At 43.8% G+C, this 143471-nt stretch overlaps 15 protein-coding genes across 15 annotated transcripts in view; 5 read left to right on the forward strand and 10 right to left on the reverse strand.

Annotated features, from left to right (window-relative positions):
* Nucleotides 1–11303: 11303 nt before the first annotated feature.
* LOC119654589 (trypsin alpha-3-like) lies at nucleotides 11304–12169 on the reverse strand. Its single transcript, XM_038060050.1, has one exon. The coding sequence runs from the start codon at nucleotides 12139–12141 to the stop codon at nucleotides 11389–11391; it is 753 nt and encodes a 250-aa protein (XP_037915978.1). The 5' UTR covers nucleotides 12142–12169; the 3' UTR covers nucleotides 11304–11388.
* A 6489-nt stretch (nucleotides 12170–18658) lies between these two features.
* Nucleotides 18659–19639, reverse strand: LOC119656112 (trypsin delta-like). The gene has a single exon (XM_038062429.1). It carries the CDS (start codon nucleotides 19600–19602, stop codon nucleotides 18823–18825), a length of 780 nt encoding a protein of 259 aa, XP_037918357.1. The 5' UTR covers nucleotides 19603–19639; the 3' UTR covers nucleotides 18659–18822.
* Nucleotides 19640–31558: 11919 nt separating this feature from the next.
* On the forward strand, nucleotides 31559–85350 carry LOC119654139 (transmembrane protease serine 9-like). The gene is made up of 3 exons (XM_038059303.1): nucleotides 31559–32355; nucleotides 44310–45012; nucleotides 84413–85350. Exons 1-3 carry the CDS (start codon nucleotides 31591–31593, stop codon nucleotides 85216–85218), a joined length of 2274 nt encoding a protein of 757 aa, XP_037915231.1. The 5' UTR covers nucleotides 31559–31590; the 3' UTR covers nucleotides 85219–85350.
* Nucleotides 37125–37988, reverse strand: LOC119653783 (trypsin delta-like). Its single transcript, XM_038058785.1, has one exon. It carries the CDS (start codon nucleotides 37983–37985, stop codon nucleotides 37185–37187), a length of 801 nt encoding a protein of 266 aa, XP_037914713.1. The 5' UTR covers nucleotides 37986–37988; the 3' UTR covers nucleotides 37125–37184.
* Nucleotides 44314–45236, forward strand: LOC119653784 (trypsin beta-like). Its single transcript, XM_038058787.1, has one exon. It carries the CDS (start codon nucleotides 44334–44336, stop codon nucleotides 45123–45125), a length of 792 nt encoding a protein of 263 aa, XP_037914715.1. The 5' UTR covers nucleotides 44314–44333; the 3' UTR covers nucleotides 45126–45236.
* LOC119653782 (trypsin delta-like) lies at nucleotides 52151–53039 on the reverse strand. Its single transcript, XM_038058784.1, has one exon. The coding sequence runs from the start codon at nucleotides 52998–53000 to the stop codon at nucleotides 52197–52199; it is 804 nt and encodes a 267-aa protein (XP_037914712.1). The 5' UTR covers nucleotides 53001–53039; the 3' UTR covers nucleotides 52151–52196.
* LOC119653781 (trypsin beta-like) lies at nucleotides 53122–54186 on the reverse strand. The gene has a single exon (XM_038058783.1). The coding sequence runs from the start codon at nucleotides 54172–54174 to the stop codon at nucleotides 53371–53373; it is 804 nt and encodes a 267-aa protein (XP_037914711.1). The 5' UTR covers nucleotides 54175–54186; the 3' UTR covers nucleotides 53122–53370.
* On the reverse strand, nucleotides 63267–64116 carry LOC119653787 (trypsin delta-like). The gene has a single exon (XM_038058790.1). It carries the CDS (start codon nucleotides 64084–64086, stop codon nucleotides 63331–63333), a length of 756 nt encoding a protein of 251 aa, XP_037914718.1. The 5' UTR covers nucleotides 64087–64116; the 3' UTR covers nucleotides 63267–63330.
* A 12438-nt stretch (nucleotides 85351–97788) lies between the features above and the next one.
* LOC119653785 (trypsin beta-like) lies at nucleotides 97789–98621 on the forward strand. Its single transcript, XM_038058788.1, has one exon. The coding sequence runs from the start codon at nucleotides 97795–97797 to the stop codon at nucleotides 98575–98577; it is 783 nt and encodes a 260-aa protein (XP_037914716.1). The 5' UTR covers nucleotides 97789–97794; the 3' UTR covers nucleotides 98578–98621.
* A 1177-nt stretch (nucleotides 98622–99798) lies between these two features.
* LOC119653786 (trypsin delta-like) lies at nucleotides 99799–100641 on the reverse strand. The gene has a single exon (XM_038058789.1). It carries the CDS (start codon nucleotides 100615–100617, stop codon nucleotides 99853–99855), a length of 765 nt encoding a protein of 254 aa, XP_037914717.1. The 5' UTR covers nucleotides 100618–100641; the 3' UTR covers nucleotides 99799–99852.
* A 5174-nt stretch (nucleotides 100642–105815) lies between these two features.
* On the reverse strand, nucleotides 105816–106661 carry LOC119655861 (trypsin beta-like). Its single transcript, XM_038061981.1, has one exon. It carries the CDS (start codon nucleotides 106634–106636, stop codon nucleotides 105869–105871), a length of 768 nt encoding a protein of 255 aa, XP_037917909.1. The 5' UTR covers nucleotides 106637–106661; the 3' UTR covers nucleotides 105816–105868.
* An 8438-nt stretch (nucleotides 106662–115099) lies between these two features.
* LOC119656010 (trypsin beta-like) lies at nucleotides 115100–115959 on the forward strand. The gene has a single exon (XM_038062258.1). The coding sequence runs from the start codon at nucleotides 115117–115119 to the stop codon at nucleotides 115882–115884; it is 768 nt and encodes a 255-aa protein (XP_037918186.1). The 5' UTR covers nucleotides 115100–115116; the 3' UTR covers nucleotides 115885–115959.
* Nucleotides 115960–123513: 7554 nt separating this feature from the next.
* Nucleotides 123514–124532, reverse strand: LOC119656102 (trypsin-7-like). Its single transcript, XM_038062413.1, has one exon. It carries the CDS (start codon nucleotides 124486–124488, stop codon nucleotides 123739–123741), a length of 750 nt encoding a protein of 249 aa, XP_037918341.1. The 5' UTR covers nucleotides 124489–124532; the 3' UTR covers nucleotides 123514–123738.
* Nucleotides 124533–131041: 6509 nt separating this feature from the next.
* On the forward strand, nucleotides 131042–131887 carry LOC119655713 (trypsin delta-like). Its single transcript, XM_038061746.1, has one exon. The coding sequence runs from the start codon at nucleotides 131068–131070 to the stop codon at nucleotides 131809–131811; it is 744 nt and encodes a 247-aa protein (XP_037917674.1). The 5' UTR covers nucleotides 131042–131067; the 3' UTR covers nucleotides 131812–131887.
* Nucleotides 131888–143116: 11229 nt separating this feature from the next.
* The window catches only part of LOC119654444 (trypsin delta-like), an 871-nt gene continuing 516 nt past the window's right edge, over nucleotides 143117–143471 (reverse strand). Inside the window, exon 1 of the mRNA XM_038059846.1 lies at nucleotides 143117–143471. This exon is cut by the window's right edge and continues 516 nt beyond it. Within this exon, the coding sequence (XP_037915774.1) occupies nucleotides 143210–143471 (262 nt within the window). The 3' untranslated portion in view covers nucleotides 143117–143209.

Consider the following 143471-nt stretch of genomic DNA (forward strand, 5'->3'; position numbering starts at 1 on the left):
TGAACCGGCAACCATGGTGCATGGATGTGGTTGACGTGCTAAATGCCATTTTGTGGTCAATAGTAAACATGTTCCAAAGTATTTAGTACCAATTTGTAAAGCTGTTAGCGGCTTGTGGGCGATTAATTGATTTCAATTAGAAGTTAAACATCACTAAACTTTTAAATTAAGATTACCTACTTTTCTATTGAGAAGTTTTACAGGTTATTATATTTGTGATCCATATATTTTAATAACTCATTAAACAGACTGTTGGAAAGTCTATGGGTCAGGGAGACGGATATATGCAAATTATACCACAACTAAATCTATAAATTTCGAAATAAAAGCCTACAGTCATCTCAGTTTCGTACCACGAACTGAGTAGCAACCTAGTAAACTCAGACATTTAATATTGCAAGAACAAACTTAGATAAATTGTTATGGTTGTTATATCCGGCAAAACCTGGCTTTGCAAATCATATATGTACTAAGGCCAGCTCATTACTAAACTGTATGTTCCCACAGCCAAGTAAGCCGGGTAAGATACGTCAACATAAATAAACCACATAATTATTCCGAGCGACTATTTACACGTTCGGCCTTGACAAATTATTGACTCCTATTTGGTAGCACTGCAACCATCTTTGAGATCGTTACCTACCTGCATACATGTGACCACCTTTACCGGGGCAAAAAATGATATATGTCTTCATGGAATTTATACGCTATTACTTTCTAAAAGCAAAACCGAGAAGATGCTTGATAGCTCCCGTTTCTTGGTATCTTGTACGTGCTTCAACTAAAGCGGAATTAAAGTGGTAAACTCCGCGGTTGCTATTTAAGGCATTCATAACAATTAGATTTTATTAGACAACATTCAATTAATCTCATAAATCACAGTTGAAGTGTACCTTCACTTGCAAAATGAGACATATTTAGGTTTGTATCTTAGCAGTTAAGAGGAAACATACTTGCAGTCTTTAATAAGATGTAATTGTTAATCGGATTATCTGGAGCGCAAGGGTCTATTATGTACAATCGAAGTTGGTGGGCCTTCTCTTTTCTTAAAAGAAAATGTAACTTTTTTATATTCAAGCTCAAAGAAGAAATACGGTCCACATTGCACCCAAAATAAAGTAAGTCACCGTACAATAGTATAAAATGCAGGAATCTAGCTTCGCTGTTAATACCTCTTTAGTGGTGTACACAGTTTCCCTGTGATTTACAGGACTAGTTTTTGTTATTTCGCTGTTTTAAGAAGAATCTCTCAAGAAGCTACCAATTCTAATAATTTTTTCAAATTCATTTTTCTCAATTAATTTTGAAGGTTATTTTCGAAAGGAACTTTATTAACCTTTAGGCTGGTGCGGTCTACGTCTAACACGTTCAGGAAAACTTTATGAGAGGTTAAAACTAAGACTTCTCTTTAGGCAAAGATACGTATCTGTATTTTCAAAATATGAACTGAATATTGGACCGCTGCACCCATAAGCCATCGGACTACCAACTAAACATCTCCCGTCATTAGACCATTAGTCTGGAGTTGTTTGATATGCATATATTACTGCGCATTTGCACCCTCGCTTCAAGGAGGCCCCAAGTCAGAGAATTTATTTCAACAACAAGGGGTGGGGGCGTGGTTTGTTGGTTAGGAGGACGCTTTTCGATCTCTTCAACGGGCGAGCTCAATAATTTCCATTGCGTTCTCTTGCTTGGGCGTGGTTGGGATGGTTTTAGGTTCGTTAGCAACGAGAGCGCCGGGAATCACTCTGCGCTCTGAGACAGCACGGTAGGCTGACAGCAGACTCAAATTTCCCCCACCCTCTTACCAAACATATCAGCCAATATCTTCTTGCCATAGAGAAGAACGGACTTTGCTGCACTCGCAGAAAGCCCTCTCCTGGTAGAGGTAAGACTCCCAATGTTGGACATTATCATTACCCATTGGAATCGGCGGCTGTACGCCCCAACTCGATTTACCACATTCACGACGTCCATGACTGTAGATGATCCTGCTCTAAAACGACAGCACGTATCACAGAGTCATCGGTATGTAGACAATAGGCCAGGGTCTCTTTTGCCTTTGCTGTTCAGGCCGAGTCCCACCACCTTTCAGCAATAGGGAAAAATCCCTCCGATTGAATGCCACGCGTAGTGAGGCCGGCCAGAATATCATCGTTCGTGAGTGCGGTATCGATCAAAGTGCTATTATTTTGGCGCTGGAATCTGACTGCCTAATTCATGCAGCCCCAGAACCAGTACGGGATGGAGAGATTAACCTGAATAGGAAAATGACCAAGATTTTGAAGGATGTTTGGAATCACTTTGAGAATCTTTGAAACTGTTACGATGAAAAACGTCGTATTATAGCAACTTTATTTCTCTCACATGAAAAGCGCGCGTCAGTGTTATCTCACACAAGTATTGCTGCTTCCTGGCGAGGCAAAGGCGTCGACCGAAATGATTTTGATAGCATCAAAAGCGTTGCAGGTCCTTAAATATAAAAGACTTCGGTGGGGCGACGTGCCAGGAGACCGGGACCAGTCTGATGGCCTGAGTAAGACGTCTCAGGCTGGGTTGGCGAACGGATGACTACGTGTTGCAAAGAACTCCCCCGGTACTCTTAGTGTAGTACCAAAGAGCATTTCGGCTTGGGAAGCTACTAAATCCTCCTCGAACGGTGGAGGCCGAAAAGAACTTTTAGCAAATATGGCACGTTCCGCTTTCAACATGTGATAGAATCTCTCAATCACGCAGTACATTTGTGGTCTGTGGTGGTATGGAGTTGTCCGTTCCCGATTAGTACCCAGGCGTTTATCGAGCTCAGTGAACACCGCTGATTCGAATTGCGCGGTCTGGTCCGAGCTAAAAGTAAGAGATGAGCTGAAAATACGGGTCCATTGTGTGAGAGTCAGTGTCGAAACTTGTTTGTTGGCCATTGGGAAGACTGTCGGCCATCTGGAGAATCTGTCGATTTTCGTGGGACTATCTTGATAACCCACATTGCACATTGTCAAAACATTCGTCTGGCTCGACGAACGGTTATGACGGTGTACTTTGATGCCCTGACAGGGCTGACCTGATTTCCATCGCGCGATGTTCTTTCTAATATCCTTGCAAACGAATCTCCGCGTCATAAGAAATATCGACGCTTTAACACTAGAATGGGTCCTATTATAGAGCACTGCGAAAGCTGTTTTGGGGAGTGTAGCTAGCCAGTATGGTTTGACGCTACCTGTTTATGTTTCACACAAAATGAAATGGGTGTCGACAATTAAAGGCCGAAGGTTTAGCGACGTTGAGCTAAAAATGTGACTCCTGTGCTTTAGCGACTGCATAGGGGCTAATTTTTGAAGGCATTCCGACGACAAACATACGCGAAAGAGCATCAGGAACGATGTTGTCCTCCCCCTGCAACGCAGCGTAACTGTCGGTTGTAGGATGAAATCCAACTGGTGAGCTTGGCGTAGCATGGCCTTGTCCGATCGTTGTTGTTCTACCATTATAACAGGGCCATGGTCCATGTAAACAGTGAAAGGACGTCCTTTGAGGAGATGGAGAAACTTTTTAGTCGCGGAATATAGGCCCTTAAGTAGGTCATTAAGGGAAGCCATTATTTTCGCTGCCTTGGGAATGTAGCGACGGAAGAAATTGAATATACAGAGGAAACGACGAAGCTCAGAGGCGAACTGGGGCAGTAAGAAACTTTTGATAGTCTGCATCTTCTGTGCTGCAGGTTTGATTCCGTCCTCAGAAATGTATTCCACCTGGAAATGTATTCCACCTGGCGAAGGAAACTTTGCCTCTTATCTCTTGAACTAGGTTCTCGAGTATCGATAGTTAGTTTTAAACCTGGATGCTACATGCATTTAGGCGTCTGCAGTCCCCTGGAACTTACAAGAAACCGCCTGGCTTCGAAAGGAGGTGGAGCGGCCTCGCGCACTGATTGGGTATGGGGCTTACGATACCCTGCTCGTGCAGGAGCCTTTTCTTTAGCTGCTTCTATATGGGCGCTGATGAGCTTACATGGACGCTCGAAAACCAGGAAGCCCAAAGTATCAATCTTATGCTGGGCGGGGAGATCGGTTGATGAGATAGTAGTGCTGTGTGTGGAGCATATGTCGTTGAACTCGTTCACCAGAATTTAGTATCGGGCGCTTAGTTCGCCAGGCGGTGTATCGGCCAGAAGTATTAAACTGCGATTGTAAATGATACCACTTAGCGAGTTAACCAAATGTTTTCCTTTGACATCAATTACCAAATCGTGATGCCATAGAAATTCTGTCCTCATAATGGCGGAGTGGGTGTCAGCGATGGTAAGCTGCCAACTGAGACATTCCAACCTGCAGCTTATTCCTCCACGTCCTCTCTCTTAATAGAGATGGGTTGCACAATGGTGACATGAAGGGCGAACGACTCCTGGACAACTGGGTCAGTTTTGGTTAAGCACGAGGACCTCGCCGAAGATTTTGTCGTGAAGGCTGGCGACGTCCGAAACGGAGCGATAAACTAATCTGCAAGCGCGATCTGTTCACCCAGCTCGCTAATACCCGGCGGGAGTATATCCAATTATTGTTTAGGATAGTGAGGGATCCTAAGTCCACATCCACTTCATGTTAGACCGGACCAAATGGAGAGCAACTTACTCTTACGTTTTTTGGTCCATGGATCCCTCGTTTGGGGTATGGCACCCAAGCATTTAAAAATAGGAACTAACGGTTTTGTCCAGGGCAGAAGCTACACATCAGACGCTGCCTCACCATCTGCCCTGGGAGCAGCGTGACCGTAAGTGGCAACAGATGGAAAACGTAACATATATTCGTAAAAGGGGAGATCAATGGATAGGCTTGATTAGAGGGGATCTACAAAGAAGCTAGAAGCTCGAAGAATCCTTAAGCTAGCTGTACAGTGAAGCAAGAGGGACCTTGTCAAACAAGTCTGAGAAGAGACGAATATAAACCCATTTAGCGCCTACAGGGTTGCAATGGGGATACCAAGGGTCAGACAGCCCTCCAAGTTTCATGTCCTGGTTGCTTCCTGAAAATTATTTAGTCATGGGTTCTCCAGGTCTTTAGATGAAGTCGAAATACTACTCCCAGTAATGACAAAAAAAGTTCTGGATATTTGCAGTAGACTGGAAGATAACAACGACCCAGCCCAGACAATGCCCTTAAGCTGGCTGGAAGTCAGGGCTGAACATATTTGTAGAGTTGTTTGAGGTATGCTTTGGCTTCCGATTCATTTATAAATCTTGTTCAAATTGATAATCGTTCACGTTAACACTCTTAGCCCCGAGCATTTTCCCTTGGATTTGTTTACGGAACTATTGATTGCCGGCATCAATTTATTTGTTTTTAATTGAAAGTAAATTATGACCATTGTTATCGGACTTGCAGCAAGCTGTGATTGCGGAAGATTGATATGCCTGAAGTAAACATGCACCCAACTGAATATCTTACCTTGGATCAGAAGATTCACGCCATCAATAGCAGTCGATGTTATCTGCCATTGTATACTGCTACTGGAATTTATAAGAAAACTAAAGGTTTTCGTACATTTCACCGTGCACTGTTACTTGGGTTACTGTGTAGATATCTCATTAAAGATTTTATTGTTTCATCTGTAAGTGAGAAAATTAAGAGATCCGTCGGGGAAACTCGTGATGTTTTCCAATACTTTAATTGTGTTCTCAAAATAAATTGAAAAAGAAAGTCACTTACGTGTGTGAATATGAACAGGAAGAGTCAGTAGGAAGTAATTTCCACTGATCGGATATATATGTTAAAATTCTACCCCAGGCGGATATCATGGTCGTAGAAACGGGTCACTGGACAAATACGCTATGCTAACGTGGCTCTCACTGTTGCTCCACTGAAGGGTCATACCATAAAATCAAACAACATGATCCCGGAGAATGTCTCTCCTGTAAGTAGTTTAGGATTCAGTTTGCATTCCCTCATTATGAGTTCAGCTGTCCGACCTGCTTGGTTTCGACCCAAAATTACTACCGTGATGCTGATAAAGGTCCCATTGACATTCGCTCAACTGCAGGCTGGGCACCTGCCTTTGCATGGCGTGCAATTTGGGATGTCTTTACAATCCTTATTCATATGGTCCTCCCCTCCGCATATTCTGGATTGATCTGAACTGTCATTCGCTCTAGTATATGTTTTTGAGAAGGATTATTTTCCGGCGAGGGCTCTTGTTACTACGAACGAGTACCTTCATATTACGAGTTCATCGTCCTTTCCGTGCTGGTTTTGGAACTTGCTGTTTTGGCATCTCCTCTAGTCCAGTTTGCTTCTGACCTTAGAAATCTCTTCCACTAGATTATAGCTTCCAATAAGTTTGAAATAAGTTTGAAATCCAACCTGCTCCTGTTCTTCAATGGCCTAGGATATCGGGACATAAGGTGCTTTGAATCTTCGGGCATAGAGGCGTATTCGGGACGTCAGGAGGTCCGTGCAATCTGAAGCAATACAAGTGATTCCCATAGTTATTCAAGTGAAGTGGGTCTCAAGTATTGCTCGCCATAGTAGCTTAGAAAATTTGCTGAATAGGAAGCACGTTTCTAAATTTAAGGTTGACCTGACTTTTCGGACTCCAGTATGTTTCGCCTAAGCAGACCAATCGTCTAAGCATATTCCAAAGTATTTTACCTTGACTGATGAACGAGTATGCCATTCAGTTCAACTAGGAAACGTGTTTGCTTCTTCAATAGGGAGGGTTTGGGTTTAAAATAAAATGCCAGCATCGGCAACGAATACTGATAAGCAGGATTTTTCCAAAGCACAGATTATCTCTGAGGCTGACCGATGAGCTTATCCGATAGTTCCATGTTTTCTCCTGATGACTAATAAGTGGGTGACTAGTAAGGAGGAGGAAGGGAGCTCAGTGAGGAGGATTCTCCGGGAAACCAGAGGTGGCACCTGAAGCTAAGCGGCAATCAAAACCTCAAGTCAAGGTGCGACTACCGTGCCGAGTGCTGAAGGATCACAGGCGTTAATCGCGAACCGTGAACAATGGGTACCACGCGTTTCAACTGGCCTTGTCTCAGCACTAATTTTCCCTGGTAAAACACCATCATCATCAACGGTGCAACAACCGGTATCCGGACTACGCCTGCTTTAGTCAGAAGTTCCAGACACTCCGGTTTTGGGCCGAGGTTCATCATCATCAACGGTGCAACAACCGTTATCCGGTCTAGGCCTGCCTTAATAAGGAACTCGAGGCAGTCCAGGCAGACAATTCGACATCCCTAAAAGCCACCGCTCCATCTCAGACAGGGTCGGCCTCGTCTTTTTTCCTATAATAGATGTTGCCTTTATAGAATTTCCGGGCTGGATCATCCTCATTCATACGGACTAGCTGACCCGCAAACCGCAACCTGTTGAGCCGTATTTTATTCTCAACCAGACGGTGGTATCGCTCATAGATTTCGCCGTTATGTAAGTTAAGGAATCGTCCATCCTCATGTAGGCTCCTTCTTCAACGATGTATGGGAGGATGCGCGATTGACTCTGAAGAGGGTTTTCGAGCTACCATCCTTTAAAAAGTGCTTTCTCTGGCGAAGAGAAGCGTGATGGGAGTCCAAAATAAACTTAACACATCCACCTGGATGCTATTAGTCAGCAAAGCAGGAGAAAGAGCCGATAGGCCGGAAACTTTTTTCACTATCGGCGTTTCTGAACTAGATATTAAGAAGGTTCGGGAACGAACGGGCTGCCGGCTCTAATATGGGCTTGGGACCGTCACATTACAAGTCTTAAAACCATCGAAGGGGACGTGCAGCCCTTGGCATCTTCAAATGAACCGCAGATAAGGTGCCATATCTCCCAGTTAAATTTACAGCATTCTACAGCAGAGAATGCATTTGTCAATCGTCGGATCAATAGCTGCACGCCGAATGAAACGATGCCGGACTTTCGGTGTCGGTTTGACGCTCTGGAGGACGTCGTTTAGGGCGTAGACTCTAGAGGGAAACGGCGTCTGGAAATGGCGGGGAGACCGGGCTCGTAGTTTTAAACAGCGGATCGATACCAACGTTTCGACACCCAAGCTGTAAAGGAAGCATTCCAGATATCACTTTTGCGTCGGGATCTCTGGCACTATCGCTGGACGGGTGGCGATTCTTGGAAGACTTCTCGGCAAGTGATCACCAGTACATCGCATTTGAAGTGGTTGACGCTATTTGCCGGCGATGTCGCAACGGTGAATATCGGGAAGTTGGTCGAAGTTTTTGGAGCAGGTAGAGCCGCGCTGGAAGAGGCTCCGCGGGGTGATCGCATTTGAAGTGGTTAACACTACTTGCCGGCGATGTCGCAGGGGTGAACATCGGGAAGTTCGTCGTTTTTGAAGCAGGTAGAGTCGCGCTGGAAGACGCTCCGCGGGGTGATAGCGCCGTAAATTCAGTGTTGACCCTGATAACGACGGAGTGTGAGGCTTCCCCGCCTCGTAGGGATCTTAGCGGTGAGAAGCAGATCAGAAATCGCCGACCTACAGAGGTAGTGTCATAAGCTCCACCGTTTGGTACCACGTTTACACGCCAACGAAGAGGCATGCGCCATAAAAGCAGAGTTTCAGAAAAAAGGAAACACCGCAGCGCGATAAATGAAAGCAAAGCCTACGGCAGGCAAAACCTTGTAAACTAGGTGAATGAGCATCCGCAGGGACTTAACTATAAACTTGTCACCCGGAAAATCGAGGCTCTGCGACAGTCCTGCATACTCAGTACCGACCAGATGGACTGCATTGTACGGACATGATTTGCTATACATACCGTAAGGCGCGGAGTGTGCCGGCGTTTGACCCCTTTTCACAATGAGAGAGCTCGAAAAAGCGGTTCCCACCATGAAAAACAAGCAGGCGCCAGGTCCTGATGGTATCTCAACGGAAGTTTTCAAACTGGCGTTCCGCCAACGGGCAGACTTGCTGCTTGGGGCGTTAAACGCTTGTTTGAAGAAGGACATTTTTCCTTGCCGCTGTAAGGTAGCCAGACTCGCAGAATGATCAGCAAGGGAAAAGGAGACCCGAAGCTGCCATCTGCATACCGACCGCTGTGTATGCTAGACACGGTCGGGAAAGTGCTCGGAAAACTCATCAGAAGTAGGCTCGTTGAAACGATGCGCGCTGGCGGGGACTTATCACCAAGGCAGTTCGGGCTCAGAACAGGGAGATCCATAGTGGATGTTGTTGTGGAGGTCGTGGATACGGATCATCGAGCCGAGGCACACAGCCGCCGATCTTGATGTCCGAAATGCCTTCAATTCCTTAAGATGGGCAGATATGCTTGGCACAGTAGAAAATTCATTCCAGGTGCCAAGTTCTCTCTTACGTATGCGATGGAAACCACGTCGGGAGTAGCGCCGGGATCCATCCCAGGGTTGGACATCTGCAACGCCGTCTACGGTACTGATGAAAGGGTAAGTTGTTCCCGAAATATATATCTACACTGTAAAATAAAAATTGTAGTTTGGAGTAAGCTACTGGTCTATCAATTTTATGCAGACGACGTTGCGGTACTTGTTGCCGGACATACTGTTGAACAATCGTAAAGCAGACTTGACATATTGCTGCGACGGGTAAGCGCATGGATGACTGCTCATGGTTTCAGCCTTGAGCTGGAAAAAAAATCGAAATAGTCATCTTGATCAGAACGAGAATCCCGACCCTGCGTCCCATATCGATCGGCGAGTTGACTATAGAGTCAAAACCAGAAGTTAAATACCATGGTTTAAGGCTCCACTAGAAGATGAGCTTCTTCGAGTGGGAGTCTCGGCCTTGAGTCGGCTAATGGTGAATGTCGTGGGCCCTATTTCTATTTGAAAACGTCTCCTTATGAGAGCAACGCAGTCGGTTTTGTTCTATGGCGTGGAGGTAGGGCTAATGTCCTTGAAAAGGAAGTGCATCGTAAGCTCAAGTGCTGAGAGGGGTGACCTCCGTTGCCCTCCTTGCAAAGGAGCGTACATCTATTTACCGCCGTAATGACGAAAACTTAAGAGAGGTGGTTGCCGATGACGAGCGTCAAAGCACCCTTACCGAGTGACAGTCGGACTCTTTTGGCGAAGTGAGCTAAAAGGCAAATGGACTGCGTGGCTTGTCGACAATTTAGACCCATAGCTTAACCGAACGCACTGATTAATTTCTTACCAAACTACTAAGTGGACATGAAGGTCTTATTTGCACAGGATTGGGAAGGCGCGATCACCTGATTGTGTGTTCTGCAATGAAGTGAAGGACGCCACTGAATACACCTTCTTCTCTTGCGAAAGGTGGGACGGCTTTCGTCACCCGCTTTATGTAGAGACAGGGGAGTTCCCTTAAGATAACATTGTTAGAGAGATGCTGAAGGGTGCTGGCAGCTGGAATCGTTTTGCGCATTATGTTCGGGCTCTTCTTATTGCGATAAAGATTGAATTCGACCGGAGGAGGGACCGGATGGCAACGAGTGTCCTGAACTAACAACTCCCTTCCTCCCTTCCTCTCCCGTTGGTGAAAGGTATTCCCTGACTTGGAGACTACCAAAGTCAGAAGAAGCGTGAGGGTTAGCCCGAAGGTTCCGGTTCCGGGCTAGTTCTCTGACGACAGGGAAGAGTTAAGTTGGAAGTTCGACAGCGTACTGTTGCCGGACTCTAACAATCTGTACGTAAACACGCTCGTCTACCCTGCTCCCAAAAAATCACCTTCTCTTAAATTAAAAAATCATCCAACGTGATTGTCCAACACCTAATACTACCGAAATTTCACGCACCAGTGAGCTAATGATCAACCGAAACAAAGTATCCAGTCTTCTTTAGTTTACCTCATTGGTCACTCCCGGTCTATTAGGTAATTTGTCGTCACATTCGACAATTTCATTTCATTACACACATAAATATCGAATGCGGTAATTCACTAGACAAAATGCACTTAATTGTGCACTAGTATGAAAATATGCATAGCAATGCATTGCTAAATATGAGACTAGTGGAGGAACCGGTAGATGGACGGTGCATGTGTGAAAGTTTATATATTTTTTTATGTGAGGAACCTTAGGTGGACTACTGTTTCACTTTTACATAATTGAAAAGTCGATTTTGGACTGTTTTTGGTATTCTAAAAATGCTGAGATAGTAATGTGCCATGAAGTATGTAGGAGTGTATGTCAGAAAACTGTCGATGTAAATTGTAAAATTTTCGGGAAGTGGTAGAGAGAAGAGAACATTTTGTCAAAAAACGTAGCTAAGTCAGGCCTATTATTAGGTAAAAGTCTGTTATAATTTCATCACACACTTGTCGTAGGTCCTTTGGAATACAAAATCATAAAAGAAAAAGCAAATCCCAACTAGAAATATATGTTTTTTATACTGGAATCAATTAATTCGTAAAGCGTAAAAAATTAGTCTGTGTCCTGCGTCTATGTTGCTGTTAACCAAAACTAACAATTTTTTCATCAATCCACCCTCGGAAAGACGCCACCCTAGTGAAAACACCGGGATATTCGCTTCTTGCGCATCCCTTTCCCCAAGAAACAATTCCATACAGTTTCTGTCCTTCGATCAAAGGACCTCCAGAATCTCCTTGACATGCATCTTTACCGCCTCCATCAACACCAGCGCAAAGCATATTTTCCGATATGGCACGGGTGTCTTCATAAGCTTTTCCACAATCCTCGGATGCTATGATGTTTATTGCCACATACCGTAAAATATCTGGTTCAGCACCGTTTTCGCTTATAGTACCCCATCCACTGACCAATACTCTTGTTCCTGCGCGGAGATCCTCATTGGCACTGGCTAATGCGATTGGTTGAATTTTGCTGGAAAAGTCAAACCCACTTTGCAAAATAACCACGGCGATATCTGAGTCCAGGGTCCAGTCATTGTAGTTCTCATGAACAATTGATTTAGATAGTTTTCTGGTTTCACCGCCACTGGTCACGTCGGAGGATCCAGCCACGAATGCCATGTTGATGAGGGGGATGCCATCCACACATCCACCACAGCGATGCCACGAAAAGTACCTCAAGGACACCTGATGGGGAAATGACTCGATTGTTGTTTCCTCTCCGCCCACTATACGCCCGTCGGTAAAAAGTGGTATTAGACCAGGATTTCCCCACGTCAAGGCTGTTGCTTGGGTGTAGCCCAGTAGCCTGATGAACAGCAATAAAGGTAACATTTTAATGGTACTTTGGTAAGTTTTACTGGCGGGCAATAGGTTTTATACCCGGTAATATACATATATTATGACGCAGGCCTTCGGTTCAAGCCAAATTAGAGATTAGTGTTCTTTAATAGGTTTATGGTCGTCAATAAAGTTTTAATAACTATACAAGTAGAAGAACTGCGGAATTAACCATATGATAAGGAATGTGCTCAAATGAGTGCTAGAGCAATAATCCCATGGATTCCTATCGACGGTTTGATAGATTTTTTGCTTGTGTAGACCAAATCCAAGATAGGAGTCTCTCAGAGGTGAGCCATAATTTTCTTCTAATCCTTCTCTTATAAAGTGGAATTTACCTTTCTTTGCATACTACATGATATAATATTACAGAACATTTATCTCTTTATAATAAAAAGCAACAATTGAAGCCGAAATAGGGATATCGTATCTTCTCTTAATTACGCGCTCCGAAATTGCAAGTGGTTGATCCGTGCAAATTGATGTATCTAGACAAAAGCTGACCCAAAGTAAAAGTGAAGATGGTCTCGACTTTCAAACACTTCTGTCCAGTGAATTGGATTTGTAAAGTAGTTTTTGAATCATCTCAAGTAGCACCATTCCTGCTTCGCCCTTCGTTTGATAAATTAAAACTTTTCCTTGAAAAGATACCAGAGCCTTAGAAAAGTATCTTTTTTTGCTTTCATTGTATCTTATATCTACTATTGGGTAGCGTGTACTCGTATAGTATTTTGTAAGGGTAATGAAAGTACGCATAAATTATAAGTTTGGCATTTGCGGGCAGTTCGCTACTAAACGAGGCTAAATCTTCAATTATTGCATTCACTCCTCTGGGTACTGTTCGTGAGTACATGAAGTATCTTTGCGTATTAATTGCGTTAGATTAATATGCTCTTACAAGGTATATACATTAAAGTAATGAAAGCAAATTGAATAGGAAAGGTAACTTTTGGATTCGGAATGCGTGATTGTTTCGAAACGTGGTTGAGAATGTAGTTCGACAATGGTATTCATGATTTCCAACAGTCAATGAACAAATGATTGTTAATTTGTAAGGTAACAGTGATGATGAGATTGATGTAATCCAATCAATAGAAGTGTATGATTAGATTAATCAGTTTCAATACCGTCGGTCATTCTGATGTTTTTTGGAAATACGATGGTCGAAATGCGCACATACATGCTAGTTGAATCTGCTAATGAAGCTCAAATATCGGTAGATGTTTACACGCAAGGTTGAATCCTACAATACAAAGCTACAAACATAGTATTTCGTGCACACTTCAATCAAGTCAAAAAGCTGGCTTCTGGGGAATTATCTAGACCTGAACGTCAATGGAGTTCTTCTTTCCAGATGACTCCGGAGTATTACACACCGATGATCCCAGGGACGTAAAAGTTGATGAACGTTTTGTCACTTACTTTCAACTGCGCCTCTGAGTAAACCACAACCCCCGGCTTGTGCCAAGGTTGAGGGTAAAGGAACCGGTAAGGGCAAACCGAACTGGAAGTGCTCCTCTGACAGTCCAAACTCCTCAGCCCAGAAGCCGCCAACGGCTAACTCTTCACTTGCAGTCAAGGCTATCGAAACCGATGGCTGAGTCCTGTATGACAACACCGAACCATCTGGTTACGGTATTGATCGAGGCGAACAGCTTAGGGACAACCCCATCTAATCATCAGGACACCATCATCGCAAGGCATCAACTCTTGCTTCGAGTCTAATAGGTGCATATCATAAAATATTACCACTAAACGTTACCGACAGAAATACGAGCGATTGGCTCAGGCAGTAATGTTTCCACTTCTGCGATATATGGAAGGATGCGTGACTCACCCTGAAGCTTCTGAGCTGCCATCGTTGAAAAATGTTTTCTTTGGCTTACAGATAAGGATCATAATAGCGCTGAGGTTCTCCAACAACTTGGTGTTGAGAATAACTTCAATACCTCCTCAACGCTGTTACGGAGCAAAGCATGAAAGAGCCCCTAGGCCGAGAACTTCCTTTACAATTAGCTTTTCTGAACCGGATATCGACTCTGTTCCTGGTTGATGGCCTATGGGATAGTGCCACCACAACATCAACAGTCTATAGGGAGATAAGGAAATTCTTTGTTTTTTCCTTCTTATTTGCCCTATGACGAGGACGAAATTACCAGTCGAACATACCTTAGAGGTACCCAATATGCCATTGGTAAAAGCATGGGGATAATAGCATTAGCGCCCACCAGACTTGCTGGGAAAGTTCTTATATCAACGTGAGAGGATCGTCGTGTAACTGCAGACCCTTAACTTGGATAATGAACTGACGTTCATTAGTGTAGCCAGGCGAAAGGTTATCGAATCACGGTAGCATCTTAGGGCAAGGCAGCTCTTATTGGAGAATAGACAGTATCGAACTTTCTCAGATCATAGGTGCGTTGATTACGAAACGGGAATAGATTCACCTCCAATCGCTCTCTCCCAGAATCCGCAGGGGACAGATTGGGTGACGTAAAAAACAAAATTGAGCGCCTTAACTCCGGTGCCTGGGGGCCCACCAAATTAATTGCTGCAATTGAGAAACAACCCACGTGGTCATAACTATGATAAGGATTCTTTTGATAAGAGCTGCCTCCACAATATATCAAGAAAAATGAAACGAGTACTAAAGTGTCACTCGGCTGCTGGGTAAAATCGGTATAAAGAAGCTTAGAAAGCTTTAAAGAGAAGCATAAGTTCGGCTAAACAATCACCATGGGAATATTTTCGCTCATCCATAGATAGAAGTCTGTAGATCGATATGGCATCATCCCTGGTCTGATAGAGGGAATAGATGCCCTTGGTCTACGCATTGAGAATATTCAGGGGTACAGTATCCATCATTTCTGACTGATTTTACAACCAACACCCTACCCCAAACTTATTAGTGGAAGTGGTTGGATTTAATCTAAATCGTTCCATTGTTTCGTTCTCTTGTTTTCGTCGTCATCAGTCCCAAGACTGTACGTCGTCTTGAAACAGAACCAGTTTCTCGAAGTCTTCGATAAACTCCTTCGAACACGCTCACATCCGGCACTCGACGGCCAGGATAGCATGCGAACTTGTGCTTTTCTCATCTGCGTGCCGGATGCAACGGAATTGTGTTTCTGCCATATTGCAGCTTGCTCCGTTGCACACGATACGCTGGTGAGTTTTCCATTGAGAATAAACCAAAACCAATAAAAAAAATCGACGAAATATCAGGGAAGGAGGAGGAGCTGAGTACGTTTGGGCGCAGCACAAAAATGCGTCGTTTACTGCAGCGATCAACGAAAGAGGCAGCGAGGGCTGACATACCCGATGTGACACCGGGATGCCCAAATGAAGAGGAAGCCTTATCAAGTGGCGCGGCTGACGGTGTGGGGAAGGCAACTCTAATACCCTGAAGTGTCTCTGTTCTGGAAAAAAGCCCTGTGAGAATCGCTAGTCCTGACAAGGTGGATTCGGGGACGAACCGAGTGGAAGTGCAGTCGACCCTCCTAGCTAGAGTCGAAGAGGAAAGATTTATCAGGAAATCTGCAACAGTGTTGAAACGTATGCGGTCGGCAACGTTTCTGCAGGAGCGCGTCAGCAAAGGCGTCAAAAACGGGCTGATGGAACAGGAGGAACTATTGGATTGTATCTCCTTCTACAGGCGAACGTGGAGAGCAGCGGAAGACGATTGGAAACCAGAAACAACTGCCCTTCCCGCTGAGAACGCTGCTTGCGCCAAAACGGACCGCAGATAGCCCACTTCAAAGCGAACTGGGGAAAAAGCGGAAAAAGGACGACGTGCCTGAAAGAGACTTTCTCAAAGGCGAAGAAGGATAAACGGTAATAACTAACTACGCCGCCAGAGACCCGTATGTATAAAGACAAGGAGGCTGCAAACCAAAAGCCAGGAGTAGAAAAGACGAGGGAATGAAGAAGGACTAGAACGTCGGCTCTGCTCATTAAGTCGAAGGAAGGCATGACATTTGCGGAAGTACTTAATGAAATTCGCTACAGGATGAAACCCGAAGACAACGAGTTTTAAAGTGTTATTGGCGGTGAAGACCCTTATTTCTGGCCTAGAGCCCATGTGCTCTTGACTGCCTCATAGAAAAAATCGAAGTGGGGAAAGTGGTAAAGCGTGAATCTAAGCAATGCCCGAATAGGTATCACCTCTGTAAATGCTCGAGGCCAAAAACTCGGCGTGGTGGAAGCCCAGATGGGCGGATCCTGGTCGGGGATGGCTTCAATGCCAGGGCGCCTCTAACCACTCAGATATCCGGGCACCTATGATAGTTTACTTAAACTCAACATTCCAGAAGAGTCGCGGTGCCCAGCAACAAATGCCGTGGGACGCACTGTTAAACAGGCGCAAAGCAGACTCGGAATATTGATGCAACAGGTAAGCGGATGGATAACTACTCATTTCAACCTTGCACTGGAAAAAATCGAAGTAATCATCCTGACTAAAAAGAGAATTTCGACCCTACGTCCCATATCGTTCGGCGAGTCGATAATCGAGTGAAAACCAGCTCCAAAGTACCTCGGGCTCTTGATTTAAAGATGAGCTTTTTTGAGCAGATCCAAGCAGCAGCGAACAAGGCTGGAGTTTCCCCATTAAGTAGGCAAATGGCAAATATTGGGGGTCTTGCGTCTAGCAGGCGACGTCTCCGGATGGGTTCAAGGCAATCTGTCCTGCTCTACGGTGCAGAGGTATGGGCTGACGCTCTTGGCAAGGAGGTATATCATAAATGTCTTGCGCAAATTCAGAGACGGGGAGCTTCGCCGGTGGTGTCTGTTTGTGGCACTGTCTTTGAACCGGCCGTGATGGTGATCGCGGGAATGATCCCGCTGCCTTTCTTGCTAGGGAGCGTCAAGTCATATATTATACAAACGCAAGGAAAAGAGCCAAGGGAAGTGATTGCTCGTGAAGAACGTCAGACGAGTGGCAATACTCATGACAAAATGAAACTAGAGGCAGATGGACTGCGCGGCTCATCGGCAACTTAGGTCGGTGGCTGAAGCATGGTGAGAGTGACTATTTGCTTACCCAGTTCCTAAGTGGACATGGAAGCTTTCAGTCTTACCTGCACAAGTTTGGAAAGGCACGATCTCCGGATTGCATGTTTTGCAATGGAGGTGTTGACGACGCCCATCACACTTTTTTTTCCTGCGGAAGATGGAATGGGATTCGTCAGCAGCTCTATTTAAACACAAAGAATCTGTCTACAGGCAATATTGACGAGGAGATGCTGAGAAGTGCTGGCAGGTAGAGCCGTGGTGCGCATTACGTTCGGGTCCTTCTCATTGCTTAGAATATAGAGCTCTACCGGTGGAGGAGTCGTATGGCGGGGGTTCCTTGAACTAAACAGTTCCCTTCCTCCTCTCCCCTCCCATTGGTGGAAGCGATTTCCTGATCTGAAAGCTCCGCATAGCGGGGGAGTTCGGGGACTAGCCGGAAGTAATATGACAAACGGTTCCAGGCTAGCTCTCTGACGATGGGGAGGTGTTGAGTTGGTAGTCCCATGACGTAAAGTTGCGGGAATCCAACACTCTGTGCGTAAATGAATTCACTTACTCTATCAAAAAAAAAAATACCAACCAGGCACGTGGAACGAGTTTCTAATGTGCATAAGATATCTGTCCATCTTATGGAATTGGAGGCATTTCTAACATCAAGTGTTAGGAGGAGCACTATCCGTTGAGATCGGCCGCTTTGTGCCTCGGCTCGATGGACTGCATTCATGACTGATGAGTTTCTCTAACACTTCCTCGGCTGTATCAAGCAGACACAGCGGTTGGTGTGCAGACTGCAGCACTGGGTCTACTTTTCCTTTGCTGATTAGCGTGAGTCTCGCCAATTTCCAGTGACAAAGCCCAAGTGCCCTCCTTCAGGCAAGCGTTGAACGTCCCGACAAGAAGTTTTGTCGTTGACGGAACACCAGTTCACAAACCTCCGTCGGGATACTATCAGCACTTTGACCCCTTTTATTTTTCATGGTAAGGACTGCTTCTTCGAGCTCTTTCATGGTGAAGTGGAGGCAGTCCTCGACGAGTTGACATCAACTCCTAGGGGATGTCTGGGGAATAATGCTCGTACAATGCCGTTCATCTAGTCGGTACTTGGTATGCAGGGTTTCCTCAGAGAGAGAGAGAGAGTAGAACTCGAAGAAATTTCTTTCGTTGCAAGACAAAAACCGTGAATCCGACAAAAAAGGTACAGATTGTGAAAAGTTGTCCATTATTAACTAAAATTATCTGTTTTATCGCAAATACCATATTTCGGGAACCAGCTGTTTCTCTCATCAGTGTGGTCTCTTCTCCTTCCAAAGAGAGAATACAGCTTCTGAAGAGAACCCTCAGCCTAGGACAAGGAAATCCAGTAAATTGTTATAGGATACTATCAGCCAGGTGAAAACGTGCCCGACTGTTGAAAAATGAAATTCGAAACACAGATCATAGTGGTAACATTTTACTTCTTCTGAAAACTGTCGAAACTGTCAGTTAGGTGTATTTTGTTACATTTTTGTTAGCGATATATAATAATAAAAAAAAAGAAAAATTCTTTCCTGAGACATTTTCGAGGGTTCACCATACAATTTTCAATAAAACAAGTTAATTAACAATTGAAGATTTTGCTCTTTTTGACAAAGGAATAAGATGGCCATGCACGTAATTTTTAAGCTATTGCAGTTCAAGTTTCTCCACTTGTTCGCTGATCCAGCTTCGGAATTTGGATATTTTAAGGAACACCGGCGGATATAATCTGTCACCACAATTTATCGAAAAGGAGGTGATCCCGAACAATCGTCCTCCAATAATTAACGGTCCGCCGAAATCACCATAACACACGCCACCCTTTCCCACTGCAGGTCCAGCACAGATCATATCATCCGTTATATCATAATAGGGGTTGTATCTTTCGGCACATTCTTTCTTGCTAAAGGTGTACACATCTTTATAGCGAAGATCAGCCTGAACTTCCTCTCCGTTGTCCGGTGAGCTCCAACCAGCAATAGAACCTCTAGTGCCCGCCGGTATTTCCTCACCATCACTTGCTAGGATAATAGCCTGAATCGTTTTGGTATATACAAACGATTTCTTCAAGATTATTAACGCTATGTCATTTGCATTCAACCAGGCACTATATTCCTCGTGGATGATAACATCTTTGACTTCGCGCTCAATACCTTGCTCATTGAGGTTAGTAATTCCAGCGGTAATTGTCAGGTAATCCTTGCTCAGTCCAAGCACACAGTTGGCTGCTATTAGCACTACATTGAACGTGTAGATTGAGCCTCCACAACGGTGGACATCGAAAAATTTTAGAGAAACCAAAAAAGGAAACTTATCGATGGATGTATCTATTCCTCCTATGATACGACCATTTGAATGAGAATCTATAAGGACTCGAGCGCTCGAGCTCCACACTAGGAACGCGCAGAAGATCAACAACCGATACATTTGGAATATTCGAAAAACTTGACTCCATGACTGTCCAGGTGCTTCAAAGGAAATGTCTGATCAGCAGGTCATTAGATGGTAGTGCAATTAAGATAATGAAATTGCTACAAAAACAGGTAAGTTGCTTTGCGATAATTTTTTTGAATTAATCGGTTAATTATGGGAGACGATCAATGAAAACTTGCCGCTTATGCACCCAAAGAAGAGAGAAGAAGGGAGACACTGTTCATTGGGAGTCTAATCCGGCATCTATATAAAAAAATTGAATTTATCTTATTTTTTGCACCTCTGAGATATATTTGATAAGTTAATTATAGAATTTGGTAGAATCAAGGTCATCCTAGTTTGATACTCGCTCGATGGACTATTCACGGATTGATCGCTTTCTCAGTCTCCAGCCTTTACTTTGTTCTATTGCTGCATTTAGTGCCAATTCCATGGATTAGATAGATAAAATGGAAGAAATTTGTTTTGTTTACGTCCGGCCCCTCCGGCATAGGGGGGAAAAGGGGGAAACTCTCTCCAAACATGGGATTGGTTTGGGGGGGTTCAAAATAGACACTTGAAAAAATTAGATTTTCATCTGGGGTCCAGATCCTGGTTACCATACATAGCTGTATCCATAAATATTATATAAAGGTTCTATAATAATTAGTCAATTGATAGAAAAAATCAACTACTTTTTCGATAAAGCTATCTCAAAAAAAATGGAAAAGGCATTTCAATATTTTTTGAGAGGAAATTTTCTACTGATTGATATCTTTACCTTCAAAGATTAGCGAAGGTGGCCATCATAAATGGATAAGATTATAATCAGATACAATTAAAATTGAATTATCGCCATAAGCAGTAAGTTATTTTCATCTTGAAATTCACCCCATAAAAGGCATTCATGTTTTGGTCACTGTCAATGACAAATATTTTCATTGGATTGAATGATATCCTCTTATGGCTTCCCATTTCCAATTAACTTTAAGTATTATGTTTAGTTGGATTGTGTCCACTTACTATCTGGAAATGGTGAAAGATTTAGTGTTGGCACAGTGCGTTCCAATCTTTTTTTTGTTGATTCGCAACAGATCTTCCCAAGAAGTGTACACACTACCTCTATTGCTCAGCGCAAAGTGATTATACGGTGACCCATTCGGCGCCAATCTAAGAAAGTGCGCTCCATTGCATGACATACCCAGCAGCATTCGTCTCCCGTTCTTAAAGTGTGCCCTATGACCTATCTACTGCCACTTCTTCCCTTTAGTCAACATATCTACCCGTAGTCCGACTTGGGTCATCATAACTCCGCCATCAGAACAAGCCCGTTTGAGAGAAAAGGAAGGAACTGTGGCTGTGGTTTAAAAGGTCATATAACACCTCGACGTCTCGGGGAGTAGATAAGGGCCAACCCCACCTTGGTTAACGATTTTCTCTCTATGAAAGAGAGGTTCTACTCATCGACACCAATAAACCTTAAATGCGGAAGAGAATCATCGAAATTGTATGAGCGACTAAGAAGTCACCAAATCCTGCAAGGAGTTTCTAAACAATCCGCTTACGTATATAACTTTAAAAAAATCGGTATGAAATCGCCAGAAAGTATCTAATTCAACAAATTCAGCGCAGTTGGTATCTAGACTTAACATAAAGCTGGGAAAACACTTGTTGAACTTACACGAATAGCTCTGCTACCAAATCATGTCTCCTTTCCCATGTGGTGATTGCTGACAGTTCTTCCTTAGTGAAAAACTCACGGAGAGGAATGGAGTCTTCAGAAAATCGGGAAAAACGGAGCTAATTGATCCTTTACACAGGAAGTTGGTATAGGATTGACAAGCCTACGTGGAAAAAATACGTTTTACGAAGGCACAATAACAGCTTCGGACGAACAAATCCCCGAAACCTGCCCCAGGTATGACATCAAAACCATTCTTGAAGATTTTAAGCGTCAATTAGGGGTGGATGCTGTTTTCAGATGATGGTTATAAATGGGCCAATGACAACAAATTGCGGATTATTCAAGTAGCAATTTCACACAAAATGGTCGTTAGAAGTAACCAGTTTCCGTGGAAATCCGCAAACAAATGTGACCCTTTTAATATGGGACCACTTTCAATCAAATTGATCAGGTGTTAATCGAACGCCCCCACTTTCCAGTCCTGATGAATATCAGAACATATAGAGGGGTTAGTATAGACTCGAACTGCTATCTTGAAGGCATGATGCTCGAGGTTAGAATAATAGCACCCACACACTGCGGAGCTGATTTAGTGCTCATCCGTGAGCAGTACCGAAATAAGGACCCAGGTCCTTGGCACCCTGACATATCAGGTACCGCTGCTATCTGGGCTCAGGACGGCACTCACCTTAGGTTTCTTACTCAAGGCCGAGGGGACGATTTCAGTGTGTATCTAACACCGAATGAAACGATGCCGGACTTTCGACGCAGGGCTGATGCTGTGAAAGACGCTATTTTGGGCACATAGGTCGGTGTAGACTCCAATGCCAGGGCACTTGAATGGGGCATGCCTTATCCAGACTCCAGGGAAAAACGAATTTTTGAAATGGCGGCGAGAAAAGGAGTTAAACACCGGATCCACCCCAACGTTTCGGCGCCCAGGCAGCGAGGGAAGGATTATAGACGAAACCTTTGCGCCGAAGTCACTGGTGTCGCTGGTGGACGGGTGGTGAGTTCTGTGTCTGGAACGTCACGAACCTGAACCCGGAAAGTTTGTCGAAACCCTTGGAGCAGATGGGGCTGTACTGGAGAGTACTCATGCGGGTGGTGGCGCTGCCGCTAACACTATTCAGTTATGAACCTGATAACGACGGCCTGCGGAACTTCCATGCTCAGGAGGGCATCGAGACGTGGCAAACCTTCTATGCAATGGTGAATGGAGGAAATTTCAGAGGTCCGGAAGAAGTGTCACAGACTCCGCCGCTTAAAGCAATGTCTGAACGACCGGGAGGAGGCATGTACCGTAATAACACAGTACAGACCAGCTAAAAGGAGACTCCGCAATAAACGTGAGCAAAGCTCGTTGCTGGCAGGATCTGGTCGATGAGGTGAATGCACACTCGGTTACAAAGTGGTAACCCGCAAAATTGAGGCTTTGTGGAAAGACTGTTCACTTAAGGCCGAAAAGATGGATCGCGTTGGACGAGCACTATTCCCTCCTCACCTCATGCGGGATGCTGACGCCGCGTGCGGAGAGCGCGGGGACCTGTCCAATTTTCTCTATAAAAGAGTTGAAACAGGCAGTTCACTATATGGATAATAGGAAGGCGCCTGGACCCGATAGTATCCCAGGTATACAAACTAGTGTCCCACCATTGGCCAGACTTACTGAGCGGCGCATTCAACGCTTGCCTGAAAGAGAGGATTTTCGCTCCTCGTTGGAAGATGGCGGGCTTGCGCTGATCAGCAAAGGGAAAGGCGTAACGCCCACTTTGCATGCTTGACAGTGCAGGAAAAGTGCTCGAAAAGTTCATCAAGCCACATTGCCTTCCATCCCAATGCGGCCTGGAACCCAGAGAATCCAGATTTTATTAAGCGAGCCGAGCAATCTCTCAAAGCATTCCCATATCAGGTAGGACCTAAGTGCCTTAATAGCCGGTTGGCTGTTAGTTAAAGTAATAATGTTTTGTCCTCTATAGTTAGTTTCGAGGTTGAAGGAGGCACATCTATGTTTCAAAGTGCGTTTTCCTTGGGCGCTGTCCCAGTTTGCTCCAGCGTGTATCAAACTTCTTATCGAAAAGAAACCTTGTTGCCATGTTATCTCTTGGTATCAGCAATTCGGGATGCCGCCTACAAAGAATATCAAATTTTCTTTCGATTTAGGAAGCTCCCGCCTCACTGGTACTTCCGGACATTCTGAAGATCGCCCTCCTTGCCTGCATTTATATGTGCAGATGGAGAAGGGTCAACCCCCGAATGACATCTAAGGATACCTTAGGGCAAGTTCTCATTGTCCCTCTAATACACAAGCAAGCTAGTCTTTGAAGTTCCTGTAACTTTCTGGCTGTTGTGATGAGTTCTATTATGTCTGCCTAGATTACCGCGCCATAGGTAATCATTCGCCTTAATATGCAGTGTATATCCAGTGCAGCATTTTCGGGGTGAATTCTCATTTTTTCCTTGCTATGGATTTGCAAGTCATCAGAGCGCTTGTGGCTTACAGACATAATTATTCAACACGTGTTTTCCAGAGTAGTTTTTTGGTCTAATGTGATTCTCAAATATTTGATCTCTGTTACTCGTTTCATTTCCATGTCATGTAATCTAATGGCTCTCAAGTGATCAAACTGACGCTTTCTAGTAAATGGTATTATATTGGCCTTGACTAGATTTATGCCCGATCCCGCCTTCCCGCACCAATTAGATTTAGATTATGTTACATAGGGTGTCTTCATATTTGGAGCTACAGACTAAAATAATATCATCACCGTAACCTTGGACCTATATTCTTCTAGGAATTAATCCGTTCCCATATTTTATTCCACATAAGCGGTGATAATATTAGGTTGTTCCACATGAAATGGCCGATTTGGCAATAAAGTGAAGTTAGTTGCGATTTTGCTGTATCAAACTACCACCAGTTGGTGCTTTTGGTGTCGGATAATGAAGTATAAATTCTCCTACACTTAATCAAGGAGTCATTTCAGTTTTGACCATTATTATGGTAACAGTTAATAGAAAGGAAAAAAGGATGGAAAAGAGTCAAGAACGTATGCTTTTTCTGTATGAGTTCAAACCCGATCATAAAGCAGCGGAGGAGACCAAGAACGTTAACAGTGCATTTGGAGCTGATATGGTAAGCGACCGAACCACACGGCGGTGGTTCGAAAAATTCCGGTCAGGCGACGTAAACCCTCAATGTGAACCACGTGGACATCAGGACCATCGATTGACAACAACGAGCTGCGTTTGCTACTCGAATCCGACACACGTCAGTCTGTAAGAGACATTGCGGAGAAACTAGACGTACAGTTTCCCGGTACTTGCAAAAACTTGGAAAGGTGAAAAAGCTTCACAAATGGGTTCCACATGCCCCTACGGAGCAAAACATGGCGCTTCGAATGGAAATTTGCAGTTCTTTACTATCCCTTTTTACACAGAATAGTGACATGTGATGAAAAGTGGATATTATACGACAATCGTCGCCGATCAGCACAATGACTAAACGCTGATGAACCACCGAAGCATATGTCGAAACCGAGCGTACATCCGAAGAAGGTAATGGTGACTGTTTGGTGTTCTACAGCTAGAGTTATCCACTATTCTTTTTTGGCATTTGGAGAAACGGTAAATGCACAGAAATACTGCGCCCAACTCGAGGAAATGCACCAAAAATTGAGTATTCAACGGCCGAAATTGGTTAACAGAGTGTTGTGATACCACCTCACGACAATGCACGATCTCATGCATCCAGAACAACGGTTCAAAAGTTGAACGAATTGCAGTTTGAGACTCTGCCTCAGCCACCATATTCACCGGACCTTTCGACAACCGACTACCACTTTTTTAAGCATTTGGATCATTTTTTGGCGGAAAAACAATTTAGGAACGAAAAGGCTGTCAAAATTGCCTTCGACGAATTTATCAACACCCGACAGTTGGACTTCTACGAAACTAGCATACATGCTCTTGAATCTCGCTTACAGACTTTCCGGGCTGGATCATCCTCATCCATACGAATTGAGTGACCAGCTAACCGTAACCTATTGAGCCGGATTTTATCCACAACAGGACGGTCATGGTATCGCTCATAGATTTCGTCGTTATGTAGGCTACGGAGTCGTCCATCCTTATGTAGAGGGCCAAAAATTCTTCGCAATTCTTCTTACTAGATCATTGTCTTGTACAGTAAGAGCTTTGACCCTATGGTGAGACGTTTCGAGCGGAACAGTTTTTGTAAGCTGAAATAGGCTCTGTTGGCTGACAACAACCGTGAGCGGATTTCATCATCGTAGTTGTTATCGGTTGTGATTTTCGACCCTAGATAGGAGAAATTGTCAACGGTCTCAAAGTTGTATTCTCCTATCCTTATTCTTCTTCGTGTTTGTGTTTGACCAGTGCGGTTTGATGTTGTTGATTGGTTCGTCTTCGGTGCTGGCATTGCCACTATATATTTTGTCTTGCCTTCATTGATGTGCAGCCAAAGATCTCGCGCCGCCTGCTAGATCTAGATGAAGGCACTTTGTACGTCTCGGGTGGTTCTTCCCATGATGTCGATATCGTCAGCATAGGCCAATAGTTGGGTGGACTTAAAGAGGTACGATCCTCTCTTGCATTTACCTCAGCATCACGGATCACTTTCTCGAGGGCCAGGTTAAAGAGGACGCATGATAGCGCATCCCCTTATCGTAGACTGTTGTTGATGTCGAATGGTTTTGAGAGTGATCCTGCTGCTTTTATCTGGCCTCGCACATTGGTCAGGGTCAGCCTAGTCAGTCTTATTAATTTCGTCGGGATACCAAATTCTCTCATGGCGTGTACAGTTTTACCCTGGCTATGCTATCATAGGGATAGGGGATATCATCGGGATACCGAATTCTCAGTTTTACCCTGGCTATGCTATCATAGTCGTCCATAAGTCGATGAAAAAATGTTGTAACTTTTGGTCATATTCCAACAGTTTTCTATCGCTTGCCGGAGATAGAAAATCTGATCTGTTGCTGATTTGTCTGGAGTGAAGCCTCTTTGGTATGGGCTATTGGCTGTATTGGGCTATCCGGCCTAACAAGATAGAGGAGAATATCTTATTGATGGTACTCAGCGACGTGATACCTCTATATTTGCTGTACTGTGTGATATCTCCCTTTTTATATATGAGACAAATTATGCCTCTTTGCCAGTCGTCACGGATTGATTCGCTGTCCCACACCTTGAGCACAAGTTGATGAACCACTTGGTGTAACTGGTCGCCTCCATATTTAACCAATTCGGCTGTAATTCCATCGGCTCCTGGCGACTTATGATTTTCAAGCCGATGAATTGCACAGACTGTTTCTCCTATACTTGGCGGTGGCAGTATTTGTCCATCATCTTCATTTGGCAGGACCTCCAACTCGCCGATGTTCTGGCTGTTCAGTAGTTCATCAAAGAACTCAGCCCATCGCTCCAATATGCCCATTCTGTCGGAGATCAGATTTCCCTCTTTGTCTCGGCAGGATGAACATCGATGTGTGTAAGGCTTCATCCTGCAAACTTTTTGGTAAAACTTCCGCGCCTGGTGCGGTTGTCTCTGTACTTTTCGAGTTCACAGTCCTGTTGGTTCTCCCAGGCTTTCTTTTTACGTCCGTGAAGTCGCTTCGCCTCTGCGCCGGCCTGCGTCCGTTGAGAATGCAGCATTACTCGGTATGCGGCATTCTTCCGTTCCGTTGCTATAATAGTTTACATTCATCGTCAAACCAAACATTCCGACTCTTTTTGCGGCTGGGGTCCAGTATGTTTGCGGCATTATTTGTTGATGCTTCATCACAAGGATCTCTGTTGACTGCGGTTATTGCAGCATCCATTTTCCTCTTATAGGTGTTACGGAGGGCTGTGTTGTGGATGGCTTCAGTGTTATCCATTCCCCCAAAATAACCGATGTGTGGATCGCTCCTAGGGTACTTGGCGCCGACTAATAGAGTAGGAGTGCAGACGTCTCGGTAAATGGTGGGGATAGCTAATGCACTTTTCAGGTAACCGCAAACGATGGCAAGATCATGTCTTTGACGTGTTATACCCCACAAAGGGGTAATTAACAACCTTATATATAAATACTATGAAATTTGAAGATGAAAGGAGAAAGTTGAGATTTGCCAAAGGCAATGTTGCCAGAGAATGGTATGAAAACTGGTAGTATTTAGTGACGAATAAAAATTAACTTTGAAGGACTTGAAGAGTTGGCGTACTATTGGTGCAACTTGCGAAAGGAGTCGTGCCCTTTTTAAGCGATTCTGGCTGTAGCTTCTACATGGTACGTTCTCTCCGCTCTGTATACTCAAGTGCGAGGGAATTCCTCAACTGGGTCTTTTCCTGGGTTTGGACAAATACCGCTATTGTAAATAGGATACTGCACCAAATTAAAATAGCATTGTTGGATTGTTTGTCTGTTTATTTTGACCCCGCAGTCTCCCGGTATAAGATAGAGGTACTACTGTCTGATAACTAAACCGTGGACTGAATGCCAGGCAATATGCCTATATTGCCAGCAGCGGCAACGATCAGAAATTATTTAAGCTAATCCAAGTGCAGGGTACGCTAAATCGACTGACGTACAACACAGTCAGAGCCCTTACCGAGCGCGAGAGTTTATAGATACGATACTACTGAGTGTCCAGTTAATCTCACCTGGTTAAACTGTATAAATAATACAGTGTAAAACACCAACGTAAACGAAACCTTCAGGCAGGTGCTTTAAACATTGTTAAGCAAAATTAGATACTGTCTAGAAAGAAGGAAGCCAAGTCCGTGAAGTTGTTGAAATGAGCTTTATAAAGACTAGTCAGCCCATTATATCTCCCGAACAACAGTGTAGTTGAACCTGATGTTGGTATATTTGGAGTTTCGAAAAGATTCTGGTAAAAGGTAGTCGAATGGAGCTCGTCTATAGCTTATAATACAATTCCCACTGTTTTCCTGTGCTACTTGAAACTAATTTCATCCCATTAGCTACCGATAGAAAAATCTACCTGACAGTGCCACACTTTAGGCCAGCAGTCGCTTGGGCCTTTTCATTAATGGAGTGCTATATTTAGCTGGGGATGATAGCATTTGACGGTGACAGATAGTAGAATTGGAGAGATTGTGTGGATTTGATTGACAATGTAGTGCATCCGCAAAAGATGTTACTTTCTCAGCTAGGTATTTGGATGAACAGATTTTATAGGAAAATTACTACTCAAGGATAGGGGTCACCAGGAAGATGACACAGAGCTTCAGAACCTGAAGGCAAACTCCAAATGCAAGTTCAAGGATTTTCCTATTTTCGGCTCAAACTCCTATTTACTCTGCGAGGCTTCTAACAAGACACCTAGGCCGTTCATTCCGCAATACACAATCTTGCGCACCGCAAAATACTTCTAGCCGTCTATGAAAAAGTAGGTAAACTCTTGTGACAGACAGTATATTGCGTGCCAAAAGTGCAAAATCAACAAACACATATGAAAGGAAGTAGGCGTATTCCCTCAGTCGAGCAAGCACTTCCATACTCTCCATCTCGACATCATTGGCCCTTTGCGAGACTCGCACGGATACAACCATTGCCTCACAATCACCGACGGGTTCACGCTGGCCCTGAAGCAATCTCTGACTGATATTACGGTGCAATCATGTACCGAGGCCTTTTGTCGACAGTCGATCCCGCACTTTGGTGTACCAGCCGTAATTATCAAGGACCAGGCAGTTTCATACCATCTGCAGTCCAATGGGATGCTGGATCCGGACACTAAAGACCGTGTTTGTGATCCGCGATGATCCGTTGTGGTCGCGGTCTTTGTCTTTCGCCTTTCTCGGCCCTCACACAATCCACCCAGAGGAGTTCACGACCAGCCTCGCGGAGATAGTGTACGGAGAGTCTGCGCCTTCCCGCCGACGCTGTGCTAGACATCAGAGCGGGGTTAAGTCACTCCGGGATGCTGCGTCTGTTCAGAGACGCGGCCGATTCAAATTTCCCGATACACGACACCGGAGGTCGGCACCCCCTGGAACCTCGAAACACGTTCACAAGTCCCTATTAGGGTGGACGTTCCTTGAAGGCCGTTGCAACCCCAAACGAGGTCCGCTTTAGAGCTCTGAAATGAGAGGAGCACTATTTCAATCTCGGTATTCGGGGCGGCCCAAGTAGGTCCCCTTGTTCAGACTTAAGGTTTTCGATGAGCGTCAGGTTCGCCCAGTAATTCTATTGGTACTACACGTAGTCGGTTTGCTCTGCTGAACCGCACGATTTTAGCTGGGGCGGAGTGATCTGAGGGCACGTCAGAGGGGTGAACCAGGAATGCTTCGCGGTGTTGAATTCGCCTCTGCCGCTGACACAGCTTAGTCTTAGATTTCCAGGGGAGGTCATGTCCAGGAAAGTGTCTTTAGCGCTCTGAGCCATAGGTTGATTGTGCGCAAAACAACCATATTTTTATTTTCCAAATAGGTGAATATAAACTTCTAACTAACTTAGGAACTACCATAACAGTTAAACTTAATCTAAGGTGAAGCCTAACCTTAAAACCTAACCTAACCATTAAAGAAATATAATTTTGGAGGAAAAGTCGGAAAATACCTGCATTCGTTGAGCATACTTAAAAAAGGGTGAGGCGGGGAAGGAAAAAGGAATGAGGCAGGATGGGTAACATGCGGGAGAGGGATGGAAATTAGAAGCTAGGAGGGGCACTAATGATAGGTAGTTTTAAAAAATTGGGAGTTGGAAAATAATTGCCTGTATAGGAGACTACTCTACCTTGGGGATCAAAAAGACGGTTCTGTGATTGGAGGGATAAGAGGATTTGAGGAAACAGATGAGTCCGAAGAAGGTTATCTTCAACGATCTCGATTTGCATGGCTTTGGAGACAAGACGATTGGGATGGGATTGACACTTGATCAGGAAGTTGAGGGCACGACGGGCAAGGAAGGCATCTATGCGTGGGGTTTGGCAGGACTCGTAGAAGATCAGATTGGAAATGTATTTGGAACGATCATCGTTTTTAAAAACGGTTCTGTGCTCTTTAGGGCGGAGTCGTTCCATTTGGGATGGGGAGCAATCGGGCCTGAAAATGAAACCGAAAATGAGGAGTGGTCGGATCAGCTGCTTATAACAAAACAGCTTAATCCTTTTCGAAGTAGAGATATTGTATTTAAGGATATGATGCCAGGACCTGAAGGCACCAGTTCCACGGCCTTATACCCTCGTTTTATGATGGACGTGGGAGAGGCGGGAATTCATTGTCACTCCGAGGTATGTGACTTCTTCTACAGTAGGAATGGGATCGTTGTGGATTGTGCGTGACAAGGAACTCATGTTACTTCACATTTTTGGCGTCATTCTCATATTTCCATGGAAGAAGATGGTCTTGCATTTGTTGGGATTTCAGGAAAGTTTCCAACGGGTGAAATAATGGTAAAGCTTGTCTAAATAAGAATTCAGACGAGCTTCACCGTCGGAGATGTCTTTGATGGCGGTATAAAGAATTAGGTCATTCGCGTATTGAAGGGTTCGGATAAGACACAGGTGTGGAGTTGGTTTGGGGATGCCAGTGGTGAACAGGGAGAAAAGGGTTACAGAAAGGACTGACCCCTGAGGAATGCCGGCGGAGCAAGTATAGGACGAGGAAATGTGCTGTTAGATGTTGACTAATCTACCCCTAGAAAGTTAAGAATTAGCTTACACAGGAGCGGAGGGAAAGTGAGGATTTCGGAAAGCTTATACGAGAGTCCGTATTGCCATACGGAGTCGAAAGGTTTCCTTAGGTCAAGGAGACAGGCTATGGTGGGTGTCCTCCAATTGATACCTAGAAGGATATCAGTCTTGAGGACAAGAAGTGCTTGCTCAACCGAGCCGTAGGCTGATTGTTAATTTGCGGATGTGTGATATCAAACGGAGAGCTCAATTATTATGGAACCAACACAACTTTAATTATCGGTTGGAAAATGGAGGATCTAAAATGTACATATGTACTTTAAGTGTAATATGTATGTAACTTCCTGTAATAAATACTACATTGAAATCAAAATAAGGGCAAGGGTTCCTAGATTATCTATTGTAATTTCAGTGAACTTTCACGTTACCCACCTAAAAACCTTGCAATCGGTGTTTTTCATATTTTTAATAACTTGGATACGATCTTCCTTATCATATAGTAATTTTCACCGTAGTCTGACACTTTGTAATTTATGAGAATGCTGTAAATCTTTTGAAATGTTTCATCTGAGAGTTCATAAATTAAATAATTATAAATATGTCTCGTTGGGGTCTATATATTCTGAGGCATTCACTTAGAAGGCAGTGGTCTTTCCGAAAATGTTGCGTCTCGCGGTATTCGCTAGCTTCTTCATCCTCATATCGGGTGGTAAAATTCCCCGATTGGGTCTCATCCCTGATGGGCGAATCGTTGGAGGTGTACCTACTACAATTGAAAACTTTCCTTATCAAATTTCAATGCGTTTTTACGACTACCACCGCTGCGGAGGATCAATCCTTAAAGCTGATGTTATAATTACTGCAGCCCATTGTGTATACGAGCTTCGTCCCAGTGATCTTGTGATTGTAGCAGGAAGCACCTTATTATCTAAGGGCGGAGTGTCAAGTCAAGTGGAGAAGATCATCGTTCATGAAGATTACGATGCTTGGGGCTTTGACTACGACATTTCCCTTCTTACAGTGAAAACTCCATTTGATTTTTCAGCATCTATTCAACCAATCGATCTAGCCAGTGCCAAGGAGGAAGTGCGAAGCGGAACGAAAGTGGTCGTAAGTGGATGGGGATCTTTGAGCGAAGGCGGATCTTCACCTGATGTCCTTCAATATGTCGATGTGTTTGTTGTAAGTAACGAGAAATGTGCTAGCGACTATTCTGGATCGAACGAAGTTACGGATCGAATGCTGTGTGCCGGCCATCCAGATGGAGGACGCGATGCTTGTCAAGGAGACTCTGGAGGTCCATTAGCTGCTAATGGAAAACTGTACGGCATTGTGTCCTGGGGAATGGGTTGTGCACGACAGGAATACCCTGGAGTCTATGCCAAAGTCGCCGCTTTCCGTGGATGGATTTTGGATCAGCTAAAATAAAAAGCATTCCACCGCGGCCAGGGATATCGAACATTTATTAAATAACCCTTTCTGGGAAAATTGTGTAGTGTATGTGTAACAATAAAATTCAATAAAATGGAAAAGGTTTTCTCGAGAAATGTAACTGTTTGATATTACCAATTTTGCCCCTGGAAATGCAGAGAGTTACTGAGCTTTAGGACGATTTCTGCAGGGTATTTGCTATTAAAAACCCTTAACGTTTTTTTTAAGTTAACTAGTATTTCGTCCTAAACAGAGTGACATTTCAGACGAAGGAAGTTAGTACCTTGCTTAGTTTCCTATTAAAGATTGGTTGGGCATACTTCATAGGGAAGGACATGTAGCCAATATTACTTGAAGCCGAAATTAAATAGAGCCTACCCGGGAAATATCCTGCAAATATAAAAAGCTTGGGGTCGAAGTCGGTTACTTTCAGAAAGAGAATATCACGTGTCCTCCAGCACCTGAGTACACTTGCAAAGCAGTGTTTAGCGACATCCGCGCTGGATACTTCTATGCTATTCAGGCTCAGGAATGGGAAGAGGTAGGCACCTCAGTTTCTCAAGTATCTTGTACAAAACTGGCATGACTAAAATGGCTGACCCTGACCAATGTGCGAGACCAGATAAAAGCAGCAGGACTACTCTCAAGACCATTCGACATCAACAACGGTCTACGACAAGAGGATGTCGACGACATCGACATCATGGGAAGAACGACCCGATACCTACAAGCTGCCTCCATCCAAATCGAGCAGGCGGCGCGAAATCTTGGGCTGCACATCAATGAAGACAAGACAAAATATATGGTAGCAATGTCAGCACCGAAAACCAACCAACCAACAACATCAAACCGCACTGTTCAAACGGGAAAAATAAAGATAGGAGAATATAACTTTGAGACCGTTGATAATTTCTCCTATCTAGGATCGAAAGTCACAACCGATAACAGCTACTATGATGAAATCCGCGGACGGTTGTTGTCAGCCAACAGTGCCTATTTCAGCTTACAAAAACTGGTCCACTCGAAACGTCTCACCATAGGATCAAAGCTCTTACTGTACAAGACAATGATCTTGCCAGTCCTCATTTATTCCTCGGAGACTTGGGTTCTTAGCAAGAAAAATTGCGAACTCTTGACCGCGTTCGAGAGAAGAATTCTCCAAAGAATTTTTGGCCCCCTACATGAGGATGGACGATTCCGTAGCCTACATAACGACGAAATCTATGAGCGATACCATGACCGTCCGGTTGTGGATAAAATCCGGCTCAATAGGTTACGGTGGGCGGGTCACTTAATCCGTATGGAGGAGGATGATCCAGCTCGAAAAGTCTATAAGGGCAATATCTATGGTAGAAAAAGAAGACGAGACAGATCCTCCCTAAGATGGAGCAATGGTGTAGGTCAGGACGCCAGCTTTTAGGGATATCGAAATGGTGGACCTCGGTGCAAAACCGGGATGTCTGGAGTTCCTTATTAAGGCAGGCCTAGACCGGATACGCACGATGCATCCTAATCCTAGTAGATAAGGACTTCGATAGGATTTGAGTAAGTCGGTTAAAGCTACTGACCGCATAGTGGAAATCCAGTGGGCGCCAGCAATAGTAACAGTGCAGCAAGCGATTGTGAGGCAGTTCGGTCGTGACTAAATTCAGGAGGTATCAATAAAGGTGCTGCAACAGGTAGTTAATCAACTAACCCAAATATGCAGTTCGGGATGAACAGCGCATACGTGCAAACACAGCCTACGGGTCCAAACTCCCGACCTAGACCTAAGGCGAAACTTTCATTGAGCCCCGTTTCTACATCATCATCAAATCCTTCGAAAATATATGGATACAACGACACTTTCTGGGGAAGATAAGATGGCACAAAGTGGAATATAACATTATATTAACACAACGGAACCGCCATTGGGGCAACGACAGCGTAGACTCAGTCTGGGGAAACTTGGGGCAGTTAAAGCAGAAATTTTGAGCGGGGCATCGCCCATCTGTTGACCCTCAAATAATTTGCAGAGGATTTCACGAGCCAGCCTGCTCCTATTATCAGTTATGAGCGACCTAATCGGCCTAATCGAGTGAACGATTCTCGGGTTAAAGAATGAAGCACACACATTTCGGAATTACATCTACCTTACTGTTACAAAATTAACACTGATAGGTCCAAACCCATGCCAGACAAAAAAGTGCCGTTACAGAAAACCAAGCTCAATTGGGCAACTTAGATTAATCGCCGAAACCGATGACATACGCATTCATGGCGGAAGTCTCACCGAGGTTAGCAGTTTTTCATCGAGTTCCGCTTTATGCTGGGAGACAAAAATGTAATGTGGCGGACGCATTGCCACACGTAGCAGCCATAAATATGTCATGTACTATTAAACTGAAGGAGTCTCTCCCGACGATTACCTACCTTGTTGTGGTGAACAGGCTCAATAAGGAGGATCCTCCAGGAAACCAGACGTGACATCCAACCCTGAGCTCTTCGAAGGGAAACCGGAGTCTAGACTCAGATTTTCCAACTATACAAGTGGGAACCAACCCTATTGGGATCCAGTCCTTAACGGACGAGCCGAAACAGTCCCCTTCTGTCAGCGCTCCTGACGACGAGCTCAAATCGGCGCCACTAACTGAGGCTAAAGTCTTACTTACGGGTAAGCATCTGTTTTCGAGGAGCAAACAGCCTCTGGGCAAACGGCCTTCGAGCAAAACAATGCCTTAATCTTAGGGCGAACCGCCTCCGGGAAAATTACCTTCGGGTAAACCGCCTGCGGGCAAAACACAACCCCCGGGTTGTGTCAATATTGAAGGGAACGGAAAGGAAACTATTTCTAGCTGTAGGGACGGTATCCTTCTAAGGGATTATACTATGTTTTGAGTCGGTAAGTATATACCGTACAATGCTACGGATTAACTTCGGCGACGAAAGCACGAACGAGTGGTACTGCTGCTCCTTCAACGATGTGTGGGAGATTGCGCTACTGACTCTGAAGAGGGTTTCCGAGCTATCATCGTTTAAAAAATTCTTTCTCTGGCTTCCAGAATAGGTGCGTAGTGGTGGTGAGATTGAAGAACCACTTGGAGTCTAGAATAACCTCAACACCTCCACCTGAATGCTATTAGGCAGCAGAGCAGGAGGAAGAGCGGATAGGCCGGGAACTTTTCTCACTATCAGCGTTCCAGAACTGGGCATTAAGAAGATTCGGGGACAAAGCGACTGCCGGCTCTACTACGAGCTTGGGACCGCCACATTACAAGTGTTGGCTCCATCCAAGGGGACGTGCAGCCCACGCGTCGTCATCAGAACCGTAGATGAGGTGCTATATTTCTAAGATAAATTTGCAGCATTTTAAAGCGGCAACTGCACTTATGAGTCGTCGAATCCATAGCTGCTAACCATGTATATACCTCATATAAGAACCATGGGTTATTGGTGGGGAAATTAGGGACTTAAACTTCCGATATGCCGACTTGTTGTATGGCAAGGGAAGTGATAGGCCTCGCTCCTGTATGGTGGTTTCAAAAGACCTGCAAGTTGTCTTGGTTAACGACCTATGTGGTGGCGACTCCACAACGATCAAATTGACCATAAAAAGCCAACAGGGAGAAAAGAAGATTCTATGGTGCTCTGCTTATTTCCCATGTGACGTAGACGAAGTTCCCAATGACCCATTCATCAGAGCTAACCAACTGGTCAAAAGAAAAGGCGTGCGAATAATAGCAGGATGTGAGTGAATGTGAAAATGTGGTGGTCTCGGCCATATGCAGCCAATGTGAGGAGGAGGAAGAGACGGCCCTGCACTTCTCAGATTCGCGAACGACGTAGACGAAACGCCGATGAATAGGCGATCTCCGGGGATAACATAGCACAGTGGTCTTAACAAACGTCTGTCTGTTTTTGATATAATATACGGACCAACGCATTTGAATGCGGAAGCAAATTCAACGTGAATAGGTCAGGCCAGTTCTGTCAAAGAGCAAGTGTTGTTTGTCGTGTCAGTTGAGTAAAACTCTTGTCTGTCAGTTACTGCATCAGGATATCCAAATGCCAGCTATCAAATTTAAAAACGTCCACATGACATCGTGGGACCACTGGGAGACCCAGATGAGTACACATATATCCTGACCATGAAAGACAGGTTCACGTGATAGACAGAACCAATGCCGACCAAAAGTATATCGACAGAGCCGAGGACAGGATCTCCAGACTCCAGATTGGGAGCACCAGCGACCAAGAGTCACAGTTCGAAGCAGCGTTGATCAAAGCGTTCAAGAGGCTGCTTGAACTCGAATGGGGTTTTGGAGCGTTGGCACAGGTCGCCTAAAGCAGTGATAATGTGCCACGTTAGAATTCACGTTTATTCCGGGGGTATTCCCGATGCCCAGGAGTGCTGTCAGTGAAGACTCAGGGACATCTTCGGCTGTATTGGGAGTTCTGCCGCGGACGACGGTACCATCGCGACGGAAAAACATTTTTTCGGGACCAGCTTGCATGTATTTCTTAGGATCAACCAAATGTGCAAGAGTCCCTTACAAAATATGACTCAAAGCTATGACCATAGATATCCAAGGAACAGACATCATTGTTAACGCTTATCGATGCAATTTGCGTACCTGTAAGCATTGGTCGACGTCAAGGTCAAACAACTGACTTCAGTTCCACTGCTCCCTCAGTGAAAAGTGGAAGGTAAAGAAAGTAACCTTTGAAGCATCAATCTTCATTTCATGTGCACAAGGAACTAATTTGAAAAGTCGCCTGAAATAGTTTTTCTATTGGTTTATTCTACAGATTCGCTTAAACAAACTCAAATAGTTTTCTATACTCTAATAACTTGAATATTTCTTAATATTTGCATCTATCCACGTTCTCAGATTAGCCACATTAGAGTAAATTTGTGGTAAACTGAATTCACTGCATTTATCTTTCCAAGAAACGTAACCGTAGACTTTACCACCAGCGACAAGCGGTCCACCATAGTCACCAATGCAAGGAGCAGTTCCACCATAAGGTTCTCCAGATGCACAAATCATCGATGCTGTTATTGACACTATTCCAATATAAGCTTTCGCACACACCAAATTATCGATTATAGTGACGGAAGCCGAGTAGAGGGACTCGGCCAGGTTCCCATCGTCCTCCAATGTTCCCCACCCAGAAATGTAAGCCCTCGTTCCCGGCGGAATAGTTTCACCTTCACTTGCCAGCGCAATCGGTTGGATCGTTTTTGAGAAGTCCAAGTGTCCTTCCAATATTATCAAACCAATGTCGCTTTCAGAAGTATCCTTATCGAAGTCCTCGTGCCAAATGAATCGTTGAATGTCACGTTTTATACCACCTTCCGTTCGAGAACTAGTACCGGCAAAGACCGACAACAAAGCCGGGGGAAAGTTGTAAATGCAATGTGCGGCTGTGATAACAATATTCGAGCTGAAAATTGATCCACCACAATGAAAAGCACCTAAAAATCGGATACCGACTTGATAAGGAAATTTGTCAATTGTTGTCTCTTCTCCACCCACAATTCGCCCAAGATCTTGGGGTGGATCGCCCTTCGGTTGAAGAGGGGTGCCATTTACTCGAACAAAGGCCACCGACGTGACCAGCAGGGCTAAGACTCGCAACATCACTGAAGCCCAAGAAGTGAAATAGCCCCAAGAGTTATAAAAAAATCTTTATCTTATCTCGGTAAATTACTAGTGATTTTAAAAACTTCAGAATAGAAGTAGGAGATGATTTATAAGGATCATAAAGTAATTCTAATAATAAATTATATTTTGGCGCATGGAGGAATTTCGCAAGGATTTTAATATGAAAAAGTTTATTCATTCATTCTTGTGGAGTTTCCGTTGGTCCCGATATTTAGCAACAGAATTTATAGCATTTCTAGACGGTTTTTAGTGGGGGATGACTATTATTTCTAGAGCTGCAATTCTGCTCAATGCAATGCTCCGAAATCTAAGGGAACCAAAGGACCCTACCATGCATTTTACAATATCAGCACTTTTTAAGGTTTTGTGGAAAACAAAAAAAAAACTTCGTAAGACGGGTTAAATCCCTATCATCCTACCCCCATGATAAGAATTGTGCCTTTCCTGCCGCTTTTCCGTAAGCATCCCAACCTTTGAAGCTCCTCCAGAATGGTACCACTAGCTGCATTCCATACTCCTTGAGATTTAAGCATTTTGTGGAATGGTCGTCTCCACTTATAAGAGTCTCTTCAAGTGAAGCTCAAGATACCCCCTCTGACTTAGAAATCTTGGGTACCCGAAGACAATGTGCTCCGGGTCCTCATATTCACTTACTCATTTGGGATAGAAGGAAGAAACCTCATGTCCGAAATGGTAAAAATACCGGCCGTATTCGCCATGTCCGGTCAGACACCCAAACGAAGAGGAAGTCTTACCAACTGGAGCGGCTGCGCTGGGGGGAACGCAACTCCAATACTTTGTACTGCCCCTGTTTCGAAAAAAAGTCCAGTCCGATTGTTAGAGCAGAAGAGAAAAGGCTTTTCTGGAGAGCAGTGGAAGACGATTGGAAAGCAGAAGCAGCCGCACTCCCCGCTGAGAATACTGCTAGCACCAAACGGACCGCAGGTAGCCAACTTCAAAGCGAACTGGGGAAAAAGCTGAAAGAGGACGACTTGCCTAAAGAGGATTTTACCAAAGTAGTTTCCAGGGTCCAAAAAAAGAAGTCGAAGAAGGATAAAAGGAAACAACTGACTACGCCGCCAGAGACCCGTCTGTCCAAAGATAAGGAGGTTGCAAACCAAAAACCAGCAGCAGAAAAGACGAGGAAAGGAAGGGCTGGACCCTCGGCTCTGTCATTAAGCCGATGAAAGGCAAGACATTTGCGGAAGTCCTTAGTGAAATCCACTGCAGGATGAAATCCGAAGACAACCGAGCAGAGGTGTCTTCCATACGGAAAACGAGAGGTCGCGGAGTCTTCGTCGAACTGGGCTCGAAGGCAACTAGCAAGAGTACATTCTGCGGAGCGGTTAAGGGCTTATTGGGAGAGAAACTCTGATTTCTAGCCTAGAACCCATTTGCACTCTAAAAATCCGGGATCTTGTCTGCCTCACAGAACAGGTCGAAGTGGAGGAGGCGATAAAGCGTGAATGTCCAGAGGTAATCAATGCCTGAATAGGTATCACCTCTGTAAATGCCCGAGGCCAAAAACTTGCCGTGATGGAATTTCCCGAGCAATATGCGAGGAAACTTCTTAAGAACGGGAAAATCAAAATTGGATGGGTAGTATGCAGGGTACGAATGCGGATATTTCCCACCAAGTGTCTGATCTATGGACACACGTGAGCAACTTGCAAGGGACCGAAGATGAGGACAGTATGCTGGATGTGCAGTCAGGTAAGCCATCAAACGAAGACCTGCAATGAAAGTGAAAGTTGGGTTCTGCAGGGATCGTGACGCGCCTGGTAAGATCGTCGCACAAAACTGCGGGCTCGCGATGGTGTCCAATTTTTAGGGCAGAACTGGAAGGGGCTAGGGCGCGAATGGCATGATCAGTAGCAGACAAGTTAACATGCACGGAACTGCAACCGCTCACTAGTTGCTAACACAGTTCGCTGGGAAGGTAAATGCTGATATAGTGGTAATCAGCGAGCAATACCGAAACAGGGTCCCGGCTTCATGGCACCCCGACTAATCGGGCACCGCGCTGGGTTCTGGACGATGTTCGAATTCGTGTTCTTGCTCAAGGCCGAGGGAATGGATTTGTCTTCATTCGGTGTTTAGGGATATCGTTTTTAGCGTTTACCTGACGTGGAAGGAGACAATCCCGGACTTGATACTCTGGAGGACGCCGTTTCGAGCATGGACGGACGAATCCTGGCAGGCGGTGATTTTGATGCTAGGGTCCTTGAATGGGGCATGTCTCAGCCAGACTGCAGAGGGAACGGATTCTGGAAATGGTGACGAGAACCAGATCCACGGCAACGTTTCGAGGCCCAGGCTGTGAAGGAGGAATTACTGACATCACTTTTACGTCGGAAGCTCTGGCATCATCGGTGGACGGGTGGCGAGTCTTAGAACACTTCTCGACAAGTGATCACCAGTACATCGCGTTAGAAGAGGTTGACGCTACTTGCCGACGAGCATCAACCCGACGCTCCGCCTGCCTGGGAATGGAATTTCGCGGGGCTGAACATCGGGATGTTCGTCGAAGGTCTTGGAGCAGACAGAGCTGCGCTGGAGGGTCCTGCAGGGGGAGGTAGCATAGCTGTTGGCACTATCGTTAATTCAGTGATGAACCTGATAACGACGGCGTGTAAGGTTTCCATGCCCGGGAGGGGCTCCAGCCCCGGCAAGCCTTCTTTGTACTGGTAGACGGCAGAAATTGGTGACCGACGGAAGGAGTGCCATAAGCTCCGCCGTTTGGCACAACGTTTACACGCCAACGAGGAGTTATGCGTCATAAAGGCAGGCCATAGATCAACAAAAGGGAGACTCCGCGGCGCGATAAATAAAAGTTAAGCTCGCGGCTGACAGAACCTGGTCAAAAAGGTGAATGAGGACCCGTGGGGGCTATATGCTTGTCACCCGGAAAATCGGGACACTGCGGAAGCCCTGCATACTAAGTACCGAACAGATGATCCGTATTGTAGGGACATTATTATTATATTATATTATTCCCCAGACGTCCTGTATGGGTTGATGTCAATAGCGCGGAAAGCATCGAGGATTGACCCCTTTTCACAATGAGAGAGCTCGAAGAAGCGGTTCTCACTAAGAAAAGCAAGAAGGCGCCAGTTCCTGATGGTATCCCGGTGGAAGTTTACAAACTGCCAAGAGCCAGACTTGCTACCTGAGGTGTTCAACGCTTGCTTGAAGGAGGCTATTTTTCCCTGTTGCTGGAAGGTGGCCAGACTCGCGCTGATACCGGTCGATACATACCGGTCGATATGTATTCTTTAGATGGCGGGAAAAGTGCTCGAAAAGCTCATCGGGAGTAGACTCACTGAAGCAATCCGCGCCGCTAGAGAATTATCCCCAAGGAAGTTCAGGTTCAGAACGGGGAAATCCGCAGTGGATGCTGTTGTGGAGGTCGTAGATGCGGTTCATCGAGTCGAGGCACACAGCCGCCGATCTCGATGGATAGTGCTCCGTAACGGTTGATATCAGAAATGCCTTCAATTCCGTTAGATGGACAGATATACTAGACACATTAGAAACCTCATTCCACGCGCCAAGCTATCTCTTACGGATATTGATGGATTATCTGAAAGACCGCTCCCTGCTCTATAAGACGCTAGCGGACTAGACCAGGATGGAATTCATGTCGAGAGTAGCACAGGGTTCCCTCCTAGAGCCGGACCTCTGGAACGCTTTCTACTATAGTCTGTTGAGACTCGATGTGCTGGAGGAGTCGCGCCTGGCGTCATTGCGGCACTTGTTGTCGGACGCACTGTTGAACAGGCGCAAAGCAGATTTCACATATGATGCGATGAGTAAGCGGAAAAAACTGAGGTAGTCATCTTGACCAGAAACCCTACATCCCATATCGATTGGCGAGTAGACTATAGAGTCAAAACCAACGGTTAAATACCTTGGTGCAATGCTCGACTCGAAGGTGAGCAGCGGAAAGGGCTTCAGCTGGAGTGAGACCTTGAATCGGCCGATGGCGAATGTTGGGGGCCCTATATCTATTTAGAGACGTTACCTTATGGGAGCAATGCAGTTGATTCTGCTCTATGGAGCGGAGGTATGCGCTAATGCCCTTTACTAAGAGATGGATCGTAAGCGCCTTCCTCAAGTGCAGAGACGGGGGATTTTGCGAGGGGAATCTGCTTATCGCACTGTTTCCAAACCGGCGGTGATGATGATCGCGGAGGGATCCCCATTGCCGCCTTTGCCGAGGAGCGCCAAGCTATCTGTAGGAGCCCCGACCTTTAACTCCAGTTCGTCGGTGATGCCAATCTTACTAATTTGGGGACCGGATAGTTTGTTTTTGATAACTTTATTAAACCTGCTCCAGTTGATCCCGCTTGGGTTTCTGAAAGGTTTGAAGAGTTCTGCGGTGTGAATGTGTGATCTGAGTAGGATTTCTAATCACTCTCCTGTTCTTCACGTTCGGAATCCAATTGCCTGTTAGTAGGGCGTTATCAAGGAACTTCTCCCAACCATCACAGTTCTCTTCCAGTTGAGAAAATGGAAGGTTGGTGTACTGCGCCCTTGTTATACATCGGTAGATTTGTATTAATAATAAAATCAAAGAATGGCTCACCCCTTTCGTTGATTTCCGAGCTGCCCAAGGCGTATATCTTGTTTTGGCGTCACAGTCTATCAACTGGTTGGTTTTCTTTGCTGTTATGGTGGACATCAAATCTTGCAGTTCTTCTGGCGAAGCCGAGGAAATTTACGCGCCTGCTCCAGTTTGATCACGACCAGGTCGCTGGAACTCAGGTCTGGATACAGAAAAGCGTGCAGAGTCTTTCCCGCGAGGATACATGTTCTATGCCTTTCCAGATCAGCGTCTCTTGTGCTCTGGAATAAATTATAATATTTGCTTTAGATTCCTTTGATGGTTCAGTCGTCTCCGATCCAGGGCTCCTGCATTAGTGCGACATTGATGTGTTGCTCTTGGAGCAAAACAGTCAGATTAGCTGCGGAGCACTTCGGGTGCTGCAATTAAATCTTAATTATAGCCTGGGGAGCGCGTCAGGACCCGTCGGACATCTTCATCTCATCCAACAGCTGGCTCGCGGCGGCGATTGGATCCAAGTTGTCGTCGTTCCCGTGTGTAGAGGTTGCTGAGCGTCCGAGGCCCTGGAGACTCTGTTCACCTTGTATTTTTGTTCGATCTCTTCTTGAGATCAATAGCGTTTGAGACCGCCTTCTGCTTGTCTGTCAGTCGTTTGCTGTTATATTCTTCATTAATCGCCTGGCATTTAACGACGTATTTTGCATTCATTCATCGCAATTTTGCTCAGAATATATATGGTTTTCTGGTACTGGCTGCTTAGCAGGACTCCAATGGACCTCCGTTTCCTAGCCGGTTTCCGGTGACCGGCATTCATGTCACCCCTGCTTTTGAGGGAGCCTTCGACATCAACGGTTTTGTGTTAGGGGGACTATGGTTGGTGCTCACTACACCCAGCTCGACTTGCAGTGTGGCAAACCACTAGTTAAAATGCCGCCTCGCACAGTTCTGCTGGATGCCGGCAGCTCTTCCTCCGATGATGCGCCTGGCATAACCACCACTTCTTCTATCGTCTGCTTTGGGTTTTTTTTGTTTAAGTCCATGTCTTGGCCGCACATGTAGTCAGGGAAGAATGTTCACTCTGGCTAGTCCTGCCAGAAGGGTAAGGGGGGAAGATGAACTTATGATATATATATTCAGAGTTCGCATGCGAAAGAGCAAACTGCACATTGAACACGCAGCCCTCGGCATATGCTGTTCCACCTTGGCCTGGGGTCCTGTTGGCATCACATAATGCTGCTGGTTAAGCTCACTCCCTCCGCCAGATTCATTTGCCCCAATACGTAACCAGCACACGAACAGGTTCTCACCAGTTGGACGAGCCTGATCCCAACCCGATCCAACACTCTTGGCCCGTCCGAAGACGGTTTCCAGTGGCCACCGCAATGAGGTCCAATGAGGACATGTCGAATGATGCAACTTTAACCTGAAGCATGATTAGACCAGGCCGCCCATTAACCTTTGGTTTCCTAGATTTGTTAGTCGAACGAAAAATGGCTTCTTGTACGATTGAAGGCTGATTGGAAATATAAGATGACTTGGCTTTTTGATGATGCATATCACCAACAGAGATTGATTCTTCTTTACGCCGCGATCTACTTACGTAAAACGACTAATTGCTGCTCATAAACTTTTGAAATTTATCAAATAATTGAAAAGTAATGGTTGCTCGGTTTAACTTGAAATTGATAAGATCTAAATGATAATCCCCATATCTTTCCATATAAAACCCTTAGTTGAGTACAAGCGCTCTATTCGCCATGTACAAAGTGTTGATTCCATTTCTCTTGGCTGTGTCCACTATCTTTGGAGCCAGCATCGGCCCAAAGGGATTAATTCCCAGGCTAGATGGAAAGATAGTCGGTGGCGTAGCAACAACTATAAAGGACTATCCTCATCAAATCAGTTTAAGATACTACGGTAGCCATCGTTGCGGAGGATCTATATTCAAGGCCGACGTTATCATAACTGCTTGTCACTGCACAATCGGCATAGCTGCGAGTAATCTTAACATCAATGCTGGAACAACGTACCGAACTGTCAATGGTCCTGTCTCACATTCTATCAAGAAGATTATTGAACACGAGGACTATGACGGCTGGACATACGTTAACGATATTTCCATTATGTTCCTTGAAGAGGAACTGTCATTCACGGATGAAATCCAACCTATCCCATTGGCGAATGCTGGAGAACAATTGAAAGCAGGAACTATGGTACGCGTTACGGGCTGGGGTACCCTTCAGTCTGGAGGAATGGCTCCAGATGAATTGCAAGTTGTCTATGTGAGCACGGTTGGAAGGGAGGAGTGCGAAAAGGCTTATGAAGAAATGAATGAAATCGATGATTCGATGTTATGTGCTGGTGAACAGTTTGGAGGCAAGGACTCATGCCAAGGTGACTCCGGTGGACCACTCATTTGTAATGGCAAGCAGTACGGTATTGTGTCATGGGGCTACGGATGTGCTTTCCCAGATTATCCCGGAGTATATTCTAATATTGCTTATCTCAGGCCTTGGATTGATCTGAAAGTAAAGATTTCTTTGACTTAGAAATTAGAATGCTAGTGTAAGAGTGAAAGGTGCTATATCTAATGCATATTGTTATTAATTTTCGTTGAAGTGAAGTTTGTGAGAATAGAAATAAAATAAAAAAAATGCCTCCAATACTGGTTAATTAATCTAAACAAGTTGGCAATTCCGCAATCAGCAACAAAAAGTGAAATACAGGAAAAGGTTATAGCACACTTAAGGTACCAAAAACCAAGTGCTGACTGAACCCGTTTGCGAGTCTACAGAAGGGGTCTGGCCCGTGTGAAGGAGTCCCTGCTGCCTTCTTTGCTAGTTCATCTACTGCCTCAGTGCTTTCCTACCCAAGATGTCCTGTAACCCAGAGTATCTAGATCTTGTTGAAAGAGCCGAGCGTATTGAGTCTTTCAAGGCATTCTTGTACCAGTTTAGAGTTCACGTGGTTGAACCTAAGTGCCTTGATCGTTGCTTGGCTGTCGGTGAAAATAGCAACGTTCTGCCGCCTGTAGTTTCTTTGGAGATTAAAGGAGGTACATCTGACTGGGACGTATATTTCCGCCTGGAATATGCTAGTGTGCTTATCCATTGGCTCCAAGTACATTTTCCTTGAACCAATGACCCCGCACCTATCCCTCTGCTCGGATGGATCCGTCAGTGTACCAAATAATCAGTTGCTGGTTGAAGCCGTATGTCGTAGCCACGTTTTCCAGTTTGCATTATTATTCCAACGTGTTTTAAACTTCTTATTGAAGTGAAACCTCGTTATCATTTATTCCTCTGCATCAATAATTCTGGGTACCGCCTAGAAAGAATGTTAATCTTCTTTCTGTTTAGGCAGCTCTTCGCCTCACTGATATTGCCGGCTTTCTGGAAGATTACCCTCCTTGCCTGCATTTATATGTGCAGACGGAGAGGGGTTAATCTCAGAACGACCTTCAGGGATGCCATTGGGCATGTCCTCATAGCCTCACTGATACATAGATTAACGCCACATAGGTGATAATTGCCCCCCTGCAGTGTATATCCAAAGCAGTATTTTCGGGCTGCAACTTCATTTTTTCCTGCTATGGACCTACAAGTCATCAGAGCCCTCGTAGCTTACTAACAAGTGTTTCTTCTGTTTCTTATTCTGTTTTCCAGAGACCCCTGTTTCTCGATTCACCTCCATGTCATGTAACTTTATGGCTCTCTGTTGATCAAGCTTACGTCTCCTAGTGAATGTACTATAGTGGTTTTGGCTGGATTGATACGCATTCCCACCTTCCTGCGTCAAGCACCAGTAGCCCTTAATCCAATTTGGATTCTATAACATGGGGTATCCTCATATTTGTCGCTACAGATTAAGACAATGTAGTCCGCGTAACCCTGGACCTGTATTCCAGTATTGTTTAGCACGTCCTATTGAGAGACTTGATTTATGTACCAGGTTTGCTTGTGCGAATTATTCTGGACAAGGAACAACTCTTGTTCACAACGAAAAACTCTTCATGGCTATGACCAACCACTGACTCGTTTCCGTGAAGGCCTTTTCCGAGCTAATACACTAACACATTGAACGTTTCAGGGAAGCATGCATGCAGTTCATTGACAATTGGTACTGACAACATCAATGCTGATGTAAGCTGACCATGTGCGGTTATCGGACACTGATCCCTGGAAGCGGATCAAAAGTTGGGTGAATACAATTCCGATGTCTAAACTAACGTATGCCCTGCGACATCCACCTCGCGAAACGGGGCTTTTTGAGACTTTGAAGGAAGGATCGAATCTTCTGAGAACTTTTTCCCTCATTCACATTACCATATTGCGAGAAGCTACACACATGAGTTACCAACTCTGACAGTCAGCAGGATTCATTACTAGCTCGATGATTGGTTGCCTTCTCCGTCGAGAAGCAAACTTTTTTCGAACTGGACCCTCGGAACTACTACATCAGATTTCCTAGTGGACTTCAATCGCTTGCACTACTGAAATATTTGGCAGATAGGGTGCAGTTAGAAGGAAAATCTTCAGGAACGTAGGATTTCCTGGCGGTCCGAATGACCTCAAACCACAATAAAAGCATAATGGGAAAACCGTGGTGTCTTCTACTATCAAAGCGCAGCAGTCTTTGCGATTCGATTGTTGAGCTGCTTTAACGCCTCAGCAATAGCCTAGAATACCGCAGACCAGATGCCTCGACCATAGCAGCCATTTCAAGCCGGGTCCGAGCAGAGGTAACAACACGAAAACATGAATGGGCCACTCAGTGCATCAGTGCAGACATTTGCAGCGCTTGGTTTGCAACTCTCTACTACTTCACACTTCTCTTCAGTGGTTCCAACCAAGATATCCACCCCCAGGCAAAGTCACGATCCTGTGTGTCCCATGTTTGATCAATACTGGAGCCACCGTTAATTGATTTGTTTCGGCCTTCCCGGACGGGCTAGAAATAGGTTTATCGAACGGTCAAGATGAAACTTAATCCCTAGTATGCGGACTCTGAATACTTTGTTCGCTTTCAATTTTCAGTAAGCCCTTAGCCCTGGTGGCTGGCCTGGAAAACATACAATTTTTGCCAGGATTACCCGTAGGACCAAGACATGAACTTCAACTGTACTGAACAAAAAACGGACGACTATAGACAAATAAGAAATGTTGATGCCAGGCGCATCTTTGGAGAACGAGTTGGCATTGACCCAGGATATAGCAGCGATCGAGGACAGCACCCCTAGGAAACCGCTGTCATTGAACTAGATATAGTAACAGAAAGCCATCCATACTCTGAGCAAGATTGCGAAGAGTAAAGAGGCCGGTACTGTTATGAAAATGAATGAAAAAGGACTTCGCTAAATATTAGGAGGATAGGATACCAACGCAGGGTACTATCCTAGGATAAGATCGAACAACAGACCAAAAGGAAGTGTGCGAAACTTGGACGCTTAGCAACCTCTGCAAAAAGTGAAAATTCAATGGCGATCCGACATGACACGCACTGCGTAATCTTTCAGCGCCGTGGCCAGGAGTTATTATACTTAAGGGTAGCGCTGGCGGTTGATAATTAGGTTAGCACCAAACCACTGACACAGGTTTGGATCAGCGTTGAGGTCATGTTATTGGAGATGGTTTTGGAGTACCTCCGAGGTGGAAACGAACAGAGAGCATAAATCGCCTACTTTGATTACTCTCAGGTAATATATGCGATTATATTTTCAGAAGCGAATACCAATTCTTATGTGGGTCGATAAGATCAGAGACACCTGAATCGGCGCAATGCTTAAGGTAGTCCTAAACGGCGATATTCCCAGGGGACCATTAGCTTACATCTGGTTGTCGAAGGGACTGTCTTAAAAAGTCAAGTCGGCCACCAAGACCTCCAGGAGGTGGTCCTGGTTAGACTGTTGTCAACACATTAAAAACAGAAACGAGTCATGGAGAAGCCCGTCTTTTCTCAAGAAGTCGAAAGGTTCCTGGACAGTATCTGCTAGTGAGGTCCTAGAGCCACACGTACGACACGTGTGCGATGATTTTCGTGCAGGAGGCGAGCAAGTGCAGCCATGAGTTCCTGAAAGACTTTCGGTCTCTTTCATGTTGAAAGATCTATGATAAAACGTATCCTGAATATTCAGTTACGCCTTTTTCTCCACATTTCAGTACGCTTACATCAAAGAAAAAACCAAAGATACCGCTCTTTATTAGGTAATGAGCACGATTAAGCGGCCGCTACATTGCAAGTAACGTACCCTAGCTTTCTTCAAGCTGTCGAGGAGACTTTTGCCAGAGTAGGATTGGAGAGGTGTCTTGCGCATTGGATACTATCCATGTTAAGGACCGGAGAAATACAATCTGATCTGAGAGAAAGCTACTTGATCAGAGCTATGAGTATCGGGGATACTCCCTACCGTTTTGAATTAAATCATTGAAGGTGCATTAAAATAAGCGCGGGTGAACTCTGCAAAATACGGAGTTGGTTTAAATCCAACCAAAACAGGGCTAATGCCATTTGCCACCAAGGCAAGGTTACCCGAATTTCACTTCCAGCGGCTAAGAAGGCAGAGATTGGCCCATTCTCCAATATAAATTTTCCGGAGGTCATCCAAGCTAAGCAAGAACAAGAAAGCTTGTATAAACTTTTACGCCAGTAAGAGGGCCATGGTAAGGAAATGGGATGCTCCGCCGAGTATAGTTTTTTTGGACGTACACAGGCGTGATTTGACCCATCCTTACGTACGGTTCCGTTGTGTGGTGATAGCCGCTGAGCAAAAAGTACAATAAAACCAACCTTAATGAGAGTGTGTAAGTGGTACTGGTTTTTCGCAGCTCTGCCCGCTAGATACCCGCAAAGTACCCATGCACTTTCTCTCATTGGAGTTGAACAGCAATAGTAATACCTTAGAAGAAGTACGTCGGGAACTCTGGGCACTTCCCGCGCATTACGCCACACGAAACTGGAGCTTCAAGTGAAATTTTGCTGTGGACTTTCTAACCAGGGCAGGTGGACCCTCGACGTTACAAGGATATTACACAATACTCTTCATCTACAAATTAAAGATGCTGAGTAGAGGCGATGCATAGGTTTTTTCGAATATAAACAGTATAGCTGAGTCGTACAATCTCCCAGAATTCGCCAGTGTATTCAAGCCTGAGTTATTCGCGATATTGGAGGGCTGCCGATGCCCGGGGCATAATCCGAACCCCAAGTGTGACATAGCCAATCTGACCGCCAGTTAAATGATAATTATGGCTTTGTACTGCCGATCCCCTATAAGCTGGTGAGGCGCGGTAGTCTGGACGTCAAGTTCAAATCCACCCCCTCGTGGGTTCTTGGTCATAGGAACATAGAGGCCGGTCCGTCTGTGGGACTGAGTAGGATAAGCACTGCTTAAAGACTGCCGACTTTAGATGGCGAAGTCCCACCAAGTGTAGGATGATTTGGCTTTCCTTTAACAAAAGCAGCGACAGCTTTTGGGCCAGGTAGGTGCAAATTCTTACAGGATTACGCCGGTTTGCCAGGCGGTGACTATGCCGTCAGACTCAGTATACTATACAATTCGCGTTGCCAAAGTTGCGGAGCGGAAGCAATAGCCTCCATGCACTTCCTTTGCGATTGCTCAGCTTCAGCTAGGGCCGGGTTGCGGAAACTAGGTGAACAACTCTTTGGGAACCTTAACCTAAACACACTACTATTTTCAGGGCGGGGGAATTGCTGTCCTTATGTGATGCTACGGGCTGGCTCTGCAAATCTGAGTCGGCTAGATTTTGCGTCCCTTGCTTGGATTTTTTTATCCACTGGACGTGAGTGGCATAGAGCTTTGGAACAGTTATTGGGAGAACTGAATCCAGTTTTTTCACTGCCCTCTGGATCTCTGATCCCCATAAATCTGTTTGGTAGAAGATATAAAGTTATCTTGAAACGTAGAGAAAACTGTGAGCAAATCAGAAAAATGGTTACCAGGATATATTGACGTCTTCTACACCGACGGCTCAAAGCCAGAGCAGGGTTCTGGAACAGGAATTTACCTCTCGAATGAAGTTGTCTTTTCCTTTCTGATAATATGCAATGAACTTTTATGCTGAAGCGTATGCGGTCCTAAATGCGGCAACGTGGCTGATTGATGAGCGGTTGAAGGGCAGCCACATCGCGGTCTACAGCGACAGTAAGGCTGCACTGAAGCGTTTGGCTATTATTTGATCTCTTAAAAAATCGCTCAGGAATATAGGAACCGATTGGACTCTGTTTCTAAATTCAATACGGTGGAACTACCCTGCGTAACTGTTTATTGTGGGGTAGAGGGAAATGAAATCTCGGATGGTTTGGCAAAAAAAAGTTTAATTTTTTCTCTATGAAATGAAGAAACGGATTCCATGGAACATTTTCTATGCGAGGGCCCCATCTGTGAGCACAACAGATACCAGATTTTTGGTGGTGATTTGCTCTACCTGCAGCATCACATCTACTAACGAAATTGCTGCTATACATAAATCTGGGAATCTGGGATATTAAATGGGGGAATCGAGTACAATGGGCCACTAAGGTCTGAGTGCTCAGATCCTGGTATCCCCTCCCCCTTCATACGCACGTGCTTGCTTTTCCCATAGTAGTCATCAACTTTGTAGCGTAAAAACGGCGCACTACAGGGCGAATTGGGCTCCTTAGGGTAACCACTGATACCTATCTACCTACCCTTCCCAAACAAAATCAACAAGGAAGACCATTTTAACTGACAGCCAATGAGAATCATTCTCGGCATAGTTGACAGGACGAACCACTTCATCGCCGGTGTGCTGAGATCTAAGCTGAATGCTGAGAACTGAGACGAATAGTTTCCGCCTCATCCTGCTTTTGACCCAAAACTTTGTATCTTTTGTTACGTTAAAAGAAAATGTCACTGATGTCAATCAACTTGTTGCAATTTCCTGCTTCCAATCTTTCGAAGCTGAGGCTTAGGTCGTACAAGTCTAAAGAGATATGCTATCGAGGTCGGAGGCTCAGTAAACAGAGACACTTTCCAGTCCCATCCGGATGATGTTAGTGGAAAATACTGAAGAGTTGCCAGGAATCTGGCATCCACAGGTCGCAGGTCAATTGCATCTTCGCGTTGATGCACACAATGCGAACAGTGTCACTGTGAAGAACGTTTAACCGATACCTCTGATTAAGGTAATGCTCTTTGATGAGACGTATGAAAGAGACAGTTTGTTACGTCGGAAGTCCGAAATTTAGGTATCATCATACCATATTGACTTTTGAGAACGTCATTGCTCTTTTGCGTTGGATACAGGTTATGATAGATGATTTGATGATCTTGACTCATCCTCAGAGGATAAGGTTGTTTTTCTTGGAGACCAGGTCCAGAAACAAGTTGGTGAAAGCTAGAAATGATCGAAAGGTAAGAGCGATTCAGTACTAGCTAGCCGACATGGAAAACAATTCCGTAGGTATTTTTCACGCTGATGACAGACGTTCCATCAGTGTAAATGTCATGGAATTTCAATTCGGACTTTAACATAATATTTAGATCTTTCAAAGCTTGTTTCAGATTCAAATATTTATTAAAAGCCTGATGACATTATTGAAAGGAATACATTTATTATTTTACGATACACAATCAAGTTTCATTCTTTCCCTAGAAATTCATCCAACCGTTGGTCAATCCAATCTCTCAAGGTGCCTATATTAGCATAAACTCCAGGATATTCAGATCGCGCACATCCAATCCCCCAAGAAACCACTCCATACTGCTTGCTTCCTATAATCAATGGTCCTCCAGAATCTCCTTGACACGCATCTCGTCCTCCAAATGGTTCCCCGGCGCAAAGCATATGCTCGGTCACATTATTTTTGTCACCATAAGCTTCAGCACAATCTGAATTGGTCACTATAGAAACGGCCACTACTTGCAGGACCTCCGGTTGGGAGCCGCTTTCTTTCAACACACCCCATCCTGTAACGTAAGCCTTAGTACCAGCTGGTGGTACCTCATTAAGTTTAGCCATCGATATGGGTTGGATCACATCATTAAATTCGAAGCCGATGTTGAGGAATAATATGGCGACATCATCGTAGTATTTGAAAGGATCAAATCCTTCATGGACTACGAAATTCTTGATTGTATCTTTAGGGCCTTGGCCGTCCCGAAACGATGATCCTGCCACGACCGATAGATAGGTTGTTGTATATCCGCTTACACAATGGCCCGCTGTAAGTATCGCCTTCGCTCGAATGATGGACCCTCCACAACGATGGTAATCAAATGACCTCAAGGATACTTGATGAGGAAATTTTTCAACCGATGTATCACTTCCTCCTACTATTCTACCGTCAAGAACTGGTATCAAACCATTCGGAAGTGGAATGTGGGGTATAGTTGCTCCCAATGTGAATGGGATCAATAGAAGACAACTGTATTTACCTCTCATTCTGAAAATGCACCTGGAAAGGTACTGTAATTTCTCAATTTTAAAAATTCCTTTTGAAGATTTTGCTAGATTTTCTTATATCATTTTATTAATCGATTAAAGTCATCAGTTTTTATGAGTCGGCATTTTGATGTAACGTAAAAACCAAATTAAAGTGGAAAAGCTGCAAGATAGCAAGCTAATCGTATTGATTACAATCAATTCCTTATTACGGTAATCAAGCCATAGAAATATCAATTATGAACCTAATAGCATGTGGTGTTCCTTTATTTCAAAAGATATTTTAATTGGATTTCAACACATCGAACCAAATATTTTCCAACAGACACAACACATGTTTTAATAAACCCAATACCCTCGCTATCGTAGATCAGTTAGCATTGGCTGCCAGTAATTTACTATCAATCCACTTTCGTAACGCTGATATTTTTACGTAAACACTTGGTTTTCCTGGCCGAGCACATCCTAGTCCCCAGGAAACCGTACCAAAGAGTTTATTTCCTACAATTAATGGACCACCAGAATCTCCTTCACAAGGGTCGACACCACCTTGCGGTTCTCCAGCGCAAATCATCGTAGAAGTAACATTATTAATTCCCTCATAGGCATCCTCGCACTCCTCCTGATCCCAAATAGTTACAGCAGCAAATCGTAGTTTCTCGGAAAGTGCACTTCCATTTTCCTTCATAGTACCCCAACCACTGACATAAGCCTTCGTACTCGGATGAAGCTCTTCTCCATAGCTAGCCAGATATATTGGTTGAATTGTATTACTAAATTCAAATCCTCCCTCCAGAAACAGGAGCGCAATGTCGCTTTCTAAAGTTCGGATGCTGTAATCTTCATGAGCGATGTAATCCTTCACTTTAAGCTCCATTCCTTCGTCTTCCCATTCTGTAACTCCAGCTTTGACAGAAAGGTACCATGTATCCTGGTCGTCAACACAATGTCCTGCGGTGGTTGCTACATGAGCTTTAATGATGACCGCACCACACCTGTGGTAGCCATACATTCGAAAAGATCCTTGAAATGGAAATCTCTCGATTGTTGTCTCTTCTCCACCCACTATTCGCCCATTCAGCCAGGAATGCAACCCAGTCAGGTGAAGCGGATTCCCTGATGATGAAACCACTAACGTAGAAGTGAGAAGTCCAAGTATAGTAACACACACCATTTTTGACACTGTGATTACCGGGTCAGGGCTTCTCTTATAAGGGATGCTTAAACCACAGATTATAATAAAACTGTCAGCACTGCACCCTCCATTTGAACTGAATGGTATCGACGTAGCTTATCGACTGTAAATCTAAGAAATGAATTATAGCAGCTAATTTGATGATGTAATATTTGATAGCAAAAAGTGATATATGCAATGATGCTTAAATGAAATTAGTCACCCCCGCCCCCCCCCCCCTCCATGTGCGTTCGGGCCGAAGAATATATTTAAAGTTTTCTCGACTTGTCATTAAAGGTCGCTAATAGGTATGGAAATTTATGGGCTAGCAATCTGCCTCCGATAGGGACTGACCTCTCGCCAAAGACCTTTTTTGAAACTTCCTCCGTCTCGTCATTGGTGGAAAACTGTTCGAGTGCAGAGCCTGCCATAAGGTCAGTTCGGTCTTAACTGACTGATACCGTACGACAAATCCCGACCGACCACTTCACAATCAGCAGTTGATGTTCGGATATGCGCAACTAGAGAAGCGTTCACATCGGTCTCAAAAAGGATCGCCATTTGATGCTCGTTTAGGTTCGCTTCCGTGGTGCGTCCACCATTTCTCGCTGGATTGACCGCTGATCACCGTAATAAAAATGTCACCAAAATGCAACCCAACGAACTAAAAATTATTTTACAAAACTCACGTTTCTGTAACTTGCGATTTTATTTTCGTACAATGCCCAGTAATAAAACATCTTCGGCCCAGTTATTACCAGCACCCGATTGTTAGAATACGAAAATATCTGCCAAAAAGAATGGTCTAAATCAACCAATACGGCCCATTGTCCTTATTCACCGCCCGCTGAATGTCCACCGTAGATGATTTCCGAGAACTTTGTATCCAATCTGTTTTCCGCATTGATCGCTGAAATATGAAAAATTTCACTTCTTCTCTCTTATTAAATGACAACTGCCGGTCCAACTCATCAGCTGTCCATTGATCAGCTGGTCTCGGTCCCGCTATTTTCGTTCCGGGTCCATGCTGGCTGAGCGTCAACAGCAACATACCGTCACGAACATAACCACGAACAACCGCCTGCCCAATAACGTACAATACAATTTTATAAAAATTAGAATTTGAACAGGTTAAAGTGAAATTTAACTATGAATTTTAAGGGAAAGGGACCAGTGGTTCGATGAGCGCTCAAAAAACCACCCCCCCCCCCTCACACATTGCCGAGCCTGGCTAACACAGAGGCGTGCAAGAACGTGTCGACCGAGCACTTTGATGGAGCTTCAATCTTTGCGGGCGGACCTTCACGGTCCATTTCGCCAATTTTTTTTTAGGTTTGTGGGATAGCTCAGCCCTTTAAGTCATTGTCGGCCACTTAGGTTGCTCGTTCTGATCATCCTATCCAAATATGTTCATTACTCCATGTAAAGTGAAGCCACAATATTTTTTGATCCAATCATTTCGAGTAGAGGTGTGTGCCTGTTTGAGATGGGAGAGAGGCAATGCCTCTGAGCACTCAGACCTTAATGGGTCATTGTACTCGATTCCCTTGTCTAACGGAATATCCCGGATTCGTTTATGTATCGCAGGATTTCCGTTAGTGGATGTGATGCTACCAGCTGCAGTTGTAGCATATCAGCACCAAAAATCGGATGTCTGATGCGTCCATAGACTAGGCACCCACATAGAAAATGTTCCGTCGATTCCTCTTACTCATTACAGGATGGACACGTATCATCTTGGAAAATTCCTATTCTGAACATATGCCCAGCGAGTGAATTATGGCAGTCAAAATACCCACAATACTTCAAGCTTTTCGACAGGATACACTTTCCAGTGTTTTTGTTTGGTTCTGACAGGAAAAGTTTGGTGTGTCTAGCAGCATCGAGGCTTCGCCACCTGTCATTATGGGAAGCTTGTTCCCAGATTTTGATAGTAGCATCAGCCAATGCTACTGACACCGCAAAAGCTGATTCCGGTCCGGCCATGGGGAAAGTGGAAGCCTCTTTTGCTAAGGCATTCGAGATTTCATTTCCCTCTACACCATAATGACCAGCTACCCAGAGTAAATCTGCCATATTGACTCTAGAAACAGAGTTTAATCGGTTTCTGCCCTACTGAACAGTGTTTGAAGTGATCACAGTACTACTCAACGCCCACAATGCAGGTTGACTACCGCTACAGATTGCAATGCGCCTGCCCTTCAACCGTTCGTCAATCATCCAGGTTGCCGCCCTTTCGTTTTTATTTGGGAGGTAGACTCCTGCTCCAGAACCATTCTCTGTTTTTGAGCCATTGGTGTAGAAGACGTCAGTATACCCTGACACGCATTCTTCTGGTACGCCCCAGTTTTCTCTTCGCTTCAAGATAACACCATATTTCCTACCAAATAGATCTACGGCGATCTGAGAATCGGAAGACATTGCATATCTGCATAAGCTCAAGCGTATATTGGCAAACTTTGCAGTTCTGCACACCAACTTGAGGGCAGCCTTTCCGTTGTTAGGTAGCGATTCAGAACATAAAAATGTCTGCGTGAGCATAGCCTAAATCCACAGTTTCATCAACACCATGCTCAATGGCGGCATTGTAGAGCTGTTGGAACGACACACAGTCAAACGCCCCTTCCATGTCCACGAACACCCCCATCGCGTACCCGCCTTTCACAGTTGCGTCCTCTATCTTTGAAACCACAGAGTGAAGAGCAGACTCAGAGGACTTTCCACGTTGGTGAGCATGTTGGTTTTCATTTACTGAATGGGACCTTAGCGTCTTCTTGCGAATGTGACGCACAACCACTCACGCCAGACATTTCAACGAAAATGATGTTACGCTAATTTGAGGTTCTTTGGATTTGAATGTCACCTTTCCCAGGCTTTGGTATGAAGACTACCTACCTTCTAACGAGAGGAAGGCACGTAGTCCAGAGTAAGACATCCTTGAAAAATATTTGTTAGAAGTTGCTCTAAGTGCTTTATACCCTCCTTTAGCGTGACTGGTTTGATGCCATCCATACCAGGTGCTTTGAAGTGCTTGAATGATCCAACTGTCGCTGGTGGGTGATGCACTCGGACTCGGACTCTGAAGATGTCTACCAAAATCGCGTGAACTTGAGCTTAGTGTGCGCCGTGACAAAAGAGAATTTACTATTGCGTTGGTCGAGGAAGCGCAAGATGCCGCAAAACGCAATGATTTCAAAAGTGTATACCGCATCACGAAAGAGCATGCATATGGTCCTGTCAAGGGCGTCAACGGTCGACTTCTCATCCGCGATAACGACCAACTGAAGAGGTGAAAGGAACACTTCACCACGGTTCTTAACCGTCATATATCCCTTGAAGTTCCTCCTCTTGTTTATGAATGGTGATGGTTAGTCACCTTTACATGCGGGTACGGACTGTTCCTCCAAGCAGAAAAAAAACATTTTGGCACCAATGCACCCAAATTGAGTGAAGCCACTGAGCTTGATGGTCTCCCCGCAGAGTTACTTATCGCTGCACCTGCAGTTACAGCACATCCGCTGCTTCCATTGGTACTGGAGTTTTGGGAACCCGAGACCTTTCCCAAAGAGTAAAATCTCGGAGAATTTTGAGGCCGAAAGCAGAGTCTGACATAGTTGACGACATCTTTTTGCTATTTCGCAGCGTAATGGACCTAGGCCAGATGGCTTCGGATTTCAAAGAGAAGTAAGTAGAGTTGAACCTCCAAAGCCAAGGTTCTCATCGCACTCTCCCTATCTGCGTTAATGGGCAGAGCATCGAAAGCGTTGATCTAGGAAGCATGATTCCTGCCGACAGCGGTACCGAACTAAATGTTGCCCGACGCATTAACAGATCCGCTTTCGCTGCTTTGTCTAAAATTTAGAAATGCAGTTACCTCAACACTAAGATCAAGCTGAGACTGTTCTGTGCAGGGTTCTTTGAGTCTTGCTGTATGGGAGTAGCACATGGAAAGCGAACTATACTGTGACTCAAAAGCTCCAAGCCTTTGTGAATACCTATCAGAGTACACTGGCCCGACATTGTCTCAAAGGATGAACTTGGTCGGCACACAGGCTGCTACTCGTACGCACTGTGATCGGGGGCGAAACCGCGAAGGGTAACACGTAGTTGTGGTTGATGAGCTATACCCCATCAAGATGTAAATGGCGATGCTGACTTTGCCACCATATATTTTGTCTTGCCCTTATTGATGTGCAGCCCAAGATCTCGCGCCAATCAACACCTGCTCCATCTGGATGAAGGCAGTTTGTTCGTCTTGGGTCGTTCTTCCCATGATGTCAATATCGTCGTTGGACGGAGTTAAAGAGGATTATACTCCTCACATCAGGGATCACTTTTTCCAGGCCCAGGTTAAAGAAGACGCATTATAGTGCATCCCCTTGTCATAGCCCGTTGTCGAATGGTCTTAAGAGTGATCTTGCTGCTTTTATCTGGCCTTGCACATTGGTCAGGATCAGACTAGTTAATCTTATCAATTTTGTCGGTACACCGAATCATAGGCGACTTTAAAGTCGATGAAAAGATGGTGCACTTGGTGTAGATATTCCAACAGTTTTTCCATGGCTTATCGTAGAGAGAAAATCTGATCTGTTGTTTATTTGCATTGAGTGAAGCCTCTTTGGTATGGGCCTATGACAGTAAAAGCTTCATGAATTAAATATTGATAAGACCAAGCTTTTCAATTGACTCAATTCCATTAATTTGTTGATAACAATGAAGTAGAAATAGGCAAAATCTCACAGATGGCGTTCAGATCACATAAAAATTCACCACGTAATTTCTTCTAAAATCATCGCAACAACAACGAAGAGACTACCTCTACTTTTGTTAACACACCAAGCAGTAAAAAAAACCTTTGTAGACACACCGCTAGGCAGGGGAGCGAGAGATAAAACTGACAGCTCGGAAGTTTTCCAGATTATCGTATTTTTATAGCAGTTGAGAAGCCTGGGATCGCAGCGTTAGAAAAACAATGCGCACTTTTCAGCCAGCATTTAAAACCATAAATTTGAGCCTGTCCTCTCCTAGCATGCTAGTTTATGTCATTTGTGTAGTTACAATAGTGTATCACTGTGCTGAGAACCATCTCCAAGATATTTTCCGCTGCTAGCTAGGCCAGATTGTCCTCTACGCCCTGAACATCATCGGCCCATATCACTGGCCAAACAGGAAGAATAAGGATAGGGTAATACAACTTTGAGACCGTTGACCATTTCTCCTATCTAGGGTCGAAAATCACAACCGATAACAGTTACGATGAGGAAATCCGCGCAAGGTTGTTGTTAGCCAAGAGAGCCTATTTCAGCTTACAAAAACTGTTCCGCTCGAAACGTCTCACCATAGGGTCAAAGCTACTGTACAAGACAATGATCTTGCCAGGACTCATGTATTCCTCGGAGACACGAAGAATTGCGAACTCTTGGCCGCGTTCGAGAAAAGAATCCTCCGGAGAACTTTTGGCCCCCTACATGAGGATGGACGATTCCGTAGCCTACATAACGACGAAATCTTTGAGTGACGATTGAGTAATTCCTGATACTGAAGACTTGAATATCGTCTACATTTCCCCAGGTTTCGATTCAACGGAAAAACAATTTGATTAAATTCCTTTCACCTTTTGGGGTCTTAATCCAGAGTAAGCTTGAGGAGCAGTTTCCGTTAAAGAGTCGTCCTACGGTTGTTGATCAGATTATTGATGGTCCGATCGGTATACCTGCTTGGTCTGACAACGACGTCGAAAATGTGTTTGGTCTCTTTCATTAGGCCCTCCGGTTTTGGGAAGGGTTAGCATTTGGTAGATAATCTAGTTGGAAGAGGTGACTCCTTGCTGATGAGTCGGAATTGACTCGTGTGGCATCCGTCGGTTTCCTGTAGATCTCAAGGTCTAATTTCCTCTGTACAGTTCCTTCACAATAAAAGTTCTAAAAATGGTAGTTGTCTTGCCTTTTCCATTTCCATGGAGAGCTCGAAGTTTGGATGTATTCTACTGAGGGAATGGAACAAATTTTTGACGTAGGTTTTCCGAAGATCCCGAAGATTCCCAAGATCTTGGCAGTAGACCAGCCGAAGTTTACTTTTTTCCGATTTGACCATAAAAAATTCGCTGATGAACGGGGAGAGGGGCTTCTTTAGGCTGCTTAAAATATTTACTTCTAAGCTTGAGGTAGTTTTTTTCCATACAGATTCTAACTAGCTTCATGGATTGTTTCACCTCAAGTTTGGACGATGTAGCCCATCTACTCACTTCTTTGACCGCGACACTCGAAAAACGCCAAGGAAACCAAAATTTCATCTTAATCGAGTTTCCTAGTAAACTGAAATTTTAGGAGACCTGAATCCTTGACCGGTATGGTTTCCTACTCTTTTTCTATATGATGGAAATCTTTCACTAATCACTGGGCTGTTTGATACTATAGTGGCATTTCCATGGAAATGATTTCCCTCATCTTCTTGCCTGATTTAAGGATCTTAGGAAGCCCTTCAATGCTAGCAAGTAAAGAATTAAGGACTTTCGGTTGCTTCTTAAGATTGGTTGGCATTTCTGGGTGATTTGCTTCACTTGTTTCGTATATTGGGGAGGAATTGAATTTTGGAGTCCTCTTTGTCCAATACAATCAGCGCATTTTCTTTGGCGGTTTTAATGCGGTATGGCTTATATCCTCCCAGCTGCATCCTGCATCCTCTCACGTATATTATTATTGTTCCTAGTTTTGGTTATCCTATAGTGATAGGCAGTATTAATGACGAGTACTGGGATGTTTTCTCTACCACGAAATGGAGAGAAAAATCTTCGAAGCACAATTTATTTAATTTAACGGACAACAAACAGAGTAAATTCTAATTAATTATTGTCCTCAGGAGAAGGAGAAAGCAAAAAACTTAAACTACGTTTAAAACTTCTTAAAGTAGGGAAGTTACAAAGACCAAGCTGTTCTGCATTATAATTTCGGCAAAGCCTAGGAATCGGGGACTTCGAGCTCTGCGAAGGTCACGTTCAAAATGTCTGCGCTACGCGTATTATAAGACGCAGGACGGTAGGTGATCTCGTCAGCGGCGGAGTAGTCCCTCAGACCCGAGGAAAGTTTAAAGAATGTGCATAGATCCAGATAGGATCTACGCTGTTGTAGGAAGGAAGTCTGAGAAAGCGGCGGCGGAAGGGGTAGTCCGCATGAGGGAAGATTTTCTTAAAGAAGAGAGAACGGGTGAATTTACGTTGCACATTTTCAAGGGCAAGACAATTACAGTTACGGGAGGGTGACCAGATTACGGAGCAATACTCGAGGGTATTCCGCACGAGGGAATTGAAGAGAGCTAAGGAGGATTGGATGGGGTCAAAATCAGCGGAGGAGCGAAGTATAAAGCATGACAATTTTGCTGCACGATTGATGACATCGAGGCAATGGGTGTCAAAGCGGAGCTTATTGTCGAAAGTGACTCCGAGGTCTTCAGTGGAATTTAAGCAGGATAAGGAAGGTCCGTTAAGAGAGTAGGAGAAAGAAGTGGGTGAGGATTTTAGGGAGAAGCACATAGAGTGACACTTTCTGACGTTTAGCGCTAAACCATTGGTCGAGCACCAACGAACAAGAATGTCCAGGTTAGATTGAAGTAATTGATTGTGTGAATACCCTATACTTCACCAAGGAGTGAACAAGAAATACTATAGTGTCAACTATTTAGGAATGTATCTTGACTCGTAGCTGGGAATGGAGAAATTCGAACTCTTTTCAGGAGGAAAATTTCTTGATAAAAGAATCTCAGGCCGAAAATGTTTCTACGGTGGTGATTCTCTAAGAAAACAACACTATCTGCAGCCAATGTAAGGAGGAACACAAGCCTGCTTTACAATTCATATGCGGTTGCTCATCTTCCTTAAGGCTGCCATTCACGCTCAGTTCATCCTGTCAGTTACGCCGGAAAAGGCCAAAATTAACCCAGCAGCCAATTGAACTGAAAGGACCATTCAAGTATCGCGAAGTCAAGCAGCATCATAAGTTCAACTCTGGACGTGGAAGACCTTCAGACGAAAATGTAAGATATTCTTGTTTGTGAGCATTTATAAAGATGCCATAAAATTCTCGCTCACAGCCTAAACAAATAGGTCTAGCCGATTGTCCGAGCGATTTTTCATTTGATCACCGGCTGCCTGAAAAGTCAAAACTTAGAGGCTATTCGCATCCCACTCACGTTCCGGCCGCCAGTCATCTGCGAACTGCTTAAACGTAATTGATGGGCCGAACTAAATGTGGATGGCAGCCTTCCTTGAAAAGGACCCAAGCTACCTCTGAGTTATAGATCGTCCTTAGATTCGCAAAAGCGTGCAAAGAATGCGCAAGACGTAAACTACCCAAGGCGTGCTCTTAGGGTAAGTTCACGTTTCCTCCAAAAAAACACTCTTTTTCTTCTTCAGCCTTTATCCTGTTCACAAGCAGGGTCGGCTCATCGTGATAGGTTTCGCCATTTTGCTTTATAAAATACCTGAAATGGATACAATTGCGAGGCTTTTAAATCCCCATCCAGCGTATCAAGCCATCTTTGTTTCGGCCGTCCTTTTAGTCGTCTCCCATCGGCTTCGATGTTCAACTATCGTTAGGTGAATTACATGACCTTACCATCGAAGACGCCTTTCTCGCAATTTTTCCACGATTAGTGCAACCCCATGTCCATCATGATCGTCATTTCGGATGTGGTCGACTCGTGTCACGCCACTGGTCCAACGCAACTTCGTCTCCATTACCGCAATACGTCATTCATTGAATTTTATAGTCAGTTAACGCTGGGAAGCATAGTGTGCGACAGGGCGGACGAAACTGCTATTAATTTTGCTGGAATCATTTGGGGATTTGCGCAAATTCTGCTAAAAAATGCGCAGTCTAAGTTTTCTTTAGATTTTCAATTTCAACCCTTGTTTGCTCGCTTATATGTTGCTCTTCATCTGGGGATGGTTTCTCTGGGCTTGCGATCTCTCTAGAAATATTTTTGAAAATCTTAAATCACTTAGACCATGGGTAGTTGGCGAAGTTTCATTTTTCATATGAAAGGTAAAGAGAATTTAGTTGAAGTGAAAATAAATATTTGAAAAAAGATAAAGATATTTTTTTAAATATTTTATTGCAAAGAATATTATTAAGAGTTGCCTAAAAATGTTGCCTTAATAAATTAAGCAAGTTTAGCGTCGATCCAGTTACGCAAATAAGCCACATTCGAATAAACTCCTGGATAATCAGGACGAGCACATCCAGAGCCCCATGAAACAATACCGACCAAGGTGCTGCCAATGATCAATGGGCCGCCAGAATCACCTTGACAGGCGTCCTTTCCACCCCCTGAAACTCCAGCGCAGAGCATGCTCTCGGTGACTGGATTACTGCTTCCATAGGCTTTTGCACATTCCTCCAAACTCACAATATTAACTTCCACGTACTGCAGTTTTGATGGTGAAAGGCCTCCCTCTTTCAAGGATCCCCATCCGCTGACAATAGCTTTGCTTCCGGCACGGGCTTCATCGTTAGCAGCTGGAAGTCCAATTGGTTGAATCTTTTCGCTGAAAGTGAAAGATCCTTTGGTAATGATGATGGCAATATCGTTCTCGACAGTTTTGCTGTTGTAGTTTTCGTGTTTATAAACCTTGTCGACGGACAGGGAGACGCCTCCAGAAGATTTCGATGTGGTTCCGGCTACAACACGTAGCAAACTTGTGGGAGCCCCATCAACACAGTGAGCTGCTGTAATAACAACATTCTCCTTGTAAATAGATCCTCCGCACATATGGCCCATCAGGACGTATTGGAGGGAAATCTGATGAGGGAAGTTTTCGATGGTTGTCTCCTGACCGCCGACAATTCGGCCATCTGGCATTGGCACTTCAGCCAATGCGCAAGATAACAGAGCTACTAGCAGAAGAACGCGGAACATTTTGACTGATGAATATGTAGTAGGAAGACCCGTTTTATATATGGGCTGTAGTTAATGCATATTTCTTATCACCAAGTGACATGACAGATGATAAGTTTGAATCAAATACTATGGTATCAACGTTGTCTGATTGCCGTAATCAATATAATTTAATTTGTAGGCTTTTCTGGATCTTGGCAATTTAATCCCTTTCTTTGTAGATTTTTGAACCGCAGGTTATCAAATGACTATACAAAAAAGTACCAATAAAAACCCTCCGTAATTTCCATAGGTGTTTACCAAAGAAGGATCACAATCAAAGTTCAAAGATATGGAAAATCATCCCGAATCCGTATGATTATTTATGGGAGCTTTTCGCATTCTGAATACTTTTTAATATGGTAAGATAATACCAAGATAATAACTGATACTTAACTAATAATTATCGATATTTTGTATTGCAGACAGATCACCTATCGCTGATAAAACTGATAAAACAATTCAGGCGGAAGACCAAAACTTTAGTGACTGACGTGTCGATGGTCAACGAAACGTAGAGAGGAAAGTTGGGGGGAAAGTCAACTCAAGATGTGAAATGGGCCGGAAAAAAAGCTTTCTTATCTAAAAACATTGTATTGGGTGTATGCATAAGTTTCTTGGTTTTTTTTATAAAATGACAAACTTAAAAAAAAAGTTCTTGGACAATTTTTTCCTTCCAAATGCCTGGTAGTGATAAAATCCTATTTTTGTGAAATTCAGATGAATTGGATAAAAGATCCGTAAGTTCAGTAAAAGAATACGAGGCAGACTCAGCCTGAGATGGAGCGATGGCGTGGGTCTGGATACCAGACAGCTTTTAAGAATATCAAACAAGCGGACCTCAGCGCAAAACCAGGGTATCTGGAGTTCCTTGCTAAGGAAGGCCTAGAAGGGATACCAATTCTTATACCGTTGATGATGATGTAGTTCACTTTTTAGAGCGTCTTCATAAGAAACTTTCTTTCCATTCAAATAACTGTGCAAGGAGCGGAACCAGTAATAATCTGAAGGGACAGGGTCAGGTAACTATAGGAGTTGGACCAACTATGAAATTACCTCGATTCACCAGATATGGATATTTTTTTCTTCGAGGTACTCTAATACAGCACAACATACTCCCCCTGTTATAGTTTGGTAGGGGGAACAACCTCTCGAATATCCCACCGAACACATAATGAGACCTTACAAGGGTGAAATTCAGCGCTTGGTGTTAATGACGGTTTTTCGTTCCTCTTACAAACTGTTCCACGGAGTTTTTGGATATTTGTACGCCACTTTATGTGTGAGATACAACCCCTATGGTTTCTTTCAGTAGAACTTTCTTTCCACCCTTGATCCGACGAGGTTAGCAAGTAGTTGAGGGTCACCTTCAAAGTGGTGAACGTAGCAACTTGGTGTACTGTGCCCGTCTTCTGCTACATGTGCAGTACTTTGTTCGTCTTTTCCTGAGACAATCTTAAAAGGAAATGCATTTAATAATATGCAATACTCTTCTCATTTCTTCCATTTGAAAACTCCTTCCGTTTTCCAATTTGCTCCTCCTAATTACCTATTTCCCACCGCGACGTTCATTTACATCAACCATTTTAAATCCCACCACTTGTTACCTTTCCTTACAATTCTAAAACGCATTAATATATTTATATACAAATTGTCAATTTGAACATAATAACAATGCTCCAATATTGCATGATCGGTTCAAAGCGAACATTGACCTTGCATTTAAACTTCACTAGGTCATATATTGTGGAATGCAGGCCTAACGGTTGATCTGGTTGAGGTGACTGAAAATCCATTTTGCATGGGGAATTAGCGGAATCGAGACCAGCTGATCGATGGACAGCGAAACAGCTGGACCGAGAGTTAATGAGATAGTTATTTTGACTTTCCACAGGAGCCGGGTGGTTAGTGCGTCGGCGACGAATTTTGAGGTGGAAAAGTAAAAATTGTGACGTGTCTTTAGTCATCATCTTAAGTATTGTAGGCAGGTATTATAACGCTACGAAAGTAAACATTTATTTCTGTTTTCCTTATTGCAATAGAAGGAAGAGTATCTGTCTGAAAAGTACATGCGGAAGGTGGCAAATTGGAAGATAATATCCAGGCAGGGTGCCGGCCATTGTAGAAAAGGCCCCGGGAGCGAAATTTGTAAGTTTGATAAAAAAAGCATTTGGTGCCGTCTGATTTGACTGTAGGACAATTCAATTTTCTTCTAATTCGTAATTCTAATTCATTTCCACCCAGAGGATGCTCTCTTTTTCTTTGTCAGTGGTGTTATTTTTCAGTCATCGGCGACACTAGTTGTATAAGGAGCGTTTGCGGTGTTGCTCGGCTTTGTTGACTGATCGACTAACGACAGATTACTCCGAACACGTGAGTCAATCTCCAAACGTTTTATTGTGCTTTGTTTATTTGTCTTACTGACAAGTCTGATTGTAGTTGACGCATCTCAGAAGACATTCATGCATGGAATTTGTTATGCAGCAAATGTCAAAATTTGATTAGATGAATTAGACCGCGCTGTCCTCGCTGTTGGGTATGGATTTATTCGATTCTTCAGTATTGGTTATTTAAGATCCCTTCGTTGAATTATTGGTAAGCGTAGATCGAGAAGAACATTGAAAACTTGATTCAGAAGAAATAAGTAGAAAACATTTTTTGAAGAAAGAGAAGAGAAAAAAATAAGGAATGCATACGAAAATGATTGGAATCTGCTGTGAGTAGTATTTATATTCTATTGTTGATAGCTTGCCAGCATCAGATTGCGCTACTGGAGTCCATTGAATATTCATCCGCGGTTATTGAAAAAAGTTACAATTGCAATAATTTTTCTTTTCCTTGCCTTTGAATGTACTCTTTTGCGAAAGAGTGGAGGGCTTCGGATTTTGTAAAGTTAACTTCACCTTTGGAGTTCTAAAGGAGGGAGGGCCTGAATCCGTGAATGATTTTTGTTTCTGCATTTTACTTTTTTTTTATCGTTTTTTGCTAATTATTTTATCTAATATCCTTCTAGATGCTTGCTTTGAGGATTTTGGTTTTCTTGCCTCTTATTTATTTATTATATTCTCTTTTTCTTTACTTTTTTTTATTATTTTTAATATTGATTTCCTTTCCTAAAATTTATTATTTTATCATTTTATTTTTTTTTTTGTTTGTTCTTCATGATTCGGTTTTTTGTTTGTTTCTTCGTTGACTTGAATAATTTTAGCATGATTTTTATAAAAATATACTTAATGATGACTTACATCTACGCACTTCTAACTTGAGGATTTCCTTTTCTCCTACTCCTCTTTAGCCTCGCAAAACTAATCTAGATAAGGGGCATCCTCCAATTTCATGATGTCAAATTACAGTGGGAACAACAATACATTTGAGGCAGGGGAAACATTGATGGAGGATCCTCCTTTTCGATCGCGGCACCCGGATTTGAGGTTGTACGGCTCTACGCTCGCGGTCCAGCCGTCCTTTTTCTATTTCATTTTCAAGTCGGGGAAGGAACACGTGAGTTTTAGTACAATGACACGTGAGGCAGCCCCTTCCCCCTCATTCCCGAGCCTGGCTAGCACAGAGGTGTGCTAGCATGTGTCGCCGCAGCACTTCGATGGAGCTTTAAATTTGGCGGGCGGACCCTCACGATCAATCATTTTAGTTTCTCGGGATAGCTCCCCCTCTTGATCGTCTCCTGCCAATCAGAATGGTTTTTTGACAATGGGCAATCCTTTAAGTCATTACAGACCTACCTAAATCTCTACACGACAATGAGATTGCTTTAAATGATGGAAGAGATATTCATCAGGACAGTCTTAGGAATGGCCATTTCTACGAGATACCAGAAGCGAAGGAAAAGGATCAAGAACAAATCATTGTGTTCAATTACTTATACGAATAGAAGTAGATCTGGAAACAAGGCGACATGTTCCGTGTAACAGCAATATGGGCAGCAATACTTGGTACTATCATACAATAAATTTAAACCAACAAAATTATTTCGAGTTCGATGAACAATCTGCGCAAGAATATTCTCTTTTGTTCGCGGGAGTATACAAAAGATATAAATGTCGCTCCAAACTCTCTCGACACGATTTACGGGACACCGAACTAGCCGATTTGCCTGATGAACAACATCACAAATAACGAAACATCATGGAAGAAATTGATAGTGCTGAATAGTTGGTTATACTTGATATTTCTTTTTTGCCTCAAATGGCAATGCGGCGCGGACCGCTGCTACCTTGGCAATTCTAACTGAGCTCGATAATACATTGAACGCAAGAATTCATTAGTTTACAGGCCGATGGAATTGTTTTTGGTCGTCCGATGCTTAAGAACATCAATACCTTGACAACCTTACTGCTTTCAGCCGTGGTTTTCGCGTCATTCAAAGTCGAACAATAAAGAATGGGGTAACGACGTTCAAGAGGGCCTGATGCAAAAGGTACTCAATTCAATAATTATAACGGCATTTACAGGACCTTAACCTTAACCTGATGGAGATTCCAAGTGAAATATTTAAGATGTTGATTTCTCAATTTTAAATAGTAGACCCAGATATAAAGAGAATTTCTCTAGAATCCACAAGAGTCCTGAAAAGTGAGGAATTTTGGATAATCCTGGCATGCACATTCAAAACAGGAGTAATAAAAATTTTTTAAAAAATATTTCACTGATGGCGGACAGAGGACAGATCTCTCTTGAGGCTCTGAGTCTCGAAGTTCGATTTTCCGTCTGTTAGTTTCCTGAAATGAATTTATTTCTGCCCCCTTGTTGTAGTAGGCCACCTGCATTGTCCCCTTAAAAGGACTACTCGACGACCTCCCAGACGCAGAAAGTGCTGCTTTCGCATAAGGTCTGAGGAGGTCGAGGGAACGAACTTTTTCTCTTCTTCACATTGGCTACTTATAGTCGAGATTGCTCCGCGCAATTTCTCCATACGGTAGTTTATAAAACTGTGTCACTTTAAACGCCTACAACTTGTCTCCCTTCTGCCATCCAGGCTCCTTTCAACATGATTTTCACTTGCCAGCAGGGAATAGTAATTTTTTATCTGGCTGCGTCAATACTTGTAACTTGCCACTTTTGAGTAGATCAATATTGAATGCCTTAATGACAAAATTCCCGACCCTTAAAGAATCTGTGAGCTTCCTCATTTCCACCAAAATTCAATCGCCCTGATACCCTTATCAGAAATGGTTCATTCGTGGGAGTCGATTTATTTGTGGCGCGACAGGATTCGCGGCATTCGAAATTTATTTCGAATGTTGCTAATGCGGGATGACAGATGACCCCACCGGCGGTCTCCACTCAGTTTAGACCTCGCCACAGGAGTGAGAGCAGAGTACCGTGAAGGGACGGCAGATATGTCAAATGAAAAGCATAATGGCTGGACTTCTACTTCAACTGACAGGACCTGAAAAAGAAAAAGGACTTCGACTTCGACTCAGCTTACATTTTTAAGACGTGAAAAAGTTATTGCTTGAGATATTGAATTCAATTTGATTTTAACAGAAAATATTTCACTTGCCGCGAATCCTGCCGTGCCACATATTAGCAACTGGTAGTAGCTATTTATATAGTTGCCATTCATCCCTTAATAAGGCATATCGCGGCTGCGATCGAAACTACTCCTAGCTCACGGTTTAGCACTACTTACCGCCATTTACTCCTAGGCCATCTTGTGATAATGGCTTCTTCTACATGGTGTGGCCAGTAATGGCGTTGTAAGTCTCTCCTTTTTGTCTAACAGGCGAACAATCCACCAAAAGTTAAGGGGGAGATATATGTAAATCAAACAATAAAACTGAGATATGTCAGGAACAAGCGCAAGGTTAATTATTCGAAAAAACGTTGAAATTAGTCGCAACATCTTCAAAGCAATAGTAACCGGAAAAGTTATGACCAGCGCGAAATAACACGGGACTCGATTGGTATCCGACCAGAAGTTTGATCAAGTAGGATCGCCCACCGGAAGCACACATTTCCGAAGGTCTTCTTGCACGGTTATTCGCAGTTGGGCCCCAGATTAATCTTTTGTGCAGACCTTCAGACCATGATATCATCAAATCATAGGAGAAGACCCTTTCACTAAGTATATTCTTCTACGTCGGCGAATAAAAAAGGAAAATCCAGTGAAAAAGAAAAAATGTTCTAATTATTTAGATGACCTCTTTTAGTTTGGATTAGAGTTGTAGGGTGCCTCTATCCAAAGATCTTAGATCCGTATGTTTGGAATTGTAAGTCTGCTTTATTCGTGCTTGACTGTGCCAAATTTTCTCTTGCAAAGCTTGGCAAAATATTTTAGCTTTCAGTAGGCACTTAATTTGATATGATTTCCCAAAGCTGGCAGCTATCGCGATAAGATTTGATATCTGCAAGAAAACTGTGAACTAACTTGTATATTTTACTCTATCAAGTATCAGCAAATTCTCAACAAATTTAACTATTGTTCTCTTGTGGAAGAGAAAATGGTCAGGTCAGGCGAAACCTTGTAATGCCATTTTAAAATTTAGTTGCAAAATATTTATTTTATGAATGAAAATCGATATCGATTTTCCGTATTGTATATTATATTCCAAAAATGCTTCATCATGTTATTTTATTATTTTTTGAATAAAAAAAACCATTGCCGTTGCCATTGGTTGGTGGTTCATCAACTTGTGCTCAAGGTATGGGATAGCGAATGAATGCCTAACGATTGGCAACGAGGCATTATCTGCCTCATACATAAAAAGGGAGATATCTCACAGTGCAGCAATTATAGAGGTATCACGTTGCTGAGTACCATCTATAAGATATTCTCCACTATCTTGCTAGGCCGGAGAGCCCCGTACGCCCAGAACATCATTGGTCCATACCAAAAAAGCTTCACTCCAGGCAAATCAGCAACAGATCAGATTTTTTCTCTGCGGCAAACGATGGAAAAACTGTTGGAATATGGACAACAGTTGCACCATCTATTCATCGACTTTAAAGTCGCCTATGATAGCACAGCCAGGGTAAAACTGTACACGGTCATGGGAGAATTCGGTATCCCGACGAAACTAATAAGACTGACTAGGCTGACCCTGACCAATGTACCAGGCCAGATAAAAGCAGCAGGATCACTCTCAAGACCATTTGACAACAACAACGGTCTACGACATGGGGATGCCCTATCATCGTCCTCTTTAACCTGGCCCTCGAGAAAGTGATCCGTGATGCTGAGGTAAATGCAAGAGGTACGATCCTCTTCAAGTCCACCCAACTACTGGCCTATGCTGACGATATCGACATCATGGGAAGAACCACCCGAGATGTACAAACTGCCTTCATCCAGATCGAGCAGGCAGCGAGCACTGGCCAAACAGGAAGAATAAGGATAGGAGAATACAACTTTGAGACCGTTGATAATTTCTCCTATCTAGGGTCGAAAATCACAACCGATAACAGCTATGATGATGAAATCCGCGCGTGGTTGTTGTCAGCCAACAGAGCCTATTTCAGTGTACAAAAACTGCTCCGCTCGAAACTTCTCACCATAGTGTCAAAGCTCTTACTGTCCAAGACTCTGATCTTACCAGTCTTCATATATTCCTCGGAAACTTAGCAAGAAAAATTGCGAACTCTTGGCCGCGTTCGAGAGAAAAATTTTCCGAAGAATTTTTGGCCCCCTACATGAGGATGGACGACTGCGTACCCTACACAATGTCGAAATCTATGAGCGATACCATGTCCGTCCGGTTGTGGATAAAATCCGGCTAAATAGATTACGGTGGGCGGGTCACTTAATCCGTATGGATGAGGATGATCCCACCCGGAAAGTGTATAAGGGCAATATCTATGGTAGAAAAAGAAGACGAGGCAGACCCTGCCTAAGATGGAGGGATGGCGTAGGTCAGGACGCCGGACAGTTTTTAGGGATATCGAATTGGTGAACCTCGGCGAAAAACCGGGATGTCTGGAGTTCCTTATTAAGGCAGACCTAGACCGGATACCGGTTATTGCGCCGTTGATGATGGTGATGATGAAACAATTAAAAAGGGCGGGTATTGGTGTTTACAATAGACACAGTTTTCATCTGAAAAAAAAAGTTAATCATCAATCTGTAGATGAGCCGCTATGTATTATGCCTAGGTTAGTTTTTTTATCTTTTTTGAAATTTGAAAACATGGTGGTGTTTTGATTTCGCCAGATTCCTCACCAAATGACTGATAGACCACCTCCCTTTTCCACAATTGGAACGACAGAGGTTCGGCTAGTGGCTTGTTTTGCTTCGGGATGAGTATCATTGTTTGTTTCTTACACTGTACAAGGAAGATACCTTCCTTCAAGCACGCAGTAAAAAATTGTGTGAAAATTTTTGGCTTTATCCCTGCTGCCATCTAAGCCGGGAGCTTTGTTGACTTTGATCTTCTTGCTGCTTGCAATACTCTTTCGTCGCTTATCTCTGGTACTCCATCGGGGTTGATTTGAATACTCGTAAGGTCGTCGTTAATATTCTGAGGGACTAAGACGTTTATTATGTTGTTCAATGACTTAGGACATGTAATCGGTGGGCAACACTATCCCTTCATTGATGCCATAACTGTCTTGTATGCACCACTCGAAGGCTCAGAGTCAGCTTTCCTACAGAGCTGTTTCAAATGCATGGTTTTACCCTTTGCGATAGCCGTTTGGAGCTTTTTCTGTCAATCTTGTATAGTTGTTTTAGCTCCTCATATTCTATCCCGTTCACATACTCCCAAAAGGAGGGACTACAATTTTTTTTTTTTAAATTATAGTCATATCGAGTATCAAACGAGAGGTCTCGATTAGTACTTTTCGAAACTGGCATCAGTCTTGACATAGATTACAAAGATGTAAAGGAAGATGACTTCTTCTTCTTTTTCTTCAGCCTTTGTCCCGTTCACAAGCGGGGTCGGCTCGTCGTGATCGGCTTCGCCATTTGGCTCTATCGAATGCCTGATCTGGGTGCAATCTCGAGGCTTTCAAATCCCCATCCAGCGTATCAAGCCACCGTTGCTTAGGTCTGCCTTTTGGTCGTTTACCATCGACTTCGATGTTCAGACCAATCTTTGCAAGTGAATTCTCGTTTGCACGAATTGCGTGACCATACCATCGAAGACGCCTCTCTCGCAACTTTTCCACGATCGGTGCAACCCCATAACGATCGCGGATATCCTCATTTCGGATGTGATCTAAACGTGTGACGCCACTAATCCAACGTAGCATCTTCGTCTCCATTACCGCGAGACGCCGTTCATTGTCTTTTATGGTCGGCCAACACTCAGAACCATAGAGAGCGACTGGACGGACAACATTGCGGTAAATTTTAGATTTGAAACGTTCGTTGATACGTCGATCACAAAGGACACCAGTTGTGGAACGCCACTTCATCCAGGTTGCGTTAATGCGTGAAGCAATTTCATAACGCAGTTCTCCATTGGCTGATACCGTTGACCCGAGGTATTTAAATCGCTCAGATCTGGGCAGATCACTGCCGCTGACAGTGATTGTGCCTGTTTCATGGGGATCGGTCGTCAAAAATTCAGTTTTGTTTAAATTCAATCTGAGACCGTGTTGCATGAGGCGATCATTCCATTTTTGAACAAGTTGCTCGAGATCATTTTTGCTATCAGATGCTAGGAAAACATCATCTGCATAAAGCAGTGTGTAGGGCGCTGGACGTTGGATATCCCGTGTGACGGTGTCCATAACAAGGACAAAGAGGAGTGGTGAGAGGGCACTTCCTTGATGAACTCCAACAGAGACACGAAGCGGTTTTGATACACCCGCCATACTTCGAACTTTACTTTTCGGATCGTGGTAGAGCAATTGAACCCAGCGCACGAGTTCTTCTGGCACGAAGTGTTGTCGTAAAGCATACCAGATGAGTTCGTGTGGTACACGGTCAAACGCTTTCTCTAGATCCAGAAAGGCAATGTAAAGAGGGCGATGCTTCTCACGGTGTTTCTCCATGAGTAACCGCGCAGCGTGTATTGCGTCAGTAGTTCCGCAGTTCTTGACAAATCCGGCTTGATTCACGGTTATTTCAACGATTTCGCGAATACGGTTGTCACGAATGCGTTCAAAAATCTTCATGGTATGGGAAAGTAACCGGATCGGACGGTAATTTGAACATTCTGCTGGACTACCTTTCTTTTTCCATATTGGAACAGTGGTACTTTCTTGCCAGTCAGATGGTGTTCTTCCTTCCTGAATAACCCGGTTAAAGAATTCACTCAGCCACGGTGTTGGGTCCCAGCTCTTTGCTTTGCAGAGCTCAGATGCGATGTCGTCAGGTCCTGTTGCTTTCCCCGATTTCATTTGTTTTATTGCCTCCTCGACTTCAGTTGCGCTGACTGGTGGAACTGCTCCAAATGTCGGCAATGATTGTGGAAGTGGAGGATGAGCAAATTCTTCAGTTGAAATCTGCTCGAAGTATTCTCGCCATCTATCCGTCGCGGCTCGACGATCAGTAAGCAAAGTACCGTTCTTGTCATTAACACAACAGAAGTGTTCGATATCCTGTGTGCGTTCATCACGGCTTTTAGCAAGTCGGTACAGATCTCTCTCGCCATCCCGAGTGTCCAGTTTATCGTAAAGATTTTTGAAATGGTTCGCTCGGGTGACAGCGACCGCTTTCTTTGCTTCCCGGTTGGCATTCTTATAAATTTGCCAATTAGCAGGCGTTTTATCGTCGAGAAATTTGTGGTAGAGGCGTTTCTTTTCACGGACCTTCATTTCAACATCATCATTCCAAAGCCAAGTATCTCGGTTGATGTACCGCTTACCCGGCTTGGTGAGTCCGAGGGTTGCAGAGGCCGCTTTGTGGATCGTGTCTTTCATTTGGTTCCATGATTCTTCCACATTCGTAATGGTTGGCCATCGTATGAGTGAGACCGTTTCTTCGTTCTTCTCACCAAATCGCCACCATTTAATGCGCGGCGGGCCAGTGCGTTCCTCACGCTGTTTTATCGGTGGCTTAATTCGCAGGACAGCAATCAACGGCCGATGTTGAGGTGCGATGGTCTCATAGGGAACGACTTTGCAATCAGTGACAGTGGTAAAATGTTGACGTTTTATGAGAATATAGTCGATTTGCGTTTTATTGTTCCCACTATAAAATGTGGGAAGATGAGACAATCGTTTGATGAACCATGTATTCATAAGTACAAAGTCATGGGTGTCCGCAAAATCGATTATACGCTCGCCACCTTCGTTGCGCGCTCCGAACCCCTTTCCTCCATGGCACCTGTTACCGTCTGCCTTTTCACCCACATGACCATTAAGGTCGCCGGCAATGATTATGTAATCGTCAGCAGGCAATGTAAAGGAAGGTGACAACTTAATAATACTCATGAAGGCAGGTAATGACACAATTTAGTGTGGAAAGTTATCCTTAATGGACCAAAAAAATAGAGTAAAGTTTTGGTTTGGCTGGTTCATCGTCAAGTGAAGGGAAGGGAACAAGTTGCTTCTGAAATATCAGTATCGGCGGTAATAAAAATGTTGTTAGCGATGAAAGTGGCGTCTCTTATTCAGTTCCTTTACTTTCTTTTATGGAAACACCACTCTTTCACCGTGTTTGAAAGAGAAAGCTGCGGTGGTATAAAACAGGTTGCCGCATTCAACTAACTTTGTTGTGGCGGTTGTTGTAGCTGAGCTCATCCTCGTCCTAATCGACATCAATTTGATAAACCAGCTCCGGAGCAGTTTGAATGACATCAGACACAATGAAAATATGCTTCCCCGAAGCTAAATAATTCCATCACCAAGTCATCAGCTTCAAAACTTTTGATGTTGAACGTTTTGAAGCGACATTGGTTTGGTATATATGTATCACGCAGAGCTATCTGAATGTCAATTTTGATATCTATCAGTGGTAAAAAAGGAAGGAATTATGAATTGAACTTTGACCAGACTTTGATGCCTTAACCAGAATAAAATTTAAAATGGTTTGAACATTTGATATCCAGACAAATTACAACCACCCAGACCCTACAAGGTGCTGAAGTCTCACTCGAAGTGAAAAAGAACAGAATGCCCTTTACCAGCATGTCCGCCACGTATCACGTTTCTATACTTATATTGAGATCCTTAGACATTAAAACAGGAAATCCGCATAACCACATGAATCGGTACTGTTTTCGCTTTTTACGTTTTAAAATCACGCAATTCACTGATTTGAAACACAAAAAGTAAGTTCTGCTCAAAGATTTATTGTCAATATGTTAAGGTTAAAAAAATGTCAAACATATTCATTTAAACTTTCGAGTCGATCCAGTTGCGAAGATAGGCAACATTAGAATACACTCCAGGATATTCAGATCGGGCACATCCAATACCCCATGAGACAACACCGACCAATTTGTTTCCAATAATCAATGGACCACCAGAGTCACCTTGGCAAGCGTCCTTGCCTCCTTCAGGTACTCCAGCGCACAGCATACTATCCGAAATTCCGTATTGTCCTGCATAAGCTACAGCGCAGTCAACATTCTCAACAATTTGAACCTCAACATATTGTAGTTTACTTGGAGAACTGCCTCCTTCAGTCAAAGTTCCCCAACCACTCACAATAGCCTTGCTTCCACCTCGAATAACCTCTTGAGCAGCTGGCAAACCAATAGGTTGAATCTGATCACTGTATGCGAAGGATCCCTTCAATTTGATGATGGCGATATCGTTTTCGAAAGTCTTGCTGTTGTAGCCTTCATGCATGATGATCTTGTCCACCGATTGTGAGGATCCTCCTGATGACTTCGAACTGGTACCGGCAACGATTTTAGTCAAACTCTTGATAACTCCGTCAACGCAGTGAGAAGCGGTGATAATGGTATTTTGGGAGAAGATGGAACCACCACAACGATGTGCTGAGAAGTACTGCATGCTCACTTGATGAGGGAAACTTTCGATGGTGGTTTCCTGACCTCCGACGATGCGACCATCGGGAACTGGAACCATCCCCAAAGGAATGGCAAGGCCCAGGGCACAGGCCAGCAAGCTTGAGAGGATTACTAAACGGAACATTTTGACTGAAGCTACACTTCAAAGTGTCGGGTTTTTATACATTTTCCAAATCAACACTTATCAACTACTAATTTATGATGCTTTCAAATCAGTGATTAGTTGACTTGAGCTGACAACGTTTGATAGTATGATGTATTTATTGCGACCATTCCTTTCACACTAATCTCATTTGCTATCCAGCAAATAACATTTTTTATTCCGTTATCATTACTAAACTATAACTCACTTAGCGGCTACCTTAACAGTTAATCTTAATAACATAAACTACAATCTAAGGACAAAACTAATTTATTATTAAAGATACACATAAACAAAAGAAAATATTTACAAACCCTTTTGGAGGAAAATTCGGAAAAAAAACCCTTCACTCGATGAGGATTTCTTTGGAATTAGTTGAGTAGGGAAAGGATTAGGAACAGAGATGGGACGGGTATGTAATTGTCCTTGTATAGATTAACCTTCTTAAGTTAAAGGGATAAGAATATCTAGGAAAACAAATGATTATGCGGTAAACAGGAAAAAGATTGTGCCTAAGAACACTGAACCTTGGGAGATACATACCTGCAAGCAAGATAAAAGATATGGTTGGATATTGATTTGATATTTTCCCTTTTAGGAAGCTAAGGATTTTTTAAAGCTAGGTCGCGGTGCCATATGAAGTCAAAAACTTTCCTTGATTCTAGGAGACAGGCTATGGTAGCTATCCTTCGGATGATACCAAGTTTAAAGTTTTGGTGAAAAGCTTTCGACGGATTGTGGATATTTATAAGTTGGGGTAGACTGGACCTGCTTAACAGATCCATTGACTATATTTCCCAAACATTGGTCACAAATACCTAGGTTGTAGTCAATTATCTGCTTCCAAGAAATGGCCGAGAAGCATGACGAGAGGAGGGTGGAAAAAGGGAGTCTCTGTAGGCCCGGAGTTTTCTCGGGACGGATTCGGATTCATATAACTTTTCCGTAGGCCTGATTTTTTTGCGTAATTTTCACTCCGGGTCGAGATTTCTTCTTTGCGGGATTGGTAATAGCCTAAAATTTTTACCTTTTCCCGAGGGGAGGAGTTTTGGGATAAGTTTATTATATGTTGGGTTCTTTTAACCAGACATTCTTTTCTTATTTCCCAGAGTATTTATTTCTAATCTATTTGTTTTTTTCTATATCTGTTATCACCAAGGATTGGGAAGAGAAATTAAGTTACAATATTTGAGGGAACGAGCCGGGATCAGTTGATTCATAGAATTCATGAACTGTGTGGTATCTTTGGAATTAATATTAAAGGAGCGAAACGGAAATCGATTGACGTTGAATTTGAAAAGGAAGACAGATGGCTCTGTCGGTGAGCTGGATTTGGAAGATTATTTATTTATTTTAGCAGACAGATGACTGAGTAAGATCGAATTGTATATTGTCCTTAGAAGGAGGGGAAAGTCTAAGGGACCAAGCTGTAATGTTGATGCTAGTCTTGGAATCAGGGAATGGAAATAATTTTCAAATAACGCGAAGGACACGCGGCAGTCCATCAAACCAAGGTTTGAAAAACGTACGCAAATCGGGATGAGTCCGACGTGATTATAAAACAAGTCGGAATACCGGAAGCTCGCGCTTCGGGAATAAAGGTTTTGTGTTCATCTTATGTGAGAAACTTCAACGCACATTTTTCTGTCCGTATATAGCTACAAAGCCAACATAATCCTTCATATTTTTCCAAACTACGAGACATACGTACATATTACAGTCATAGATATCACGCTCACCCTAAACAAACAAACTGCTTATTACCGAATACTGTACACATATATGCACGTATATAAATTGATCGTACCCATATTTCCGCTTTACTTCTTATATCTATTTCAATTAGGAATTACCCGCAAAGTTCATTAGCACGCATATATTATATACCTACATACACACATGTCTGGCTGACAAATAACTAAAAAACTAAAACAAAATAATTCTCTGGGACCCAATTCATAAGAACTCATTTCGTTGTGATATTGACGAATTGATATGTGATGATGACGTCATGGAGGTTGTAGAGTGCACGAAATTCACAAAAAATTGTAAAGTTTCACCCCCTATAACTTTGTTAATAATAGTTGGATTTTCTTCAAACTTGACCAAACTGTGCATTATGTTCTTCATTACACGCATGCCAAATTTTGTACTTCTGGGATGAACATAAGGGGGGGTGCCGGGTAAATTTCTAAAATGTGGAAATATACTATTATTAACTTTATTTCTGCAGATATCGGAACCGGATATATTTTGAGGCCTAGATTTCGTAGAGATGCATTACTGTGATTTTTTTCAGATTTTTCGGTTGGATAGGTTCTGAGAACGAGACCTGTTACACTTTTTGTGGGTCATATTTTGAACCCTCACTCCCCTATGTTTCATCTAATATCAAATATTGAACCGGATTCGAAAAATACTAATTGAGACCTTTCATTTGATACCCTACATGGCTACATTCTGTGAAAAAAAAAATTGCACCCTCCATTCACATGTATGGGGAGCCCCCCCCTTAAACTTAACACAAGATGGCGCCATTTACTGCATGTAAAGGGATCACCAGATTACATACTCTCACCAATTTTCGTGACAATCGGTCAAGTCGTTTCCGAATAAATCGGGTGTGACAGACAGACAGACAGACAGACAGACAGACAGACAGACAGACAGACGGACAGACAGACACCGTCTCGATTCTAATAAGGTTTTGTTTCACACAAAACCTTAAAAAGGACGTTAAGAGAGCGGAGGCGAGAAGAATAGTGCTCACGACGAAAGTTTTTTATAAGAAGACGTGAAGAGAGTGGCAAAAGGAAGTGGATGAGGATTTAAGCTATTAGCACATCGACTGCCAATTGCTGACGTTAGGCACTAACCCCTTAGCAGAGCACCAGTGAAGCAAAATGTCTACGTTTGATTGTAGGGGACATAGTCCATAGAAACGATATAGCGGAAAACGGTTTAAAGTCGCCGGCATAAACCAAGCCAAGGCAAGTAAAGAGAAAAAGGAGGGGGGGGGGGGGGGGAAGATCGTTAACAGAGAATAAAAATAATAGGTGGCACATTTTATTTTATATTTTTGAATGCCAGAGAAGGGGAAAGGAGCCAAATGTGTAATCATCAAGAGAGATGTGGCAGGATCAGTTAGAAGGGTACTAAAGATGAGTTTGGACAAAATGATCTTGTGATTTGCAGTATCGAACGCGTTTGAAAAATCAGTCTAGATAGTATTCATTGCCTGCCAAACCAAAGTTGGTGAAGTCGACCAATGTCGAGGGAATGGACCTCCATTTAACAAAGCCGTTTTGCTCCTTCACTATAACCAAAGTGGGGGACCACCAATCTTCGACATACCTTTCCACGCCTTTGGAACAAGATGATTCTCTTCGAAGCACCTGTTGAAAATTATGGAATGGCAAATAGAAATGGACTAATCAGTTTGAATATAAAAAAGTTTAACCATTATCAACATTGGCGTCAAGGTTGGCAATGATTTGTTCGCCTAGGAAAAAGATAACGAGGAGGATACTGGAGATACGGAGCAAGCTACATTTTGTAATCGCGGGAGAGAAAAAGAGGGAGGATAGGAAATATATACTAAGCAAAGTAGTGATAGAATAAAAAACAGTATGTTTGTGGGGCGGAATAGTGGAAGCTGTAAAAGTAAACCCGCGAGGTTTTAGGTTTCCACGCTCTAGGGAGGCTCCATCACTAGTGAAATCTTTTTTTTAATTTAGCTCTTAGAGATTGGACCAAGCAATGCAGAATTTAAAGGGTATGGAAGGGTTTGTGTATTTCTTATATAAAGACATTGGAGAGTGCATTTGCCCCATTAGTACGTAGCACGTAATATATGCATATATTATGTGAGAGTATCCACTTTCGGGTGATATTGACATTCAGAGTCTTGAATTTGGAAAGAAGGGAAAAATAGGTCAACTATTATAAATTTGTTAGTAATAGAGTGATTTCCACCAGGTAGGATTAAGCTCAATATGCTTATGATGATTAAGCTCAGAATGAACTTAAGGAGGTTTTGCAGCCAATTACTAAAAATTATAGTAATATATTATTATTAACTTTATTTGAACAGAAATTGGTATGGAGGGTATTTCGGAGCCTAGGTACCATATAGTGGCAGCTATCTGTTTTTTTTTTAGATTTTTTGGTTGAGTAAACAAATGATCACTTTCGACTCCCCGCACTCCCCCTAATGTCAAAGCTAACACCGGATTCGGAAAGTGCTAACCTTTTATTTGATACCCAGCGTGACTATATTTGGTGAAAAAAAGTTTACATCTCCCTTTTGCATATATGATTATCTCCCTCTTAAACTCAATGTGGAAAGATGTAACTTACTGCGTTCACAGTTCCCACTTTCTTATCAATTTCGTGTTAATCGGTATAGCCATTTCTAAGAAAAGTGCGAGTGACAGACGGACAGATTTTAAGAAGGTTTTGTTTTGCAAACAAAAAGTTACAAATGATAGGGGGCGCGGAATATATCCTCCCTGAACGTCAGAAGTGGGGGAGGAGCAGGATATCTGGCTTGACTTAAAAAGATACAAGACAAAGCATGATCTCAGAACGCTGAGGTACATGAATAAGAAAACAGTAAAGAGGGGAATAGCAGGAGGGGTAGCAGGCTGCATCCAATAATGGGAGAGAAGAGGGAAGAGAGGGAACGCAGACTGAGGTATAGTAGCGGCAAAGTAAATTATAAGATAATTAGGGGAATTCAGCAGAGTAGCCAACAAATTGGATTAAACGAGGAAATAGCTGGGCGAGATAGCGGAAGCCGCTAACACTAGAATGGTTTGCGGTTTCCACGCACCAGTAAAGCTTCAGCACTGGCTATATATTCCTTTCTAGATTGTTATAGATCTGACCGAGGTGCGCAGAGTTAAAAGACGAAGTATGTATGGTTTCAGGATGACAGAGAATTTTTCCTAGCAGGAAATTTTTGTCGACTTCCGTAGTGAACCAGACCGGGTAAGAAGCGCAGGGAACTAGGGGAAGAGGAGGCGGAACAAAGAAGGTCACACATTAATGGAGAGAAGGGAGGGGTCCATATAATTGTTGGGGCTGATTTTAAACCTTCGGAATTCACCCTTAAATTAAACTTGGCAAACCTGCGCACGATAGGGAAGTGACTTCAGATAATCTCAGCATCTACTCATGATTGGGATGATGAGCAACTTAAGAGGAGACATGAAGGAATTTGAAAAAACAACGCACAGCAAGGTTGGCGCGAACAAGATTAAGAATGCAATCAAAGCGATTTCCGGTAAAGTTGAATTGAAGGGTGGCACAGGTGTCTATAAAAGTGGATGAATAAAGAAATGGCGGATATAAGTTCGATTGGTGCAAATAGTATTGACGTTGTCACCATTGCGGGATTACATCTTGAGCATGCCGTTTGAGTTTCGCTCATTGCAAATTCCTTTAAAACTTTCTCTCACCCTGCTGACCAACTGCGCTCTGTATCCACCCTTCCTCTGATTCTCGAAATTCACTTCAGGTTCCACCAATCTGCCATAAACTATCGATCCTCCTTCTTGGTAACCAAAAGAAAATTCTAGCCGAACCAAAAGAAATAAAACATATCCTTGTTTGCATATTTTCTGTTCCAAAAAAACCAATAGGTAACGTTAAGTATGCTTTTCATGTTGTCCAAAAACGTTCATTTCAAGTTAAAATTTCTTCGCTCCACTTTCCAGTTCTTCTTTCGCGTCCACGGAAAACGCGAAAAATCCGCTCATACGGTTACCTAAAGCCGTTTGTAACAATTGGTGACCTTCTGTTCGAGAAAAATCAATTTGTGCAAAGTCCACTGAAATCGTCCTGACAAAGTGGACTTATTTCTAGATTCTGTATTCAGATTCTGTGTTCAGATTATATATTACCTACCCTCCATTGCCCTACGTACCACTACCTTAGAAGAAATAGAAGCATTGCGCAGTAAAAAGAATGTGTTCATAGCTCGGCTCCATATCTATACAGATATTGTGGATTTCCCGGATAACCTACTGAACCGCAACCGCAAAGCCTCACTCTAATTGCTTATCGGCAAGGCCCCGAGATAACAGCACAAATCAATGGCGATTAAGGGAATATTTTTCCTTCCTGGACATATTGGGACTCCGAAAAAGAAATTTGGTTACGTTATCAAAATTATGTATTCATATTTATGTCATTTACACTACTTAACGATGTTTCATTGCAATTATTCAGATTATACTTTTTGGCGACGATTACTTTGTTGTCACGTCGTCAGGCTAATCCAGAGAGAGCGTCATTCTTGACATTTTTCCTGCATCAGCTGATTTCACAGTCGTTGAATGCGGCGGCAGAGGCGAATTCTCGATGGCGTCCAGGGTTCCCACCTTCGACGTCGGGAGAAACAACGATGGCCTTAGTCCCATGCAAATCGGGTCTATGACCGCAGAAAATGTCACAAACGGTGAAAGTGAGTCGACCCCGCTTTTTAATAATGTGAAACAATTTCATTTCATTTCAAGAAAATTAGGGTGCGGTTGGGGGATGTGTGGTCAGCATTGCCCTTACCGTAGATTACTATCTTGATTTAATTTCACAGACAAATTCTTCGATAGTTAATGTGGTATGCCATAGGCTGAAAAGATGCAAAGGAACGCTAGTTAATCGATACTCATGAAGGCAGGCAATGGTGGAACTTAGTGTGAAAAAATAATATTATAACAGCCTTCTGCATTTTCAGATTGGTAAAAATTCCACATTATTAGACAATAACATTTGCCAATGCTCTCTCTATGTTCTTTAGAATTTAAAAAAAAAAAGATAAAATCATCTTTTAAAAAAATTTACTTATTTTGTTTCTGATTGCCAAGAAAACAGTCTGAATTGTTGCAAAATGATTACGGGAATTATACAATTATTCCCTCCATTAAATCTAATTACGACCACAACCAGAAGCAATGCAGTTGTGGTCAACAGAATCACATTTTTTTCTTATTTTTGAGACAGAAGATAAACCTAGTATTTCCAGATTCGTGACTTATTTGAAATTCATGAAAGCTATAAATAAATTGAATGCCGAATTGCCTTCAATTGCTTAATCCTCTCTTAAATATTTCATGGTAGACGTTCCTGTCAATTTTCCAAGCCGCCATAAAAATAAAATTAATTTCCAGAGCAATAAATAAATCATAACATGACGGCTGACACATATGGTATATTATCAAAACAATAGTAAAATAATCGTAAGTCGATATATTCGGTAATCTGCACTCCAGCGAAGTATAAATTGACACAGGAGACTGCCCCTCTTCATCAGTCAAGATGTTCCGTTTGGTAATCCTCTCAAGCTTGCTGGCCTGTGCCCTGGGCCTTGCCATTCCTTTGGGGATGGTTCCAGTTCCCGATGGTCGTATTGTCGGAGGTCAGGAGACAACAATCGAGAGTTTCCCTCATCAAGTCAGCATGCAGTACTTCTCTGCACATCGTTGTGGTGGTTCCATCTTCTCCCAAAGTACCATTATCACCGCTTCTCACTGTGTTGACGGAGTTATCAAGAGTTTGACTAAAATCGTTGCCGGTACCAGTTCGAAGTCATCAGGAGGATCTTCACAATCGGTTGACAAGATCATCATGCATGAAGGCTACAACAGCAAGACTTTCGAAAACGATATCGCCATCATCAAATTGAAGGGATCCTTCGCTTACAGTGATCAGATTCAACCAATTGGTTTGCCAGCTGCTCAAGAGGTTATTCGAGGCGGAAGCAAGGCTGTTGTGAGTGGTTGGGGAACTTTGACTGAAGGAGGCAGTTCTCCAAGCAAACTACAATATGTTGAGGTTCAAATTGTCGAGAATGTTGACTGTGCTGTAGCTTATGCGGGACAATATGGAATTTCGGATAGTATGTTGTGTGCTGGAGTACCTGAAGGAGGCAAGGACGCTTGCCAAGGTGACTCTGGTGGCCCATTGATCATTGGAAACAAATTGGTTGGTGTTGTCTCCTGGGGTATTGGATGTGCCCGATCTGAATATCCTGGTGTGTACTCTAATGTTGCCTATCTTCGCAACTGGATCGACTCGAAAGTTTAAGTGAAATCCTGCAAAAAGTATATGTAGTACAGAAAAATGGATAATATTTTCTTTTGGAAAATGTTCCCTGAATAAATTAAGGAAAGTTTCAAAACTCCTTTCGAATAAAAAGAAGGCATGATCAAAAACAAATTTGATTTTTTTTTAAGGAAATCCTCCCCCTATATTTTCGCGGATGACCCACGAAAGCTCAGCTGCCTATAATAACTGTTGTGTATGCAACAGTTCTTCAGTTTAATTCAGGATATTTGGGTATATCTAACCGGGGTGTAAAACAAAAAAACGGGTGAAAACTGTCTAGGAATACCGGACCCCGGGTGAATTATACTCCCCCTGCCACATCTATTGCTTCTTTCAATTAAATTTCAACTCCTTCCTCCATCCCTCTCTCGTCATGTCTCCTTCTAACTGGTCGTTAGTTTCCTAGCTCACTCGAAATTTTCACTTCCGAATATCCTGTTTTGATTCTAACCTTCCCCAATCTTTCCAAGGAAATTAGCTATTTGATAGCCCACTACGATATGAATATATGGTTTCCCTTCGTTGCATTAAAGGCATACTGCTGGAGAATTCTGGAGAAGTTGGAAGATCATCTACGGTGAGTGCGCTGTATAGTACAAGGAAAGAGGGTTAACGAACGGACTCATAGGCAGATTTTAAAGAAAGGATGTTAATTACGTTGTTGGCTAGTAGTTTATTTAGGCAAAAGTACAAATGAACTGAAATGCTAGAAGATTGGTATCCAGCTTTGTAATGATAATAGTCAAATGATCACTTCTGTGTAGCTTCAGTATTCGCGGGCAGATCTTCACGCTCAATTTGGCAAATTTGTAGGTTTTTAGTATAGCTCTCTCGTCTTGGTCATCTCCGACGCCGGCGTCTCGTAGGCGATTGCGTTCCAGAAGTCTCTGGATCTACTGCCCTTTGCGCATGCGCATGCGTTGATGCAGTGTATTAGTGTGCGGTTACATGGTTGCGATCATATCGAACAAACTACTTCGTCCTCTTTTCGCTTTTCCCCAGTTCCTCTGTAGTGGACTATCTGTGATCGGTTTGACACTTATTGTGTTTTTAGCGAAACGTGTGGCTGTTTTTGCTTTCCGGGCATTTTCCGCTGGTGTTCATTTTCGATTGAAAAAGACGATGCGGTTCTCCTGTTCTTTCAATTTGATCAGTCCATTTTTGACGCCATCACTAACGTTCTTCTAGAGTAGCGTTGCTTATCGCATACGCCCCACGTTGGTTGCGCATTTCCTGATGAGCCTTCCTTCTTCTGCTCTAGCTAGGACGATCGACTGCAATTCAACTCGGTTCACGTCCGAGCCCACCTGCTCAGGTTTAGCATTTTGGTTGAGGTTTTTCCCAGCATAGGAAACTACTGGGTATTGGAGTTGTCGTCCCCGCACTGGCAGCAGCATCACTTTGCAAGGCTTTCTCTTTATTTTGGCATTCCGGTATCACATCGAGTGTTTCAGCTGCCTCTTCCGTTGGTCGCTGTCATGAGCCGCGCTGCACCCAAATGCAGTGAGCTCTTCTTCTTTTTCTAATATTCCGTCGATTTTTCAGTTTTTCTAACTTTGTTTCCATAGGAATTTCACCAGTGCATCGTGTGCAAAGGAACTGACCACATCAGCCAAGAACGGATGTACCCTCGAGGATGAAGTCCCTACCCTAGTTGTCTGGAGCCTGAGTTATGCGTGGCTGACACCGCGGGGAGGCCTACTAACATCGGTTCAATCCACACTACCCGACCAGGGTCCCAAAAGAACTGGCTCCTGACACACACCACAACTACCACTTTGGCAGAGCTAGGCTCAGATCTTCGAGAGTTCTCAGTGTGTGCCCCGATGTGCACTGGGCTGGGTCGCGGTCCGCTCTTACCGAGAGGCTTTCCCAACGTAGAAGAACGCAGATACATTGGCAGCTAGGGCGCCAAAATTATTTACCTGGTCACATCGGGGGCGTTACTCCCCATATTTTGAGCGACCCGTTAACGATCCCTGACGTCTTCTGAGGGGAAGAGGGGGCGGGGTGAAAATGGGGTGGAGATTTGAAAATGTTACGGTGACCGGCGAATGAATGGAGGTTAGATCAAAGTAGGGTTGGTTTCACTTATATTTAGGTTAGTTTAATTCTAAAGTTTTGTCTAAAACACCACCAGTTTTTGCTCAATAAGTTAAATTACTATTACTCACCTAGCTGGAATGTATAGCAGTTTTACCTATCAAATCAAATTCTTTGGTGACTTTACGATAATCGTCTTCACTACAGACCTCAACTTGTATTTTGCCAACATTATCTTTCACCTAGAATCTGTTTCTGCTGATTTTCTGTATTAAAGAATAAATTAATGTAGTACTATTACGGTGATCTAACTGAGTTAGTGGGGGTTTCAGTAATTGCATACCCTCGCCAGAATGCCCATTATCTTTATTGGGGAAGATACTGAATCAGTTCTGTGAGTGCTTGCAAAACAGCCCCCCACGCGTTTAGAATGTGCCTATCTACCCTTTCTTGACTTTTTTCTATTGGTCTCCGCCCGTCCTTACTTGCACTTTGGGTAAAGATTTGATACCGTCCTGATTATTGAGGGACATTTCACAACTATGCAACGCAAGAACGCTTTTGGAGAAGCATGGAGAAGTCAAGGTGAGAAGAAATCTAATTGTCCTTTCAACTGGACACGAATATTTCATGAAGTTTTACTTGAGCTAGGTGTGAAGTAAATTCAAAAGAGGAAACCCGCATACATCACCTGTAAGATACTTCATTAATCCCTTAATCAGTCGCATCATGTTAAAAACAACCCAATCGATTCACAGTCTGTCTGTCACACGTACTTTTTTCCAAAACGGCTGAACCGATCTGCACGAAATTTGGTGGGCAGATGGTAACTATGAAATCGCACACATTCCAATTTTTTCATCGAATATAGCCATGCGGGGATTCAAATGAAAGGTTTCGATTAGTACTTTCCGGATCTGATATTAGTTTTGATGCAAATTGTAAAATCCGCGAGCAAGGAGTCAAAATGTACACAGTTAAAGTGACACAGGACTTCTTCTTTTTCTTCAGTCTTTGTCCCGTTCACAAGCGGGGTCGGAATTTATGCAAAACAAAAAGAAATCGAATTTTTGGAGTCGGCACATGGGATGACCCCCTTAATGTATGAGATTCAAAACTTGAAGCCATTTGGGGCTATATTTTGAGATATATTGAAATCAATCAGTCGACAGGTTCACGACCCTTGCAAGCGAAGGGAAAACTCATAAAACAGAAAAGTGGGTACACTATCAACTGACTGAGGGACAAATCGAAAAGGGAAAGAACACATCAGAAATTCTACCAGCTTCCGGTTTTCCGACTTGTTTCTAACTCTTCACGGCAACATCACAAACTGGAATCTTTTTATCGCGATACACATATTTGGAATATACGATTTTGACCGCAATAAATTCAAATCGAATCGCCTAAAACTTAGCAATATATTAACAGAGAAAACATTTTGTTATTTTTTAATAAAAGATAAGTTATATCGCTGATTCGTAATAAGTCCTCTAACTTTTTTAATTTTATCAAATTTTGTTAAATCGATGTCTCTCTTTTTGTTTCATGAAAGATTAAGCTAAACCGATTGAAAGTTAAAATTTAATAGACCTTAAGGTTATGTATTTGTATATGTGTTTTATGAACCTGCCTTCCTTATCATCGTAGTAAAGATACTCAATTCGATTTGAATTAAATCGCATAACGTAACGTAGCATATAAAAAATAAACGAAGCGTAGGACATCATAGAGCAATTTCTACAATATATTAAAATGCACATAACATAATCTAGAGCCATTATGAGAATCAAACTTCTATGCTATGCTACGTACTGGATCCAGATCATACGACATGTAGGAGCATATTCCGTGCCATACACTGGGATTCAAATATTGGCCTGTTCTCCAGGCAGAACTGCTGGATGATTTTAGTATAGTGATACGTAGCACAGGAAGTATCTAAACATTTTAGTATCATAGATACGCCAGAACGATATCTTGATAAGTTTGCTAATCTAGCAGAATCTCAATGGGCTCGAGATAAGAATATGGCAAATTGAAAAAAAATGTCGTCACCGAAGCAAACATCTTACTCATAGAGAAAGAGCAGATTACATAATTGATATTCTTTATTTTTCTTTAGTTTTAGCTAATCTGATGAAGCTACCTCAATAAAGAAAAGTGTTGATAATAGCCAGATATGGTGTGAAAAAAGAACAAGTTTTTCGTAACTTTAAAATCCATTTAAACGTTTTCAATTGTAATATGGTAGTTTTGTAATATTTCAAAAGTGATCATTAACCTCTTCTTGTTATTTTCATCACACATTGCATGATGACATGCGGTCGTACAACTGATCATGCTGCATGTTAGTAAATGCATTTTTAGCGTTTGTTTCGGACTAATTCGAAGCGTTTTATATGCAAGTAGCACGGGAAATTTCGTTGTGTGGGTAGAGGCTGCTTGGACGAAAGTACATCTGATGCTTGGTACATATTTTGTTTGCAAATTCTTTATCTCAAGAGTGGTAGAAGCGGTCTTTTCTTCATGACTGGAGTGTAGTTTAAGGGAACGGTTGCTTGTCGATTGTTTAGTTTTCATTGAAAAGGTTCACCAAAAATTGAAAAGTTAGAAAAAACTCGCGTATTTTGCATTGCGGACTTCAACAGAAAAGTCCAAACCTGTCAATTGTTTACGGTATGTCGATTGATAACTGGCTCCTCAGCCTCCTTTAGCGTTTTTGGAAGCTGCATCAGATCAGCATTAACGACCTGCCTGTTCGTCGACGGAACCCTACTTTCAGGTCATGTGAAGTGGGAATCGGTGACAACTCCATGGTCCATGGTCCATTTATCCATTATTTAATTTTTTTATGCTTTCAATTATGTATATTTACTACTTTTTCAGTTTTTATGTTATTTACTCTCACTAACAAAGGCTCGTTCTCCAGTTTTATGGCTTGAGAATGTCAAGAAAGGGAATGAAGCAAAAAGCCTTATGAAGTTCTGAGTCAGAAGGAGTTTTAATAGAGGATGGGGTCCATTGTTGATCTTGCCTTTCGATTGCGCCACTCCTTGTATTTTCAGTTCAGCAATATTCATTTTTAATGTTAAAAAGAGAGCCGGTTCATTGTCTGGCTTTGTGCCCGCCTGTCCGTCTCTTTGTCCGTCTGGCTCTTTATTGATAAGGAACCTTCAAAAGACACTGCTCTGGACATGTCAGTGTGTTGATTTTTACCCACTAAAACCCCCTCCGACTCTCCTCTAACTCATGGAACCACCTTTAGGTATTAAATCACGGGTAGGAGCTACCTTACTTTGGTTAAATTTCCTTCCGTCTACCCGCGGCGATCGTAACCGCGTTTTCCTCAATTCTTCCGCTTTTCGCAGTTTACTTTGGGTAATTGCATCATGGAGTCCATGGGATCCCAATTCTTCTGGGAAGATACCATTCTCCGGACAGAATTCTCCGGTGATCACATTTCACCTAGTAGTTCATCTAAATTCCTCATTGCTTCCACAAATCGCGGGCATTGGGAGAATACGTGCGCTGCTTCCCTCGGAACCATATCGCAGTTTGGACAATCAGGTGAAGTGTCCAATTTGAGCCTATAGAGGTATTGAAGGTAAACCTATACAGGTATTGACGTGGCCTGTTAGGAACTGGGTGAGATTGTAATTGATATTCCCATGCTTTCACTGTAGCCATTCCTTCATGTTAGAGATGAATTTTTATGATATGTCCAATGACTCTTGTTTGATCTAATTTTAAATCTCTCTCTTTCGGCTTTTTCCACTTCCGATAAAAGAGAGATGGAATTGATTATTTATGTTCTTCATCTACACCATTCTGGAGATGACGAACGTCGCATCATCTGAGACGGTCTGGAAAGCAGAACACACCCTTAAGGATGTTCTTCTGTAGACCGCATTCTGATTATCTGCACTAGATAAGATATACAGCGTTTATTCCCAAACTGGTACTGCGAAATTTTTCTTCTGGCGCTTCCACGTTTTCCTCAGCGAGTACCAGCCCAGCGCTTGCCAAGCATCAGAACAATTCAGCATCTGCGAGATCCACCCAACACCGTCGTCTCCTCCGGAATCGGAAACTTAGTTGTAGATTAATAGGCCCAGTACAGAGCCACGTGGGACACCCGCGGAAATAAGTTATTCTTGAGGTGAATCTTCGGTGTTATACCGGAGCTTCCATTCTCGAGAATAACAGTTCGCAATGGCAGAGAGATAGGTGAGAACATCAATGGTCGACGGGGATTTATATATGCGGCTTCAGTTGGTCGAATTGAATGCATTTTTTACATCCAGGGATACCAGAATGCAATACTAGTTGATACTACTCTTTCCATGAATTGTATTTCCGGACAAGTCAGCCATCAATTTGATGGCATCATTGGTTGTGCACTGTGAGCTTTCGCTTGATAATACACTCAAAGTCTTTCCTGCTTGTTGTAAGAGGCGACTAATTGGGATAGAAATTCATGGGCTAGGAACCTGCAAATTTTGATACTGCATTGCTACCAAAACGTCAACAACAACTTGGACAGGAACTGACCTCATGGCAAGGACCTTTGGCTATTGAAAACGAACTATGATGGGTTTCTGGACTGTACGCACGCTCCTTGAGCGACGAGCAACGATATAAGCTGGAAATTCTGGGTTTAAGCGAAGTAAGATGGTGGGACTCTGGAGAGTACTCCGCTCCCTCTTGGCACACTTTGGGCAACGTTCCTTTGTACCCTGTGAAGCCAAGTAACAGCAGACGTGAATCCAGTGTCGGATTTTTTCAACCCAAACATGAAATCACCTTCCTGGTTCCCTCCGATTTAGCTGACATTTCCGCCTACCTTTTAGGTCCGGGGCAGCTTTGACCTTTTTTAGTATCTCCGAGTAGGACAGATTTCAATTTTGCACCCTCGATTTCTCCCTCGCCTTTTGACCTTGGTCCATTTACCATTTTCGGTGGCCTTAGGTTTTGCTTCGGTTTCCGATGATCGTACTAAGGAGTGAGGTTGCCTCCATCGCTTACTTTCACATCCGTTCTTCGGTACTGCTTGTGTGTTTTTTTCCTCCTCGCTAGAGGGTAACCATGTTTTCCCCGCACTCTTTTATGTAGTGGCAGGTCGTATACTGCGATTAGGTGTTATTTGGTTCGCCCGTAATGCTCTTTGAACGGCCGGTTTCAATTTTTGCTTGGATGCTCTTTGCTCCTTATGTGACCTATTATAGAGGAGTCATGTTTTTAATAGTTTGGTGCACATTGTGCTTGTTCTAGATCAACTGGAGCAGCTCAGCTATTTCTGCTTCAAACTGCTAGAAGGTAGATCATCAATATCAAGGATCTATTTTCTGTAAGTCTTGATTGGGTTGCCCTTTTTAAACACCTGTGGAATTTAATGTGCTTTCCAGACTTCTTGCCATCTTTGGCATTGTTGGAGATCAAAGAATAGAAGAGCTTTTACTGAATGGGTCAATCCATTGATCTTTCAATATCTCTTGCGGTCGTCCTTTCTGGGAAGATTTCCTTTCTTTCCATCGATTTCCTTTTATTCCATGATTTTTTGCCTTCGTTATGAAAACTATAGAGGTGTTCTTGGCAAGTTCTTGCTATGCTTGAATACTTCTTTCTGCAAATCCAAAACACTTATAGCGTTTGATGCCACGTTGGCCAAGTTGTTCATCACCGAGGCGCTACTTTCGAGAGTTATCGGCCGCCGAGAGTTCGGTTCCCCATCTTCTGTCTACCTTTCCGTCTGTCTGTCCATCCATCTGTCTGCCTATCTGTGACATGCACTTTTCACTAAAACGACTGTACCGATTCACACTTAATTTCGGTGGGAAGCTGGGAACTGCCCCAGTTGGTGCAGGGTTTGCTTTCCGACCGTGATTGGAAAAAGTACCTTGACATCGAGTGATAATGCTAGTATTTAAGACCAATTTTCTGTATCTGGAGTAACAAATAAAACTTGTTTTTTTTCGTTGGTGTAGATATTTATTCTTGCAAATATCGATATTTCGGGAACCACTTGTTCCTTCATCAGTGCTAACAAAGAGCAGACTTCTACTATAATGTTGTCTACATTTTCGATACTGTATTTGACAATTGTTATATTTTGTCTGGTGAGCGACATTTTTCTTATTTGCGTCCTAATTTTCGTCTCGTTTTCGTTAATTCGTACAGCAATTTCGTTTATTGTTTTGTCGAGGTTTATAAAAACCTCCTTTGCTGACGTAAAAGATTGCGTCATGATTCGGCTTTAGTTGTAGAGCAACGTGCCTTTTGTGTCAACAGGCAACTTTCGTATAGCCTACTTCAGTGTCAGATTGAACAGTAGACGTGCTAGGCCATTTCCTTGCTTTAATCCGACCTCTCCCTTAAACGCCTCTGCCAGGCTGTTACATGACGTAGAAAGCAGGGAAATACGTCTATAATTGTCATATCTCAACATGTCACCTCTTGTGGATAGGGCATATCACACTTGTTGACTATTCTCATGGAACCTATGGTTTCAGATGGTGAGAAATAAATTATGGCTACCTTTCCTGATCCACGGACCGCCACTTTGGCCTGCCTTGCTGGTTCACTTTTTGATGTTCGATTGTTGACTCTATTTCTTCTAATGCTGGTGTTTTTTATAATTCCTGGTGATTGAGTTGTGTGTTAGGGGTTGAGAAGTTCTTTGCAATAAAGTGCCTATCTCTTACGTGTTTCACCTTCGTTCCAATGATTTTTTCATTTTTGCTTTGACAAAGGGTGGTTTTGGTTTGACACGCTTCAGGCTCTTCACTGCTTTGTAGGCTTGTCTTGTGTTGTTGCTTGCAACGTTACCGTCAATTATGTTTGATTCACGGATCAAACGATTTCGGTTCTTTTGGCTTAATGTTTTATTAACTGTTCGCAATTTTCTCTCTTCGTCCTTGCGTTTCGTTTTATATGTTGTCTGAATGCTTCGTTTTTCTTGTCAAGCGCTTTCTGGCATTCATCGTCAAACTAATTATTTCTCCGTGGCCGGGATGTATATTCAACCCCTTCTCTCGATATTGTTTTAATAGCACAATTTAGGTCATACCGGGTGCCATGTATAGACTTCCCTGTGAGATTCTGGAAAACAGGACCTAATCCAGTTTTATCTTGTAGGTAGGTAGGTAGGTATCAGTGGCCGCTCCGAGGAACCCAATTAGCGCTTTGGCGCGCCGTTTTGATGCCACAAACTCCTAAGACTGTGACTGTTGTTATAGGAACAGGGAAGCAGAGTCCAGCTGGCTCGGATCTTCAGAGCCACGAAGGAAAGCAGCTCTCCGACCCTGCAGCTAGAAATCTCACTGAGGTCCCCAAAGAATGGTTTACCCAGTGTCCGCAGCCTGACTCGAGCCAGAGCTGGGCAATCGCAGAGAAAGTGCATGAGGGTTTCCCCTCCTTCTCCGCAGCTTCGGCAATGCGAGTTGTAGAGTAAGCCCAGTCTAGCGGCATGGTCCCCTATGGGCCAGTGCCCCGTGCAGACTGCCGTAATCTTGAATGCATTTGTACGCGTCTGGCACAGGAGCTCTCGGCTGCTAGGCAGTGCGAGCAGACTCAGCCCCCGACAGCCGCCAGCGGAACACCGACTGTATTCCCCGAGGGACTGTCAAGAGCAGAGCCTTGCCTGGCCAATCCGTCAGCCCGCTCATTCCCCCCTATGTTCCTATGCCCGGGAACCCAGAGGAGAGTGATCTTGAGCGTGCCGCCCAGATGGTTGAGCGTGTCTCTGCACTACCCCACCAACCGGGAAGATGTCGTCGTTGAATACAAGGCCTTGATGGCCACTTGGCTGTCGGTCAGAATGGCTATGTTACGCTTGGGGCTCGAATCACGCTCCAGACATCGACAGACTTCCAATATCGCCAGTACTTCCGCCTGGAATACACTGGCGAAACCTGGGAGACCATACGACTTGGATACACCGTGTGTATTCGAGAAAACCCCCACGCCGATTCCATAGGCCATCTTTGATCCATCCGTAAAGAATACCGTGTCATAGTCTTGCAATACGCCGCCGGTCTTCCACTTTGCCCTGGTTGGAAGGTCCACAGCAAAGTTTCTCGTGAAGTTCAGCTTGCGTGTGACATAGTCCGTGGGGGATGCCCAGATTTCGCGAGGTATTTCATCTAGAATGTTGCTGTGGCCGTAGGACTTCGCTGCCCAGCATCCGTACTCACGTAGTCTGACGTCACTGCACGCTGCAACATATTTGATGTGGAGGTCTAGGGGGAGGAGATGCAGGAGTACATTGAGAGCATCTGCCGGGCAGGACTGCAGAGCCCCCATAGCACCTGCACACGCGGTTCTTTGAATCCTATTAAGCTTAGTTCTATTGTATTTCTTCTTCAAAGCCTGCCACCATACAATAGATCCGTACGTCAGGATCGGACGCACTACAGCGGTGTACATCCAGAGAACCATCCTCGGCCGGAGAGTAGTAGTAGTCTCCGGCTATTAAGTAATTTTTTAGCTGTCCCACATCAACTTTTCGAAGTGGGTTGGTTTTTATTCCGCGCGTCTTAGAAAATTAATCTGTCGGAGTGACAGTTTACTCTCAGATATGATCTCACGTCGAGGATGCTGAATGACCATCTTTTTGTGAAGAGAACTGTCAACGAATGCCTCATAATTCATCGGGGCTACGGCAGGAGATGCAGCAAATAATAAACGGTCTTGCGTTGGGTGGAACAGAATGTAGGTTGTTGTTTAGGATCTGCGGGATCCTAAGTCCTCATCCACATGATGGTGGACCGGACTAAATGAGGAGCAACTTACTCCCACGTTTTTTAGTCCATGGATCCCTAGTTTGGAGCGTAGCACCCCAAGCATTAAAAATTGAAAAAATCAAAAATGACTGACGGTTTCGTCCAGGGCAGAGGCAACTCATCAGATGCTGCCTCACCTCTGCCCTGGGAGCAGCGTGACCGAAACAGAACAGAATGTGTTGCAATGCAGTCGTAAGGGGAAGAAAGACAAAAAAAATGGGTTTACCAAGAAATGTTGACTTAACAGTGATCAGCGAACAAAAGCCGTGCGCTTCCTGTTAAATCAAAGGACAGAATCGCCGTCTGCGTGGCAGTTGGGCATCACGGCAATTGCCTCATAGTTTGTTTTTTTGATAAGGTTTGATGAAAATCCCCTGCAACCAAAATAGAGTTTGGGCAATGTTGTCGTGATCTTGAGAATGCATCAAGAAGTGACTCCAGTGAGTGTTGGAATGAGCAGAAGACGAGCCTGGAAAGGTCGTAGGTATAGTTCGAGGTGTTATAGTAGCCGTCTTTGGCAGGACATTGGAAAAGAAGCACACAGAGGACTATCCAACGTCAACAGGATGTTCTGTAGTGCTACATGGTGGTACTATTGCAGGGTTAAGGTCGTGCCTTATTGATAAAACCAAAATGCTAGACAAAGCTTGATTTGAAGAAGCAGCCGTATGAACTGAGACGACTTAGATTTCGCACCGGTATTAATATCAGCTTTTGCCACGACGTTATATGGGGAATCGAGGTGACCGGGAAAATGCTGTCGCCCGATGAAGCAGACGAGAGTGTATCAGAAGAGAGTACTATCATCAATGAATGGACGGTTTTGGAGAACCAAACCAATAAAAATGCATCAACTGACCTGAAGAATGAAGAAGCAAAACAGTACGCAAAGAACATTACTCGAGCCACAGCGTCTGTATTTATCTTTATCTAAATTTCTTAAATTACAAAAGTTTGAGAGGTACCACTTGTAAAAAAAAATTAAAATTAAAAACTCAGACCTAGTCGTGCTTTAAAAACTACTACACAGCATTGAAACGCAGATTCACCAAAAAATGAAACGTCTAAAAGAGAGAAAAGCAATACTAAGTAAGGGACCGTAGGGATGCCATCTACTCCAAAAAGAACCCCTAAATGGATTCGTAAAACACTTCTTGGTTATTTTTAGTTCAGTGAAATGGCTTGAAATGATAAGGTCTATATCCACCTTCTCGAACTGGCTAACAAACTGATTCACTACGCGTGTTGACACGCACTTCACGAGACCAGCACTTAAGTGGGGCCGGATTCGAGGGGTTATGAGTCAAGTCATTGTGAGGAATGATTCAGCCCCCTTGGCTGGCAATAGACAACTAGGATTGATCACTTAACCTTTCCCTAATCTCTTGATTCGTTACAATTTTAATTTTATATCACTAGAGGACTGTAAGGCTGCTGGCAATATCCTTCTTCTGGCCTTTGATGAACAAAGTCATGACTTTGACGCATCAGCTAATCCGAAGAGTTTATTTATATATAATCGACAAGATTACATTTGTATCTGCTACCATTTCGAGCCATGATCATTCCAAAAAATATTTGGTATTAAAACAGCCGACAGTCATAAATTAATTCATTTTTGACAGATTATCATCGTATTTACGAGAAAATGACACCAATTAAATGATATCTGATTATTGCGAAGGTATATAACCGACATGCTTTGTCAGAAAGCCGACATCTTCTCAAAATGTCTCGATTAACAATTGTGTCCTTCATAATTATCTCGATTGGCATAGTATCAGCCGGTGTTATACCTGATGGATTATACCGGATGGAGAATCGCATCATCGGTGGATACGAGACAACTGTCGACCACTTCCCTTACCAGATATCAATCCGCTTTTTAGGATCCCATCGCTGTGGGGCATCTTTGATTCAGCCCAACTTCATATTAACGGCAGCGCACTGTGTTTACGGAGCAACAACCCTTTTCCTTCGATTTGTAGCAGGATCCAGCTTCCGTAATAGTGGTGGTGAATCATTGTACGTGGGAAAAGTTATCATTCACGAGGATTATGAACCATCAACAGGTACCAATGATGTTGCAGTTGTGAGAATGGATGGCTTCTATGAATATACGAACTTGATCCAGCCAATTGCCTTGGCCAGTAAAGCACAGCGATTCCGGATAGGAACAAAGGCTGTAGTTTCTGGATGGGGAACTGAAGAAGAAGGCGCATCAGTTATCCCGGTTCAGCTGAGATACACATATGTCTATGGTTTCGATTTCGACGAATGCGCTGAGGCGTATACAGAGATTAATCCAGTGGTACCTGGAATGATTTGTGCCTTTTATCCTGGTGGCGGAAAGGATGCATGTCAGGGAGATTCAGGAGGACCTATGGTGGTAGGCGATAAGCAAATTGGTATTGTATCATGGGGACAAGGCTGTGCAAGGGCTGAGTATCCAGGAGTTTATACAGATGTTGCATACTATAGAGACTGGATAGAAAAGTCACTTCTTTTGTAGAATTATAAGAACCATTTATCAATAAATAAGACGTGAAAATGAAAGATAGTGAGACTTTTATTCGTTTGGTTAACTAAAATATATTACATGTTTTTTCGACGATTATATGGTTATGATAAAAGAAAATGCGAATTGGACGACGAATTGTGGCAACAGTTTATAAATATGGTACCTTTGAGCAAGACTTAAGACGAAGACTTAAGAATTACGCGCAGAACAAAACGTAATCTCATCGTTTTTCAAGCGCTAAACTACTATGAGTAGCCCTTAATATTACGGTCTGCATCATATACTAGCGAAAGTCCACTAGCTGCCATGCTCAGATACTCTAGTTTCCAGGCCATGTTAAGTTGAAACGCAATGAGGCAGCGAACAAACAAGCCCAGGGGGAACAGGGGCGTCTTTACACGGGTCAGAGCCTTTCTGTGGAATCGGAAACGGGTTCATGGCTATGACTTTAAAAAATGAAAAAAGAAAGAAAGGGAACTATACTGGGCGGGCCTTCCAGAAATGAAGCAGTCCAGCGTGGTTATTGGGGGATACGAACCCAGGAGCGCAAAGGATTGCGTAAACCTCCCCAAAAGAACCTCCGAATCACAGTCGGAATTGTCACTGGTCACTGTCGGATAAACTATCACCTAGGAAAGCTACGGATATCTACGGACAGTGCCTGCAGGTTCTGTGTCTAGTGTGATGACATCTATATACATTCTGGGACAGTGTCCGGCACTTTTGCAAAGTAGGTCGAAGGATCTGGGAGAACACTTAATACACCAGACCATAAGTTGAAAGATCTGGAAGTATGATGCATATGACTTCAAAGTGACGCTCGAATTTTATTTCCTAGGATTCTGTAATTTCACGCGTAAGACTCAACTTTAACTTACTATTACTTTGTTAGTAATGATAGGATTTACACCAAACTTTCCAGTATGATGTTCCCTTTACAACTGATGTTAGAACTAATTTTGAACTCCTTTTTTATATATAAATTCAAGGTTGAAAAACGTGCCGGTTGACAGTTTCAACTTTTGCATTAAATTTTGTGTAAATAGGTGCAACCCTTTCTGAGAAAACTACGTTTGACAGAGTGACAGACGCCTCCAAAAATAGTCCAAATGAAAGAACGAATTATTTGAAAAACCTTTATTCATTCGATATTAATCTATTTATTTCAGTATTTAATTTTTAATAAAAACCAAATAAAAACCAATTTTAATCTTTTTTATAATTCTATCTTTATTCCTACAAATTTATCTACATAGTAAATAAATTTCACTCATTCAGTTGGTCATCAATCCACGACCTATAATGCGCCACTTCAACATGTACCCGTGGATATTCTTCCCTAGCACAGCCTTGCCCCCAAGATACCACTCCTACTTGGGTTCCACCGACAACCACTGGACTTCCAGCATCTCCTTCGCAAGAATCTCTCCCTCGTATTGGTGAACTAGTGCAAATCATTCCTTCCCTCACAGTATTGACTCCAGCATACGAATTCACGCACTCATCAAAATCCACCGCGTAAACATCCACTGAATACATCTTTACCGGCAAGAAATGGTCATCCTCACTGCGTGTTCCCCAACCTGCGATTGAAGCTTTAGTTCCTCTTCTGAATGCCCCGGCAGAACTGGCCAACCTCACTGGCTGGATGACACCAGTGTACTCAAAATGCTCTTTCAGCTTAATTATTGCGATATCATTTTGGAAGTCTGCGCTCTTGTAGTTCCCATGAATGATTACTTTATCAGCTCTCCGAGAAACACCGCCAGTAGTCCTTGAGTCAGTCCCAGCAACACATTTCAGGAATTCCACATGAACCTCTTCAACACAATGTGCTGCAGTTAGGACGGAATCAGAGTTCACTAGTGATCCACCACATCGATGAGCTCCGAGAACTCTCACAGAGATCAGATAGGGTACCTGATCGACACTTACTTCCTCACCGCCTATAATACGACCTAATGTTCGCGAATAGGGTCCTCCGGAGACTAGTGAAGTTAGAAGAGCAAATATCAGAATTATCCGGTACATTTTGAAGCGATCAGACCACTTTTTGGAATTTCTGGTTTATATACCTTCAATACAGTCCAGTTTATCATTTATCTTTCAGTCATTTTCTGATAAACGCTATTTAATTTGGGGAGGTACAGTTAATAATTGTTTTATATCCCAATTTCAAAATTAATGACTTAAATTTGTGGCCATTAAGAAAATCTTGCGGTTGTCCTTTGAAGTTAGTAGAAGTTGTTAGAGTGAGTTTGGTGGTCTGCCCATTAAACAGCAGCATAAAAATTCAAACAATCTTAAGTTTAGTAAGCACCGGGGGAAATTGGCTGAGCAAATCTCAGTTTTCATAGTAAAATAAAGATATCGCTGTTGTAAGTTATTAACTGGCTGATCATACCTTCATTGTCATCAATAAGTTTATAACTCACCTAATCCGTTGAACTTTAGATATACTTTTGTTGTAAAGATAAAGATAGAAATACGCTTTTGACTCATGACTTCCGTTGTTCACAATAATAAGGTCCATATGAAACTTTGAACTTATGGGGACGTCTACTAAAATTTCAAAATTCAATAAAGTAAAATCATTAATATATTTTATTCTAGAAGACATCAGTCATGTTTCGCAATCTAAATTTTTCAGTCCACTTTCGCCTTTTCCGGGGTCAATTACCCCCCATATTTTTCTACCCCTTCAGTTCAGTTCTTCAGTTTTCCCCATTATCCCTCTCTACTTCACAATTCCCATCGCGTCCTTCATTTCAATTCAATACTTAATAATTCAACAAATTAATTTTTGTATTTTTTAACAATCCAACAACTGGTCCCTTTCCCTTAAATTTCATAGTCTAATTCCAATTAAGTAACTGCAAATTCTATTTTCAAATTCTGAATTGGCCGGGCCAACCGTTCGTTGATCTTCACAAACTTGCCCATGTTGCACATTATTGGATGCAGGCAGGCGATTGATCGTGGTTGAGTGTAGTGACCCCCTTCACACTTCAACATAACAGTGTACGTTGCTTTTGACGCTGAGCGGGTGTGGACTTTTAAGTTCAAGGCCGTAGACTGGGAAAGAAAATTTGTGAGGCCGTAACCGGCTGATCGATTGACAGCGGAACAGTTGAACCGGAGAGTTGAGGTTGCGTAGTGCGGGAGAGTAAACGTATAACTAAAGTGAAGTAGTCCAAGGAGTTCTGTTTGAACTTTTTGTTCCGAGAATTCTGTCGTAGATAAAAAGGGCTTAGTGAACGCATGACCATCTCGGAATTCACTGGAAATTTTTCAAATTGCTGAGGGAAGACTAGCAAAAATGGATAATATTCAGGCGACGATTCTGGTTGAATAAAAATTTGTGGAGTTAAATTTGAAAAAGGAAGAGTCAGAAGATTCAGACGTTTCAAGACGAATTTGATATTAAACCAATACAAATCACGTGGTTATTGTGAAAGGATTAAAGATGACATTCGGTTTCATTCAACAAATCCGGATTCGTTAATTTCATACTGTTTTCTTATATCTCCAAGGACAACAAGGATGATGCATTGAGTGAGAGATCAATAGAGAGAGTAGCGTACAGAAATTGCACGCATGGGTCGATCAGTAGGAGTCCAACTGCAACCGCCCTTTTGTTTCGTCCCAGAACTCTTGATTTTGCTGCTTAAACGCCTGCTCCGAACACGTGAGTCAGTTTCAGAGTTTTTATTGTGCTTATTTATTTGTTTCACTGAATACTCTGACTGCAAACAACACGCATTATTTTCTACGCGCAAACGAACGTTGTGCAACTAAACCGCGATCCCTTATTCTTCTTTAGGGCAAAGGAGTCTGCTGTCCCCCACCTTGAGCATAAGTTGATGAACCGCTTGGTGTCATTAGTCGCTTCCATATTTAACCTGATTTTGGGATTCTGGGTGGTGTTGTTATTGGAGCTCGGAATACCATGCCAACGAGATAGTGATGCGAGTCTATATTGGTCCTCTTGTATATCCTGATATTCATCAAGGTTGTGAGGTGGTGGCGTTTGATCAGGACGTGGTCAATTTGGTTGAAAGTGGTCCCGTCTGGAGAGGTCCACGTTTGTTTGTGCACCACTATCCGTGCAAACCAGGACCTTCCAACAAGCATTTCGTGTGACACTGCTAATTGAATAATCCGCAGTTCGTTGTCATTTGTATTTTGATGTAAGCTGTGGGAGCCAACGTATCACTTGAATATGGGCTTTGTCCCTACTCCCCAATTATGATTTTGATATCATACCTGGAACAGGCTTCGAGGGTTCGATCTACTGCCACTTAGAAGGTATCCTTTCCTGACTCTGCAGTCTCCTCTGTAGGGGCGTGAACGTTAATGAGGTTTATATTTCTAAATTTGCCTTACAAACGCATAGCCGTTCGCTTATATTATCAAAGGTGACAACAACGGGTTTCATATTTTGGTTCGTTTAAAAATCTACTTCAAGCACATGAGTACTGGATGGCCACTATAATATATGGTGTGGTGGCTCTTCTCCAGGAAACCGGTCACTATCCAACGCAGTTCCTGCAATGCAGTTACATCAGCCCTATATTGGGACGGGATATGGGCTAGCTGCTTGGCAGCTCCATCTCTGCACAGGGAGTGCACGTTCCATGAGAAAAAGCGCAAATCGTTATTCCGTTGTCGATGCCGGGTTCGTCGTTGTAAAGTCGATCCTTTCCGAGGCTCCTTCTGTGGCTTCGTCGACTCGCCTTCATCCTTCTCCGACTGCAGCTTGTCGTTAAGAAAGAACTTCCAGGGGTCACCACATGGAGGTGGAGATTGGATTTGATAGTAGAGCTATTGGTATTGGTTCAGCAAACGTTACTTAGGTTTTATGCTTCACCGTGGGTACCAATCCACGTTTTGCCCTGGGACCTATACTACCCTTCCCCCCTCTTGCGGACGATAAATTCAGGTTCCCCGAAAAGAATAGCACATCAACATATTGTTTCGGCAATAATGCAGGATTTCAACAAATAGAAATATGATTGCGTCACCTTTCTCGATAGTACCCAGACTTTTGATAGAGTATGAAACAAAGGAAAAACATGTTCGTTATTTTGAAATCCCATATGAAAAGTCGATTTTCCGTTTGAAGTACAAAAGTTTCACATTCAAAAATGATGCAATCAGAGCAGATATTTTCCTTTGTGTGAGACAAAAATCGTACTAAAATCGGTTCACTGTCTGTCTGTCCGTCTGTCATACGAGATTTACTTCGAAACGCCTGGGACTACCGCCATGAAATTTGGTGAGAATGGGTGGACCGCTACACGTGCAGCAAGTCCCATCATTTTGTGTGACAATGAGGGCTCTATGCACTTGCGGCTTGAAGGTTCACCGCCGCGGCGAGCGGCCAGACGCAGGTGGGTGCCGCGGCTAGTTGTGAGGTGCGGTGAGAGACTATTTCAGGGGTAATAATTTTTTAAGTTAGGCTGACCGCGCGGAGCTTGGGAGAGGGATCTCCCGCTTCTTCTTTCATTCCCTCCATTACTCTTGCGTGGTTGGAGTTCGAAGTTAAACCCAACCGTTCTCTCTTATTCCCGCGGTAGGGTCCCGTTCTCAGAACCTACCCAACCGAACAATCTGAGATCAATGATGCGTCTATACAAAATCAAGGCAAGGCAATGAATGGCTCAAGTGGTTAGAACGGTGGGGTGTCGTAGCGGTAGTTCGCGGATCAAATCTAATTGGTGGCTGAGGGTTTTGTTATCTCGGCGAGCGCAATGTGGACCACATTGCCTCTTACGGTGTACTGTAGTGTACCGTTATGGTCTTGAGTGAAATGCTGTAACAAGGTCCTGATCCAATATGAATTTTTGCGCCAACAATTATTATTAGCGTAGTGTATTAGAAACTTTGTGAAAAACGCTCTATACGTTCATTCGAGAAGTACAAAACTTGGCACTAGTATAAGCGATAATATAAGACATAGGGAAGTTTGAATGCAATCCAACTATTACCAACGAAGTTAGAGAAGCTCAAATTTCAGAATTCCACATTGTACATGTGTGACGTCATAATCTAATAAAGTGAACTCACATCACTCGTCATCTACTGCCCGACCCCACTAATTTGAGCAGAACTCGCTCCAATCTTCGCTAGATGGCGGGCTCAGTTGTATTACCGGAAACCAGTCTAGGTGCAGCCTGCTTTAGAGCTGGTGAATCCTACTCGATAGCACCACGTCAATGTTTAACCTTTTCATCGTTTTCATAAGTTTCGAAGAAGTTGCATAGTGTGGAATCCTATTCTTCTTTTCCTTTTCAAATTATTAACGGGAGATGTCAGTGCCCTTATTTTTTGCCAAACTCCAAGTGCCCAACTCCGTACTACCAAGAATAGAGGGGCTACCCGAGATCCACAAACCTGGCGACGAATTCCGAGGAAACTCGCCCACACAAAATACCGTCAGTGTTCAGTAGGTTCAAAGAACTAGGCGAACTTCCCACTCGAAAAACCATCAGGAATAAAGAAGAAAGAATTAGGTACTAGCACTGAAGAAGGAGGCACGTGGTCTTCGAAACTATCGTATGCGGGGAAAAAATAAAAATATTTACAGTATAAGGAAAAAAACCTAGTTCTCATTTTTCAACTTATAATAAAGAGGACCTCGTCAAAAAACTAAAAGGTGTGGAATTTGAGACGCCGAAGAAGATTCACAATGGAGATAGAGGACAATGGAGAACTCCCATTTCTTAATTTAAGGAACATTAGAGAGGAAAAGGCGATCCGTTTTGATATCTATAGAAACTTGGAAAGAAAAAAAAGAATAGGGGTCACACACTCTGCGTTATAGAAACGATGAAAGTGTTAAACAACGGCATCGTGCAACCGAGTAGGATCGACCAGCTCAAAAGCAGGCTAGTATCCTCCAACGACCGCAAATTAAAACATGAATCCAACGGGACACATAAAGTGACATGTCGAGGTTGCGAAAAGTACCACATAGGATACAGGCTAGATCAAACGATCTTTGTTGATTGGAGGACAGAAAATCAGAAAATCATAGTTATAAATCCTATCCCAACCGTTTTTTATTTAGATTCTACCATAAGAGTGTCTCTTCAAATTTTACATCTCAGGAAAAAGACCATATTTAAACATGTTGTTTATCTTATAAACTTCAGTTCTTTCATCCGCTCAAAAACAAACTCTCACACTTGCAGCAAATAAAATCAAAACTTTTTATAAGCAAATTAGTGCATTTTATTTTGTAATATTTAAATATTTTGCATGATATTCAAAAAATGAATTATGCGTTCGAATTAATCCAGGAAGCATAAGTTGCGACGTCGGTATATACTCCTGGATAGTCGGCTTGAGCACATCCCCATCCCCATGAGACGATACCAACTTGGGTCAATCCGCTGTTCAATGGACCACCGGAATCGCCCTGGCAAGCATCCTTTCCGCCTCCTGATACTGCAGCGCATAACATTCCTTCCAAAATCGGATAACCGGTGGGAACATAGGCATCACTACAGTATTTCTTGTCAACTATCTTCACCTCAACAGCTCGAAGATTGATAGGAATCTCGCTTGCTCCTTCGGACTCTGTACCCCAACCGCTCACTATTACACTCGATCCAACTGCAGGGGATGCACTCGGAAGTTGAATTGGTTGAATAGTGTCTGAGAACACCCAGTGTTCCTGACAAATGGCCAATGCTATGTCATTCTGTGCAGTTGATGGAGAATAGCCACTATGGATGACAATATTGTCAGGATAAATTGATGATCCACCCGAGTTACGTTGACTCGAGCCGGCGACAAAACGAAGGAGGAGTTTTGATGCTCCATAGACGCAATGAGCAGCAGTCAACACCACATTGGTTTTCAACACGGAAGCTCCACAACGATGAGACCCAATGTATCTGATGGAGACTTGATATGGATACTTCTCAATGGTTGTTTCTTCACCACCAATGATCCTGCCATCAGGAATAGGGACCACTCCCCAAGGAATGGAAGCTCCAAGAATGCCAGCGGCGAAAGTAGTGATTAGTAGTACGCGAAACATGTTTGCGAATACACTCAACTGTTGGGGAAGGGTTTTTATACGAAAAAACATCTAAAGTTGCCAATCAATTGACGCATTAGATTAGATTGTATCTATTTTTGACATTTTTTATTTATAATTAGGCAATAAATTCAGAGTGAATTGCATTGCCGCAAATAACTTGAATCATTTCAAATAATGAGCTTTTAATTGGCAGGAAGATTTATGACTTGCATTAAATCTTAGAGATTAGGACAGTAGAGTTTGATCACATCTTTCTGAATGAAGTGTTCAGATAGAATACAAAATTATTAAAGTATGTATTTTTAGAAACCTAATTGAGATCAAGACATTTCTTTGTTATCCTCAGGCGTATGTTTATGCACCTCAAAGATAGTGATGTTGTCAAAGTTCCTGCTTAAACAGTATTTCCAGAACTACGTTTGTCCTTTATTGTAATTTTATATCATCTAGTGACCAAGGAATCAATGTTAACAAGTCCACTCCATGAAATTTTTACGTACGCAACAACTGTGGCCCCACGCTGGGCGCCAATTCTGTTATGAGGAGAATTCAGCGTTGAATCACCTTGACACCAACACAGTCACCAAGACTGTCAACCAGCCAAAATCCCCTAAAATCTTTGCCAGTCGTGAACACCAACTGCGTGAGATAGTATATGGAATCGGACAGCACGTGCTGAAACTAACACGAATGCTAACAGTTCGGCAAGATGTGGGCCGGGGTTCTTGTTTCTCACATATTATGTCCCTGTCAGGACACAGAGATTTAACCACGTGCCTTGAGTCAGAAATCATCAAAAGTAAACCCACCCAGGGTAAACTACTCTATTAGGGACATGAAGTCTCGAGGCGGAGTGATACCACCAAAGATTTCAATCCAAAAGGAGCTTAAATGTTTGGCGGCCTTATAAAGGAGGGGACTAAATCACAAAAGCTTAACATGCGCGGAATGGAGGTAGGATTAGCTATGAGCTGATTCTGGCATCTACGCGACGAGTGGCCCCGTCTTCCTTTCCCGTTCATGGGCGGGCAGATGATATGATGGCCCTGCGGCGGCCCACCCCAACCTAATCGTTCGTCCGCTGTCGCTTCAAACATAATGAGGGAACTCTAATAACTCTAATCAAACGGGAGGACCTGGCCTCTACGTTGTATTAATTCCTTCCGCCATGATTGCTCAATCTGTTGCTAATGCGCCGGTTTTTCGCGGAACTCGTTCCGTCGTCGAGGTTATCCTTTCCACTGCGAAAATCACTAGCTCGAGCCGAAGTCAAGCCAGAAATTGTTCGTCAGAGCTATGCATGTTCGCCACAGCCACAACCCGGAGATCTTACTTATCCGATTGTTAACTTGTGGCAAACATTCCGTAATGACACGCGCCCAAAACTCCCGTCTAAGGACTCCCGTGTCGAACGATCCACTCCCATCGACAACCTTTTTGGATCGGTCTTGTTGTGACGCTTGCTCAGGAATTCTTCTTGCCAGTCGGCTTAATCACTGATTGTCTCCATCGCACCGTGACCTGAGCGACACTATCAGAAAATTCGGCTCTCGCAGGCAAGCAAAAACACAAATAGTGAACACCCTGAAATTAAAGTTCCATTCTCGTACTGGCGCCTACCAAGCACGTCACACACTTTTTACGAACCTTGTTCTTCTCCCTCTTCTTCGTTTTGCTCCTCAGAAACCCAATTCCCCGGCCATGTAGTGCCGAAAAGCGGAGCAGGCGGCCACAAGGACAAATTTTCCTTCCGTGGCTGAAGTCTGAAGACCCATATTTTAAATTTCGAATTAGAATTTGAAATTGGAGTATTCAAACCTTTGGTCTCGTTTCTCTTGGAGTAGAGGTAAAACATCGTCTTTGTTCTTAAAAGTCACAAGTCCCCAGTTGTTCTTAAAATTGGGGACTAGCTCAAAATGACTCCGCAAAATTGAACCGCTTGCTTTGTCAAGTCACAGCAATATTTGTCTAAGTTCCCTGTGAAGGTGAATGCGTGTACGTGTTGGACTTCCTTGAAGATACGCCACGGAATACCAACTTAATACCTCCTCTTCGCTAAAGAGCAAGAAAAAAATTGTTAACTCACGGAACTCCTTGCCCTTCGGTCTCTCCACCGGTTGAGCTCAGTATTCTTCGCCCCAAGGAGAACATAATCGTAATACCCAACACGGTCCCATCTGTCAGGCTCCTCAGCATCTCTCTGACGACGTTGTCTGGAGAGAACTCTCTGTGGGCATAAAGTTACAAAAAAACACATCCCACCTTTCACATAAGAAAAAGGAGTGCTGAACCCGAATTCATTTCAGAACAATTACCAGGATATCGTGCCCTCCCAATCTTCTGCAGGTAAGACTGAAAACCTCCATGCCCACTTAGAAGTTGGGTATGAAAATAACTTGTCTCACCATACTTCCGATTTAGCTAAGGATCTAGATTGCCAATGAGCCGTGCAGCTCATGTGATTCTCGACTCATATTGCCAAGAGATTTGCTACTCAGATAGCGTACTTTGCCGCTCTATACGGGCAACAACCTCTTTTAAATCTTCGCCTTTGCGAGTGTACGTGGTTTTACGTTCGCGATCATCATCAGAATCAGTTCTGGGACAGTGCGAGAAGGAGACGCAAGCTTCAAATTGACTACCGCGCTTTTTTCCAAGACAAGGCAAAAATCATGAGCCATCATCCAGCTGATCAATCGCATCGATATGCTACGTCTGCTATGGGCCTGTTCAACAGTGCCTCCGGCAACAAGTCCCGCAACCGAATGCCAAGTCTTAGTAGGCTATCATAGGAAGCGTTCCAGAGGTGCGAAGGAAAGGAAGGAGGGGATAACCGGCATATTGCGAAAGTGGTAAACACCGGGAATTCAGGAAGGCGTTGACTGGAATTAAAAAATGAAGTTTATTCAAATAAACCTCAATTATTACAGGGTCGCTTAGGACCTAGTACCCATATAGAAATTGCTATCGTTATTTCTGAAACCTGGTTGAATGACAGGATTTTAGATTCCGAGCTCCTCGAAGGTTACTCTGTCTTTCGTTGTGACAGAGACTGCGCTTGGCGAGACAACAGGCGGAGGTGCTCTAATAGCTGTTAAGCCCCCTCTCCGCGCCGAAATCATCTTATCCTGCTCTTCCTCCACTTACGATTCTGCCACCAAACGAGTTATTCCGCCAAACGTATACCCTTTTATCATATTCTGTGTACATTTTCCTTGCCTCAGTCCGCCTTCTCTGTTCGAGGATTTCTTCGACAGATTATCGGAGGTCCTAATCGTTTTGTTACCCTCACTTCATGTCATCCTCTGTGGCGACTTTAATTTTCCCATGCTCTCCTGGCCTGGCCTTCCCCTCCCTCGCTAATAACTCCACCCACTCTTCCCTTCCTTATCCGCTTTCATGTAGACCTGTGTCACGCTTGACCTTGTCCACTTTAACCTTCCTGTGCGTTGCCTTTCCCAATCCCGTCATGCACCGTCTTACAGTGCCTCTGAAACCCATCATCTTACTACCGAGTTCGATGCTCAGATATCCCAACTCCACGAACTCAGCCCTGGCGGCAATCAACTGGGTTGCCCTTCTCTCCCCATTACCGCGTGACCAAGCACTCAATGCCTTCTATACCATTTTATCTGATTTTCTTACCCTGTTCACCAGTCTGCCAAAAATTTCTTCAAAAACACACTGCGAGGAAGAAGTTCCTATCTTCTAGAACCTATGCTAACTTAGTTTTTTTAAATCTCTACGTTCCTCGGTGAAATCCTTAATACGTAAGTCCAGAAACGAATATTTGATCAGTGCTAAAGACTCACTAAAGCACGGAGACATAAAACCTTTATGGTCTCACATTCGTAACTCCCACTGTCGTGCCCAGCTATCCCCTCAGTTCATTAAATTCTCTGGCTCCTCAGCTAACTAACCCCAACTATCTTGTGATCTTCTCTGTCACTACTTTTCCTCAGTCCATGTTCTTCTTCCTGCTTCCCAATTCCTACCGCTATTGGATGAAGTCTTCCCTGCATCGCCTACCATTCCCTTTCTTACCCCTCTCCTTGTCGAGTATCTCACTGGCAAGCTTGATGCCAATGTCGGCCCTGGCTACGATGGTCTTCCAGACCTCTTTTTGATCAAAAATGGTCAGTCGATCTCCCTTCCCCTCACTCTTATCTTGAACAAAAGCCTCGAAGAGAAACATTTTCCCGGCTTGTGGGGAGAGGCTCTCATCATCCCCATTCACAAAAGCGGCGATCGTACGCTTGCCTGAATTGCCCTCCAAATTCCCTCCTCTCTTCCTGTTCCAAAATCTATGAAAGATATGTCAGCGACTGGTTGTCTGTCAGCGACTGCTTGGCCACCACATAGTGAAAGAGCATCACGGCTTGGTTCAGCGTAGGTCCACTGCCTCCAACCTACTTGGCTTTGCCAACTTTGTCGCCAAATGTCAAAATTCACGGCAAGAAGTACATACCATTTACACTGATTTCGCTAAAGCCTTCAACACTGTAAATCACAAGGTACTTCCATCCAAATTCTCTGTCAGGCTTTATACTTCGCTCCTCCTCTGATTTTGACCCCATCCAATCCTCCTTAGCACTCTTCAATTCCCTCGTGACGAAGACCCTCAAGTACTGCTCTGTGATCTGGTCACTTTCTTGAAACTGTGATTGTCTTGCTCTTGGAAATGTGCAACGTAAAGTCGCCCGTTCCCTCCTCTTTGAGAAAAGCTACCCTCGTGTGGACTACCCCTACCGCCCCTCTTTCTGAACCTTCCCTTCCTACAGCAGGATAGATCCTATCTGGATTTATGCACATTTTTTAAACTTTCCTCTTGTCTAATGGACTGCACCGCCGCTAACTACATCACGTAACGCAGACGTTTTCAACGTGCCCTTTGCAGAGCTCGAAATCTACTTTCATTCTCCGATTCCTAGGTGTTGCCGAAATTACAACGCACACCAGCTTGATCCTTGTAACTTCTCTACTTTAAGTAGTCTTAAGCATTGGATAAGATTATTGCTTTCTTCTCCTCCTGAAAACAATAAGTAATTGGAGTTTACTCTGTTTATTGTCTGATAAATAAATAAATAAACTTTGGTGGTGTCGGTGGGTCACTGGCACGACTGGTGAAGCCATGATATCGGCGTGCACCCTACTAAGATGGGCAGGTGGTCCCATAAAAAGAGCTCTCCATGTCGCATATTGCATTACCAAGCCATGTGAGACATCCATGCCTAGGTTGTGCTTATTCCCTAGTAGAAGACGCAACTACTGATGGGATAGTGAATTGGCCCGCCTTCGATCAGTCTGCCACCGAGCCAGACGAGCGCCTCAGAGGGCGATAGGGAGGAGTGAACAGGTACGAAAGGAGCATGTTTACAAGGTAGCCCGCAAAAACCTGAGCTTGCCATTCAGCGGAGCACAAAAGTATGCGATAAGGAGCTCTGCTCGGAAACGGAAGCGGTGGAGAATTCTGATGGGACGGTTGATCATCCCCACAGATCACATCCCCTACTCTCTAGTTGAAAATCGTCCAGGGATTATTCCCCTGTACCTCTGAATGTGATGGCAATTCCTCCAGTAACCACGGACGAACTGTTGGGGATCTACAGCAGAATAGGTGATAATGAAGCTCCAAGCCTGAACTGCATACCAAACAGAGCCCTTAAACTCGCCGTAAAATCCGCTGAATTGTTCGAAGCTCGCATATCCGAAGGGGTTATTACCTACAACATGGACGCAGTCGATGCTGGTACTGGCCCCTACGGCTGACAAACCTTCAGGCGAACTGTCATCCTATAGACCCACATGTCTTTTAGATACTATGGGAACAATATTGGTTGAAACCCCTATGGAGGATTTTCAAATGGGTAGTTTGGGTTCCGTAAAGCCTGATCAACCATTGATGCCATGAAAATTGTTACTGGTGGTGGTCCGTGGTGGTAATCCTTGGCGTTAGGAATGCATTTAATTCCACCAATTGGAGGCTTATGCGGAAGTGCCTGGCGACGATTGGTGTTCCCATCTATTTCGCAGTGATTGGCGGTAGCTACCGATGATGGACCCAAAGAGTACATTGTCTGCGCGAGTTTTCTACGGGACTCCGTACTGGGCCCACTGCGGTGGAACATCATGTACAACGATGTATTCTACCTTCCGGTCCCGGAGGAGGCGATAGTGGGATACTGCTATATGCATTGGTTGTAATGGTGTGCATCTAGACGATACTGGGTTATACCCTTACGAAGTAGTCAGTGCTGTTAAGGCCTATTTAGAGAGCGCTGGACTGGCACTTGCGGAGGAAGAGACGGGTGCGAATGCGATTCTCATCACTAATCGCCGGAAGGGAAATTACGCCCAACTTGGAAACAGCATGTGCACAATGCTTGCGAAAAGGGAACCACGGCGAGTATGGCCCTGGCAAGGATAATTTTTGGAGCAGGTTAGGTGAATCCGTTTACGCACAGAATATTGGACTCCCGGAACAGTACGCTGTCGGACTACCAACTAAACATCTCCCTGTCATCAGAAAACTAGCCTGGAACCGTTTGACACATTACTTCGGGCTAGCCCTCCCCCTCTCCCGGTATTGGGAGCCTTCAAGTCAGGGAATTCCTTTTACCAAGTGGAGGGGAGGAGAGGAAGGGAGTTGTCCCCCTTACCATCCGATCCCTCCGCCGGCCGAGTTTAATCTTCTTCGCAATATGAAGAGCCCGAACATAATGCGCAATACGATTCCAACTGCCAGCGTTCTTCAGCATCTCTCTGACAATGTAGTCTGGAGAGAGCTTCCCTGTGTCTGCTTAAAGCTGCTGACGATAGCCGTCCTACCTCTCGCAAGAGAAAAGGAGATGGCGTCTTGCCAATCCTGTGCAGGTAAGACTGAAAACCTCCATGCCCGCTTAGAAGTTGGGTAAGGAAGTAATCAATCTCACCGTGCGTTTCGTTCACCTACCCCAATTGTCGATGAGCCGCTCAGGCCATTTGCCCCTTGGCTCATTTTGCCAAAAAAGTTGCAACTCGGTAAGGGTGCGTTGACGTTCTTCACGGGCAACCACCTCTCTTAAGTTCTCGCCCTTACGTCGGTAGATAGCTTTGCGCTCCTTGGCAATCAGCTCATACCTCGCATACCTTGGACACCAGCCCATACCTCCGCACCATAGAGCAGATCCGACTGCGTTGCTCCCATAAGGAGATATAGCGATATAGGGCCCCCGATATTCGCCATTAGCCGATTCAAGGCCGCGTCCCTAGTATTTAACCGCTGGTTTTGACTCTATAGTCAACTCGCTGATCGATATGATCATGATGACTACTTTATTTTTTTCCAGCGCAAGGTTGAAACCGTGAGCTGGCAAGGATAATGCCGAATATGAGGGAGGTATACTTCTAGTCTCCTTATTGTGAGGGTGGTTAGCTCGATATTGCTTTATGTCAGCCCTATTTGGGGAAAGGCATTTAGCACATCATGTAATGCTCATAGACTGAGTGCGGTCTACAGGAGGACAGCCGTAAAGGTGTATTCTTCCTTCAGAACCATCTCAGATGAGGCTCGAATATTGACATCTTGGCAGACGAGATGACGAGTATATACAATCTGAAGTCAATCTCTCCTTTGTCGCAGATGAAGAACGCCGAAAGGGAGAGATCTGTAAATAGATAGCAGGAGCCCTTGGGAAAGAGTCCGTGGACACACAGGCTGACGGAGTATGGGGGATATCGCCAGTACCTCTCAAGGTTCTCGCTGAGAGGAAGTTCCTGAGGACGCAGAGCATATATTCTCCTCTGTCCAAAATTCAGGGATGAGAGGAAAAACTTAGAGGAAACTTAAGGGGAACCACTGATACCGGCAAATGTGGCGAGGATAATGCTAACATCGCCGTAGGATTGGGATGTAATCAGCTCAAAGATCGTATCAACCCAGGGCAAATTACGAACGGAAGTTTGTCCTATTTATAACACAAAATCTCCCAACTGCCAATACGCTACAAGCGCAGTTATTTCGCCAAGTCTACTGAAATAAATGCATTCCTTACATGCTCTTTAAGATATTCACATCCGCAGGAAGTTAGGTTTCTGAGAATGAAATTTCTTTGTGAAAAAATATATATGTAGTGATAGCCGTTCACTTATTTGAAATCTAATTGCATCATGGTGAATGGGCTATTTTAGTAGTTATCACCAGAGTATGATATCACAGATATAATCAGTTTTACCCATAAACCTAAACAAACAAAAAACTTGAAAACAATGCAAACAAAAAATTAGAGATATCATAAATTATTCTGCCAATTAATAACCAATTAGATGACTCGAAGTAATTACCTGAAATGCAATCTGGCTATAACTTTATGATTCGGTTGTAAATCAAATGGACATGACAGATCTGTGCAATCTAATCTAAACGGGATAACTGACGATTGCCTCAGATGTATTTTCGTATAAAAACCCTTGGCTAACAGCGGAATGTATTCGCAAACATGTTTCGCGTACTACTAATTGCAGCTTTCGCCTCTGTCATCCTTGGAGCTTCCATTCCTCGAGGAGCGCTGCCCATTCCCGATGGCAGGATCATTGGTGGTGAAGAAACAACCATTGAGAAGTATCCATATCAAGTCTCCATCAGATACATTGGGTCTCATCGTTGTGGAGCTTCCGTATTGAAAACCAATGTGGTGTTGACTGCTGCTCATTGTGTCTATGGAGCATCTAAACTCCTCCTTCGTTTTGTCGCCGGCTCGAGTCAACGTAACTCGGGTGGATCATCAATTTATCCTGACAATATTGTCATCCATAGTGGCTATTCTCCATCAACTGCACAGAATGACATAGCATTGGCCATTTGTCAGGAACACTGGGTGTTCTCAGACACTATTCAACCAATTCAACTTCCGAGTGCATCCCCTGCAGTTGGATCGAGTGTAATAGTGAGCGGTTGGGGTACAGAATCCGAAGGAGCAAGTGAGATTCCTATCAATCTTCGAGCAGTTGAGGTGAAGATAGTGGACAAGAAATACTGTAGTGATGCCTATGTTCCCACCGGTTATCCGATTTTGGAAGGAATGTTATGCGCCGCAGTATCAGGAGGTGGAAAGGATGCTTGCCAAGGTGATTCCGGTGGTCCATTGAACAGTGGATTGACCCAAGTTGGTATCGTCTCATGGGGATGGGGATGTGCTCAAGCCGACTATCCAGGAGTGTACACCGATGTTGCAACTTATGCTTCCTGGATCAATTCGAACGCATAAGATTTCAATTTTTAATTTTTCTGAATATAATGGTGTGGAATAAATCAATTAAAAAAAGAAATAATTTTCATTTTATTGATTGGTTTGACATTCGGAACCTATTTTTGAATTACAGAATCAATACTACATTATGGAAGGAGTAGACCTCAATTTCACGTTTTGACAAAACAAGAAACTTTCCCCATTGTCCTCTTGTGATCATTGCTTTCTTGGACAGGGCTTCTGTTGGGGTCTTTGAATCGTATAATGGGCTTATTGTCGAAAATATTCCGTCCAAACCAAATCTTCCAGCGCAACATCCAGAGGAAATCAATCTCCAAACTTGCTTTTCACAGAAGAATTTTGCCTCTCTTAATTAGAACCAACCCATTACCGATTATTGAATGCCAATTCACCAAAAGGCAAAAGAAAAAGAATTGGGGTTGAAAATGACATTGAACCGAAGCCGACTCTATACTAAATGGAAACGCGAAAATGGCATTACCATACTAGGTTGGCTTGACAATCGCCTAGTTCTAATCTAAACGAAGATATTTGAACCCATTAAAGCAGAAACTCCAGAGAAAACGCGTCTTTACTTTCCAGTAATTTGACAAATTCAATACGATTAGAACATCCCGGGAATTGTATTAGAAAGTATACCTCAGAGATATTAACGCTATTGAAAGTTGCCAAAGGTAGAGCGCCAAAGTTCCGAAACTTAGAGCCTTAGTTAGCAACTAAAAAAATCATTAAGTTTTGTAGAATTATTTGACTTCCCGGATAACTTCCCCCGAGGTTCTGGCCTAATTTATATTGTGACTGTCGCATCTTGAACGTCCGCTGAGTATAGCGATGATCCTTGGGGAAGGGCCTAACGGATATACAAAGGGAAACGAAGTTACGATATTGCTGACATCAAGGTGGACGGAGAGTCTATGTAGGCCTTTCGTGATAGTGTTTATGCTTTGCTAGGTGAACTTTTTCCGAAATCCAACCCATCGGTGCCTCCTGACGATCAACCGAAGAGGTCGAAAAAAGAACCTCCTCTGAGATGTTGTGTGATCGAGGAGAACATGGCGAGGCTCAGGTCTCGCAAGTCACCTAGCTGGGATGGGATGACTGGTGAGATGTTCAAAACCATCTGGAGGACTATCCCATTTCACATCAAATGTCTGCAAGAGTGTTGTCTATGGGAGAGCTATTTCCCGGCTTTCTGGAAGGCTGCCAGGGTTGATCTCCTTCCGACCTATGGTAAGGTCTTGGAGAGGATTATGATCCAGCGACTGGGGGTGAAAAAATCTTATCTAGCGTCGACCCATCTGGCTCCCAAACTGGCGGGTTCACCGACGACTCTTTAATACATGTGAAAAACTTTGTTGTCGTTGGAACCTTCGTAGATTTCGCAGGGACATTTGATTACCTGCGTTGGTCATTTGCCTTGTCGGAACTTCGTGAGTGTGGCTGCCAGGAATTAGCTCTTCGGTGATAGTCAGTCAGTGAACGTATGTTGGTTAATGTTAATCGCGGGTGCCTGCAGGGGTCTAAAGCAGGTCCATTTGGAACAATAAAAGCGTTTTTTTCCCATTCGCTTGTGTTGATTTTTTTTTTGCAAATACCGATATTTCGGGAACCAGTTGTTCCGTCATCAGTGCTAAGAAGTCTCCATTTATATGGAACCTGATTATGAATAAGCTGTTAAGGGAACTTGCCACCGTGGCTGAATGCGTTACTTCCCCAGATGATCTCATTATTCTTGTTGAGGGAAGTAGCCCACTTTAGCTTGAGCAGCGGGATTCCAAGTGTATGCGCTCTCTTAAAATCAGTGTAGCGGTCTCAATACGGAAAACCGTCGCGATATTGAAGAAAGGCAACCTACGTCATCCGTACGTAGTAAAATAAAACTGTGTAAATTTCAAATACCGGCAGAAAGTGACATACTTGCGAGTCAAAATCGCGGTGTGTGCTGAAGTGTGATTGGGATCTTAGTAAGAGAGCTGCTAGATCCACATATATGGGGTTTTCTTTCCACGCTCTTCCTACGTTTCCTCTATGTTATATGAGATTTTGATGACAGTGCAGGACAGGCAGCTATTCTACGCTTGTCAATGAGTGGCATCGCACGGTTTCGACCGACGCCATGGAACTTATGTTGGATGTTCCTCCTCTTGATGTAGAGATAGTTCGACATGCTACGGCCTATAGAATCAGGAAACGACTGTTTGAAAGATTGGGCCACATATGAGTATATTAAAAGTGTGGTTGCCATAGACTTTGGGCATTAGATGGGTTTCCGCCTGATGGACCATGGAAGTTTGTGTCTGTGTGGGGCAGACTCAGGGGACTAATTTCATGTTCTCTATGTTTGTTCCCCTTCACCCCCCGCAAACTCAACGAAGGAGGGAGTTCCTCAACGCTGCTGTGATGGGCGAACAGTCACCTATTTTTTGTGTAAGTGTTGTCTTGTGTGTTGTATAGTATGTAGAGCAAGAGCTGACTGGCGGAAAAGTTTCGCTGCGGTTCTCCCGCCGAACCGATTCCAGTCAACACGCTAGGGACTGCCGTCCTCACGTACTTGAGAAAGGCGATCAGACCCGAAACCTCATCGGAGGTTATCTGGTACCATAGCAACCGGAGTACACCTCTAAGAGCACATATGTTTTCAAAGAATTCCAGGAGGTTATGGTCTCAGTCCGTTTATTTCCCATCGGCCCGTTGTGCGAGTTTCATGATTGTTGCAGTTATACCCATATCGCGGGCAGAACTTCTTGTGGGATCAAGCGTAAAATTAAGTTAGGGGCGCCGCGCCCCTTAGTTGCGGTAGAGGTGTTAGATAGACCTCGCATCCACTGGTATCAATGCTGAGCCAGTACACAGTATAAACCAGTACCGCTGGCGATCGCGGATATCCTCATTTCGGATGTCACGCCACTAGTCCAACGCAACATCTTCGTCTCCATTACCGCAAGACGCCGTTCATTGTCTGTTATAGTCGGCCAATACTCAGAACCATAGAGAGCGACAGAACGAACGACATTGCGGTAAATTTTAGATTCGAGACCTTCATTGATACGTCGATCACAAAGGACACCAGTTGTGGAACGCCACTTCATCCAGGTTGCGTTAATGCGTGAAGCAATTTCATAACACAGTTCTCCATCAGCTGATAGCGTTGGCTCCAGGTATTTAAATCGCTCAGTTCTTGGCAGATCACTGCCGCTGACAGTGATTGTGCCTGTTTCATGGGGATCGGTCATCAAAAATTCAGTTTTATTCAGATTCAATCTCAGACCATATTGCAAGAGGCGATCATTCCATTTTTGGACAAGTTGCTCGAGATCATTTTGCTGGATGCTAAGAAAACATCATCTGCATAAAGCAGTGTGTAGGACGCTGGACGTTGGATATCGCGTGTGACGGTGTCCATAACAAGAACAATTTGAGACAAGGGCATTTGAAAGGGCAGAACGTCCTCCACAATCTATGCAATGTATAGTCATGGCATAATAAAACAATGCGCATTACTTTGATAATGCACCCTGTATGCTGCAAAAATTTCAAAGCGAAATTTGTCTCAGGGGATGGGTGATGAAAGTGCAGGCACTTTGCAGTCTCGCAGATTGCTCACTAAGGAAGCTATAACCTATGCTAGCTATGGTAGTTAGGTATAAAATGTAAAGCCATCTAATGAAAAGGAGGAGAAACTTGAGGTACGGTACAAATAACCGACGGGTGTTGTCTGACTTGGTGACTGAGTCGGGCTCCCGTTGGGGATAGCAAGGCGTCCAAACCGCTAGTCGTGAGGCGGCTCAACGTCTAGGCGCCACGATGACCAGGAGCATTGCTCCGTCTCCTGCAACTGTTTTACCACAATCTGAGGCAATCAATTGTACATTAGGAAACATGTTCGACTTGAGGCCATCGTGGAAACCCCTGAACAATAGCCAATGGTGGCAAAAGCGACGGCATTAACAACACCATGCCGCACTGTGGACAAAACTTTAGGTACTCGCCGAAGTACTCTTCTTCACCGCCCAGCTGAAGTCTCCGCTGAGATTCGCAACGAATTCCAAAGAGGGTGTATAGAATTCTCGAAAATGGATCCTTTGCGTTGACCAGGTTTTCCCAAGCTTTATACATCTCCAGCAACTCCAAGAATTGTATCTCAAATCAATGATGAGAATATATCCCCGTTGTGTGTGTGTGTATAATCACTTGTGCATTGTGGCGCAGTTACCGCTGTCAGATTGCACGGTCAGAAGATTCGCTTTCGCGTTATTGGCTTCAATGACCGAAGAGATCCACCATGGAAAATTTGTCTAGACGCCGGCGTGACTCACTAAGGCAGGACATTGCTGGGCTCTGACAATGCCATCACACGGATTAAGAATAAAGTGCTGAGGGTTTACGGGAACTACGGCATTCCTAGTAAGACACCCGCAGTTGAAATTTTGGACATACTAAAGCAAAAACTTTCTGTTATATTCAGTCGGTTGCGACGATATGGCAAAAGTCACTCCAAACCCGTCCAGAATGCAACGTATGCGAGGAACCAGCAGAGTTTTGCAGATCACTAAACGAATCCCAACAAATCCTAACAGAGCGTCCAAACACTACACTTTTCTGTAACGAAAGCGAAAGAATATTGAAGTGGACTTTGATGGTTACCCGCCCAACACGCTGAATGGATCACCGCCCAAGGCACCCACCATGCCACTATGCTGTGGATGAACTTTGCAGAAGTTATTGATGGGGAGGTTCGAGGAGCCTTAAACAGCTCAAGGAACGGGTAGGATCCTAGTCTGGAGGGGGGCAGAACATGGTCGGTTGGCACACAGCAGAAATCAGGTCATGAGCCGGCCGGAGGAATTTTCACCCTTCCTCACTACAAGAATTACCTACTTTATCCTTAAGAAGGACACGGTACAGGATTCCGCAGACAAAAGACCGATTACTTGCTTACCAGCCCTCTACAAATTCATAACGTCCATTCTTAGTGGAAGGCTCAATGTGCACCTCGAGACCAACAACATTCTGTTCGAGGATCAGAAGGGCTGCCGAGTTGGTTCAAGGGGTTGCAAAGAGCAACTCATTATCGACTCGGTAGTTGTAGGACAAGCAACTAGAGGCCAGAGAAACCTCCTTAGTTGCTATATCGATTGTGTCAAGGCTTTTGCTAACGTCCCGAACACCTGGCTAATCGATGTCCTACATCTATCGCATTGCTCCGAAAGTAATAGAGTTTTTGGCGACAATCATGGAAGGGTGTCATATCACCTTATCAGTACGTTCATTTGAGGGTCTCAATATCTCATAGCCTACCCATATATGGAGGGGCATCTTCCAAGGGGATTCTTTGAGCCCCCTTTGGTTTTGAATGGCACTGAACCCCCTTTCATGGGTACTGAATGATGCTGCTATACTTAGATGACATCAAGTTGTATAGTTGTGCTGATGGCCACCTTAAAATCTGTTAGGAATAGTAGACATTTAGAATTTCGATTAGAGAAATGTCAAATCCAAGCCATCGGCAAAGGTCATCAGGATCCACATTCCGGACATAGCATTGGTGACCTCCACATCGAAGCTATAACCTAGACAAACTTCAACAAGTATCTAGGAATTCTGCAAGGAACCCATGCTCGAGGTGGTGATCTGAAAGATGCTCTGCTGTCCGAATTCCTGCGAGGTATAAAGCTGGTGCCGAAATCGTATCTCTCGCGGAAGAATAAAATAAGTGCACTGAATATATTCGTTATCCCTTCACAGATTTATGCAGTCGGAATATTAGCGTGGACGAAGACCGATTTGGAAAACAGCCAGCGGCGGATATGGGCAACTATACCGAAATTATGAATGCATCATCCAAAGTCTGCCGTGGAGCGGATGAACCTGCCCCGTGACATCGGAGGTAGGGACGGAGTTGACTTGGCTACACAACATCATCGCCAAGTCGACTCGCTGAGCGCTTAAAGCAAAGGGCAGGCGAGTCTCTTGCATGCGGCTGTTTGTAAGGCGGACTATGGCCTGACTCCACTTAACTTGAAGGATCGATTTTCCAATCCTCTAAGTGAAGTGAAGTCGGACCAGGAGCGGATCGATGAATGGAAGTCGAAGGCAATGCACTGTAAACACGTGAATTGTCTTTGGCAGCTATTGACCGATTTGCATTTGTCGAACAGATGGCTTTGTGCTGGGGAGCGCTTTGCCAAGACGGAGGGATTTATGTTTGCCATTCAGGACGGCGTGGTCACCACCCGAGCTTATAAAATGCTTGTAATGAAAAAGCAGGTGGAGAACGACCAGTGCAGACTGTGTTGTTCGGCGTTAGAGACGCTGGAACATCTCATTTCTGGCTGCACTGCATAAAGCTGTATGTAAAGTGATTCATCAACACCTTGCACAGAAGCATGGGCTAATTCGGGGATATGTCTGGTTTACCGATATGAGCCGGAAACAGTACTGCTCACTGCATGTATTGGGACGGGCAAATTCTAACTCATCGCCATATTCCACACAACAAGCCTGACGTGCTGTTAATTGAGAAGACGGGTCGCTTCGCGTATATTATCGATGTTGCTCTTATCTAGAGCGGGTGGCTATAGTTCCCATAATATTGTCAGCTACAGGTATAGTACCTAAATCCTTCACGGCTTCCCTTGAAGTACTGGGACTCTCACACAGTCTGGTTCAAACTATGCAAAAGTACACCATTCTGCATACGTGCTCGATGTTGCGTGGAATTCTCGACAGAATCTCCTACTAACTTACCACCCGACGCAACCTCCGGAGAGCCTCCATCTTTTTTAGGTAGGATCGGGATCGTCCGAGTCAAAATGCCTGTCACTTAGGTATAATCCGACATCTGCGGTTGTCACATCAACTTGGAAATAAAATAAACAATAAAAATAATAATAATTTGAAATAAATTTAATAAATTAAATCTGAAATTCGTTTTGAAAATTTCCCAATCTTTCGGACAATTCTAAAATTATTTTGGGACATTCTGAAATTTTTCGAGAAAACTCTGAATTTGATTTGTGAAAGCCAAGAGTAGAAGAAAGTAATCATTCTAAGGCATTATGCAACACAAGCTTTACGTTTATATTATTGAAGCTCTACTTTTCATCGTATCTTTCATGTGTACCCCTACTAAGCTCCTCCTGAATATCTTTTCAAGAAATAAACTCAAATTGATATTATTGTAAAATGTATACCATAATTCCCCAGTTTCTCCCAAATCTATTTTTTATATTTGAATAAAATTTTAAAAGCTCAAACTTTTTTAATCTGCGAATGGTCAATCTTTATCGACGAGAGCTTTTCCAATAAGATATCTAAGTGTACTACGCGCTCAATATTAGTGCGAATATCAGCACCAAAGCTCCGTTTAATAAAAATGTAATCCAATCTGAATGGCATGATAAGCAAGGTATGGCTTAAATCCTCTGGATTTTAATATATAGCTTCTATATATAGAGTTGGATTGATATACCAATATATCAAGGTCCTTAAAATATCTTTTCTATACAGCCAATTCATGAGGTACATTAAAAATCAACCATGGATACATTTGACAGAGAATTGTCAATCTTGGTTGCCAACAAACCCAAATTTAAACACAAGAAAAATCAAAAAAACAATTTTGCGTAATTTTATTTCTAAGCCCCTTGCTAGTTTTTGATTTATTGAATAATTTTTTGTTTATTACATAATCAAGTGTTCTTATCAAATATCAAATGACGACTGGAAAAAAATTTCATCAAAGTCGAAGGCCGATTATGTGGGATTATTGAAATTCGATTGAATTATTTCGATATCAAGAAATGTCGAAAAAAGTCCTTTTTTCATCATGATTCATTTATTGGCTATTAATTATTCTATAAGCGACATAATCCAATTATAGTAAGCGCTGATTTTGCTGTAAACTGCAGGTCGTTGAATATTTCCGCATTCATATATCCAGGCTAATACTCCAATCAATTTTCCTCTTGCTACCAAAGGACCGCCGTAATCACCGACACAAGCGTCGTTTCCTGTCTCCAAATCATTGGCACAAAACACGGATGTTGAGATATACGGATAGATTTCTTGACATATCTCAAAGTCCTGAATGGTTACCGTGGTTGATTGAAGGGTATCCATGTTATTGGTGTATTCGGATCGAGCACCCCATCCGCTAAGAGTTCCCGGGGTCCCAGTTGGGCCATCTTCTTCAGAGCTGGCAAGCGGGATCGGTTGAATCTTGTCAGTGTAGGTGAGTTTATTGGTCAATCTCAATATGGCGATATTGTTATCCAAGTTGATGCTGCTGAAGTTTGGATGTTGAGTAATTTTACTAACGGAAGCAGAGACTCCACCTTCTCCTTTCAAGTCTGATTTTCCAATAACTACTGTAATCATGTCCGTTGTTGCACCTATCACACAGTGAGCTGCGGTTAGGATGGCATCCGGGCTGACTATAGTTCCACCACACCAATGAAGACCTTCGCGTTGTACTGATACTACCCACGGAGAATCTTCAATAGTAATTTCTTTGCCTTCCACAATCCGGGAATCTCCTACCCTTACTGGGCAAACGGATGAAACACCAAAGAAAATGGTCACTAGGAGAATTCGCAACATTCTTGATCCTATTGCATACGGAAAAAGACTACTAATAATTTTATAAAATCATTACTGTAAATCAGAAAGAAATTTGAATTCGATAGAGTTTAATCAGCGGTACGATAAGCAGAGCCATAAAACTCAACAATTTTATCTCCATAGTTGAAGTCTTTAAATCCCACAGAAAAAATTTGATTTACTGGTGTCTTAACTTTTGCACTAGATGCCTTTTAAGCCGCGTTCACACTTCTTGACACACACACCACGTCAACTATTTCTACGCGCCACCGTCCATGGTTTTGTGAAATATGCTTCAACTCCTTCCAAGACTTACCGAGAAGCGTGCATTCCCCCTCCACTGTTTTGCGTCATATGCTATCTTGGTGACCCATATCCGCCCATATTGTTCCTCCTTAATATGCGCCCTATACAATGCTACCTCTCCCTTCTCATTATCACCTCTATGGGAAACTGGGCTCCACAAATAGGAAGACAAGAAGATAAACCACTGAGGAAGGGGACAGTTGGTCCCCGAAATGCCGTATTTGTACCTATTTTACATAATTATTAGACAATAAAGGAAACTATTCTCAATCTTTTACTTAAAGCCTTGGCTAACTCTTAATTCATACCAAGAATACCCTCATGACACGCGATAGGCATCTGGTACTCCCATATAGAAACACAAAAGAACATTAACACGGAACAGTTTCAACCTGATTTGAGTCTTAAGATAAGTGCATTTCCGCAAAGGCAAATTTAGCTTTTTTGATACGTCGAGAGACATCTAGTTCGGTACCTTCATTGACAAAAAGAACGCCACTTAGAAACACCATCTGTTCGACAACTCCAATGGTCTGCCCATTAGGGCAAATAGAAAGAGTGCGATGACCAGGCAAACCGAGAAACCTGAAATCTGCTTGCCTCCTTTTCCAGATCCAGGGCCATTTGCCCGCTTGATGAGGGAACAAACAGCGTAGCCGAGGTGTTTGAAAAAATGGCTATTGAACCCTTTCATGTCGTCCTGATAAGACAGCATGAAACAACCTCAGATACCGAGAAAAAAAAGTATCGATGTCAAGATGTAGCCCTGCCGGAGTCAGATTTCCACTTAAAGTTTCTCTGAGATCGTCATATGTGGGTCTTATAAGAGTCGTTAATATCTCAGGAATACCTCTTCTGCGTAAAGCATTCCAGACACACCTGTTGCGGTTTTGAAAACTATTTCGAAATTGATGAGGAACAGATAGCTCAACGCGGTCGACGCTTGTAATCTTTTTCAGTTGTGGTGGTCCTAGCAGTCAGAAACGAATCTCTTCGCTGTACTTACAACGTACTTTTTATTATCGACTTCCTTTTTCGCGAAACTATTACATAATATTTAAAAAAAGGACTAATTTCCATTTATTTCCAAATATCAAGACTAAAGTGATGACCCTGAGCACAGTTCGCGGACAGACCACCAGATATGCCTTCTTTTTGTCTATGCACAATGTAGTGCGTAGTTACGATTACTTTGGGAAGTCCCTGCGTTGGTGCAGGTTTTTTTCGACCGTTCGGCTCCCGAAGAGCATTCGCTAAACCTTTGCATGTGCACGCTACTTACACCTCTTTACTCCCCTCGCTACACAGCTCGAAGCACAGTGTGTCGAAGGTATGAAGCAGATAATCCACACAAGCCAAGCCAATGTGGTTGACCACTGCAAACTGCAACTAGGAGCTGCGGTTTTTCCAAGCAAAGTCACAATTCCAGGTGCATCATATGGGCAACTAGGCCACCCGCTACCAACTAGTGATTTCTACCTTAGACTATCTCGGACATGACGGATGATATACGCTCGTCCCTGGAAACAGTAAGTACGTAACTCTAAAGATGGCTTATGACCTTAGGGACGTCGAGTTCGGGGACAAACGCCCCTCTCAGCTTTTACGTCATATGCATACTTTGGCCGGTATGGCGTCAGTTATGATGTTCCGCGGATGAAGTGGCTCGATTTGCTTCCGCAACAGACACGCCGAATATCTACTTCTCATTAGAAAGCAGACGTTGGAAGAATTCGCCGCAGTTGTCGATGAGGCACACGACATAGGCCCTTCTATTTGGCCACTTCACATCATCAAATTCACACATAACAATCAACAACCTACACCTCGCCAAGCCCGTCTCCGAATCAGACTGCTGTGGAGTTCGCGACTTTACGTGTGGCCTTCACGCAACATACCAGTCTGACTATTACAAAGTTTCCAGCTGGACTTCGGCTCCCTGCTCTCCATTGTTCCCAACCGACTCATCGTCAGGCTACTTACTAAACAAAGCCTCGCGCTGAAGGCAGCCACTGGTACACCCATCAGCGCATTCGGCACTCAGCATCCCACCTTGAACTTTGGCTTGCCCCACCATTCCACTGGCCATTATTATTATTATTATTATTATTATTGGGGATTGGGGATGTTTAAACAGTCATTCCCGGAGCTGATGCACTCAAACAACACAGTTTATTAACTTAACTTAATAGACTGTAACCTGCTCGATGGCCTGACCCGTCTTTCCAGGATCTACACACTTGCCTCGAATCTACAAATTCACACCATTAGCACCGTTTCACCTCATTCCACATTTCGTGACCTTTCGGATATATAGGAAAATTACCGCCAACGTTTCAAAGACTGCCTTCTTGCAAGGAGAAATGCAACCTTGCCAGATCTGCTAATTCACCACCAAATCATCACCAATGGACCACTGGCGTCCGCATTGTCTGAATGCCTCGCGGGTGAACGCCTCATCGCAGCGAATCATGAGTTCGACCTCCTGTTGGAGCGTGGTGTTATTTGGCATCCTCTTTAAATCAGTGGACCAGTCCTCTGCACATGGTGATCAAAACTAGCGCAAGTGGAGCGATATCGGTGATTCGCGACAACTAAATTCGATCATCCGCCCGGACGAATATCCACTACCCATAATAAAGGATTTGCACCAGACTAACGATTCGGTATTCCCAGTCATTGACCTGCAAGGAGGCTTCTACCAGTTTGCAGTCTCTCCCGAATACGTCAGAAAAATAGCCGTGACTATACCCTTCGGCCTGCTTGAGTTTCTGAGTTCGTATGCATGTCAATGGGGCTGAGGAATGCAAGACAAACAGCAGCGGACTTTGAATCACCTTTTGAGGAAGCTGGTTTGCATCGCAACTATCATGACCACATCCTGGTTCCCTTCCACGACCAGAAAGAACATCAGCGTCACCTCGAGGAATATCCTTCGCTCCTACAGGCAGCCAAGCTCCAGGTCAACTGGGACAAATGTGAAATCGGCCAGTTTAAGGAATTCACTGACCACCACAACTGCAAAAACGCCTTCCGTCCACCAAAGTCATCAAACATCTAGGTAATCATGAATTTCCCGAAACCCAGTGACTCCACGCAGCTAGGACGCTGTCTCGGCGTCATTAATGACTACCACGCTGCGCTCAAGGCCCCGCTAACTGAACTACTTAAGTGCTGTACTAGAAAGAAGTCCAAACTCAGTTGCACAATTGACGTTGACTCGCGTTTAGGCGTTACACTCAGGACATCGCTTCTGCTGCCACTTCAGGTTTCCTATCATCGAGCCAAAATATAGCTTGTCGCACCGACGCTAGCATGACAATCAGTACGGCTTTTTACCAACAGCCAGCAGACGACACAAGGAAACTGTCAGAGGCTGTGGACTTACGACGGCGAACATCTGGCCATTTTCGCTACCGTCAAATACTTTCAACGGATCCTGGAAGGAAGTCAGTTCGTGATATACACCGACCATTGTCCGCTTACCGTCAAACTGATGCAGCGCTCCGACGAAGCCTCAAATCGACTCTAAGTTGACACCCACTTCGAGCACACACTTGGTGACCAAGACATTTTGACAAAAGCTCTGCCTCGCACGGAGATAGTCTCGATACCCATCACACTCACTTCCAATGCTATCAGCGAGGCGTGCACTTAAGACGAAAAGCTACCGCATCTCATCGCCAGCACTTGTCTTAAATTTCAGCGACTCGAGTTGGACGACCTACTACACTGAGTTCAACGGACAATTAAGCGGTATTTATCGGTTTCGCTTCACCGCAGGCCTTTGATATCGTTCACCAACTGGCACGCCCAAGCGGCTGGGCGACAGTCAAACGTGTAGCGCTTAGATTGTTTTGGCTGAATCTCTCCAAAAACCTCTTCCGCTGGGCCAAACAATGTGTATAAGGCTAGCTCTAAATGGTGCACCGCTACAATAGAGCAGAGTTCGGTAATTTCAAAACTCCTAACGCTCGCTTTGATCACATCCACGTGTATCTCATCAAGCTTACTCTTTGCGAAGACTATGAGAGTTGCCTTACTATTATTGATTGAAATACACCTTTGCCTCAAGCAGTTTCAGTCCTAGATACGATGGCTCCCACCATCACACATACCATATTCCATCATTGTATCTATATTTTTTGTACATCACTGCTGATCAATCAATTTGAGACTGACCTGCTCGTCCAGCTTAACCTCCCCATGAGACCGAAACGTGTTCACACGACACCTCACCACCAACGGAATTGTGAAACGGAGGCATTGCACTCTCAAGGCCTCCTTAAAGTGCACGCCCGAAATCCTATGGATCCGAGCGCTTCCAATTCGATAACTTCGAGCTCTTCCAGCAGTCCTCCTTGGTCTACGCACCACTTTCAAAGAGTATCTGCAAACTTCTCCGGCTGAAATAGCTTTCGGCTCGTCGCTCCACATCTTGCACGGGTTCATCGCTCTTCAGGATAAACCAGTCACTAGCCCTTAGGACTTCGTCACTGAGCTGCGCAGCCTGGTTAGATCTATTCGCCAAGTGTCAGCATCTAGGCATCAAGACCACCATTTCTTTCGTTTTCAGGAATTTCACTATCTGTGAATAAGTTTTCCGTCCTATCAATGCCATCAAAAAAACGCAAGAGCAGCCATATATGGGTTCGCAACGAAATATAAAACGATTTCACGCCTGAACATTTCTCGTAGACGTTAACGGGTTCGCAAAAACCCTGTCTAGAGACCACCTGAAACCTCCTCATCCCAAGTGGACAGACGCCCCTCGCAAACTTCACCATCTCAGCCGCAGTCCCAATCACCTCAGCAGCCGCAATCTCTGCCAACTAATCAGAAGCTGCTTAGGATATACGGGATCCTAAGTCCACATTCACATTATGATGAACTGGACCAAATGAGGAGCAACTTACTCCCATGGGTCATGGATCCCTAGTTTGGGGCATAGCACCCAAGCACTCAAAAATAAAAAAAAACCAAAAAATTACTAACGGTTTCGTCCAGGGCAGAGGCAACTATTCAATCTGAAGATCCTCATTTAGCTCCATCGGCTCTTCGACAACATGATCGCAGCATAGTGGCCCCCTCAAGGAGAGTGATATTTTTACTCCCTTCGCCGGACGCCAAGGTCATTCTGGAGCTAATAGCTATGGCGACTAAGAATCAAGAATCATTGGTCCGGCACTTGTAAGGTTTCTCGATCGTTCTGGTCTCAGGAGTCAGACCATATCATCCAGAAAAGGTTGAACCCAACGGATTTTATACGATTCTGAATCGCATAGTAAAGCGTGCCTTCCACCATCGACTTTGTTTAAAAGCTCTGTCATTTGTGACGCAAGAAAGCTTTTTCAATGTTGTACGACAGGTAGACAACCCTGGAAGACGGCCCGTATTGAATTTGAGGGTAGGAACGCCCGATTCCTCTGCGAGCAGATGCAATACCGACGCAAGGTAACCGACCATCAGATGATGGCCCTTTTCGTGGCCGATGTCAGTACCCCTTTTATTATGCACATTCAGAAGACAATTGCTAGGTATAATACTGATCGCAATATTATCTATTTGATTTTCTGACGAACCTGTCGGGCAATTTCCGATATTTTTCGAGTTTTTGAAGCAGCCTCATGGTTGATGCTAGTCAGTCTGGATTATTTATTTCGGTCATTTAGGCCATTCCCTATACCTACGTACATTACAAATGGCGCTAAATATGGTACACATGTGGTTGGCTCACAGTTTCAACCTGCTGACTAAATCTCGTGTCAATAAAAGTACATGTGACAGACAGAGTGACTGACGGACGTATTGACAGACAGGCAAATCGAATGGCTGAACCTACTTTAAACTAAATGAAAAAAAAACCTAAAGAAACTAAAAATAACATATTGCCAAGTGGTTTCTCACCCAAGTACTCCCCTATTACTTCATGTCGCACAGAGATACAAATCTAATTGAACAAAAGTAAAAGTCATCATACCAAAATGCATTAAATATTCATAAATCCTTATATTAGAGATAGAAAACAAAATTGACACCACTAATCATAACCATTTTGAGGATTTTATTTTGACTTAAATATTTTATTCTTGTCTAATTTATTTTTAATTAGCAGCCTAACTAAATCAGAGCCAATTAAATACCCCACGGGTTCTCCCACAAAAGATCTAATCACCTAAACATAATGATAACCTATCTATAAAAAAAACTCAACCTGACTCCAGCGCACCTATAAAAAGCCAAGTTGAAACCTTCATTCTTCAAGTACTCGAAATGTTCCGTTTCGTAGTGTTAACTGCCTTATTGGCTTGTGTTTCTGGTGGACTCGTCCCACAGTTGGATGGCCGCATTGTTGGTGGCAAAGCTACCAACATTGAAAGCTATCCTCATCAAGTTTCCTTGAGGAGGAGTGGTAGTCATATGTGTGGTGGCTCCATCTACAAAGCCAATGTAGTTATCACTGCCGCTCACTGTACCAGCGGACAATCGGCATCTTCCCTCACCGTTGTTGCCGGTACCAGTTCCCGTACTTCTGGAGGAGTTTCACGTCAAGTAGCCAGTATTCGTCAACATCCAAGTTACAGTGCCTCTACAACCAACAATGATATTTCCCTCTTGATCCTCTCAAGTGGATTCACCTACTCATCATCTATCCAACCAATCGCTCTTACCAGCTCAGCTCCAGGAGCCGGAACCGCTGTCACCGTGACTGGATGGGGTGCTACCAAGGAAGGAGGTGCCGCTGCTGCTACCCTTCAAGTTGTTACCGTTAATGTTATCAGCAACAGTCAATGTGGATCCAGCTATGGAAGCAGCAAGATCACTTCTGCTATGATCTGTGCTGGAGTGACTGGTGGCGGTAAGGACTCTTGCCAAGGTGACTCTGGTGGCCCATTGATTTCTGGAGGAAAATTGGTCGGTATTGTCTCATGGGGCAACGGATGCGCTCGTAGTGGATACCCAGGTGTTTACACCAACGTCGCCCACTTCAAATCTTGGGTCGAATCTAACTCATAAACTGTTAAATCGACTCTCCTGTATTAAGCGCAATTTTGACTATAATGCTTGAAAATAATAAAGCAAAATGATTTTATCTAACTTCTTTAATTCATTTGGGATTTTGTTTCAGTTATAACCTTCGCCGTCAGTTTGGAGTATTTCAACCCCGCTCGAACATAACTTTCCATAAGTAAGTGTTATATTTAGTAAACGCAACCCTATAGAATTCAAAGACCATTTTCTTCAGGGTCTGTAGTGACCACAGCATCCTAAATTAGATTGCTAGATAACTCGACAAGCCGCACTCGATACATTGACCGCACTAAGAACACCATGTTCACATCATAGCATAGCACGTTATGATCAATACTATGGAACTACAAAGAAGTAACTTCCTTGACTAGCTGAACTGAAGGCAGTCATGACGCATCTTCCACCATCTTCGTAGCATCTCTTTGCTGTCCTGATCAGTCTCTCGATAACAGCGACCTGCTAAAAATTCATTACTTCTGCACGCCCCAACCCCGCACACTCAGTAAACGCTGGTACCCTATAATTGGTGGAAACCTGTATACTAGACACCACTCCGCACTTTCTACAAAGAGTTTGCCTATTCCTACCTTGATCAATAGTAATATTACTTTCATCTCAAACACCGCCTTACCTTTAATCCATCCCATGCATCACTGCCGACATCCAACTCGCTAACAGAGCACTTCTCTCCATCCCACCATGATTCTAGAAAGCCGACTGAGAACGCAGATATGCAGCCCTTAAATCCAAATTTCAATTCCTCTTTCACCCTTTCGACAGGCAAGTCACCAATGATACCATTGAACTGACAGTTCGTCAATACATTAGAGCAATTCAGCAAATATGGGACGATCGATTCTCTCAATTTGATCCCCCTTTGCAGCGATATCCTGGAGGATATCAAATATAAAAGACCCTCAGGTGGTGACTATTTAAAAACAGATATTCTCCGCAACCTTCACACCTTCTAGATGAAATCCGATCCATAGGCAGATCAATGCACGGAGGGTTCTGACCCTCTACACCAACAAGCCCCGCGTCAACGCTGAGCTGAACCTTCCCACATACGAGGAGCTCAGGAAAACATGTCCCCTTGGATGCGGTATAGTTAAGAACCGTGGTGAAGAGTTCTTTCCACCTTTTCAGCTGCTTCATGTTTTTCACAGAACCTTCGAAAGTCTACGACCACATGACAGTTCTTTCCATTCATCGATCCGCTTCCACGAATCCCTAGTAACCCAAATCTTAGGATACTTCTTCTCCACGTGGCGACCCACTTCCGGGGCGGGTTACTCAATATACATACCGTCCGATCACCATGTTAACTCTCCCACTGTTAAACGACAGCTGGATCATACAAGTGGTCGATGTTGAATTTGGGCATACCAACTCTCCAACAAGAATTGGCGGATGCAACACGCAAGCGAAGGTAAGCGACCATCAGATGGTGATCCTTTGCGAGGCCAATGTCAGGGCCTCTCTTGCTATACATAGCCAGGAGACAACTTCGAAATTTACTGTTATGGTAAAGTGATCAATCTGATTGCTCGTATAGTATCGGACACTTAAAACCCAAATAACCTTATTGCAGGCCAAGTGCTCTAAAATGGTACGAGGCGGTGGAAACTGTTGAAATCCACAAACTTTCGCCAAGACCATGCTTCCCCACCACATGTACGAGCAAAATGTTGGCATACAGATCGCATATCACCGTCACAATGTCACCTTTAACACGCCTCTCCTGAACTGCGTATAATTTTTCGTAGAAAGCATCCCTCTCCACCATATTAAACCATTTTCAATAGCCAAAAGAGTGCGGTCAGTCCTTCTACGGATCAATTTCCACAGTCAGTTTTGACAGATGGCCTTTAAAAATGTTAATTCAATCAAGAATTCAGCTGCTTTACGGTACGTTGGTTCCGGGTATTAATGGATTGCGTTGTCTTTAGCAGAGAAGGGACGTATTCCTTTGAAAATAAGTACCCTAAAAAAAGCCAAATATCCGGTAAAAGACATTTTTTCCGTAGAACACTGGGTGAAAATCTTGGATGGGCCGAACTGGTGTCGACTTAGGTACCGCTGTTAACCATATGATAACCTCCACACGGTCTTTACTCGTTTTTATTTTAAGCATCATACGCAGCCGTGAAACTCCATCCCAACTGGATCATGATATTAGATTGTCTTTACTCAATGTTCAGCTTATCCGAAGCCGGAGCTAGTCGTCTGATTTTAAGCCAACTGGCGCTCCTAGGGCTGTGACTGTGTAACGTCGGATTCTTTCGCGTCCATCCAGACTAGTTATTTCCGGAACTTCAGCAGGATGTTATAGCATGGGATTCCTTCAGTAGTCGCCCTAATATTCCATTTACCATTCTACATTCTGCCACCTCTCCTAGGCACGTAATCTCAGAGACAAGACATGAAGATTTTGAAAAATTCGAAGCGTGTTGAAAAATCTACACCATGTATACATTTTGGAAAGTCCACTATTGTAAATCTCTAAGAGCAATCCAGAAGTCGAGGTTGACAATCCAGTATATAGCAAATAGTGTTCTCTTGGCTATCGAAAGCTAGAAGCGTGTCTTTTTATATGGTCCTTGCAATTTAGAACGCAAATGGACACATAGAGTATATCTCTGAAGAACCGCGAATTTGTCGAACCTAAAGAGGCAGCGCAAAGAGTATAAAGCGGTGTTATTTGGGTTTCCCATGGAGCTTCTCGAAGTTCAATTATACGATTTCCTGTATTTGCAGGCTTTGGAATCAATCTCCAGTGATATGTACTTATATATGTATAACCGAAGACTTTCTGATCTAGACTATGAAAGCAATCGAGGGCGAGAACATTGAAGTTTTTAATCGGCAGAGTTCACCTAGCGGGGTTCCTGTTTGACCGTGTAAAACTCCATTTATAGTTCTGGAAATTGACCTGATAATTATTGGATTAGCTGTGTTAAACCTGTTCTTGCTATTGAAACCGGCGATGTTGTTATGATTGATGTTGTTTCCACGATGGTTGGTGAAGAAAGTGTTGATTTTGCCAACTAAGTCGGCTGTGGTTTGTAGTCAGTGTCCATTTAGTGTCGCCGCAATCGATTGAAGAGCAAATGGTAACCATCTCACGTATAGATTTCGCACCAGTACCTCTAGAACCAAAGTACCACCGAATCTCTCCAGGCAGCACACAAATGTTACTATTATTTGGTCGCCAAGGTTAAGCATTATCGGAAGTGTTTAGTACTTAGATGGGGGACCAAATGAGAGTTATATTTCTGCTTTATCTTGCCAATGGATTCAATCAAAACAATACGGAAGCTTTTAATGAAATAGTATCGAGGAAGGTCAAAAACTATTCGAGCAGCTCTTCTATCTATCTATCTATCTATCTTTTTGGTTGTAATTTTTGTCATCCAGCTATGGAAGATAAAATATAATGCATTTTGTCACACCTAGATAGGTAACTAAACAGACACTCGATAACCATCACCTGGGGAAAGTGAGGATAGGATGGAAAAAGAGAATGAGTGAATGGGAAGAGTGCCACCATCAACCAGGAAGTTACCCACCTGTTTTTCGAATCAGTTTTTTTCAGTGAACACGGATGATTCATCGTATGCCCTACTGAGAGGGAAAATAGTAGAGTTGACTGAATTCATAAAGGACAAACACAATGTGCACGAAGCCACACTAAACATGGTCAGAGCCATTCGTATTCTGGATAACAATGTCAAGGACGATAAAAACACCACGAACAAAGCAAGTTTCACTCAGGCAACACAAGTAACCGCCCTCAAAATTCAAAGGGTGGTAAACTTGAAAAGAGTAATAGAGAGCAAACGATTCTTTCGGATTTTTACAGAACACGGAAAGGCAAAAAGGCCACTCACCGGAAAAGTGGCAAAAAAAGTGACGAAAATTGTGGAAACAGCGGACCACTTTCAATAAACCTAAGGGAGATAAATTCCTAAAAAGAAATCGGGGAAACATGGACCAAGGCTGCCGGAAGAAAGAACGTGACCCTCATAGGAAGATTACGGCCCGAATTGATTATCATTTCTAAAAAAGGAGATAAGATATACGCCGATATTTTCAGGAAGGTCCGATCCGAGAGAACGTCAGCCGGATCAAACGTTCCCATAATTGAGATATGGTGCTGGAGCTGAAGAAGTCTTCGGGTAAGACGACTGAAAATTTCCTTGGTAAGGTGGAGAAGTCTTTAGGGGAAGACGCACAGATAAGAGTTTAAAAGCAGGGTCTTGTTATACAATGTAAAGACATTGATGAAGCCACTACCAAGGAGAATATAATTGAAGCCCTAGAAAAACAGTTTGGATCATTCGGTTAGCACGAGTCTGCAATCAAAGGAATCATGAAGGCATATGAAAGCACGCAAACGACAACTATAAGCTTATCGACTGAAGCAGCGTTAAAGCTGCTAGTGACTGCTGAAGCAAAAATAGGTTGGGTCGCTTAATGACCCAGAGAACAGGTGTACCTCATGTGTTACTTTAGATGTCTCGAATTTGACTACAAAGCGGCGAAATGCACCGGTGATTGCAATAGGTGAAGAAGATGCAGCAAATGTGAAGGATAAGGCCATATATTCAAGGAGTGCAAAGCTGACCCTGAATGTTTGCTTTGCAAGAGGGATAAGGGCGTCGACTCTCGGCACTTCACAGGTAGCAGCGTATGACCAGCATTTAGGAGAGCCGAGGATGCAATGAAGAAATGAGGTTGATACAAATCATCTTTAACCATTGTGAGGTAGACCTACTCTTACAAACCATCTATGAGAAGGAGGTGGCCATAATCACTAAGCCTTTTCGCATTAAAAGGTGTGGTGACTGGACTACAGACCGAAGTGTGTGATGAAGTTTCCAGAAGATAGATTAATCAAGGCAAAAATAGCTGATCTATGCATATATAGTTACCATTCTCCACCAACCACGATTATAACAACTGGATTCGGATGAAAGTCCTGGCGGGTTTAACGTGAATACCTGCCGTGAAGGCATAATCCCACGATCCTCTTTGGACACGGATTGATTTTGGGACCATAATCAGAACCCCGCCATGCAAGCACAGCGGTCCTGGTTTATACTGAGTGCAGACTCAGCATTCATACCAGTGGATGCGAGGCCTATCTAACACCTCTGCCGCAACTAAGGAGTACGGCACCCGAGTTATACAGCGCAACTCCACGCTCGAGCTCCGAGGAGCTCTGCCCACGATGTAGGCATAACCACAACCACCATGAAACTCCCACTAGGGGGCCAACCGCAAATAACCGGGCCGAGAACACATCCTCCAGGAATTCTCATGGAGCATATGCTCTCAGGGGGCCATCCGGGTTCCCATGGTACCAGATAACCTCCGGTGAGGCTTCGTGGCAGAGCCACGAAATATAATCACTTTTCCAGCGACAAATTCGGGCTCAATAGTCGTTTTGACACATGTTCGTACCACATTAGCGAGGAGAATTATCTCGTTCGTCAGTCAGCACTGTGCTCATAGCGATCACCAGTCTTTTTGTCAAAATCGAAGATGGCCACAAATCGAGGACGTTCGCACGGTTATCAAGACTGGTCCGTGAAAACCTTTGAAACGGATAAATTCACAGATAATGAAACAAAACGAGAGTATATGATGCCCGCCTATTGGTGGGTCAAACTGATGGCACAACAAAGAAATCGCGGAGGCCTGAGCTGCATGATTCCGAGCAAAAGAATCTGCCAGCGACCTAAAGGAAGACCAGACTTTGCCAGGAAGCGAACATCCGGAATAGACCTAAGCAGGCCATGAGGACCAGCAAGCGAGAATGCTTCAAGGAAGTTTCCGCGGTAATAATAAAGTTCTCGGTTTGAATGCTACTCCTAAAGGCCCTTAAACTCCCAGACCCGACTGGTTTATCAGCGTATTTAAGGTATGCATGGTAGAATGAGTCTCCCCCCGATCGGCGGAAGTGGTGGAAATTAGTCTTGCTCATGAAGCTCTTCAAGCAACCAGGATATCCATCATCATACCGCCTGATTTCCCTTATAGACATTGTAGGACATACCATATGCTATCCAAAAGGGTCACCTGCAATAAACTTCTACCTATCATAGAATATAGGGATAGCCTACCTACAACAATGTGGTCAGCATTGTCCGAGATAACTACCCTGATTTAACTCAGGAAAGACAACTGACACCGCTATCAAAAATAAGTATAATTCTCAGACTGTTGAGAAGCTGATCGTAAAGAAAATCAGGCAACACAAAAGCGATCACGAGGTGGATAAGTATCCCGTATTCCTACCTATTCAACAAAATCAGGAATTGGATAAAAAAGTTTCAACTCGAAGTTGTAGGGTCAACTCGATTGTCCATATTTCGAAATTTTTCGGGAAGCGGAGAAAAGCGGTATCTCTATCTATCTGCAGCGATTGTAATAAGATATATATAGGAGAGACTAAACGCCAAATAACAACTAGATTCAACGAACATATCAAGAAAGCGGTAAGCACTGTCCGGAAACAAAAATCCTGCATAAGATCACCAGTTGAAGCGGACATAGTCAAAGAAGGTCATACCATTCAACGGGAATATCTTGAGCTCTGCAAACCGAAGGACAACCTAGTTCTCCTTAAGCTACTCCTTGTCTATTGATTTTAGCCTCGACTGGAAGTAACAGACGAAAGTCTAATCACTCATTCACAACGGAGTCAACTGGTATCACGATATAAATCTCACTACCATCAGTGAGATTTGAACCGTGACCTTCCGAACGATAGCCTTGCGTTCTAACTACTTAATCCGGACATAGTGACTACATTGAATATCCAATATGCGGTCAATTCAGCTCATTGGCTAAACAGGTACCCCTAGTTATTTGACTTAGCTCCTCGAAAGTTAGCGCATGACGCACCTAAGCCGTACACCGTCACACCCGGAGCACCTCAGGTCTCAATTTTGAATCCTCTTCGGCGGAACGTGATATACAACGGGTCCTTGTCCTTCCAGTACGAAAGTAGGGCACGATAATCGGTTTTGTAGTTGATCTAGTGCTGGTTATCGTCGCGAAGCAACCTGACAATGTTTCACTGTACGCTAGCGAAACCACCAGCGCCATAAAGTTGCGGCGGAAGATGGTTCAGTTTGACCTTGTGAAACAAAACACGGAGGCGGTCTTGATCATCAACCAAAAACCTGGGGATAATGTTTGACACGCAAATCAATTTTAAGGGACACCTGGACTATGCTTGTGAGAAAGTGATAAATATCAGCGTGTCGTTGGCATGGATATTCTTAACATTGAAGGCCCAAAAGTGGTTCGCTCTACATGCAGTAACGCTCTGGGAGTAGGCACTAGCGTGCGATGCCAATCAGAGGAGGGTAATCATGATTTACCACTTAGTGGCGTTAAGGGTGTGCAGCGCATTCAGGACAATCTCAGACGAGGCGGTCTGTACCATTGCCTGTACGAAAAGAAGAATAAATCTAAAGGGATGCAGAATACCGACAAGCGGTCTTTGGAATGACTCATAGAGGGGTCGGTGGACCCAAACTCTGATTTCCCGTATTGAGGAGCGGATTCCACGACGACACGGCGAGATTAACTACCACCTGACACATAATGCCATAATATGGTGATTTAGGTTGGATGATTCATCCTTTTTTTTGGGAGTAGGGTAGTTGAATGCGTATATCCGTCCTCTACTGGCACTCTAGAGCCTCATAGAGCCGGGAGCCGTCTTTCAGATAATCCCTCAATATCCGCAAGAGATAGCTTGACACGTGGAATATCCGTCCATCTTACGGAATTAAAAGCATTTTTGACATCAAGCGTTATGAGGAGCACTATCCGTCGAGATCGGCGGCTGTGTGCCTCGGCTCAATAAACCGCATGCACGACTTCGATAACAGCATCCACCGTGAAACTCCTTGTTCTGAACCCGAACTGCCTTAGGAATAAGTTCCCGGCAATGCGGATTGTTTCATCGAGTCCACTCCTGATGAGTTTTTCGAGCACTTTCTCAACCGTGAAAATGCCCTCTTTTAAGCAAGCGTTGAGCACACCGAACAGAAAGTCTGGCCTTTGGCGGAACATCAGTTTATAAACTTCGGCCGGGATACCATCAGGACCTGGCGCCTTTTTGTTTTTCATGGTGGGAATCGCTTCTGTGAGCTCTCTCATTGTGAAAAGGGAGCAGTCCACGATGTGTGCTATTGTCATCAACCCGTATGGTATGTCTGAGGAATAATGCCCGTACTATGCGGTCTATATGGTCGATACTGAGTATGCAGGACTTCCGTAGAACCCTGATTTTTCGGGTAACAAGTTCATAGTCAAGTTCCCACAGAACCTCATTCACATCGTTGACCAGGTTTCGCCAGCCGCGAGCTTTGTTTTCATTTATCGGGCTGCAGAGTCCCCTTTTTTTTATGGGTGGAGGTGGAAATCTTAGAAAGACGCTGCTGCGCCAGGTTGCAACAGTGTGTGGGATTCGCACCCACTAAAACCACCCCCACTCTTCCGCCCCTCCCCGCGGGACCACCGTAAAGTATTACTTCGCGGAGGAGGCTCTGGTTCACTATACCAGCTCGTCCTGGTCACGTCTCCATCGCGCCGCCTTCCGAGCTCGATCCAACTCCTAGAGTTTTGTCTGCACCACGGCTACTTCCTCATTTACCGCCATCCAGTTTTCCTCCGACTTCAACATCTCTTCCACCAGGTTGGAGGGCTCGATGTCCGCCCCTAAGATACTGTTCAACCTCCTTTTCTGCTGCAGAAATCTGGGACAATGGAACATAACGTGCTCCGGGTCCTCGGGTGTAGCACCGCATTCAGGACAGTTGGGAGACTCGTCCAACTCGAAGCGATGCAAGTACTTCCTATAGCCACCGTGTCCCGTAAGGAACTGTGTCAGGTGATAATTCAATTCTCCGTGCTTTCGGTTGACCCATTTCTCGATGCACGGGATCAATGTATGGGTCCACCTGCCCTTGTCGGAGTTATCCCATCGTTGTTGCCACTTGCCACACAACTGATGGCTTTTCGGAAATCCGCATTCACCTCGGCTGGATTTGCCTTCCGTTTTTCGTAGAGCCAGTGTGCCTCGCTCGCTAGAAGATTTATAGGGATCATTCCTGCGATGACAAACACTGCCTCCGTCGAAGCCGTCCTAAATGCGCTGCACACCCTTAGCGCAATAGGCCGGTATGCCGAACTTATCTTCCTCCGGTTGACAGCGTGGTTCAACGCTCCCGCCCAGACAGGGGCCGCGTATAGCAGGATCGACCTCACCACTCCCGCGATGAGTTGCCTGCGACTATACTTCGGCCCTCCCACGTTAGGCATCATCCTTCCAAGGGATGAGCTGGCATTTGCTGCCTTCTCTCGCGCATAATCCAAGTGTCCCTTGAAACTCAGCTTGGCATCGATCATCACCCCCAGGTATTTGACAACCGATTTTGAGACGACCTCACGATTACCAACCTGGATGGTAACCGTGTTATTCTCCCTGCGGTTGGTAATGAAGACCGCCTCCGTATTTTCGTCCGCCAGGTCCAGCTTGGCCATTCGTAACCATGACTTGATGGTATGAATGGCTTCATTTGCATAAAGCTCCACGTCCTCGGGATGCTTTGCAATTGCAACTACCGCCAGGTCGTCCGCAAAACCAATCAGCGTTGTCTTCTCCGGCACGCGAAGGCCAAGCACTCCGTCGTACATTATGTTCCACAGCAGCGATCCCAATACAGAACCTTCAGGCACACCTGCTGTCACAATGTACTCCTTCGGCTCGTCGTCCGTCTCGTACCAGAGAAGTCTGTCCGAAAAGTAACTCTCGATGAGCCGAGCCAAGTAGCTAGGAACACCTAGTTTGGCCAAAACGCCTTTAATCCAGCCCCAGTTGGCTGAGTTAAAAGCATTTTTGACGTCCAGCATCACCAGAGCACAGCATTTGCCCATGGCCATTGCATTTCGAGCCAATTCCACGACCTTTGCTACTGCATCGACCGTAGAACGGGCTCGCCGAAACCCATATTGCCGCTCTGAAAGACCACCCGCAAGCTGATCTACACTCTGTCTTTATGGCTGATGTGTAAACGTTATGACAAATTGCAAAGGTTATATTATTCCCTCCGCCCACAATGCATTTGCACATCTGACGACTTGGAGCATGCCATGTTTTAATGAGTACAATTTTACTCAGGAGGGGAGGAGACTTTCTTAAAATCAGCATAAACCCTCAGAACATCGTCGGGGAAATGCTGAAGCCGGAGGCAAACTAGTGCATGGTGAAGGATGCAGGCAGAACTTGAAGATGAGAAACGCGTGAGGAGTGTGCGAAGAGCGGAAGGCTCGTTCGCTTCATGCGCAGTCTTCCCCACGAAGTAATGCTTTGCGGCGGTAATGCTGAAGAGAAAGAAGGAGAAAGTGGATGAGAATCCCACGCACTGCTGAAACTTGGCGCACTGGTGCCCTAATGCCGGAAACCGTCCCAGAACCGTATGTAAGTTTCGTCACTCTTTTCACAGGTTATACATAACTTGCAATGATCAGTGAGTTTTCCTATTATAATCCTGAGGTTCTTCTTGGTGACGTTTAAACTACCCTGCGAGTGCTTGGATTCGTATCCCGCCATCAGCACCCTGGACTGTTCCATTTCTGATAAGTTGGCCCAGTTCAGTTCCTTCAACCATTCCCCCTCATTTTTCGGAGCCGTAGCCTTGCACTCATTTCTGATTTCACAAAAGGGTTCTGATCCGTATAACGGCGTCCCTGCTCCTTACCTACTCGGCCTCATTGCCTTCAAACCCAATATGACCTAAAACCCAGAGTATCCAGAGCTTATTGAGCGTGTCAGGCGTATTTGTGTAGTTTATTAGATCATTCCAATATTAGGTTGGAATTCACCTGGTTGAACAGAGGTACCCTGGTAGTGGCTTGAAGGAGGAACATTAACCTATGGCACATATTTCCACCTGAAATGTATTGGTGTTCTTACACATTGATTTTACAATGACCTCGGGATTCGCTGCCTTTTCTGTGAAGGGTCCATCAGCGTTCCAGGCAACCAATTATTGGTTTAAGCCGTAGGTCACTGCCTCTCCCTGTTTGTCCTGCTGTAGTCCGAGGTGGTTAATGTAACGATGGAGTATATTATAGCAGCTGGCGTCCACCAAAGTTTCGTATTGAGATGCGAAACATTATTTTACAATTGAAGGCTGATTAGTTTTGTAGACGACCTGGGGTTGTATGCCGTTGTACGAGAAAAGAAATAATAAGTCCAGGTGAATTAAACGATTAAGATAACATCAATTTGCTTTATTACTTTCAAGCATAACAGTCAAATTTCTGCTAAATGCAAAAAGAGAGTCGATTTAACATTTTATGAGTTAGATTCGACCCAGGATTTGAAGTAGGCAACGTTGGTATAGACACCTGGGTATCCATTACGAGCGCATCCATTGCCCCATGAGACAACACCAACCAATTTTCCTCCAGAGATCAATGGGCCACCAGAGTCACCTTGGCAAGAGTCCTTACCGCCACCAGTCACTCCAGCGCAGAGCATAGCAGAAGTGATCTTACCACTTCCATAGCTGGATCCGCATTGACTGTTGCTGATAACATTGACGGTAACAACTTGA

Source organism: Hermetia illucens, chromosome 4, assembly GCF_905115235.1.
Source record: "Hermetia illucens chromosome 4, iHerIll2.2.curated.20191125, whole genome shotgun sequence".
Taxonomy (NCBI): domain Eukaryota; kingdom Metazoa; phylum Arthropoda; class Insecta; order Diptera; family Stratiomyidae; genus Hermetia; species Hermetia illucens.

Excerpts from the sequence above, each read along its gene's own strand:
- LOC119654589 (XM_038060050.1), bottom strand. The coding sequence starts at position 12,141 with ATGTTACCTTTATTGCTGTTCATCAGGCTACTGGGCTACACCCAAGCA.
- LOC119656112 (XM_038062429.1), bottom strand. The coding sequence starts at position 19,602 with ATGTATCGGTTGTTGATCTTCTGCGCGTTCCTAGTGTGGAGCTCGAGC.
- LOC119654139 (XM_038059303.1), top strand. The coding sequence starts at position 31,591 with ATGTTGCGTCTCGCGGTATTCGCTAGCTTCTTCATCCTCATATCGGGT. Across the intron at positions 32,356-44,309 it reads GGATTTTGGATCAGCTAAAA|TTGAGTACAAGCGCTCTATT; the intron begins TAAAAAGCATTC and ends TAAAACCCTTAG. Across the intron at positions 45,013-84,412 it reads TTGTAATGGCAAGCAGTACG|AAATTGACACAGGAGACTGC; the intron begins GTATTGTGTCAT and ends CCAGCGAAGTAT.
- LOC119653783 (XM_038058785.1), bottom strand. The coding sequence starts at position 37,985 with ATGTTGCGAGTCTTAGCCCTGCTGGTCACGTCGGTGGCCTTTGTTCGA.
- LOC119653784 (XM_038058787.1), top strand. The coding sequence starts at position 44,334 with ATGTACAAAGTGTTGATTCCATTTCTCTTGGCTGTGTCCACTATCTTT.
- LOC119653782 (XM_038058784.1), bottom strand. The coding sequence starts at position 53,000 with ATGAGAGGTAAATACAGTTGTCTTCTATTGATCCCATTCACATTGGGA.
- LOC119653781 (XM_038058783.1), bottom strand. The coding sequence starts at position 54,174 with ATGGTGTGTGTTACTATACTTGGACTTCTCACTTCTACGTTAGTGGTT.
- LOC119653787 (XM_038058790.1), bottom strand. The coding sequence starts at position 64,086 with ATGTTCCGCGTTCTTCTGCTAGTAGCTCTGTTATCTTGCGCATTGGCT.
- LOC119653785 (XM_038058788.1), top strand. The coding sequence starts at position 97,795 with ATGTCTCGATTAACAATTGTGTCCTTCATAATTATCTCGATTGGCATA.
- LOC119653786 (XM_038058789.1), bottom strand. The coding sequence starts at position 100,617 with ATGTACCGGATAATTCTGATATTTGCTCTTCTAACTTCACTAGTCTCC.
- LOC119655861 (XM_038061981.1), bottom strand. The coding sequence starts at position 106,636 with ATGTTTCGCGTACTACTAATCACTACTTTCGCCGCTGGCATTCTTGGA.
- LOC119656010 (XM_038062258.1), top strand. The coding sequence starts at position 115,117 with ATGTTTCGCGTACTACTAATTGCAGCTTTCGCCTCTGTCATCCTTGGA.
- LOC119656102 (XM_038062413.1), bottom strand. The coding sequence starts at position 124,488 with ATGTTGCGAATTCTCCTAGTGACCATTTTCTTTGGTGTTTCATCCGTT.
- LOC119655713 (XM_038061746.1), top strand. The coding sequence starts at position 131,068 with ATGTTCCGTTTCGTAGTGTTAACTGCCTTATTGGCTTGTGTTTCTGGT.